General features: G+C 48.1%; 3 protein-coding genes across 11 annotated transcripts in view; 2 read left to right on the forward strand and 1 right to left on the reverse strand.

Annotated features, from left to right (window-relative positions):
• Positions 1-587: 587 nt before the first annotated feature.
• On the reverse strand, positions 588-54,458 carry slc27a1a (solute carrier family 27 member 1a). Of its 9 annotated transcripts, XM_080216355.1 has the most exons (14): positions 49,379-49,614; positions 45,028-45,253; positions 41,681-41,863; positions 33,710-34,104; positions 31,264-31,425; positions 18,988-19,057; positions 17,494-17,585; positions 12,776-12,885; positions 11,529-11,738; positions 10,779-10,905; positions 8,907-9,044; positions 7,950-8,114; positions 7,165-7,311; positions 588-1,349 (listed from the first exon to the last, which is right to left on the reverse strand). In XM_080216355.1, exons 2-14 carry the CDS (start codon positions 45,033-45,035, stop codon positions 1,192-1,194), a joined length of 1,965 nt encoding a protein of 654 aa, XP_080072481.1. In that variant the 5' UTR covers positions 45,036-45,253; positions 49,379-49,614; the 3' UTR covers positions 588-1,191. The 9 variants fall into 9 exon arrangements, with proteins under 9 accessions (XP_080072481.1, XP_080072483.1, XP_080072485.1 ...); XM_080216357.1 differs by lacking the exons at positions 45,028-45,253; positions 49,379-49,614 and adding an exon at positions 54,412-54,458; XM_080216359.1 differs by lacking the exons at positions 45,028-45,253; positions 49,379-49,614 and adding an exon at positions 51,133-51,335.
• A 2,730-nt stretch (positions 54,459-57,188) lies between these two features.
• Positions 57,189-67,018, forward strand: LOC145360883 (N-acetylmuramoyl-L-alanine amidase-like). The gene is made up of 4 exons (XM_080216384.1): positions 57,189-57,290; positions 58,775-59,629; positions 62,914-63,124; positions 66,640-67,018. Exons 1-4 carry the CDS (start codon positions 57,212-57,214, stop codon positions 67,016-67,018), a joined length of 1,524 nt encoding a protein of 507 aa, XP_080072510.1. The 5' UTR covers positions 57,189-57,211.
• A 9,900-nt stretch (positions 67,019-76,918) lies between these two features.
• The window catches only part of LOC145361002 (RAS protein activator like-3-like), a 91,999-nt gene continuing 65,577 nt past the window's right edge, over positions 76,919-103,340 (forward strand). The window contains exons 1-3 of the mRNA XM_080216523.1: positions 76,919-77,435; positions 90,733-90,872; positions 96,208-96,280. Of these exons, the coding sequence (XP_080072649.1) occupies positions 76,919-77,435; positions 90,733-90,872; positions 96,208-96,280 (730 nt within the window). The remainder of the gene's footprint in view (positions 77,436-90,732; positions 90,873-96,207; positions 96,281-103,340) is intronic.

Raw genomic sequence — 103,340 nt, forward strand, 5'->3', positions numbered from 1 at the left:
GAGATGTGGGGGGGAGAGAGAGAGAGATGTGGGGGGGAGAGAGAGAGAGATGTGGGGGGGAGAGAGAGAGAGATGTGGGGGGGAGAGAGAGAGAGAGATGTGGGGGGGAGAGAGAGAGAGATGTGGGGGGGAGAGAGAGAGAGATGTGGGGGGGAGAGAGAGAGAGATGTGGGGGGGAGAGAGAGAGAGATGTGGGGGGGAGAGAGAGAGAGATGTGGGGGGGAGAGAGAGAGAGATGTGGGGGGGAGAGAGAGAGAGATGTGGGGGGGGGAGAGAGAGAGATGTGGGGGGGGGAGAGAGAGAGATGTGGGGGGGGGAGAGAGAGAGATGTGGGGGGGAGAGAGAGAGAGATGTGGGGGGGAGAGAGAGAGAGATGTGGGGGGGAGAGAGAGAGAGATGTGGGGGGGAGAGAGAGAGAGATGTGGGGGGGAGAGAGAGAGAGATGTGGGGGGGAGAGAGAGAGAGATGTGGGGGGGAGAGAGAGAGATGTGGGGGAGAGAGAGAGAGATGTGGGGGAGAGAGAGGGAGAGAGAGAGAAGGAGAGAGAGAGATGTTGGGGGGAGAGTGTGTGTGAGAGAGAGTGTGAACATGCGCACGCGTGCGTGTGTGTGTGGGGTAGGGGGGTGCGGGTAGCTGGGCTGGGCACAGTGCAGAGTGGGGGAACAGAGGAATGTCAAAGCTCTCTATCGAAGCCAGTTGTGACCGAGAGGGTCAGTGTCTTTAGTGCATCTTCTCCTGTGGGTGACTGTCCAGTGAGGTAAAATCCTGATCGGAAACTCGCACGGCACGTTTTGTAAGACATCAGCGAGGTACGGAGGAAGCGGACCTGAATGGATTAGGCTGGAGGATTCCTGAGACTGATCCAGACTGCTCCATTCCTACTCCGCTGCCATGAATATCGCTTCTTCCAATTTCCGAATCCTAGACAACTTGGAACACCAGGGGGGTACCGTCTGCAGACTGAAGTCCAACTCCTGAGTCAGAGTTTGCTCTGTGGCAAGCGGTATTTAAACAGGACTTCACCCAACACTTCACAGTTTTATTCCACAGGGTTTCCCTCTCCCTCCAGGCAGCTTTTGCTTCAATTCTTTGTGCTGGACAAGTTCTTCCGTTCATTTTTTTTTAAAAATCCCCTGCGATTTATTTTATTTAAATTATGAATTATTAGCTTCCCAGGGTCTGATTTCTAAACTATAGATGGTAATTCCCAGCCAGAATAGTGTTGTAAACTTTCTTATCCAGGGGAATGTACTTTCCCAGCTTGGAGTCCAGGAAGTACAGTCTGTCACTCGTCTGGTTCAGGTCGAAGCCCTCTTTGCGTAACCGTGTCTTCTGGATTTTGAAGGTACCTGGAACAATACAAAAGCTTGTTTACTTCTTCAGTCTGGGACGTTACCGTTCTCCAACGGGAATTCAAATACTCGCATCAACTCAATGCATTCACTTCGATAGTCAACAAAGAACAAACGAAGAACAGAGAAAATTACAGCACAGGAACAGGCCCTTCGGCCCTTCCAAGCCTGCACCATGCTGCCTGACTGAACTAATACTCCCTACCCTTCCGGGGACCATATCCCTCTATTCCCATCCTATTCATGTATTTGTCAAGATGCCCCTTAAAAGCCACTATTGTATCAGCTTCTACCACCTCCCCCGGCAGCGAGTTCCAGGCACCCACCACCCTCTGTGTAAAAAATCTGCCTTGTACATCTCCTTTAAACCTTGCCCCTCACACCTTAAACCTGTGCCCCCCTAGTAATGGACTCTTCCACCCTGGGAAAAAGCTTCTGACTATCCACTCTGTCCATGCCTCTCGTAATCTTGCAGACTTCTATCAGGTCACCCCTCAACCTCCGTCACTCCAGTGAGAACAAACCAAGTTTCTCCAACCTCTCCTCATAGCTAATGCCCTCCATACCAGGCAACATCCTGGTAAATCTTTTCTGTACCCTCTCCAAAGCCTCCACGTCCTTTGGTAGTGTGGCGACGGGAATTGAACACTATGTTTCAAGTGCGGCCTCACTAAGTTTCTATAAAGCGTCAACATGACTTGCCAATTTTTAAACTCAATGCCCCAGCCTATGAAGGCAAGCATGCCGTATGCCTTCTTGACTACCTTCTCCACCTGCATTGCCACTTTCAGTGACCTGTGTACCTGTACACCCAGATCCCTCTGCCTATCAATACTCTGAAAGAGTTCTGCCATTTACTGTATATTTCCTATCTGTATTAGACCTTCCAAAATACATTACCTCAAATTTGTCCAGATTAAACTCCATCTGCCATCTCTCCGCCCAAGCCTCCAACCTATCTATATCCTGCTGTATCCTCTGATGGTCCTCATCGCTATCCGCAAATCCATCAACTTTTGCATCATCCGCAAACTTACTAATCAAACTAGTCACACTTTCTTCCAAATCATTTATATACATTACAAACAGCAAAGATCCCAGCACTGATCCCTGAGGAACGCCACTTGTCACAGCCCTCCATTCAGAAACACACTCTTCCACTGCTACCCTCTGTCTTCAATGACCAAGCCAGTTTTGTACCCACCTTGCCAGCTCACCTCTGATCCCAGGCAACTTGATCTTCTGCACCAGTCTGCCACAAGGGACCTTGTCAAAGGCCTTACCAAAGTCCATACAGACAACATCCACTGCCCTAACCTCATCAATCATCTTCGTCACTTCCTCGAAAAACTCGATCAAGTTAGTGAGACATGACCTCCCCTTCACAAAACCACGTTGCCTCTCACTAATACATCCACTTATTTACAAGTGGGAGTAAATCCTGTCTCGAAGAATCCTCTCCAATAATTTCCCTTCCACTGATGTAAAGCTCACTGGCCTGTAATTACCTGGATTATTCTTGTTACCCTTCTTAAACAAAAGGAACAACATTGGTTCTTCTCCAATCCTCTGGGACTTCCCCTGTAGCCAGTGAGGATACAAAGATTTCTCTCAAGGCCCCAGCAATTTCCTCCTTTGCCTCTCTCAGTATTTTGGAGTATATCCCATCAGGCCCTGGAGACTTGTCTACCTTAATGTTTCTCAAGAACCCCAATACCACCTCCTTTTTGATCTCAACATGACTCAAACTATCTACACACCCTTTCCCAGACTCATCATCCATTTGGTGAATACTGACGTAAAGTACTCATTTAATGCCTCGCACATTTCCTCTGGCTCCATGCATAAATTCCCTCGCTTGTCCTTGAGTGGGCCAACCCTCTCCCTGGCTACCCTCTTGCTCTTTATATATGTGGAAAACGCCTTGGGATTTACCTTAATCCTGCTGGCCAATTATAATCATTGAGAGTTTATTTATTAGTGTCACAAGTAGGCTTACATTAACACTGTAATGAAGTTACTATGAAAGTCCTCTGGTCGCCACACTCAGTGTTCGAGTACACTGAGGAAGAATTTAGCACGGCCAATGCACTTAACCAGCACATCTTTTGGATTGTGGGAGGAAACCGGAGCACCTGGAGGAAACCCACGCAGACACAGGGAGAACGTGCAGACTCCACACAGACAGTGACCCAAGCTGGGAATCGAATCCAGGTCCCTGGTGCTGAGGGGCAGCAGGACTAACCACTGTGCTGGAGGACAATTCTGGGCAGAATGAAATATGAAACCAAAAGAATAAGGTGCAGCTTCAAGCCACACTAGGTCAGATAGGGAAGCTGGAGGTTCGCTGGGTAGAGCTTTCACCCACTTTCAAATCAGAACAGGGGAAATCATAGCAAGGATTTGTAGCTTAATGCTCCAAGCTCCACTGCAAAATTTATCACAGGAACCCTATCCAGGGGAAGGGCATCCGTCACCATGATAACAACACCAAGGCTGAAAGTGCTGAGGCACAGGGAGGGGAGGGGAGGGGAGGGGAGGGGAGGGGGGGGGCGCGGAGAGGGCACTGCACACAACAACAAAGCTGGAAAACTGCAAAGGAAAGCGAGTTTAGAGGAGATGAAGGTAGCTGGGTCAGAACAAGGCCATCGGAGTGACTCGAGGGTAAGGGACATGGGGATCAGAGCAGGCGCTGGGAGGATTTAATACAAGACAGACAGCTGCAGCAAGTTGGGAGGATACTGGGCAAGGGCGGGGCATAGCACTGATGAGTAGTTTCAACAATGCTGTGAAGGGGGCAGAGAGGAGAAATGTTGTGGAGGTGGAAATGAGCAGTCTTCAGCTATGGAGAGTTTCTGGAGCTGGTCGCTCAGTCTGGTTTCGGATAGGGTGCCATAGCTCCATGCAACTTTGCTGAGTTCCAGCGGAAGAAAGGAGAGATTAACTGACAAGCGAGTACTAATGATCGCTTCGGACTCCCGGATGTCTGGATCATCCGGGATGGATGTTGGGCGGATGGACAATACAGAAGGGAGTTAGAATTGGTTGGCCTTACAGGGAAGGAGCGACCCTGCTCCTGTGCATGGGTACTACCAAGGGACATGCAAGAATGGAAAGGAAGGATCCTTGGTTGACTCAAAACCAAAGTGATTTGGAGAAAGGAACAGAAACTTTGCATGAAACATTTGGCCCACGTTGAGCGCTATTGTTTATGGGCAGCACGGTGATTAGCACTGCTGCCTCACAGTGCCAAGGACCCGGGCTCAATTCCGACCTTGGGTCACTGTCTGTGCAGAGTCTGCACATTCTTCCTGTTTTCGCATGGGTTTCCTCTGGGTGCTCCGGTTTCCTCCCACAGGCCAAAGATGTGCGGGTTAGGTTGATTGGCCATGATAAACTGCCCTAGTATCAGGGGGATTAGCTGGTGTAAGTATGTGGGGTTACAGGGATAGGCCCTGGGTGGGATCGTGGTTGGTGTTGATTCAATGGGCCGAATAGCCTTATTCTGCATTGCGGGGGGATTCTATGAAATCTGGCAGCTACATCCATTACACATGGCAGCAAGGATATGACGTGGAGATGCTGGCGTTGGACTGGGTTGGGCACAGTAAAAACTCTCACAACAGCAGGTTAAAGTCCAACAGGTTTATTTGGTAGCACAAGCTTTCGGAGTGTTGCTTAGGTGAGTAAAGAAGGTCACCTGAAGGGGAAGTGACACTCCGAAAGCTTGTACTACCAAATAAACCTGTTGGACTTTAACCTGGTGTTGAAGTTTCTTACTGGGCAAGGATATGCCCAGTGACTGAGACAATGAGCACAGTAAGAAGTCTCACAACACTAGGTTAAAGTTCAACGGGTTTATTTGGTAGCAAAAGCCACTAGCTTTTGGAGCACTGCTCCTTCGTCAGGTAAGGAAGGACCTGATGAAGGAGAGCGCTCCGAAAGCTAGTGGCTTTTGCTACCAAATAAACTCGTTGTACTTTAACTGGTTGAACTTTAACCTGAGACTTGTTACTGTATTTACCCCAGTCCAACGCCAGCATCTCCACATCATGACTACAATAAGCAGAGACAGAAGTGGCAGCGTTAAACCCCTGTGAGACAAGCAGGATTATGGTCACAGTTACAAACGATGACACATACACTGGTGAGCTGGAAAGATTTCAGTGCTGGTGTGGTCTAGCGTTTAGGCTGAAAGGATTTAAACTGATGAACAAAAGAAGCACAGAGCAGGAAGGTGATGACAGGCTCGAGGACATCGGAGAACAACAACAGATAAATGAAGGAAGAGCTGCTTACAGTGGTGAAAGGAGTCGATAGGGATTGAGGAACTAGTTCCTCTGGCAGGGGAGGATGAAAATGGGTAGCGGGGGTGAGGGGGGCGGTGTGCAGGGTAAGAGGATAACCTGAAAAAGTAGACCCAGGCTGTGTAGGGGTGATGTCAGCAAGCACTTGGTCACATGAAGGGGAGCGGGAATCTGGAGAGGGGCTAAAGCTGTCGGAGCTGGAGAGGGGGTGAGGGGGCTATAACTGTCGATGCGAGGGAGGGGGGGGGCTAAAGCTGTCGGAGCTGGTGGGGGGGGTGAGGGGGCTATAACTGTCGATGTGGGGGAGTGGGGTCTAAAGCTGTCGAAGCTGGGGGGGGGTGAGGGGGCTATAACTGTCGATGCGAGGGAGGGGAGGGGCTAAAGCTGTCGGAGCTGGAGGGGGAGGGGTGAGGGGGCTATAACTGTCGATGTGAGGGAGGCGGGGGCTAAAGCTGTCAGAGCTGGGGGGGGTGAGGGGGCTATAACTGTCGATGTGGGGGAGGGGGGGGGCTAAAGCTGTCGGAGCTGGAGGGGGGGGTGAGGGGGCTATAACTGTTGATGTGAGGGAGGGGGGGGCTAAAGCTGTCGGAACTGAGCCTGTGGCCATTTGAAAATTTTCATACCCATGATAGGTAGATTTTATTTTAAAGGGATGCTTTTCCAGAGACACAAAACAGGTCAATGAAGTACAAGGTTCAATTCCTGTCATGATGTAACTGAGCATAAAGGAAACTGGAGTGGCAGAATGGCTTCCTCTTGTTGCCAATGAACTGGCCTGTTAACCAAGGAAATTAAATCCTGCCAAGGTCCTTGCAATCGCAAAGTGAGGGAAGACAGGCCTCTGTCCCGGGGTCTCTGTCTGTTCTGCTCTTCCAGCAGCTGGGGTCTGGTTTGTCTCTAAGCCTTTCATCTCCCCATTCTTGAGAAGCGTCTCTCTGCCTCATCAATGCTGAGATCACCCAATCCATCACGCATAACCGCCTCCCATCCACGACTCTGTCTACACTTCCCACCACCTCAGAAAAGCAGCCAGCATAATTAAGGACCCCATGCACCCCGGACATTCTCTCTTCCACCTTCTTCCGTCGGGAAAAAAGATACAAAAGTCTGAGGTTACGTACCAACTGACTGGAGAACAGCTTCTTCCCTGCTGCTGTCAGACTTTTGAATGGACCTACCTTGCATTAAGTTGATCTTTCTCTACATCCTAGCTATGACTGTAACACTACACTCTGCACCCTCTCCTTTCCTTCTCTATGAACGGTATGCTTTCTCTGTATAACACGCAAGAAACAATACTTTTCACTGTATGCTAATACATGTGACAATAATAAATCAAGTCAAAAATCATCATGGTCCGATCAGTGGAAACCTAATGCTCTGCCTCGGGCACAGCACTGGATACACGCCGTTCTGTGAAAGCAGCGATATAAACACACACCAAATATCCACCAGCCCGCAGGAATACCTACAGGAAGGCCCGTGACACACAGCGAGCTACCTACTTGTAGTATCGACAACTGGGAGGATGCGGAGGAACACCGGCCTGGCGTACGGGGGCAGCACCTTCAGCAGCTTCTGGTAGAAGAGGTCAGGGTTTATTTTATTCTCGGGATCAGCGATTGCAGCCATCCCCGCCTTGCCTTCCACACCTAGCAAGAGAATCGGACAGAAACGTTAGTGGGACAGGAAACTACTCCCGGTGCGGGAAATCGGACATCCAAACAGAAAACGCTGGAAGCAAGCACCAGCTCAGACAGTGCCCATGGATTGATAGGTTTATGGCAATGGATGGCGTCCCACTTAAGTGGCTACTTTGTCCTACACAAGAATCAGGAGTGCCAATAGGCCATTCAGCCCCTTGAGTCTGCCCCAGTTCAATCAGACTGTAGCTGATCTGATTGTGGCCTCAAATCCACTCCCCGGCCCGCCCCCCCGACCCCAAACTCCCCGGCCCGCCCCCCCCCGACCCCAAACTCCCCGGCCCGCCCTGAGATCTCATTATTCGGAGAGATGCTGGAGGCTGGGCAGTTCAGAGTCATGGGGCAGGCCGGGCAGTGGAGCTGAGGCCACAATCAGATCAGCTACAGTCTGATTGAATGGCAGGGCAGACTCGAGGGGCCGAATGGCCTGCTTGCACTCCTGATTCTTGCGTTGTGTAGGACAAAGTAGCCACTTAACTGGAACGCCATCCATCGCCAAAAACATGCACTCCATACGCCACCAATGCATAGTGGATGGGGGGATTGGGGGGGGGGGGGGGTTGGGGGGAGAAGAGCATCCCACCTACCTGGCACTTCCACCCCATACACGGCCACGTCCGTCATGTCCAGGAGGTGACTCAGACACCCCTCCACCTCGGTTGTGGAGACGTTCTCCCCTCGCCAACGGAAAGTATCGCCGCTCCGGTCTTTAAAGTACATGTAGCCGAGCTCGTCCATCACCAGAACGTCGCCTGCGTGCCGGGGTGGGTGGGGGGGGGGGAAGGAAGAGGGTGTTAGAGAAAAGGGGCAACCCGAACAGGCACAAACTGCAGCTGGAGAAACCTGAGCGCGTCACACACACGTCACTTGGCAGACAGGCAGGAAAAATAGGAAGATGAAGGACAGGAAAGCAATCTCAGTACGATGCAGGAATTCCTCAGGCAGCGGAGTTCAGCCACTGCTGTTATGTAGGCAAATGCATCAGCACAGCAAGATCCCACAGACAGCCAATTATTCTAATTGCCATGGTCCGAGTTATGGAAGTTTGCAGGGCAGGATTCTGGGAGATTATGCCCACTTTGACCAATGCCCATGGGAGTTGATGCTTGAGTTTGAGCAGGATTAGGTTTGGCGTTTTATTCACAGCAGACCGGAGTGCCAATCTAGATTTTGTGCTCAATTCCGTGGAGAAGGCTGTGAATGTCCAGCTGCGATGGCACAGTGGGTTAGCACTGCAGCCTCACGGCGCCAGGGACCCAGGTTCAATTCCCAGCTTGGGGTCACTGTCTGTGTGAAGTCTGCACGTTCTCCCCGTGTCTGCATGGGTTTCCTCCGAGTGTTTCAATTTCCCCTCTCAGTTTGAAAGGCATGATGGCTAGATGTATTGGCCATGCTAAATTCTCCCTCAGTGTACCCAAACAGGCGTCGAAGTGTGGCAACTAGGGGATTTTCAGAGTAACTTCATTGCAGTGTTAACGTGACAGGAATAAATAAACTTCAAAGCTCATTCTCGGGGTCTGCTGCACCCTGACAGTAGTTGGTACCTGACAGATAGGCGCTGTCTCCTTTCTTGAACACATTGTACGCGACCTTCTTGCTGGTGGCAGACTCATTGGCATAACCGTCGAACCGCCGAAGGGGATCCTGCTGGTTTATACGGCCGACCAGCTGCCCGGGTTCACCTGTTTCACAAATGGAGAGGAAGGTTACAATGGGTGGAAGAGCAGGAGGTTCCTGCCGGAGCTCAGGCTGAGAGAACGCCTCCACAGGGAGGGCAAAGACAAAGTTTTCCTTTCTTTAACGCAGTTCAGGACCTCGGGATGTTTGAAAGCAGCTCGCAGCCACTTAATGAGCCACTCACTATACCGAGTTGGAAACATAATTGGCTGTCCCTTCGCTGTTGCTGGGTCAAAATCCTGGAACTCCCTTCCTAACAGCACTGTGGGTATATCTACATCATACAGACACCATCTCTGGGGCAACACAGTGGTTAGCACTGCTGCCTCACAGCGCCAGGGACCCTGGTTCCATTCTGGCCTCACTGTCATTGTGGAGTTTGCACGTTCTTCCTGTGTCTGCTTGGGTTTCCTCCGGGTGCTCCAGTTTCCTCGCACACTCCAAAGATGTGCGGGTTGGGCTGACTGGCCGTGTTAAATTGCTCCTTAGTATCAGGGGGTTTAGCTAGGGTAAATGGGGTTACGGGGATAGTACCTGGGTGGGATTGTACAGACTCGATGGGCTTAATGGCCTCCTTCTGCACTGTAGGATTCTATGCAAGGCGGCGGGTCACCACCACCTTCTCAAGGGGCAATTAGGGATGGGCCTTGTTAGTAATACTCACATTTTGTGAAAGATATGATCTTTGAAAGTCTACTGACTTTCTCCTCAGAAGTTTCTCTCTCTGGTTTCCCCTGTACCTATGTTTTAGCATTCTTGATGCAGAAGGGAGTGTTGGAAAGGAAGTGAAGCAAGAACTTTGCATCCCAGTTTGGGGTGGGAAGGGGACTTGCTGCAATGATGATCTCTGCAGCGCGGCACGGTGGTGCAGTGGTTAGCACTGCTGTCTCACAGCACCTGGGATCCCTGTTTGATTCCCGGTTTGGGTCACTGTCTGTGTGGAGTCTGCACATTCCCCCTGTGTCTGTGTGGGTTTCCTCCGGGTGCTCCGGTTTCCTCCCACAGTCCAAAGATGTGCGGGTTAGGTGGATTGGCCATGTCAAATTGCCCCTTAGCATCAGGGGGACCAGCTGAGTAAATGCGTGGGGCTATGGGGATGGGGCCTGGGTAGGATTGTGGTCGGTGCAGATTTGAAGGCTGAATGGCCTCCTTCTGCTCTGTAGGATCCTATGAGTACAGACAGGAGGAACCAAACTCCGAGGGATGTGGGTGAGTCACCGTACAAATAGCAAAATGCAATTGCACCCTCCTTGCACACAGCTTATACACGGACAAGTAAAAGCCTGAAAGAAAGTATGGGGAATCTGTAAAGGAGCCTTCAAGGGAAAGTCAGGGCATAATATAGCTGTAACATACACAACCGTTCCACAGCACCTGACAATAACAAACAGAAGAGACAATTCTGCTGTCCTCCAGTAGATGGTGACAAGTTAACACAAATATGAAACTGTCTCATTGATACTGTATCATCTTTGGGTGCCCAGGCTGATAGGAAACTGTTCTTGAGCCATGCTGCCTATCAGGATTCTAACTAAAGTGAGGTTGGGGGAAGGGAGGGGAGGAGAGAAGGGGGAGGGGTGAAGAGGGAGGAGGAGGAGGTGTAGAGGATGGGGGAGGCACACTGGAGGAAAATGACCATCTACACTGGAACCAGCAACAGCACCTTATTTCAAGCTGAGACTCTCTCTCTCTCTCTCTGAGGTGTATCAGCATGCATGGCAGAGGAACCCGATGGTTACCTGGTTTGCAGGGGATGCACAGCCCATTGGGACCTCGGATAAGTTCGAGAGAATCTTCATTCACCTTTAACAGGCGGATGGGGTAGACATAGGGCAAGATCCGACTATTAAAGCCACAGGCTCCCACCTGCAGAGACACAGAGATAGCATTTTGTTTGTTACTGAATTAACTGACAGGATGAATAACAAGTTAAACACACAGCGCCAAGAAGTGACCCCAAAATCCTTGTGGCGAAATTGGTCATTTTTATTAGAACAGTTTATCTTTAAATCACTATTCCAATATCAATCCCAACTCCTTCACCCCTGCCATCCTCCTTTCACATCTTCCTCAACTCCCTCTCCCCTCCGGGGGCCATTGGCCCAGCCCCAGCTGCCCCTACCTACCCACCAATCCCAAACGACCAACCCTTCCACCCCCATCCGACACTCACCATTATCCATCGCAAACCCCATCTCCCCCATCATCTGCCCTTAACCCCAATATACCCACAATCGTCCAAACGCCCCTACCCACCCCCGCACCCTGTTGCCCCACTCCACAGCCCCCCTCCGTCCTGCCCCAACCCCTCTCGTTCCATAGTCCGCCCTGACCCACCACCCCCCCAATCATCTGTCCCGCCTCCCCCACACCTCACAGCCCTGCCCCACGCTACCCTGATTCCCACCCACTCATCAGCCCCTGCCCCCTCCCTACTATGACCCGAACCTGTCCCGCATCCCCCTGGGGTAAGACACCTCAGTACCCACCTTGCCATCCAGGTTGGCAATGGCACAGTTGCACTCGGTTGCCCCGTAGAACTCTGCCATCTGCTTGATGCGGAAGCGGGTGGTGAAGGACTCCCAGACAGAGGGTCTGAGGCCGTTACCGATTGCCATGCGGACCCGGTGTAGCGACTCGGACTGGCGGACTGGCTGGTTCAGGAGATAGCGGCAAATCTCCCCAATATACTGAACAATCTGCGGGGTAATTGTTAATATTTAGACCGAGAGATTAACAGCTTCATCACCTTTACCTCAAGGGGACTGGAACATAAAGGAATTGAAGTTATGTTACAGTTATACAAAGCTCTGCCTAGACTCCCAATTACAATATTAGATCCAGGCACGGACACTGCACCAAGGATGGATATATCAGCTTTAGAGATTGACCAGAAAGATAGCTGATCGAAGAGGGTTAAACGTGGCCAGGTTGTATCGACTAGGATTGTGTTCTCTTTGTGTAAAGCTGATTAGGGAATGATCTAATTAAGGGGATTAAAATTCAAAACAGAGTAAATGGTTTCTCTTTAACTGCACAGTTCGTACATTCATAAGATATGAGCAGAATGAGGCCATTCAGCCCATCGAGTCCGCTCCGCCATTCGATCATACTCCTCATCCCTATTTTCCGGCCTTCTCCCCATAACCCTTCAACCCATTACCAATTAAAAATCTGTCTAACTCCTCCTTAAATTTACTCACTGTCCCGGCACCCACCACATTTTGAGGGAGTGAATTCCACAGATTCACAACCCTTTGGGAGTAGTTTCTCCTCTGTTTTAATTTTATTTAACTGCGCTGCCCCAATGTGGTTGACTGGAATGTGCGAACCAGACTCTCAGCTCAGGGGTAATTAGGGATGGGCAACAAATGCTATCGATGCCAGTGGCACCCACATTCCGCGAAAGAATTTTAAAAATCCCTGACGGTATTCAAGACTGACATTGATAGCTTTACGAGCAGAAAAGGGAATGGAAGAATTTGGGGACAGGGTTGGAGAAGTGGACAGTGTTAGAATATCGGTCCTGCTCTTATCGAATGGTGGAGCAGTTTGGAGGCCCTTTGTGCTCTTGGTCTTATTTCCACGCTTTAAATAAAAAGTTCTGCCATTGCTAGCACACAGATCTGAAGCTCGTGCGCTGTTCGGGAGACGTGGGCACCGCACGGTAAGTTGGCCATGCGACCAGCTGAAAACCCTCAGTGTGTACAGTTGTGCGAGACTGATAAATACTCACGGTGCAGTTGTACTTCACACAGTCGTCCCAGAACCGGCTGGCTGAAAACTTCTTCTTGATCACCACCGTCAGGCCATGCAGCAGACACTGCCCAACCCCAACTATATTGCCTGTTGACAGAACAGGGACACATGGTTAAACAGGCCTCACACTACCTACAACATGTCAATAACACAGGTAGGGCGAGAGATCAAGTGCAATTGTTTACCCACAAGGGTAGAACAAGTTCGTTTGATAACAAATTCTAATGAAGAAGCTTTTTCTACCTTTAATTGACCCTTTAAGAGCTACCTTCTTGAACCCCTGCAGTCCACTTGGCGTAGGTACACCCACAGTGCTGTTAGGAGGGGAGTTCCAGGATTTTGACCCAGCTACAGTGAAGGAACGGCCGATATATTTCCAAGTCATAGCGGTCGATAGAGGAGAGCCGGTGGATGTGGTCTTTCTGGATTTTCAGAAGGCGTTTGACAAAGTACCTCATAAGAGGTTATTGCAGAAGGTCAGGGGACTTGGAGTTGGGGGTAGGGTGTTAGCGTGGATAGAGGATTGGTTGTCAAATAGGAGGCAGAGAGTGGGGGTCAACGGGTGCTATTCGGATTGGCGGATGGTGACTAGTGGAGTGCCCCAGGGGTCGGTGCTGGGGCCTCAGCTTTTTACCATTTATATAGATGATCTGGAGGAGGGAACCGAGTGTAGGGTGTCGAAATTTGCGGATGACACCAAGATTGGGGGAACGGCAAATTGTGCGGAGGGTGTGGAGAGTCTGCAGAAGGATCTAGATAGGCTGGGCGAATGGGCCAGGAAATGGCAAATGGAATTTAATGTTGGCAAGTGTGAGGTGGTCCACTTTGGTAGGAAGAATGGTAGGAAGGACTATTACTTACGGGGCGAAAAACTGCAGCAGGCGACGGTGCAGAGGGACCTCGGGGTCCTTGTGCATGAGTCGCAAAAACCCAGCTTGCAGGTGCAGCAGGTGGTCAGGAAGGCGAATGGGATGCTGGCCTTCATAGCGAAGGGGATTGAATATAAAAGTAGGGAGGTCTTGCTGCAGCTGTATAGGGCATTGGTGAGGCCGCAGCTGGAGTACTGTGTGCAGTTTTGGGCGCCGCACCTGCGCAAAGATATTTTGGCCTTGGAGGGAGTGCAGAGGAGGTTTACTAGGCTGATACCGGAGTTGAGGGGGTTGAACTATGAGGAGAGGCTGAATAAACTAGGCTTGTACTCGTTGGAGTTTAGAAGAATGAGGGGAGATCTCATTGAGACGTATAAGATGATGAATGGGATGGATAGGATAGAGGTGGAGAGACTCTTCCCACTGAAAAAAGACAGTAGGACTAGGGGGCACAGCCTCAAGATAAAGGGGGGGCGTTTTAGAACGGAGTTGAGGAGGAACTTCTTCACTCAAAGGGTGGTGAATCTCTGGAATTCTCTACCCATTGAAGTGGTGGAGGCTGCCTCGCTAAATATTTTCAAGAAGCGGGTTGATGGGTTTTTGATAAGAGAGGGGATTAAGGGTTATGGGGAGAGGGCCGGAAAGTGGAACTGAGCCACGACAGATCAGCCATGATCTTATTGAATGGCGGGGCAGGCTTGAAGGGCCAGATGGCCTACTCCTGCTCCTATTTCTTATGTTCTTAAGTCAGGACTGCGAGTGGCTTGGAGGGGAACCTCCAGGTGGTGGTGTTCCCATGTGTCTGCTGCCCTTGTCCTTCTAGATGGAAGCGGTTGTAGGTTTGGAAGGTGTTGTCTAAGGGGCCTTGGTAAGTTTCTGCAGCGTATCTTCTAGACGGTACACACAGCTCCTCTGTGTGTCGGTGGTGGAGGTAGTGAATGTTTGTAGAAAGGTGTCAATCAAGTGGGCAATGTTTTGATTATGGTTTATAGCACTTCAATCAAAATATCACCCTTCCCCCTCCCCTCCCCACCCCTGCTGCCGACTCCTCATAACTTCCTCCAGCCCAACAACTCCTCAAAATATCTGCACTCACCCGGTTCTGGCCTCTTGCACATCCCTAATTTTCCCTTTATCATTGACATTTGTACCTTCAGTTGCTGAGGTCTCAAGTTCTGGAACTCCCCCCTCCAACATCCCCACCACTCTCCCTTCCTTCAAACCAATCTCTTTGACCAGACCTTTGGTCATCCTTCCTAATCGCTCACATGGCTTGGTATTGCAATGCCCCAGTAAAGGGCCATGGAACCTTTCACTCCATTTCAAGGTGCTATATAAAGTTGTTGCTGTTCTCCATTCCTGGAAGTCCCATGATTAGCTGTGGTATGCCCACCGATGATAATTGTAAGCAACAATTTTAACAGAAACCGCCTTAAATAAGGCCCCCTTGCCATAAGAATTTTAATTAAAAACTGACAATGGGAGAGGATTAAAAAGTAAAGGGCGGCGCAGTGGGGTTAGCACTGCTGCCTCACAGCGCCAGGGACCCGGGTTCAATTCCGGTCTTGGGTCACTGTGTGGAGTTTGCACATTCTCCCCATGTCTGCATTGGTTTCCTAAGGGTGCTCCGGTTTCCTCCCACCGTTCAAAGATGTGTGGATTGACCATTCTAATTTGACCCTTAGTGTGAGGGGATTAGCAGGGTAAATGCGTGTGTTTACGGGAATAGGGCCTGGGTGGAACTGTGGTTGGTGCACACTCGATGGGCCGAATGGCCTCCTTCTGCACTGTTGGGATTCTATGGAATACACAGGAACTCAAACCCTGGATGAATCATTTCTCTCTCAACAGACCGACTAAAAATTTATCAGGTTTTACTTTTATTCCAGTGGACAGAGTTATTTTTACGTCTACATGAAGGTGGTGTCAGTCACAATTCCTAGCAAGTGAGATACAAACACACTCATTAGGCTGAAAGGAGCTCACAGACTGAAGGAAGCTTAACAGCTCCAGTGTGGCACCTGTCCACGTCACCATATTTAATGAACTGTGAAGGAACGTCTCTCTATTCGACACCAAAAGGGGAGAATTCAGGATAGACTGGTGCAAAGCCGTTAGTTATAAGAGTTAAACATCTCAGCTTAATGAACAGGGGTACACTTGGTGAATTATCTCCAACCCTCCAGGAGTGAAGAGAAGATAATGGAGACACAGAATAATAAGCTGGAATTCTGAAACAAGTGAGGAAATGGCAAAGGGCCTGACACAAAAGTCCGTCTGTGATTCTTCTGGCCTGTCCTACAAGTTGCAGAATTTCATTGGAACAGCGACCAATTGATGGCACAGTGGGCCACTTGCCATCTTCACACATTACTCAACAACGCAAGTCCTGTCTCAACTCTCTCTGTGTCCATGTCGGGTGGTCAGGGACTTAAACCTCATTCCAGAGGCTTCAGCACTTAATTGGAGAAGAAATGGCTACTGGTATTATCGCTAGACTATTAATCCAGAAACTCAGCTAATATTCTGGGGATCTGGGTTCGAGTCCCACAATGGCAGGATTCAATAAAAAATATCTGGAATTAAGAATCTACTGATGACCACGGAACCATTGTCGGATAAACCCATCTGATTCACTAATGTCCCTTTAGGGAAGGAAATCTGCCGTCCTTACCCGGTCTGGTCTACATGTGACTGCAGAGCCACAGCAATGTGGTTGACTCTCAAGTGCCACTCAAGAGGAGAGGTGAGCATTCACCATTTGATGAACTAAAAGCCCTTACTGTGTCCAGCAAGCCACTCAGTTTCGAGGGTAACCAGGGATGGGCAATAAGATGCTGGCCCAGTCAGCAATGCCCATGTCCTACAGATAAATAAAGAAGCAAATGGAGGCAGGCACTCCAGTGCAGCACGGAAGCAGCTAAGTAGAGCTGGAGGGGCTGCTCGAGGCAAGATGTTAAACCGAGGCACAGAGCAGGTTCACTGTAGGCCAATGCAGCTGTGATAGGTGGGAATGGCCACCAACAAAAGAGAGAATGGGCCATCTGTCTTGTGGATGACTCTCGTTCCTCAGTGTCAAACTTCAAATTGGTGAAACCGTCTGTTGGGTTAGTCAGAAGAGAAAATGTTGGAAAATCTCAGCAGGTCTGGCAGCATCTGTAAGGAGAGAAAAGAGCTGACATTTTGAGTCCAGGTGACCCTTTGTCAAAACTAAAAGGCATAGAAAATGGGAGATATTTATACTGCAGGGTGAGGGAATGAAAGACGAGCCATAAAAACAAGGGGAAAGGGGGCTAATGGCAGTCCACAGAGAGAATAGAAGGTGTGAATGGCCAAATGGCAGAGAAGCCGAAATCAGAGGGTAAACTGTGACAGATGATGTGGGGGAGAGGACGGGTGGGAGGTCAAATAGGAAAAAAAAGGAGGGGAAGCAAGGGGAAGAAAAGGTGAGGAAAGGGGATAAAATAGGGGGGAAGAAATAAAAAGAAATAAAGAAGTAGAAAACAGTTAAAAAAAAACAAAGGGGTCGAGGTGGGGTAGAGCAAATCATCTGAAGCTGCTGACATCCCTCTGATGTCTCAACACAGAATTTTGGCCAGTTCTGGTTTCAGACTCCAGCATCTGCAATAATTTGCTTCCATCCAGTGTTGGGTTAGTGAGCTTGGTATCTGGCTTGGTGATGGGGAAATGGATGGCAGAGCGTCCTTACGTGGTACTCAGAAGCACGGTGCACCAACTTATCGTGCTAGCTCATTCCACAACATCCCCACAGATTAACACTACAAACTGACACAACCGCGAAAGCAGGTTAATCTGGCACCCGTACCTGCTGAATGATACAGTGGCAGGCAGTCATAAATAATGTCATCATGCCTCATTCGGAATCCGTAGTAAGCAAAGACAGCCATTCGATAGTACCTGGGAGCAAGAACACACGGTGGTGAGGAGGGTGGAGAGCTGGTCAGTAACCAGGGCTTCACTGAGTAGCCGGTGCAAGCTGCAAATTGTACAGTCATTAAGATATACAGCACAGAAACAGGCCCTTTGGCCCATCTCATCCAGGTTTCTTAAACTGTACTAGCCCCATTTGCCTGCATTTGGCTTATATCCCTCTAAACCTTTCCCATCCACGTAGTTGTCCAAATGTCTTTTAAATATTGTAATTGTACCCGCCTCTACCACCTCCTCTGGCAACTCATTCCATACACGCAATACCCTCTGTGTGAAAATGTCACCCCACAGGTCCCTTTTAAACCTTTCCCCTCTCACCTTTAACCTCTGCCCTCTAATTAATCCCAGTCATGCTGTTTGGGTTCATCCCTCATTCTGTGGGGTGCGGATAATCCAGGCAAAGATAACACTTCATGCCTCAGTGTCTTAATGGGGTTTGTCATTATTGCGAAACACTGAACAATAAACACAAGAGGGAGAATTTGCTTCCTTTGTACTGGTTCTTTTGAAAGAGCTATCCAATTAGTCTCCGTCCCCTTGCACCTTCCACACAGTCCTGTACTTACATAGAAGATAGGAGCAGGAGGAGGCCATTTGACCCTTTTAACCTGGTCCAAAATAATTAAGATCATGGCTGATCATCCAATTTAATGGCCTAATCCTGTCTTCTCCCCATAACCTTGATCTCATTCACCCCAAGTGCTATATCCAGCTGCCTCTTGAATACATTCAATGCTGCCTCACGACGCCAGGGACGCGGGTTCGATTTGCAGTTTGGCTCACTGTCTGTGTAGAGTTTGGACGTTCTCTCCGCCTTTGCGTGGGTTTCCTCCGGGTGCTTCAGTTTCCTCCCACTGTCCAAAGATGTGTGGGTTAGATAGATTGGCCATACTAAATTGCCCCTTAGTGTCAGGGAGACTAGTTAGGGTAAATGCATGGGGCTATGGGGATAGGACCTGGGTGGGATTGATATGATGGGCTGAATGGCCTCCTTTTGCACGGTAGGATTCTACGATTCAATGTTTTGGCATCAACTACTTCCTGCGGTAACGATTTCCACAGGCTCACCACTCTTTGGGTGAAGAAATGTCTCATCTCCGTCCTAAATGGTCTACCCTGAATCCTCAGACTGTGACCCCTGGTTCTGGACACCCCCACCATCGGGAACTTCCTTCCTGTATCTACCCTGTCCAGTCCTGTTAGAATTTTATAAGTTTCTTTGACATCCACCGCCCCCCCGCCATCTCATTTGTCTGAACTCCAGCGAAAACAACCCTAACCAATTCTCCTTTCTGCTATCTTACATTCCAGATCAAAATCTTCAAAGTGTGAGAGTGAAGGCCGGCACTTGCCCCGTTCTGGTGCTTACCTGCTGTGCACAACGATGGCAGCTTTGGGCATCCCTGTGGTGCCAGATGTATAGATATAAAACAGGCGATCTAGGAAGACAAGAGAGGGAGATCAGGCACAATTTGTGTGTCTGTATTTAACATTTCCAGGCTACAAACAGCCACCTCCGTGACAATAATGGCATCTGTCGGAATAATTCCCAAAAGAAGACAAAAAAATTTGGATTGCCACGGACTCCGTTACACAGAGGAATTGCACCGGCCAATGCTGTTCATGTGCTTATCTCACACTTTGACACGTACTGTCACAGCGCCAAGAAATGGGTGACGGGACCTCAATCCAAAGGCAGAAAATGCAAGTCTGACAGCTTCTGTGAAGAGAGAACAGAGCCAATGTTTCCAGTCTGGATGACCCTTCAAAGCCAATCGCAGGCTAGTGAGCCTATTCGGTACCTGATGACGAAGGGTCATCCAGACTCGAACTATTGGCTCTATTCACTCTCGATGTGGAGATGCCGGCTTTGGACTGGGGTAAACACAGTAAAAAGTCTCACAAACCAGGTTAAAGTCCAACAGGTTTATTTGGTAGCAAAATCCACTAGCTTTCGGAGCGCTGTCCCTTCGTCAGGCGAGTGGGAGTTCTGTTCACAAACAGGCCATATAAAGACACAAACTCCATTTACAAAATAATGATTGGAATGCGAGTCTTTACAGGTGATCAAGTCTTAAAGGTACAGACAATGTGGGTGGAGACAGCGTTAAGCACATTGTCTCCAGGCAGGTCAGTGAGATTTTGCAAGCTCAAGCAAGTTGTTATGGGGGTTACAGATAGTGTAAGTTCATGATAGGTAGATAGCCAAGTTCCGCACACATTAGGATGACCTCAACAGGAATCTTGGGGTCATGTCACACTATCTGTAACCCCCGTAACAACTTGTCTGGGCTTGCAAAATCTCACTAACTGTCCTGTCTGCAGACAATACACTTCTCTTTAATCCGTGCTTAATGTTCTTTCTACACATTGTCTGTACCTTTAAGACTTGATTATCTGTAAAGACTCGCATTCCAATCATTATTTTGTAAACTAAATTTGTGTCTTTATATACCCTGTTTGTGAATAGAACTCCCACTCCCCTGGCGAAGGGGCAGCGCTCCAAAAGCTAGTGGATTTTGCTACCAAATAAACCTGTTGGACTTTAACCTGGTGTTGTGAGATTTCTTACTCTGTTCTCCCTCCATAGGTGCTGTCAGACCTGCCACGATTTTCCAGCATTTTCTGTTTTTGTTTCCGATTCCAGCATCCGTAGTATTATCTTGGCATGGATCAGTCCCTTTAGGAAGCCATGTACGTCACTAGCTGTTGGAGAGGCCAGCTGGCGAGCGAGGTGCCCGGTTCGCTCCTGCTTCACAGGCTGGGTGGGCGGGGGCAGACCGGGAAGTGGGAATGCCAACTGTGACAACAGGCTGAATGGGTAGACTGCCCCGGTATCTCAACACTTCCCATCTACTCAAAACTGAAAGCTGTTCACAGCATGAGTGACGGAGATGCTGCCTTTCTGTCACTCTGTGGGATTGAATGTGTGTAGTAGATAGTTAACAGTGATACTGCAGGTGTTTACAGCACAGCGAGCTGTAATCTGGTTCAGAGCTTGGACCAGTTCTCTGCTACATTCCAAATTCTCACCAGCCTGTGTTCTCCCCTAGTCCCGTAGATTCCTCAGTTTCAAACATTTACCTAATTTTCTCTTTTTGGATTTAATGGCCTCTGCCTCAGCCACTCCCCATAGCAAGTCAACCCTGTGGTCTTAATCCTGTGCGTGTCGAAGGTTTACCTAGTGGTGCTCACTAATCCCTGGGCATCCCCTGTAAAGTGACGTCTTTCTGGGCAGATTTCCCAATACTCTGATAGTGAGTTGGTGCAGACTTGATGGGCTGAATGGCCTTTTCTGCACTGTAAGGATTCTATGAATAAGAAGAAACAGTTTTTCCCCATTCATCACGTGAAATAAGTTCATAAGATATCGGAGCAGAATTAGGCCATTCGGCCCATCGAGTTCGCTCCGCCATTCGATCATGGCTGATGTGCTCCTCATCCCCATTTTCCGGCCTTCTCCCCATAACCCTTCAACCCATTACCAATTAAAAATCTAACTCCTCCTTAAATTTACTCACTGTCCCAGCATCCACTGCACTTTTGGGTGGCGAATTCCAGAGTCACAATCCTTTGGGAGAAGTAGTTTCTCCTCAACTCTGTTTTAAATTTGCTGCCCCTTATCCTAAGACTGTGACCTCTCGTCCTAGAATATCCCACAAGAGGCAGCATCTGCTCCACATCTACTTTATCCAGACCTTTTGTCATCTTGTGTAACTCAATTTGATCTCCCCTTATTCTTCTAAATGCCAGAGAGTATCGGCCTAAACTGTTCAATCTCTCTTCATACGACAAACCCCTCATCTCTGGAATCAATCGAGTGAACCTCCTCTGAACTGCCTCCAATGCCAGTACATCTTTCCCCAAATACAGGGACCAAAACTGTTCACAATACTCCAGGTGCGGCCTCACCAATGCCTTGTACAGTTGCAACAACACTTCCTTCCCTTTATATTCGATTCCTTTAGCTATAAATGCCAACATTCCATTTGCTTCCTTTATTATCTGCTGTACCTAAACGCTAGTTTTCTGTGACTCTCTTCAGAATTTTAAAAACCTCGATTAAATCTCCATTTTACTATTCACTGTACGTAACACCAGCATCTTAATTCTTTCCCCATATCTGAAGTTACAACTATTACCATAATAACACATAAATAAATAACTGAACTTCTAAGAGAAAAATCATCCTAGGGCTGCCTGGGGAAAGGAGGTGGCACAAAATTTATTATTTGTGTGAGGAGCTATCACAGATACAATGGGCTGAATGGCCATATTCTGTGCTTTGGCTATTCTAGGGCTCAATGTTTTGTAAGTTTCACATCCTTGGAATTGGTTAGACTGACGTTACCCTGTCACAGCCGATGTCGGGAATGCACTTTTTCCCCCAAAGGGGTGATGGGAATCTGGAACTCCCCCTCTCTCTCCCCAAAAGGCTGTTAACTGTGGGCAGTGTGGGTCAACGGAAACCTTCAAAACGGAGATTTGTCAACTTGTTAGGGAGGAGTAAGGGCTGGGGAACACGGGAAGGCCAACAAAGTCAGGGTACAGGTTAGCCAGCAGCCTTAACTGCATGATGGAACTGGCTCAATAGAAACATAGAACGTAGGAGCAGGCCATTCAGCCCTTTGAGCCTACGTCACCATTTATGATCATCCAGCTATTGAGGGCGGCACTGTGACACAGTGGTTGGCACTGCTGACTGGCAGTGCCAGGGACTCAGGTTTGATTCCCGGCTTGGTTCACTGTCTGTGTGTGGAGTTTGCACATTCTTCCTGTGTCTGCATGGGTTTCCTCCGGGTGCTCCTGTTTCCTCCCTGCAGGTTGACAGGATTGACCATGCTAAATTGCCCCTTGCGGGGGGAGGGGTCTAGCTAGGGTAAGTGCGTGGGGATAGGGCCTGGATGGGATTATGGTCGGTGCAGACTTTATGGGTCGAATGGCTTCCTTCTGCACTCTAGGATTCCATGATTCTAACTCAATAACCTGATCCTGTCGTCCGCCTCATATCCTCTGATCCCTTTCACCCCAAGAGCTGCATCTAATTTCTTCTTGAAAACATTCAATGTTTTGTTCACAACTACTTTCTGTGGGAGTGAATTCCAGACTCTCTACTCTCTGGGTGAAGAAATTTCTCATCACCTCTGTCCTACGCCATCTACTCTTCCTGCATTTATCCTGTCTAGTCCTGTTAGAATTTTATAGGTTTTGATGAGATTTCCCCCCCACCTCACTCTTCTGAACTCCTGCAGAGGGACTGAATGGCCTCCTGCCCTGAAAAAATACCAATGCCAGCTCTGAATGGTGGCCTGACTCAGGTCTTTTTGAGAACAAGAGCTTCATAAATTTTTGACAGAGGAGCGAAAATAGTCGAACACACACACACAAGGGGGCATTTACGCTTCAGGGACCCAGAGCTTTATTTTGTGTCCGGGGGAGTCTTGTTGCATCGCTCCGTGTAAAGGTACGAGATTTGCTAGTCAGAGTCACATGGAATGTTCCAGAAAAACAGATCAGCCTGCTTGCAAGGCTCTAATTGTGAATGGGCTAATTTGGGAAGAACAGCTATTTTAAGTCACCTGATACCTGGTGCGTGTTGACAGCAGAAAATTTTCTAATTCTACCTTTAACATAGTTGGCTGTATTAACCCGGGCTGAGATTGACACACACACAGACACGTGCACACAGACCCTAGTCTACCCTCGATGACATTGTTAATTCTCTAAATTATGGCATAGTGGTTAGCACTGCTGCCCAGGTTCGATTCCTGGCTTGGGTCACTGTCTGTGCGGATTTAGCACGTTCTTCCCCCGTGTCTGCACGGATTTCCTCCGGGTGCTCCAGTTTCCTACCACAGTCCGAAAGACGTGCTGATTATGATACACCGGCCCGAACAGGCGCCCGAGTGTAGCAACTGGGGAATACCACAGTAACTTCATTGCAGTGTTAATGCAAACCTTACTTGTGACTAATAAATAAACTTTACACTTCTTTGACACGCTTTGCATAAGCAACCACTGTTATCCTTACAAAACACAAGACAAAACTTACTGACATTAAACTAAATTAATTCTCAAATGTGCATGAATATAGTCTCTGCTTTGTGTGTGTGTAAAGCAGGCTGTGGGGGTCTGAGGAAGTGTACACGTTGTTGATGCTTTTCCAGCAACAGCGTTAATCACAGCGGAGAGCTCGATACCCTGGTCACCGCCTCCTGTTCCAACATAAAAGGGTGAGCGTAATCCAACTTTCTAACCACGTCAGAGATACCACATCTCGAGGTCCCTGCCGGAGGTCACTAGACTGCTGGAAAGTACTGCCATTTACGCATGCATGCATTTGAAACTTCTAAAAAGAAATTGGATGTACAGTCAAAGCACAAATTTGCTGGGTTCTGGGGGGGGGGGGGTGGTGTCTAATCAGAAAGCTCTCTTTCAAAGAGTCGGCTGAACGGCCTGCATTCTACGATTGATAATTTTAGCACAGAAGGCGACCATTGTTCCAGGACCTCAGCTTGAACCAAGGGAAGTTTCAGTAAAGCTGGCACAACGGGTTATTAAAGAGAACTGAAAATAGGCAATTGCTCAGTGAATTTTACAGCCTGTGTGAACAGATTCCCACTGGTGCTTCAGGCCTGGATGGGTGGGGAGGGGTGGAGTGTGAGCTCTACTCGGGGATTCTCTCAGGGATGATGCTCTGACTCTGTTTAAACTGTCTCAAATGGGCCAAAGGTTATGACTTCCCAGCAACAGGAAGTGGGTGAAAGGTTGAATCCCGAGTTGCTGCCTTGTCACTCTTGTTCGTGTGCATCGAGCATTTATGGGTGTGACATAGACAAACAGTTTGATAAGGCTTAAATAAGTACATATTATGCTGAGCAAAGGGTTCAAAGGGACAGAAAGCACAGAACAATTTGCTGACATCTCAATGGTTACAAGGAGGCCATTCAGCCCATTACGTCTGCACTGGATCTCCAAATTACCAATTCACCTGATAATTCACTTAGTATGTCACCAGGGGCAGTATGGTGGCACAGTGGTTAGCACTGCTGCCTCACAGCACCAGGGACCCGGGTTCAATTCCAGCCTCAGGCCACTGTCTGTGTGGAGTCTGCACATTCTCTCCATGTCTGCGTGGGTTTCCTCCAGGTGCTCTCCAATTCCTCCCACACTCCAAAGATGTGTAGGTTAGGTGGATTGGCTATGCTAAATTTCCCCATAGTGTCAGGGCGACTAGTTATGGGGTTATGGGGCCTGGATGGGATTGTGGTCAGTGCAGACTCAATGGGCCGAATGGCCTCCTTCTGCACTGTAGGATTCTATGGTTCTACAAACCTCCGCATTAAACCTCATCAGCTATCTGCCTGCCCATTCCACCAACTTGTCCATGCCCTTTCGGAGTTCACGATGCTTCCAAGTCTCTGATCAACTGCAAGTTTTGAAATTGTGCCCTGCACACCACAGTCTGGATCATCAATATACATCAGGAAGAGCAAGGGTCCCAACACCGATCCCAGGGTAACTCCATTATAAACCCTCCTCCGGCCCCAAAAACACCCATTTACCATTAACTTTGCTCCCTGTCACTCCAGTCAGCTTTGTACCTAAGTCGCATTGATTGTGTGGCTACAAATGCCTTTCAGAAAGCTAAGGACTCACTTTGTGAGTCAATACAGACTCAAATAAAAAAGGAACGCAAATAGCCATGTTCTATCCACTTCATTATCCCTCTAATGTATTGCTCATAGATTTTTTAACTAATTCAGCATCGCTGGCTGGGCCAACATATATTGTCCATATCTAGTTGCCCTTCACTTGAGTGGTTTGCCAGGCCATTTCAGAGGACAGTCGAGAGTCAACCACATTGCTGTGGCTCCGGAGTCACATGTAGGCCAGACCGGGTAAGGATGGCAGATTTCCTTCCCTAAAGGACATTAGTGACCCAGATGGGTTTTCCGACAATGGTTTCATGGTCATCAGTAGATTCTTAATTCTGGATTTTTTTAAAATTGAATTCAAATTCCACCATTTGCCGTGGTGGGATTCGAACCCAGGTCCCCAGGACATTAGCTGAGTTTCTGGATTAATAATCTGGTGATAATACCACTAGGCCATCGCCTTCTCAGAATTTGGAATCTGAAGTCCTGTTGTGATGTTCAGCTTTTGCATTGACATGTTGCTTTAAGGCCATCGCTCAAGTCCTGGGAATCTAGGCAACGTTAGCTGTTTATAAATCTCTAAGGGACAAATAATTTATTTGTATTTCAGGATCCAGATTAGAAACACAATCAAATACCTGTCTTGCTATCTTTTTTAAATAAAAATACCGTTTTGCATCCGTAACCCATCAACAATATGGTGAACTGGTGTGAAGACAATAATCTCTCCCTCAACGTCAACAAAATGATTATCATTGACTTCAGGGAGCATAAAGGAGAATATGCCTGTCTACATCAATGGGGACGAAGCAGAAATGGTCGAGAGCTTAAGGTTTTTAGGCCCAGATCACCAACAACCTGTCCTGATCAGCCCCTGCTGACACTGTAGTTTAAAAAGCCCATCAATGCTTCTACTTTCTTAGAAGACTAAGGAAATTTGGCATGACTCTCACCAACTTTTACAGATGCACCATAGAAAGCATTCTTTCTCATTGTATCACAGCTTAGTATGGCTCCTGCTCTGTCTGTGAATGCGAGAAACTACAAAGGGTCGTGAATGTAGCCCAGTCCATCACTCAACCAGCCTCCTGCCTATTGATTCTGCCTTTGCTTCCCACGGCCTCGGAAAACCAGTCAGTATAATCAAGGACCCCACGCACTCTGAACCCACACTCTTTACCTTTTTCCCAACAGAGGAAGGTGCAAAAGTCTAAGGTCACGTACCAATCAACTCAAGAACAGCATCTTCCCCGCTGCTGTCAGACTTTTGAATGGACCTACCTTGCACTAAGTTGATCTTTCTCTATGCTCTAGCTAATGACCGTAACACTACATTCTGCATTCTTTACTTTCCTTCTCTATGAATGGTATGCTTTGTCTGTATAGTGCGCAAGAAACAATACTTTTCACTGTGTACTAATGCACATGACAATAATAAATCAAATCAAAACAGTATGTGCAGATTCACGCTAGACTTTGTGTTTCTGCTGCATCAACTCTCTTCACAATGTTCATAATAGATTGGAAATGTCACTTTAACATAAATGAGGATGTTACTGACCTGACGCAATGAGAAAGGATTTTAGGAAGTAATGTAATATGTGGAAGCGTGTGTTATAAGTGTAGCACCGTGATTATTATATTATCTAGGCTCTGAGGCTGACCTCTTGCTGTGGTTAGCTGTGAAATTGTGGGGAGATGGGCTGCTGAAGTCACACTTCCTGAGGCAGAGTGTGAGGAAATGATGATTCCAGACCCGCAGATGACCAGATTAGTGAAAGCTAATTCCACAATGTTTGAGTTCAGAACTTCAACTGGAATCAGGTTTCATGTCAACTTTCAAAAAGCAACCGGTCACGCAGGGGAAAAGGACTAATCTGCAGGCTTTCAGTGAGAAAGCTGGGATTGTTTGACTAAATTTTACAGCTCTTTCAAAAAGCCAGCACAGACAGACTGGGCCGAATGGCCTCCTCCCGTGCTATAAGATTAGAAGCATAGGGTCATAGAGGTTTACAGCACAGAAACAGGCCCTTTGGCCCAACTTGTTCGTGCTGCCCCAGTTTTTACCGTTAAACGCGTCCCAGTTGCCTGCATTTGGCCCATTTCCCTCTAAAACCATCTTACCCATGTAACTATCTAAATGCTTTTTAAAAGACAAAATTGTACCTGCCTCTACCACTGCCTCTGGCAGCTTGTTCCAGACACTCATCATCTTGTGTGTGAAAAAATTGTCCCTCTGGACCCTTTTGTATGTCCCCCGCTCACTTTAAGCCTATGCCCTCTGGTTTTAGACTCCCCTATCTTTAGGGAAAGATGTTGACTACCCAGCTGATCTGTGCCCATCATTATTTTATGAACCTCTACAAGATCACCTCTCAGCTTCCTACACTCTAGAGAAAAAAGTCCCAGTCTCTCCAGCCTCTCCTTATAACTCAAACCATCAAGTGCTGGTAGCATCCTAGTAAATCAAGGTTAACAGGTGTGTCATTTAATGCAACAAAGTTTGATTGATGCTAAATTGAAAGTTCAATTATTATTTAGAATGGAGTCTGTTAGCTCAGTTGGCTCAAAGGGAGAGCAGCCAATGGTCATCTGGGACTATGGCGGCTTTAAGTTTCTGTAGTTCCCTTCGCATGTTTAGACATTACAACATGCCACAACGAAAGAGAGGGTGGAGTTTCTAACATGAGAGAGCCATTGAATTTATATAAATGTAACGCTTCTTTTGTGAAAGCAAAACTTCAAATCTCTGCACTTTTCCAACACAGTGGTTAGCACTGCCGCCTCACAGCTCCAGCGACTCGGGTTCGATTCCTGGCTTGGGTCACTGTCTGCGTGGAGTTTGTACGTTCTCCTGGTATCTTTGTAGGTTTCCTCCCACATTCCAAAGATGTGCAGATTAGGTGGATTGGCCGTGCTAAGTTGCCCCTTAGTGTCCAAAGATGTGCGGGTTAGGAGGATTAGTGGGATAAGTATGTGGGGTTACGGGGATAGGGCAGGAAAGAGGGCTTGGGTAAGATACTCTGTCAAAGAATCAGTCCGGACTCAACTGGCCTCCTTCTGCACTGTATGGATTCTGTTCTACCACACCGACCTCTTGCACATCCCAGATTTTTATTGTTTTACCGCATTTTTTTCATTCATAGGATGTGAGCGTTGCTGGCTGGTCAGCATTTATTGCCCATTCCCAAGTGCCCTTGGAGAACAGTTAAAAGTCAGCCACATTGCTGGCTCTGGAGTCACACGTAGGCCAGACCGGGTAAAAACGACAGATTTCCTTCCCTAAAGGGCATTAGTGACCCAGATGGGTTTTTCCAACAATGGTTTTATGGTTATCAGTAAACTCCCAATTCCAGATTTTATTGAATTGGCGCCGTTCCATCAGCTGCCGTGGCAGGATTCGAACCCTGGTTTCCATAACATTAGCTGAGTTTCAGGATTAATAGACTAGCAATAATACTCTCGGCTGTTGTCTCCCCTGAAGGCTGTGCCTTCAGCTGTCTAGGCCTTGGGAATTCTCTCCCTAAAACTCCATAAACTCTACAGCACGCTCCTCAAAATCTAACTCTGATCGAGTGCTCAGTCACCTCCTTCTGCGAGTTGGTGTCAAATGGTTGGTTGCTAACGCACTCCATTGCCTGCTACATTTTATCATGGTAAAGGCACTTAATAAATGCAAGCTGTTATTGTTGTTATGATGCATGAAAACACACACACTCTTGTGCAAAATACAGTCACTGGGGCTCTCATTCATGTACAACACACACATTAGCTTTGTAAAACAAAAGGGAACTGTTGTGTTAATGGGCATACTACTGGGCTAAATGGCATCAGATTGCCATTATCACATTGAATACTGGTACAGGGTCATAGGAGGACCGACCTGTGTCCCAAGGGTTTTTACTGACCACTATGGATAGTTCTGCAATGATGAATCACAAAGAATTATTCCCAAGCATCACTCATGGAAGTTGTCATAAAGTGCAGAAGGCGGCCATTCGGCCCATTGAGTCTGCACCGACCACAATCCTACCCAGGCCCACGCCTGTAATTCTATTTTTATCCTGCTAATCCCCCTGATAGGGTCAATATAGCATGGGCAATCAACCTAACCCACGCATCTTAGAGTTTGGAAGGAAACCAGAGCACCCAGAGGAAACCCACACAGACACAGGGAGAATTTTACAAACTCCACACAGATAATAACTTGAGGCAGAATTGAATCCGGGTCCCTGGCACTGTGAGGCAGCAGTGCTAGCCACTGAGGTTTACTATTTCAGTTTTGGATAAACTAAACACATTAGATTCACAAACGGTAAAGACAGAAAGGATATTATTAAACTAGAAACAGTGCAGAAAAGATTTACTAGGGTGCTACCAGGACTTAATGGATTGAGTTATAAAGAGAGATTGGGTGGACTGGGACTTTTCCTCTGGAGTGTGGGAAGCTTAGGGGTGATATTATAGAGATCTATAAAATAATGAGGGGCATAGATCAGCTAGATAGTCAATATCTTTTCCCAATGGTAGGGGAATTTAAAACTAAAGGGTATAGGTTTAAGGTGAGAGGGGCGAGATACAAAAGGGTCCAGAGGGGCAATTTTGTTCACACAGAGGGTGGTGAGTGTCTGGAACAAGCTGCCAGAGGTAGTTGTAGAGGTGGGTACAATTTTGCCTTTTAAAAAGCATTTAGACAGTTATATGGGTAAGATGAGTATAGAGGGATATGAGCCAAATGTGGGCAATTGGGGCTAGTATGGTGGTTAAAAAAGGGGGTGGCATGGACAAGCAGGGCCAAAGGGCCTAAATCCATGCTGTAAACCTTTATGACTCTAGATTATACCCCGCAAAAAAACTCTGATCCTGGCTGGTTTTGTTTTTGGCTATCTTCGTTCACAGGAACGAGGAACATGCCCGAGGGCAGCGACATACCAGGAAAAGCTGGCTTCAAGCGACTCGTTATCTGCAATCAACATCACACAGCGCATTCCAAGCAAAGGCCCATCTCGACTTTCAGCAAATACGACTAAAAGTACAAGATGCATCATACTGGTGGGAAAACTAGCTTCTGAGTATAAGTTGCACCCCTCGGTACAGAAGTTACTGCAAAGGCGGAACTGACTTCACAGCGGTAACTGCAAAGGATTTGGAAATCCCAAACTACTTCCAATCCTCAGTCACAACTGTATGGTTTTAAATGTGGCTTAACACATGGGTTCAAGCTCTTGTCACAGACCAGGGTGATGGTGCAACAGCCTTGCTGAGGCCACTGGGCTAAAAATGGTGTAAATGAAAGGTCTATGAGTCAAATAGAAACTATTGTTATAAAATCCATTTGCGCGTACAACAGCAAGAGACTATACTGTACTAGATTAATCAAGAACTAGTATTCAAAAAAAGTTGACGAACACTGAATATTAAACAACAGATCGGGAGAAGACTAGTTCACTGGTGCATTCTCCTTGGCAACATTGGCACGGTGGCACAGTTGGTAGCACTGTTGCCTCACAGCGCCAGGGACCTGGGTTCAATTCCGGTCTTGGGTGACTCTTGCGTTCTCCTCATGTTTGCATGGGTTTCCTCCCACAGTCCAAAGATGTGTAGGTTAGGTTGATTGGCCATGCTAAATTAAGGCTAGTGTCAGGGGGAATTAGCAGGGTAAATATTAGGGGTTGTGGGGATAGGGCCTGGGTGGGATTGTCAGGATGTGGAGATGCCGGCATTGGACGAGGGTAAACACAGTAAGAAGTCTCACAACACCAGGTTAAAGTCCAACAGGTTTATTTGATGGTAAACGCCACTAGCTTTTGGGGTTTGCCCCTTCGAGGGAAACCTTGTGAGTCTATTATCAAATAAATCGGTTGGACTAAAACCTGGTGTTGTCAGACTTTTTACTGTTCTTTGTAAACAGGGGCAATCTATCCAAAGGTCTGCTTACCAAAGTTATTTACGTTAGAGAAATAATCATGCATTAAAATACTCATTACCCATGAATCCGATTGCCAGAGGTGGAGTGGGTGGGTATTTGGAAGCTGCGCTGAGTAGAGGATCAAGATGTTCTGTGCCAGCCGCAACTTTGTTTGGATCCCAGTTTCCACTGCAAAACCTCCGAACTTTCATCCCCAGGATCCCATTGACTTCCAACAAGGCTGGAACATAAAACACAAGAGATAAACCATCAAATTCAGCCCGAGTCACAAGCCAGCGCTTCTACCAGTCGCAGCTACGGAGTTTTGTCCATTGTGCCTCAACAACACAGCACCATGACATTCTATAACAGCACAGGTCGGAGATTAATAAAATACGATTGGCACAGAAATTGTGCTTGAATAAACAAGAAGAGTTTGTCAACTTGTTTTTTAAGTTTTAAATATCATGATTAAACTTAGGTTAAATTTAGATTTAGATTAGATTAAACTTAAGATTAGGTTATTGAGCATCTTTAAGACAGAGCTAGATAGGTTCTTGATTAATAACAGGATCAGGGGTTATGGGGAAAAGACAGGAGAATGGGGATGAGAAAAATATCAGCCATGATTGAATGGCAGATCAGACTTGATAGGCCAAGTGGCCTAATTCTGCTCCTATGTCTTATGGTCTTTTGATTTTATGGTCTAACTTCACAGATTTGTGCTGGAGAAAGCAAAGGAGGCTGCTATTTGACCCATCCTATCTATACTAGCCCTTTGAAAGAGCTGTCTGTTATCCTTTTGAGTAGGGTGGCATGGTGGCACTGTTGCCTCACAGTGCGAGGGGCCCGGGTTCGATGCCCAGTTTGGGTCACTGTGTGTGTGTGGCGTTTGCACATGCTCCTGGTGGGTTTCCTCCCACAGTCTGAAAGACGTGCTATTTAGGGTGCATTGGCCGTGCTAAATTCTCCCTCAGTGTACCCAAACAGGCACCGGGGTATGGCGATTAGGGGATTTTCACAGCTTTGACAAAGAGTCATCTGGACTTGAAATGCCAGCTCTTTTCTCTCCTTACAGATGCTGCCAGACCTGCTGAGATTTTCCAGCATTTTCTCTTTTGATTTTCACAGTAACTTCATTGCAATGTTAATGTAAGCCTACTTGTGACACTAATAAACAAACTTAAAAAAAAACTTAGAAGCTCTTCCAGCAATCTAGAAATACTGGCCTGAACTAACAATCCCTATCAGTTTATACCTTACTAGGTGTGTATTTAAGTATAAACCGTGGCCTTATTTCTAGTAAAACCCAAACTCTGAAACTAGCAATGCGTGTTATCTATAAAGCTCTCTCTCCTTTCAGAACTTTTCAACAGGTAAAAAAGAGAGATGTCTTACAGATAGGTGAGATAACAAGTCATAATAATAAAGAAGCCTTGATTATTTTCCAAGGCTGAGCTGGAAGTTCTAGGCAGGACTTTCACCATCATCTTGTCCACAATCCATTTTCTGGGTTGAAGTTCATTTGATACAGGCAGCAGATGAGATCTCCAGTGCAGATAACAGAAATGCTTGGCACTTCGGGGAACTAGAGTGCAAAATCTAGGCAGACATTTGAGCTGACAGAATGCTGCATTGCCAGAGATGCTGCCTTTCTGTTGAGATTTATGTTGAAGGCCCATCATCTAACTGGTCATTTAGTTCACTCCCGCCTGCTACGTACAAACTGGTTGCAGGATTTTACCTGCAAAACAGCAGCTGCACCTTGTCGAAAAGAATACAATGAATCAACCAGGTATCAGAGAATCCCTACAGCACAGAAGGAGGCCACTCGGCCCATCGAATTGGCACTGCCCACAATCCCACCTAGACCTATCCCCTTAACCCCACACATTAATCCTAGCTAATCAACCTGACACTAAGGGGCAATTTAGCACGGCCAATCCACCTAACCCACACATCTTTGGAGTGTGGGAGGAAACCGGAGCACCTGGAGGAAACCCACGCAGACACGGGGAGAAATAGAGTCGGAGAACCCTGCAAGGGAGGTGGGGGGGGGGGGGGGGGGGTGGGGGGGGGGGCGCATTCGGACCATCGAGCCTGCACTGACCACAACCCCACCCAGGCCCTATCCCCATAACCCCATGCATTTACCCTAGCTAGGTCCCCTGACACTAAGGGGCAACTTAGCACAGCCAATTCACCTAACCCGCACATCTTTGGACTGTGGGAGGAAACCAGAACACCCAGAGGAAACCCACACAGACATGGGGAGAACATGCAGACTCTTCAACTTTGAACAGTCACCCAAGCCGAGGTTAAGGAATATAATGAATCAACCAAGTATGATAGAATCATACAAAGTGCAGACACCACACAGACAGTGACCTGAGGCCAGAATTGAACCCAGGTCCCTGGCGCTGTGAGGCTGCAGTGCTAACCAATGTGCCACCCTGATGCATGTTATCCTATGAATGTGAAATTACGTGGAAAAACAAGTTTTTTTTAACATACTGTTTACACACCATCACTCATCTCTGCTCCAAAGATAATGGCCTTGGCTCCTGATACCGACAGGCAGTGAGTAAGCGCTTCCAGGCGGAGGTTGAAGTTGAGCAATGCACCCTCTACTCCCACTTTGGCCATGCCAAGCCACAGGCCAACAAACTCGGGCCTGCTCTCCATGAACAACGCAATGACGTCGCCCGGCCCGTAGCCTTGCTCGCGCAGGAAGTTGCCCACCGCATTGGAGTACTCGTCAAGTTCCCTGAAAGTCCACTTCTGGTCGACCCCTTCGTAAATGAGGGCCACTTTATCTGGGTGCCTCTGCACCGTCTCTTGAAAGATCTTCGGGATGGTGCTGTCTTCCCGTTGGTGTTTCCACACGACCAACTTGACCCTCAGTAGCAATAACAGGCCGCTGTCAAAGAGGGAGAAACAGAAATCACTGCCATTAACGTGGTTTCGATCTCACACTCCTCCAAAACTTACAAAATAACCGAGGTGCTCAAGACAGGAATGTGGTCTCCAGACTTAACCTGCTGGGAGATCCTGAAAGATTTTTCTGCGGTTCTATAGCACTTATTTTGCTATTGCACGCATTCACTCCCTCCACCACCAACGCTCAGTAGCAGCAGTGTGTATTATTTACAAAATACACTGCAGCAATTCACCAAAGACCCTTAGACCTTCCAAACCCACGACCACTTCCATCTAGAAGGACAAGGGCGGATACATGGAAACACCACCACCTGGAAGTTCCCCCTCCAAGCCACTCACCATCCTGACTTGGGAATATATCGCTGTTCCTTCGCTGTCACCGGGTAAAAATCCTGGAATTCCCACCTTAAAGGCATTGTGGGTCAACCCACAGCATATGAACTGCAGCGATTCAAGAAGGCAGCTCACTACCACCTTCTCAAGGACAACAAAATGCTGGTCCAGCCAGCAACACACATGTCCCACAAATGAATTAAAAAAAAAACTCGGGGTAAAGGGGAGCAAAGGATAAGTGGGGATAGGGGAAGGTGGGATCAGGCTATTGAGTTGGATGATTGGCCATGGTCATAACGAATGGTGGAGCAGGCTCGAAGGGCCGAGTGGCTTCCTCCTGCTCCTATTTACATGTTTCCATCACGCTGGTCACTGATACCAGTGCTCTTTCTAAATGAGCATGCTACAGATAAAAACCCCAACAACACATTGCTCCCTTCCCTGCAGCCCTTTCCTTGCACCCTTGCTCAAGTTCAAGTCTCAGATCATTACTCAAGAACATAGAGAGGCCATTCGGCAGAGTCGCTGTCACCCTTCAATTAGTATCTTATATTTATCTGCCTTCATTTTACACTCCTTAATCAACAATCTCTTTGTAGAATCATAGAATCCTACAGTGCAGAAGGAGACCATTTAGCCCATCGAGCCTGCACCAACAACAATCCCACTCAGGTCCTATCCCCATAACTCTATGTATTTACCCTCCTAATCCACCTAACAAGCATGTCTTTGGAGTGTGGGAGGAAACCCACGGGGAAAACATGAAAACTTTGCACAGTCACCCAAGGCTGGGAATTCAACCCGTGTCCCTGGCGTAGTGCTAACCACAGTGTCGCCATCTCAGTTCTGAAAGTTGCTATTGTCCCAGTTTTTTGGGTAGGGGGTGTGAATGGGTAAGAGGGAAGGAGACAGAATTGATGTGGAAAAAATGTTTCCTGATTTAATTCTTGAATGATCCTGCTCTAATCTTATGATTATGACCCCTTTCCCTTGATACTTTTACCAGAGGAAATAACATCTGCCTGATCCAAGTCTGTTTCACATCTGGATAGATCATTCCTCAATCTTCTCAATACACAAGTCACAATTTTCTTTATATACACCAAATGTGACATTGCACTAAAGCCTTAGCCCTTCACAAAAGGTTCTTAAATTTAAAAAGAAAGTCTTGCATACTTTAAGACAGGCTTGTCCAACACATGGTACCATATTCAAAATGATGGTAAATGAAGTCTAAGATCCTTCATGAAGCTGTTCCTCCAATCACCAGCTGCTTCTCGCATACACTTGCTGTTGATTGGCTCACTAATTATCCTATCAACAGGTGGTGTGGGAGTGAACCAGTCCCTGATTGGGTGGAGCCGCTTCTTTGACACTACATTCTGCACTCTCTCCCTTCCTTCTCTATGAATGGTATGCTTTGCCTGAATAGTGCGCAAGAAACAATACTTTTCACTGTATATTGATACATGTGGTGCAGGCTAGAAAGGCCAAATAGCCTACTCCTGCACCTGAACTTTGACAAAGGGTCATCTGGACTCGAAATGTCAGCTCTTTTCTCTCATTACAGATGCTGCCAGACCTGCTGAGATTTTCCAGCATGTTTTCTTTTGGCCTACTCTTGCACTTATTTTCTGTGTGACAATAATAAATCAAATCAAAGAAATACTCAGCGCAATGGGAGTGCTGTTTCCGCTGGGGAGGGAGGAAGGTTTTCAAAGAGGTTGAGGGAGGGGCAGAGCAGCTGCCAAGCAGGCCAAAACTTGACTGCGTGCGAGATCGAGAACGTTTCTGGCTCACTCCGATTCGCACTCATCCTCACCCCACACATCAACTCACATAGAGGGTGAGAGTGAGAGTGTAAGCAACCTGAGGTGGGAGTGAACCAGACAAACACAATTTGACCCAACCCCACCACACACCACCCCATACAAGAAAAAACTAACACAGACTATAATTTATAAGAAGAAAAAGGCCCAGGAGGCAAGACGACAACAAGCCACATGACAAAGGCAAGGCATCACAGGGAGCAACAAAGGTTGGACGTGACCTGAATGAAAAGTGGTAGAGCACAAAGGAAAGGGGATATGTCCTCCCTCTGTCTGACCCCAAAAATCTCTCTCTCTCATGGTCACCTGAGTTTACTTACCAAATGACTCAAGAACAACTTCTTCCCTGTTGTAGTTAGACTTTACAATGGACCCACCACATATTAAGTTGATCGTTCTCTGCACCCTAGCTATGTCTGCAACACTATACTCTGCACCCTCTCCTTTATATATACTCTATAAACATTGGTGAGATGTCACTACTCTGATTAGGCTACAGTTTCTCTACAACACCTGGTAACTGCATATACAGTGAACAAACTGCTCCAAAGGCTGACCTACCTAATCTGTACCTACAGTGAAATGAATGAAACTGTGCCAACATTGCGAGGGGTGACTGACTAAAACGTAAGGCTTTATTTGTACAGCACGCAAGAAACAACACTTTTCACTGTATCCCAATACACGTGACTGTAACAAATCAAATTATTGATTATACTTTTTATAAATTATCAGTTTGTTCAGTCAACATTATTTATTTACTGCACATCCCTACATTTTACTCAGATTCACGTTTAAAGCTGGGCCCAGCTTGATCTTTCCAGAGTTTGTCATTCAGCCCCTTGGACGAGAGAAATGAAAATGGAACGTGGCCCCTTGCACGAAAGGGCTGGACGAGCCCACACAGAGGCAGAGATAAGGAAGCAACTCATTACAAGCCTCTCTCACAAATCTGAAACAATGTTCTGTGCGATGTTGGCAAGAGTCGGCTGGCGATGTACCAGGAAAATCCGCATGGCGCTGCCCTTAAACCCACTGCCTGCTTCCCAACAGTAATGGCTCTCATTTCAGCAGCTTTCGGGAGAGGATGTAGAGCCGCCTGAACGCCAAGTGACATGAATCCGAGTAGCCTTTGGATAGAACTTCTACCCTTGTTAGAAAAGGTCAGCACGAATAATCATTTTAAAGGCGTTGTTTTCCTTTGGCGAGACGTCGCTGCTCTGATTAGGCTACAGTTTCTCTACAACACCTGGTAGCCGCACCTACAGTGAACAAACTGCTCCAAAGACCGGCCTACCTAACCTCTGCCTCTGGAAAATGAATGAAACTGTGCCAGTATTGCGAGGTAGTGGTGGTGGTGAGGGGGGGGGGGGGGGGGGGGGCGGGTAAAAAGGTAAGCCTTTGAGGAAGTTAAGCAGTATCCCAAAAGAAAACCGACATGGCCAAAGTTTGGGTCTCGGATAGCTCAGCGTTGGGGATGTGCAAGGCCAGGGGGAAGCACACAGATCCAGGAGGATTAGGGGCCAGCAGAGGTTATAAAGCTAAAGAGGGATGAGGCCATGGAGGGATTTGAACACAAGGATGAGAACGAGGCAGTGGTGGGTCAAAGAGCCAACGTCGGGGGCAAATGTGTGAGCAAGATTTGATTTATTATTGTTATATGTATTTACAGTGAAAAGTATTGTTTCTTGCGCGCTATACAGACAAAACATACCGTTCTGAGAGAAGGAAAGGAGAGAGTGCAGAATGTAGTGTTACAATCATGGCTAGGGCGTAGAGAAACATCAACTTAATGTAAGGTAAGACCATTCAAAAGTCTGACAGCAACAGGGAAGAAACTGTTCTTGAATCGGTTGGTATGTGACCTCAGACCTTTGTATCTTAGTGATAAAAGATTTAGTGCAGGTTAGGATAGAGTACAATGGTAAAAAAAAACCTTTCAAAAAGATTTCAAGGTGGATGGATGGTGAAGCTATAAGAGAACAGAGGGAAGTTTTAACCGGAGGTGGTTTTGCATTCTTTGTTTCAAGGGCTGAGAGAGAGTGATGTCCATGCAGAAACTTCCATACTTGCATTATTCAAACCACTCACCTTATCTCCAGAGCAAAGTATTTAAAATTTTTCATTTTAGTTAGTAATGTCAGTTGGAGTGGCCATTCAGCCCCTCAAACCTGTTCCATAGTTCAACTAGAAGTCTCACAACACCAGGTTAAAGTCCAACAGGTTTATTTGGAATCACAAACCTTTGCTCCTTCATCAGATGAATGGACGTTTGCTCACCTGATGAAGGAGCAGCACTCCGAAAGCTCGTGAATTTTTTTTTAAATGATAGAACATACACATGAATATATGAATTTAGTAAGAACTCTCACAACACCAGGTTAAAGTCCAACAGGTTTATTTGGTAGTAAGCACCACTAGCTTTAACCTGATGTTGTGAGACTTCTTACTGTGTTTACCCCAGTCCAACACTGGCATCTCCACATCATATAAATTCACAGCAGGAATAGGTCACTTGGTCCGCCTGAGCCTGCTCCACCATTCAATAAGATCATCGTTGATCTTGCAGTCACAGGATGTGGGCATTAATGGCAAGGTCAGCAATGATTGCCCTTCCCATCAACTAAGCGGCTTTTTGGGTTGTTTTATCAGGCTATTAAGAGTCAGCCACACTGGACCTGGATGGTGGATTTCTTTCCCTAACAGAGATTAGCAAAGCAGACTGTTACTTTTAAAAACAACAGTTAATGATAGTTTCATTATCACCATTACTGAGACTAGGGGCGGCACGGTGGCACAGTGGTTAGCACTGCTGCCTCTCAGTGTCAGGGACCCGGGTTCAATGCTGGCCTTGGGTCACTGTCTGTGCGAAGTTTGCATGTTCTCCCCTTGTCTGTGTGGGTTTCCTAGGAATGCTCTGGTTTCCTCTCAGTCCAAAGATATACAGGGTAGGAGGATTAGCCATGCTAAATTGCCCCTTAGTGTCCCAAGGTGTGTAGGTTAGGGGGATTGACCATGCTAAAACGTCCCTTAGTGTCCCACGATGTGTAGGTTAGGGGGACTAGCGGGGTAAATGTTTAGGGTTACAGGGGATAGGGCCTGAGTAAGATGCTCTGTCGGAGAGTTGGCACTGACTCGATGGGCTGAACGGCCTCCTTCTGCACTACAGGGATACTATGAACTAGGTTTTTCTTAGCTGTCATTACAAGGGAAGCAGTGAAGAAACTGAAGTTGCAGAGGGACTGTCCTATAGGGCTGGTACAATCTAGTCAACAGGTTTCTGCGGTTTCATTAGGCTGTCACCAATGGCCTGGGGTTTGTTTTAAAAGTATATGCAAACTTGGAGAGCATTTCTATCTTCAGGTAACACTTTATACGGTAAAGGAGGGGACCAACAAAAAAAAAGAAAATCTAAAACAGTGTAATCTGGTTTCAGGCTGTACCGACAGGAACCTGAGTTTCAGGCAGGGTAATGCATCTAAGTAGTCACAAAGGCATGCATAGTAACATATAAATTAAACTGGAGGCGAGGGAGGGCCACTGGTGAAGCAAAGCAAGTGGGGGAAAGGTAAAAGACCAAGAGTTGGAGGAATGTCAAGCTTTTGGGAAGATTGCAGAGTTTCACTGTTGTGAAACATTTCATAAGCAAATGTCCTGAGTCATTGCAATATATCCCAATCTTCCAAATCCTCGAGTAAAAATAATAATTTGATCTATGTGAACTTCAACAAAATACAGAGAAACATTCCTAATGAGAGTAATACATATTTTTAATCAAGTTTAAGAGATGAACACCTTGTACCAAATAGTTCTGATCAGGAGCAGCATTAACAACAATGGATAGATTGTTAATTTTAAAGTCCCGTTGGCTCAAAGAGAAGGGATGCCATTGAAACAATAGCTTTATACAACGGAGGGGTGTCCTTTTATACCTCTCTGAGAGTTATGTGACAGAGACAGACTCAAATAGAGAGCACCAGAGGTTGAGACGACAAACTCTTGCGACGAGGTAGCTGGCCTGCCAAGTTGAGCACAGACCCAGTAACCTCCACCTTGAGATTTAAAAAGATCCTTATCCAGTCTAACATATTACATTTCGATAACACCCCAACTAGCTTAGTGGTTAAAAAAAGAGGCGGCATGGACAAGGAGGGTCTGTTTCCATGCTGTAAACTTCTATGACAACAGAATTAAGTAAAGGATTTCTACAGCAAAGGAGTTAGCAGCCCCACTTTTGCATTCCAAATATTTTAGTACGGACTACTGTCAGCTTGGAACATAGGCCATTGGGTTTAAATCTATACAAAACCACATGGGCAGCACCGTGGCACAGTGGTTAGTACTGCTCCCGCAGGGACTGGGTTCAATTCCCAGCTTGGGTCACGATCTGTGCTGAGTCTGCACATTCTCCCCGTGACTGCATGGGTTTCCTCCGGGTGCTCCAGTTTCCTCCCACAGTCCGGAAGACATGCTGGTTAGGGTGCATTGGCCGTGCTAAATTCTCCCTCCGTGTACCCGAACAGGGGCCGGAATGTGGCGACTAGGGTATTTTCACAGTAACTTCATTGCAGTGTTAATGTAAGTCTACTTGTGATGCTAATAAATTAACTTAAAAAAAAAATTTTAGAATTAAAGATCTTCTCTCCAATAATTGATCTTAGTCAGGGGAATTTGTAATCTAATCTTAGGAGACGTCAGGTGCATGTATCTAAATGAATAAACGATCAGGTAGACCATGACAGCAGCTGATAAAGGAATATTTTGAAACATGTCACAACCAGGTTAGGTGAAGGACAAGGGCAACATTACTGACAAGGGGAAAACAGAAGCGGAGGGGATGAGTCGGTTAGCTCTTTCTTAAATGCCTACGCTGTAACATTTTTCTGGTGATAGTAGCTCATAGAATCCCTACAGTGCAGAAGGAGGCCATTCGGCCCATCGAACCTGCACCACAGCAATCCCACCCAAGTCCCATAATCCCACATATTTACCCTGTTAATCCCCCCAACAGTAGGGGCAATTTGGCATGGCCAATAACCTAACATGTACCTGCGAGAGGTGAGGACCGCTAAGTAGGAACAGAATTGGATAGGCTTTTTATCGGTAAGGGGATCAGAGGTTACAGGGAAGAGGCGGGAGAATGGCGTTGAGAAACTTAGCAGCCATGGTGGAGCAGGCTCGATGGGCCAAGTGGCCTAACTCTGCTCCTATGTCTTACGGTCAAAGTAGGCATCACAAAAATGATGGAACAAGTTTTTTCAAAAATCAGTTCTGGGATGGGATACTGAGTGTTTTGTCAATACAACAATATTTGTTTGCAATATTCACAATCTGACATCAGTACAAAAATAGGCACAGACACATCACTCAATAAACTCACACAGTGCAACTTACAAGAGATCTCTCGGTGCAGTTTTTAATACTATCCGAATAAACCTCCATCCTCCACTTCCCAGATAGATGCCAAAGCTAGCAGCAATACTCCAGGTCCAGGACACCCCAAAGAGTTGCATCAACCCCAGAGATCCCAGGGATGCGCTGCAACTAGCCACGCTGTGCATCCTGTCCAGAGATGGCCTGTTAAATACACAAAAATATTGATTGTATTTAGCAATGGGACACAACAGAAATATTTTCACAATGATAACTAAGCCTCCTTGTTGCCCAATGTCAACGCCAATGGCTCCGACCAAGACCACAAGAAACCACAAAGGGTTGTGAACATAGCCCAGTCCATCATGCAAACCAGCCTCCCTTCCAAGACTAAGGAAAATTGGCATATCAGCTACGACTCTCACCAACTTTTACAGATGCACAATAAAAAGCATTCTTTCTGGTTGTATCACAGCTTGGTATGGCTCCTGCTCTGCCCAAGACCGCAAGGAACAAAAGGTCATGAATGTAGCCCAATCCATCACACAAAACAGCCTCCCATCCATTGATACTGTCTATACTTCCTGCTGCCTCAGAAAAGCTGCCAGCATAATTAAGGATCCCAGGCACTCTGTACATTCTCTGCGCCACCTTCTCCCATTGGGAAAAAGTTACAAAAGTCTGAGGTCACGCACCAACCGACTCAAGAACAGCTTCTTCCCTGCTGCCAGATTTTTGAATGGATCTATCTTTAGTTGATCTTTCTCTACACCCGAGCTATGATTGTAACACTACTTTCTGCACTCTCTCCTTTCGTTGTCCCCTACATGCTTCATGAATGGTATGTTCTGTCTGTGTAGCAGGCAAGAAACAATATTTTTCACTGTATCCCAATACACGTAACAATTACAAGTAAAATCATTGCAGCATGGTGGCACAGTGGTTAGCACAGCTGCCTCACAGCACCAGGGACCCGGGTTCAATTCTCGGCTTGGGCCACTGTCTGTGCGGAGTTTGCACATTCTCCCCATGTCTGCATGGGTTTCCTCCGGATTCTGCCGTTTTTCTCCCATAGTCCCAAGATGCATAGGTAAGATGGATTAGTAATGGCAAATGTGGGGTTACACGGATAGGGCAGGGGGAGAGGGCCTGGGTAATGTACTCTTGCCAGAGTGTCGGTACAGACTTGATGGGCTGAATGGCCTCCTTCTGCATTGTAGGGATTCTAAAGTTCAACAGCCACTTGAGCAGTCGATAGTTAATCAGGGTAACATTAGGGTTACCGATTAGGTTTTTCATCAGGAAATAGTCCAATAGGACAGGAGTGGCCATCTTGGCAATGCATTCCTGGATGGGTGCAGTCTCAGTGGTATTATGTGGGTATTCCAAACACCAGTTCCAATTTTAAGCAGAAGCTCAGGCTTCTTCCTCTTGGCTCCAGCTGTCAAAGCCCCTACTCAATGTGAGGCTTTGCCATTCTTTCATATTCCCTCGCTCCCAGCCCTGCAGTCAGCCTTTCCGGATTCAGACACTATGCTAATGTTATCCCGATAAGGCCCGGGAGTTAAAACAACTCTGGGTCTTACTCCAAGACCACCACTGTCCTCTGCTGCTCCCCCTTCCCCTCCCACTGCACCAGGTGGGCCAAGCTTCCCTTTGCTCCAGACCAGTGAAATCAAATCATTGTGATTGTGAACATGGAGTTTGGATTAGAACATTGGGCCTTACAACTCTTTGAGCCTTCTCAGATTCGCTACAGAGCAGAGGGGACCATTCTGTCCATCGAATCTGCACTGATCCCTGATAGAGTATCTTACCCAGGATTTCTCCCCTGCCTTATCCCTGTAACCTACATATTTACCATAGCTAATCCATCTAACCTACACGTCATGGAATCCCTACAGTGCAGAATGAGGCCATTCGACCCATCAAGACTGCACCAACAATAATCCCACACAGGCCCTATCTCCGTAACCCCATGTATTTACTCTGCCAGTCCTCTGACACTAAGGGTCAATTTAGCACGGCCAATCAACCTAACCTGCACATCTTTGGAGTGTGGGAGAAAACCGGAGCACCTGGAGGAAACCCACGCAGACACAGGGAGAACATGCAAACTCCACACAGACAGTCACCTGAGGCTAGAATTGAACCTGGGTCCCCGGCGCCGTGGCAGCAGTACTAACAACTGTGCCGCCCCACACAGCTGGGGACACTAAGGGGCAATTTAGCATGGTCAATCCACCTAATCATTTTCCTGAAAATATATTTCTGAATTCCTTGAGCGACCAAAACTCTAACTGACCAATATAGGGCACACAGAATTCTCAAATAAAATGCACCAATCCAATTGCATTGTACAACCGATTTCCTAATCGTAATCTAGATAAACGTTCAGGGAGAGGCACTTTTGTAATATTAACTTTAACTGATAAGCAGCAATGGTACATCTGGCTGCAGATGAGTATAAATGGTCTTTTTGGAACAATATTCCTGATGCTAATTGAAATCCCTAATGTTCTCCAAATCCTTGAGTGCCAAGAGTGTCTCTGTGTCCAACCTGAGTGAGGTACTGGCGAGCTCCAAGCCTTACTTCAGAGAACTGAATTCTCAGTCTAGTCTGACGTTTCAGTGTAGCACTGAGGGAATGCCGCTGAGTCAGAGGAGTCACCTTTCAGATGACTTCTTGCAGCGAGACACAGTATCATTATCTCATTTTTTTTTGTGGAAGCTTGTTGTGTGTAAATTGCCTTCCATGTTTCCTACAACAGTGATGACATTTTAGTAGCAGGCGATTGAGTGTAAAGCACTTTGTGATGTCTGACACCACAAAGAGCCATAGAAACTCAACTCCTTCTTGCTTTTCAAAAAGAATAATTTTATGGGAATGGGCGTTGCTGGCTAAGCCCATATTTATTGCACATCACTGGTTTGGCATTATGGGCAGCACAGTGGTTAGCACTGCTGCCTCACACCTCCAAGGACCTGGACTCAATTCTGGCCTGGAGTGACTGTCTATGCGGAGTCTGCATGTCCTCCCCGTGTCTTCATGGGTTTCCTCAGGGTGTTCCGGTTTCCTTCCACACTCAAGATGTGCAGGTTAGGTGAATTGGCCATGCTAAGTTGCCTCTTAGTGTCCCAAGATGTGAAGGTTAGGGGGATTAGTCATGATAAATGTGTGGGGTTACAGGGATAGGGTGGGGGAAGAGGACCTCGATAAGATACTCTGTCAGAGAGTCAGTGCAGACACAATGGGCTGAATGGCTTCTTCTATACTATAGAAATCCTATAAGACTCAACAATGCACTTAGAACAGCATAGTATATTCTTTGATGTACATCATTTCCTTGTTACACTATGTAATGTACATCATCATCTGGGTTTAGCTCAGCTATATACTTTCCTCCAAACGTTCATTCAAAGTTATTGACCTCTCCTAGTGGACAATTACTTCAGGACATTGGTGCAAACTGCAGTCCTTTTCCTTAAAAGTTAGTTCAACTGTCATTAGTGCAAACTGTCCATTCACATTCCAGGACAGTTAACGGACCAAGGCTCGATCGACAGCACCATCCAAATGGTGACCTCTACTATCTAGAAGGTAGAAAGACAGCAGATACATGAGAACACCATCGCATGTAAGTTGCACCTGGAAATACGTCGGCCGTTCCTTCACTGTTGCTGAGTCAAAAACCCGGAGCTCCCTCCATAACAGCACTGTGGGTGTACCTATACCACATGGGACTGTAGCAGTTCAAGGCTGCAGCTCACCACCACCTTCTCAAGGGGCAATTAGGGATGGCAATAAATGCTGGCTGAACTAGCGACACCCACATCACATGAAAGGATAAAAAAGGTAGAACAAACACAAGAGAAGCAAAAATTATGCCAACTTTTAAGAATAAAAATGGATAGACTATTGAAGGAAAGGCCAGAAAGATGTGGTGGGTGGGATTAGGGTTTCTGCTCAGAAACAGTAACGCTGCCCGGTGGGGCTGAACGGCCTGTTGTTGTGTAATCGCTATGTCGTTAAAATGAGCTGTTAGTTCAAAGTGGTACAACAAATCAGCAAGCGATCAACCAGAAACACAAAGCAATGCACATGGTTCTGTTCTTAACCTGATCTAGAATGAACCCTCAGTGGCAAATCATTCAACCCAATGAAGGGACATGGGTACACACTGACCTAGCAAGCATGCATCCACTGGCCAGGCAGGCACACGACACAGTTCAGCAGCCAAAATATTCTTGTGTTTGGTTGGAGGGACAGTGTTATGAGGAAGCTTTGCAATGTCATTTGTCCTGGTTCTTCGAAAGCACTCATGTTATTGCCTTTGCTGTGTCACTGGAAGTGTCTTGAGATTACCAAGGAACAAACATGGCAGCCTTACCATGCGACTCCGCACTATTGTGGTTCTTTTTCAAACGTGGCGGCGGTTTTGGATAGATTTGCCGCATCCTCGTTTCATGACATTCTATAGAATCCCTACAGCGCAGAATGAGGCCACTCGGTTCATCAAGTCTGCACCGACAACAATCCCACCTAGGCTGTATCCCTGTAACCCCACAGGACTTACTCTGCTAATCCCTGTATTCTATGCATCCTGGGACACTATGGGGCAACTTAGCATGGCCAATGCACCTATTCCCCTCCCTCCACCCCCTCTCCCCCCCCCCTCCCCTCCCCTCCCCCCCTCCTCCCCTCCCCTCCCCCCCCCCTCCCCCCCTCCCCTCCCCCCCTCCCCTCCCCTCCCCTCCCCCCCCTCCCCCCCTCCCCTCCCTCCTCTCCCTCCCCTCCCCTCCTCCCCCCCCTCCCTCCCCCCCTCCCCCCCTCCCCCCCCCACACATCTTTCAGATCATGGGAGGAAACCCACGCAGACACAGGGAGAATGTGTAAACTCCACACAGACAGTGACCCAAGCCAGAATCGAATCCGGATCCTTGGAGCTGCAGAGGCAGCAGCGCTAACCACTGTGCCACCCACATTCATCTTGAAGCGGTCAAGACAATCGCCTTTTTGTTTTAGAAAAGACCCATTCAACTGGGAGTGACGATCTGCAGTCAACAGCTTTTTGTCTGGGATATGCCATTTTGTTTGAGAGAGAGACAGAGAGTGAGTTTCTGAATCCACAAGCCAGTTGTCTGACCTGCAGTGACCACCTCCCCAGCACTGCTCATTTTTTAAAGGAAAAGTCAATTTCAAATAGTCCGCCTTGAATAAAGTTCATGTCTTAAAAGTTAGGAGTACGGTATACGCACAAACCCCAGACATTCTCTCTTCCACCTTCTTCCGTCAGGAAAAAGATACAAAAGTCTGAGGTCACGTCCAACTAACTCAAGAACAGCTTCTTCCCTGCTGCTGTCAGACTTTTGAATGGATTTACCTTGCATTAAATTGATCATTCTCTACATCCTAGCTATGACTGTAACACTACATTCTGCACCCTCTCCTTGCCTTCTCTACGAACGCTATGCTTTGTCTGTATAGCACGCAAGAAACAATACTTTTCACTGTATACTAATAAATCAAATCAAATGAGGTGACTCGGTGGCAGACTGCCTCACAGCGCCAGGGACCTGGGTTCGATTCCTGGCTCAGGTCACTGTTTGTGTGGAGTTTGCATGTTCCCCTCATGTCTGCGTGGGTTTCCTCCCACAGTCTGAAAGACGTGCTGATTGGGGTGCATAGATCTGAACAGATGCCGGTGTGTGGCGACGAGGGGAACTTCACAGTAACTTCATTGCAGTGTTAATGTAAGCCTTACTAAAGTAAACAAACTTTAAAATAAACAAACTTTTACTGGGTGTGATACTATCGTGGTTTCAGGGTGATCTTAGCTTATCCCAATAAAACCATTCACACCAACACTCGGAACATCAGTGACAATGGCTCCCCCTGCTCAAAATGATTTACTGCAACAACTCACGTGGTTCAGAGACATATTTAAAATAAAGCACTCCTGTAAAGTCTCACGTTAAAAAGACGTTCTATAAATACAGGCTGACCTCAGCATCTGCATTGGTACTCAATCTGAAAACAACTTTAAAAACTGGGAAAATGGAAATTACTATACAGGAAGCCATTCAGCCCGTCATACCTGAACAAGCCCTCTCTAAAACATGACCCTGGCAAACATTTTCCTTTCCCTGGCCTTTACCCAACTCGCTTTGGAAAGATCTGTTGATTCTACTTCCACCAACCTTTCAGGCAGCGCTTTCCACTCTTTTTGTCTAACCAAATAAACTAAGTCAAAATTACCTGAGGGACAAATTAAAAGGGGCAGCTCCCAAAAGGAGGGGAACCGCCCAAAACATAAGACGAAGTGGAAAGGAAACTTAAAACCTCAAATTAAAACAGGATTAAATGGATTGATAATACACTCCAGTTCTTGTGATGCCCAGAGGGCACAGAAGGCATTAACAAATCCCGGAAGACACTGCATACTCCCTCTCCAGGGACACCAGCCATGAATGTAGCTGTGGTAGAGGGGCAGTCGGGATGGATGACCCCCTCGGTTGCCCGCTGCTGGAACCTGTTTATGGCAAGTTTGGCCGGGCCCAGGAGCAGGTTAACAAGGAAGTCCTCCTCCCCCACCCACCCCCACCCCGGGTATTCGTAGATCAGGAGCGTGGGGCTGAAATGCAAACAAAACATCAATAAAAGGTTCTTAAGCAAACAAAAGAGGGTTGCACACTTTATAACAAGAGAGACCATCGTGGATGGCACGGCGGCTCAGTGGTTAGCACTGCTGCCTCACGGTGCCAGCTTCGATTGCTGGCTTGGGTCACTGTCTATGCGGAATCTGCATATTCTCCCCGTGTCTGCGTGGGTTGCTCCAGTTTTCTCCCACAGTCTGAAAGACACGCTGGTTAGGTGCATTGACCCGAACAGGCGACTACAGGATTTTCACAGTCACTTCACTGCAGTGTTAATGTAAGCCTTGCTTGTGGCTAATAAATAAACTTTAACTCACTGTTCACTCTGATCATCTCTCACTGGTTCTTTTGCCAATTACCTTGAACCGGTGTCCTCTGGTCACCGCCACTGCTGTCATCAGGAACAAGTTTCTCCCTATCCGCGTTACCAAAATGCCTATGCTCGGAGGAGAACAATCCCAACTCCAGTCTCTCCACATCTCCAAATCATCCTTGTGCCACTGAGCGGTTTAAGCTGCGTTGAGACTGCTAATGTCACCATTCATCGCCCATTTTTTGTTTTTTTTTTGAAGAAACCATGGGCTTCAGAAGTTCCGTTCCCACCCACTCAGCCCGGTCTTCTGGCACCATTGCTGTCTCCTGATCCAACAAGCACCAATCAAAAGCCCCCTGACCGACTTGACAACAGAGGCAGCATAGCGCACCATTCTGCAACAAGCAACGCATACACACACACGCACACAAAAAAAAAATCACCCCAGGGATAAAACGCTCCATTGTCTCAGTCCACGGAGTGGTCACCATTCGACATGTTGAGGGCTTTTTACATTTCATTGATGGAGAAGGGAGGGCCATTCTCCCTTCGCCTAGAACGGCAAATTTCACAATTTGACATCGAGTGCAATGACAATCATTATATCACTGTCATCACCACACATTTAAACACCCAGAAAGTACTGGCAACATGCATCAATTTCACTGCTTTGCCCTGAAGCAGCACGCTGAGGCTTTTCAATGGAAAGCTATTTTAAAGTAAGCAGAACTCGAGATCCAAAAACTCACCAATTCCACAACAATGTCTTAAGAATTCCTTCACTCTTGGGACTTCCAAAACACAGACCGAAGTGAACCTTCTTCCTGGAAGCAATTTATTCTAATGGTCTGTTGGTATTCCCTCACAAAGCTCGAAAGATTGGGGGGGGGGAGCGGGGGGGAAAGAGGAGAGTTCAGAGTGAAAGGAAGAGCTCACCACCTATTTGCATGCAGCAACTTTCCTGTTTTTGTCTACTTCACCCAGGGACAAAGATACCTTATTGTGATTGTGTGGAAGAGCTCACAGGCAGAGATCCAGCGAGGCACTGTTCCACTTTTAAACAAGTGCTTCACTCACTGGGAGCTCTGCAGTAAAACAGAGTTCCCCACTCGCCCCTCCCCTCGCCCATTCACAGGGACGGGCTTGGACTGAAAGCAAAAGAACGAACAAAATCACATCCAAATGGATCCTACCGTCGCACTTCTAAAGAAGGAGCAGTGCTCGAGGATAGTTGGTTCAGTCTCTGACTGTTTTCTTGCTCTCTCCCTTGGCTGCTCAGAATGCCAATGAAACTAATCTCAGAACAGCTCCAGCTCTGAACAATACACAGGAGGCTTCAGATAACACACAAGAGCAAAGCTCAGACTTGTTACATGATCCCCAGCTGGGGGAAGCGAGGTTCTGATGAATATGGCCCCTGCGAAGCAGAATTCTTTTACACACTTTCAGCTGATTCAGTTGAGCAAGGCCGGTTGTGGGGAGTGGGATATTTTTCAGTTCCAGGAAGCTGGCGCAAGCGACCAGTGCTCCCGGTGAAGTAAGCAAACATTTTCACAACATTACTGTACTATTTCAAATAGAAATGTCACACATTTCCACACAGAAAGGACAAAGGAGTGCCCCAACAACTAGATAAGGGCACAGATGATCCCCTGACGTGAATCTGGTCAGAGACGCCCCACACGCAACTTTGCCCACCAGTCAAGAAGATGAATAGAATGGAAAAATAAAACACTGCAACTTAAAACACATACAGAACACTTTGCATGTGGCAGCAGTGGTTAGCCTCAGGTTAGAGACAGTCGTGCTGCAGCTAGGGAACCCAGGTAAAAGACAATATTGTCTTTATTTATTCATGTCACAAGAAGTCTTATATTAACACTTCAGTGAAGTTACTGTGAAAATTCCCTAGTCACCACACTCTGGCGCCTGTTCGGGTACACTGAGGGAGAATTTAGCATGGCCAATGCACCCTAACCACTTAACCTTTTGGACGTGGGAGGAAACCGGAGCACTCGGAGGAAACTCATGCAGACACAGGGAGGACGTGCAGCCTCCATACGCACAGTGACCCAAGCCGGCAATTGAACCCGGCACTGTGAGGCAGCAGTGCTATCCCACAGCGCCGACCTGTCTTGTTGGGAGGGTGGGGGAGAAGCTGAGGAAATAGCAGGAGCAGAACTGAAATCTAGATGTCCTAAAGCCTGCAGGACCTGGCAATGAATGAGTTAAACCAAAATGCTGTGCAATTCATTCTGGCACTTTGAACACAGAATTCCAACAGTGTAGAAGGCCATTCAGCCCATCCAGTCTGCACTTGCTCTCCGCAGAGCTGGGAAGCAGGAAGGGTGCACAGCACATCTGCACCTCAGGAGGAATGAGGAGAGGGAAGGGAGAAGAGGATTGACCATAATTACATTAATAAAGCAGATAAATACAAGATTATGATGTGAAGAATGACCGACCAAGTGAAGTCAGAAGCTGGCAGAATGAAGCATCATACCTGGGACAGACAAAGAAAAAGAATCTTCCGATACGTGTGTGGTGTTTGAGATTGGCCTTGTATGCAGAAGACAGGACCCAGCACAGCTGTTAGCACTGCTGCCTCACAGCGCCAGGGACCCAGTGTCCCAGCTTGGGTCACTGTCTGTGCGGAGTCTGCACATTCTCCCTGTGTCTGCGTGGGTTTCCTCCAGGTGCTCCAGTTTCCTCCTGCAGTCCAAAAGGTTAAGTGGTTAGGGTGCATTGGCCATGCTAAATTCTTCCTCAGTGTACCCAAACAGCTGCCGAAGTGTGGGGCGACTAGGGGGTTTTCACTTCATTGCAGTGTTAATATAAGTCTTACTTGTGACACTAATAAATAAAAAGTCTGTCTAACACAGGTTGTGAACAAAAGCAACTGCAGTCCCGCAGACATGAAATTTACAAGAGAGATAGGGGGACATATACCAACATTCACTCGAGCATGAGTGGCTGCTGACTTTTTAATGAAGTCAAAATACATGCTCCCTAAAAACTAAAAGTAAGATGACTTCAGTACACTTGAGGATGTGGATTGGATGAGTTCCAAACTGGTTCACATTTGTTTTGGCAAGAGGAATGATGCAGCAAAACCCGAGGGTATTAACTGTAGGAAGTCAGGAGCAAATCTTTCCATTGAGTGCACTAAAGGGTGGGGGTGAGGGGGGCAGGGAGAACACACAAGAACAAGGAGCAGGAGTGGCCACCAGCTCCTTCAAGCTTTCCCCACCATCCAATACGATCATAGAAAAACTACAGCACAAACAGGCCCTTCGGCCCACAAGCTGCGCCAATCATATCGCTACCTTTTAAGCTTACCTATAACCCTCAATCCTATTAAGTCCCATGTACTCATCCAGAAGTCTCTTAAACGACCCGATCGAATTTGCCTCCATCGTGGCTGATCTATGCCGGCCTCAACTCCTTTTCTGTGCCATTTCCCCATCGCCCTCTCTCCCTATTCCTCCAGCTATCAAGAATTTATCCACCTCCACTTTATGTACTTCCAATGATCCAGCCTCCACCACCCTTTGGGGCAGAGAATTCCAGAGATTCACCACCTCCTGCTACTAGAAATTTCTACGCACCTCAGTTTTAAATGACTGGCCCTTCATCTAATAGCTATCTTGTTTGAGACTATCCCATAGGTAAAAAACATCTCACCACCTACCCTGTCAAGCCCCCTCAGCAGCTTATGTGTTTGAATAAGATCATCGCTCACTCATCTAAAGTCCAAGGAATACAGACCTAGTCTGTCTTGATAGGACAATGCCCTCAAGAGGCGGCATGGTGGCACAGTGGTTAGCACTGCTGCCTCACAGCGGAAGGGACCTAGGTTCGGTTCCCGGCTTGGGTCACTGTGTGGATTTGCACGTTCTCCCTGTGTCTGTGTGGGTTTCCTCCGGGTGCTCTGGTTTCCTCGCACAGTCCAAAGATGTGCTGGGCTGGCTATGCTAAATTACCACTTAGTGCTGGGGGACTAGTTAGGGTAAATACATGGGGTTATGGGGATGGGGCGTGGGTGGGATTGTGGTTGGTGCAGACTCGATGGGCCAAACAGCCTCCTTCTGGACTGCAGGGATTCTATGATTCACCCCAGGAATTAGCCTGGTAAATCTCCTTTAGAAAGCATTCTTTCTGATTGTATCACAGCTTGGTATGGGCTCCTGCTCTGACCAAGGCCGCAAGAAACTACAAAAGGTTGTGAATGTAGCCCAATCCATCTCGCAAACCAGCCTCCCACCCATTGGCTGTCTACACTTCCCGCTGCTTCAGAAAAGCAGCCAGCATAATCAAGGACTCTACGCACCCTGGACATTCCCTCTTTCACCTTCTTCCGTCAGTAATAAGATACAAAAGTCTGAGGACAAGTACCAACCGACACAAGAACAGCCTCTTCCCTGCTGCTGTCAGACTTTTGAATGGACCTAACTCGCATTAAGTTGATCTTTCTCTACACCCTAGCCATGACTGTAACACTACATTCTGCATCCTATCCTTTCCTTCTCTATATATGCTACGCACTGTCCATATGCAAGAAACAATACCTTTCACGGCATGCCAACACGTGACAATAATAAATTGAATCAGACTGTCTCCAATGTCCTTCTAAAGGTAAGGGAACCAAAACTGTATGCAATATTTCAGGTGAGGCCTCACCAACACCTTGCAATTGCAACAACACCTCCCTATTTTTAAACTCGAACCCTTCTGCAATAAAGATGAAGATGCCATTTGCCTTCTGGATGACTTGTTGGATCTGTATGGGGAGGGGGGGCTACATTGGGGGCAGTGCGTGTGGGGAACATTGGGGGCAATATGGAGCAATGGGTAGGAGTTCAGGCAGAGTGGGGGGCGCGCGCGGGGGGGATGGCAGGGGGGAGGCAGGGCACTGTAGGGGAGGTGAGGGAGAGGGGGACGGGGGCAGTTGGGGGCAACGCGCGCGGGGGCAGTTGGGGGCAACGCGCGCGGGGGCAGTTGGGGGCAACGCGCGCGGGGGCAGTTGGGGGCAACGCGCGCGGGGGCAGTTGGGGGCAACGCGCGCGGGGGCAGTTGGGGGCAACGCGCGCGGGGGCAGTTGGGGGCAACGCGCGCGGGGGCAGTTGGGGGCAACGCGCGCGGGGGCAGTTGGGGGCAACGCGCGCGGGGGCAGTTGGGGGCAACGCGCGCGGGGGCAGTTGGGGGCAACGCGCGCGGGGGCAGTTGGGGGCAACGCGCGCGGGGGCAGTTGGGGGCAACGCGCGCGGGGGCAGTTGGGGGCAACGCGCGCGGGGGCAGTTGGGGGCAACGCGCGCGGGGGCAGTTGGGGGCAACGCGCGCGGGGGCAGTTGGGGGCAACGCGCGCTGGGGCAGTTGGGGGCAACGCGCGCGGGGGCAGTTGGGGGCAACGCGCGGGGGGGGAGTTGGGGGCAACGCGCGGGGGGGGAGTTGGGGGCAACGCGCGGGGGGGGGGGGGGAGTTGGGGGCAACGCGCGGGGGGGGGGAGTTGGGGGCAATGCGCGGGGGGGGGAGTTGGGGGCAATGCGCGGGGGGGGAGTTGGGGGCAATGCGCGGGGGGGGGGGGAGTTGGGGGCAATGCGCGGGGGGGGAGAGTTGGGGGCAATGCGCGGGGGGGAGTTGGGGGCAATGCGCGGGGGGGAGTTGGGGCCAGTTGGGTCGGGGAGAATTGGGGGCAGTGCGTGGGCAGGGGGGGAGTTGGGGGGAGCAGTGGATGGGGGAGCTATGGCGGGGTAAATAGGGGGAGTAAATAAGGGTCACTCACCCTCCTCCGGCCCCGCTCCGTTTCCAAGGCTCCCACCGTCACCTCGCACTGCGCCTGCGCTGATACGGCTGTTTTTGACTGTTGCATGACGGGAGTTGTAGTCCCCGAGCCCACAGCAGCCGCTGCGCGCGCAGCCAGAACTCTTCCTCTTCTCCCGGGGGGGGGAGGGGGAGCGGCGGCCGTGGCTGCGCGCGCAGCTCCTCGGCCAATGGGGCTGGACTACAACTGAACTACAACTCCCAGAGGGCAGCGCGGCAGCATACCTGGAACATCCTCCAGTCTGCCAGGACAGGTGAGTGTGGCACAGGCTGCTGCTACCTGGATACAACTCAGCGCACAATCATCAGAGCACACACTGCCTTAACAAACTAAATATATATTTCTGTATCAGAGAACACAACCTGCATCTTACTGTTCCCTTAATTAAATGACATTCACTTTTTCGCGACTTGGATTGAGATCAGTTGAGGTAGAATGGGAGGTGGGTGTGTGAACCATAAACAGAACACAGACTGGTTGGGCCTGTTTCTGTATCGCGCTGCCAAAAAAGTTACATCACCAAAGTATGAATTTAACCAGTGAATCATGGAATCCCTACTGAGTAGAAGGAGGCCATTTGGCCCTTCAGTGTCTGCACAAGCAGTCTGATCGGGGATCCTACCCCGGCTCCAAGTTGCACTCCTTTGCCCTAAGGGGCAATTTACCATGGCCAATCCACCTAACCTGCTCATCTTTGGATGCTAAGGGGCAATTTAGTATGGCCAATCCCCCTAACCTGCACATCTTTAGATGCTAAGGGGCAATTTAGTATGGCCAATCCCCCTAACCTGCACATCTTTGGATGCTAAGGGGCAATTTAGCATGGTCAATCCCCCTGATCTGCACATATTTGTTCACTACGGGGCAATTTAGCATGGCTGATCCACCTCACCTGCACCTTTAGACTATGGGAGGAAACAAGAACACCTGGAGAAAACCCTCACAGACACAGGGAGAACGTGCAAACGTAAAGTTGAAAGTTCCGATGAAGTTCTTATTAAACATGGGAGTGATAGGCTTTTTTGTACTTTGACCACAATTGAAAAGTTTAAGCATGTTTTGAGACTAGGAATTGTTCTGCAGTGCAACCCTGTGGCCATAGCAAAGAAGTGCACCATTACCAATCCTGACTGATTCACAACAACAATCTGCATTCATAGAATACTGACACTGTCTTTTTATTCAGTTGTGGGACATGGGCATCACTGGCTGGCCAGCATTTATTGCCCATCCCTAGTTGCCCTTGGAGGGCAGTTGAGAGTCAACCAGAGCTCTGGCTCTGGAGTTACATGTAGGCCAGAGCAGGTAAGGACAGCAGATTTCCTTCCCTAAAGGACATTAGCGAACCAGATGGGTTTTTCGACAATAGTTTCATGGTTATCAATAGATTCTCAATTCCAGATTTTTTTTTAATTGAATTCAAATTCCACCACCTGCCTTGCCAGGATTCAAACCCGGGTCCCCAGAATATGAGCTGAGTTTCTGTATGAATAATCTAGCAATAATGCCACTAGGCCATCATCTCACTATACTGACTCTCTGACAGAGTATTTTACCTCAGCCCAGCCTCCCCTGCCTTCGCCCCATAATCCCACATTTTTACCACGCTAATTCCCCCAACCTACATGTTGTGAGATTTACCATGGCAATTCACCTAACCTACACATCATTGGACACTAAGGAACAATTTAGCATTGCCAATCCACTTCATAGCATCCTTACAGTGCAGAAAGAGGCCATTTGGCCCATCGAGTCTGCACCTACTACAATCCCACCCAGGCCTTATCCTCAAAACCCCACATATTTGCCTGCTAATCCCTCTAACATACACATCATAGGACACTAAGGGGCAATTAACCTAACCCACACATCTTTGGACATTAAGAGGAAACCGGAGCATGCGGAGGAAACCCATGCAGACACAAGGAGAACATGCAGACTCCACACAGATAGCGACCCAAGCAGGGAATCGAACCCGGGTCCCTGGAGTTGTGAGGCATCAGTGCCAAACACTGTGCCACCGTGCCACCCGTATCCTGGTTTCCCACTCAAAAGTTGACATAAGGAAGCATCTCTTCTCTTAGGAGGTCTTTAATCTTTGGAATTCTCTTTCCTGGAGAGGCTGGGTTGTTGAATATGTACAAAGCTGTTTCTCTCTACAAGGGATTTAAGAATCATGGAGAACAGGCAGGAAAGTGGAGTTGAGCCATAGTCAGATCAGCCATGGTCTTAATGAATGGCAGAGCAGGTTTGAGGGGCTGAATGGCCTCCTCTATTTTGAATGCTTAAATGTGGTGATTAGCATTTTGAGAAGTTAGGAAGGAAATGATTGCAAATGCCTGTGATTGACTGGTTAAGACTGCCTGAAATGACTACAGTCAAATCACACACACCGTCTATTTGGATTGTGGAACTTTGATATCTATTGATCGAAAGGGGTGAATGTCGTTCCCCCGCTAGCTTGTCTGCTGGCTTTCTGTGACCTCTGCACCGTGTGTTTGAACAGTTTAACTCACTGCCGAGCAGACAATGGGCCAATCAGAACCCCGGCAAATGGGTCCAATTAAAATCAACTTCACAATTCTGTCGGAAGTGGTTGAACCGTTTTAGAAAGCAGTCAGGATTGGGTGATGCATTAGAATCTGACTTTGTACTGGCTTGCTGATGAGAGGCAGTAAAGTTCAAGCCAATGACACACAAGGTTTGCAGATCGAACCAAACAACAAAGGGGTGACCAAAGGTCATTGCCAGACTCTTAAGGATGTCAAGCCAAGCGAGGACTCTACGCTGCCTCCTCCCCCTCCTCTTGCCGTTCTACCCATTCCTTTGGCCTGTTGAAGGTGAGCCATATGTCCTTTTGTAATCAAGAATGTTCTTTCATTGATACAACCTGTTACAGCGTAATGACAGCATGTCAAGGGACAGTTACCCATTCAGGGAATGAGCTGACTTAGTTCAAATATTGGGACGTTATCTCAACCTGGCGATGGTTTAATTCCCTGGAAGGTTTCGTTGAGGAGGTTATTCTGTGTATTGATGAGATCTTGACTCTTGCATGTTTAAGCACAAAAGCTGGAATTTTATTGCCCCGCCTACCACAGGAATCGGAGTGGACAGTGAGAAGGCCCGTTGACCTCGGGCAGGATTTTAAGGTTTCAGGACCAGCGACGCTGCAAAATCCCTTTAAAAAATGAACAATGTTAGCTCAGGGACAACTTAGCATGGTCAATCCATCCAGCACACCTTTGGACACTAAAGGGCAATTTTTATGGCCAATCCCCCTAACCTACACATCTTTGCATACTAAGGAGCAATTGAGCATGGCCAATCCACCTAAACTCCACATCTAAGGGGCAATTTAACATGGCCAATCCCCTTAACCTACACATCTTTGCACACTGAGGGGCAATTTAACATGGCCAATCCATCTAATTTACACATCTTTGGCTATCAAGGGGCAATTTTTATGGCCAATCCCTATAACCTATACATTTTTGGACACTAAGGGGCAATTTAGCATGGTCAATCCACCTAACCTGCACATCTTTGGACACTGAGAGACAATCTAGCACGGCCAATCTGCTTAACCTACACATCTTTGGGACACAAAGGGTAATTTAGCATGGCCAATCCGCCTACCAAATAAAAGTTTATTTATTCATGTCACAAGTAGGCTTACATTGCAATGAAGTTACTGTGAAAACCCCCCATTCGCCACACACTGAGGGACAACTTAGCATGGCCAATCTACCTAACCTGCACATCTTTGGACTGTGAGGGGGAAACTGGATCAGTGGAGGAAATTCATGTAGACGTGAGGAGAACATGCAAACTCCACACAGTGACCCAAGGTCGGAATTGAACCCGGGTCCCTGGTGCCGTGAGGCAGCAGTGCTAACCATGGTGCCATAGTGCTGCCTCTGACGCATCATTGGACAATAAGGGGCAATTTAGCATGGCCAATCCACCCAACCTGCATATCTTTGGAGTGTGGGAGGAAACCTTGGCATCTGGAAGAAGCCCATGCAGACACAGGGAGAATGTGCAGACTCCACACAGACAGCGACCCAAGGCTGGAAATCTAACCTGGGTCTCTGGCACTGTGAGGCAGCAGTGCTAACCATTGTGCCACTATGACCGCCCCCCCCACCCCCAATCTAGATCAGTAGAGAATAAATCCAATCAGTGAGGAATTGGCTCAACCTGTCATGACACGTGGAACACACACATAGAGGAGGGAATGTAGTCATCCTTTTATTTGTGACACTTTGCTGGCTACTCTGTTTCTTTCCTAAAGCCTTCTCTTGTTTGATCTTCTTCCCAGCGCTAGCAGACTATCACCTCAATAATGTTTTGAGCATCATCGAGGAGTTGGAAGGTCACGACCCTGGACTGACCATTCTCAATGTTACTGCTGCCCTGTGGGGACTGCGTACATCTGACCAGCATTACCATCACCTCCTGCTTGGTGAAGCCACAGAACCTCTCGCCGCTCTGCAATCTCTGTCTGAAGACCGGCGATCTTTCATTACATCTGTCATGAACCATGACATTGACGCCTCAGCTGAATCTGGGGTGGTCCTTACTCCAGACGGGACGACAATTGCTGTTGGGCACCTCATTGCGGGGATCGAAGCTGGATTGAAGAGAGCGGTGGACCTCCAGTATCCGGATCTGGTGGGAGACCTCCCAGCCCCAGTTGATAATCTTTATGCCCTAACTTTAGCCAAGGATATCGGGTTGGCAATCGTGGCTTATCACCTGAACATGAGCCAAGTGTTACTGGGGCCTGATGGTTGTTGGGACAATGTGACTTCTCCTCAGGTTTTCATTGGATTGGGTCACTGGACCCCGCTCACAAATGCTGTGGTCAATGGAGGCATGGATGGCTTAATCCTGGGGAACCTCTTATCAGAACTCCAAGCTCCGCTGCCCAAACTCAGTGCTCTGTTGAGAGATTACTACGGCGAGGGAAAGGGATGGATGGGTTTGAAGGCAAACAGACGTCGGATGAACTTTGAAACAATAGTTGACCTTGGTTTTTTGACCAGTCAGGTGATGAGTGCAGTTTACCTGTACAACCATACCGAGAACAATGCAATTCTCCGAAACCTCAACCGCAACATCCAGAGAAACATTTTTCAGCAAGGAGTTAAACAGTTTCATCAGAGCTTTATTGGTGAGTATACTATTCTAATTACTGATACTCCCTTGTAAGGAAAAATAAGTGGAGTGGCACGGTGGCACGGTGGATAGCACTGCTGCCTCACAGCGCCAGGGGCCCGGGTTCAATTCTGGCCTTGGGTCACTGTCTGCGTGGAGTTTGTACATTCTCCCCGTGTCTGCGTGGGTTTCCTCCGGGTGCTCCTGTTTCCCCCCACACTTCAAAGACGTGCGAGCTAGGTTGATTGGCCCAGGTAAATTGACCCTAGTATTGGGGGATTAGCAGGGTAAATATGTGGGGTTATGGGAATAGGGCCTGGGTGGGATTGTGGTTGGTGCTGACCCGATGGGCCAAATGGCCTCCTTCTGCACTGTAGGGATTCTATTTTATGAATAACTATTGCCTGCAAGGAACGTATTGGAAACGCTCCTATTTTGTAATAGATTCCCTGAGGCCACTTTCAGTTAGCGAATAAATGTTTCACGTACATATAGGATTGCAAAACAATTGAGAGAGGTTAAGAACTACCTATTGGCCAAAGTCTGCAATTGCATGATGACTTGTTGACATTGAAATAATGTGAAGTGTCGACGTGACTATTTACCGGCTGAATACTAAAAGAAAAATGTAACCAAAAGTTATGTCAACACCAAGTAAGGTTAGCTTTGTGGAAGTTGTTTGTATAGATTGGTGTTTTTTCCTAATATAATCGAACTGTAATCATTGAGCCCCCACAGTGTGAAGAGGCCGTTCAGCCCATCGGGTCTGCAGCAACTCACTGACAGAGCATTTTACTCAGGCCCTCTCCCCAGCCTGATCCCTGCAACCTCACACATTTACCACCTAACCTGCACGTCTTTGGACACTAAAGGACAATTTAGCATGGCCAATCCACCTAACTTGCGTGTCTTTGGTCACTAAGGGATAATTTAGCATGGCCAAACCACCTAACCTGCACATCTTTGGTCACTAAGGGATAATTTAGCATGGCCAATCCACTTAACCTAGACATCTTTGGGCACTAAGGGGCAACTTAGCCTGACTAATCCACCTAACCTGCACATCTTTGGGCACTAAGAGGCAATTTAACATGGCCAGTCCACCTAACCCGCAGGAAACTGGAGGAAACTGAAGGAAACCTGTGCAGGCACGGGGAGAATATGCAGACTCCACACAGACAGTGACCCAAGCCTGGAATAGAACTCGGGGCCCCTGGCACTGTGAGGCAGCAGTGCTAACCACTGTGCTACCATGTTGTAACCTCAGTGGTTGTCTGCTGGGCTGGATTGCCTCAATGCTGTGGCACTCTGAAAGTAATCAGCTGCATCTTAATTCTAAGTGATCTCGGAGCTTGCACTTTGATTACTGCCCTATCTCCGAGTCACACTCTTTCCGAGTGCGACTTCCTAATACGTGTGTGAGAGTCAGTGGCATTATCCCTACGGCTGGTGGAAAGTAGATTTAGAGTTTTAATTTAATTGCAAACTTCAATGACACTCAAATGTTTGAGCTTTCTTTTTACTTACAATGCCATTAGTGTTGAAACCAATTGTACAGGCACAGTCACTTTATAACTCAGGATAAAAAGTATCAACGCAGGGAAGGCACTGGCCTGGTAGTATTATCACTAGATTAATAATCAGCTAATGTTCTAGGGACCCGGGTTCGAATCCCGCCACGGCAGATGGTGGAATTTGAATTCAATAAAAAAAACCTGTAATTAAGAATCAACTGATGACCATGTAACCATTGTCGGAAAAACCCATCTGGTTCACTAATGTCCTTTAGGGAAGGAAATCTGCCGTCCTTACCCGGTCTGGCCTACATGTGACTCCAGAGCCACAGCAATGTGACTGACTCTCAACTGCCCTCTGAAATGGCCTAGCAAGCAAGTCAGTTGTTCAAGGAAATGGTGGCACGGTAGCACAGTGGTTAGCACTGCTGTCCCACTGCTCCAGGGACCTGGGTTCGATCCCCGGCTTGGGTCACTGTCTGTGTGGAGTTTGCACATTCTCCCTGTGTCTGCGTGGGTTTCCTCCGGGTGCTCTAGTATCCTCGCACAGTACAAAGATGTGCGGGTTAGGTTGATTGGCCATGCTAAATTGTGCCTCAGTGTCCTGAGAAGTGTAGGTTAGAGGGATTAGCAGGTAAATGTGTAGGGATATGGGGTAGGGCCTGGGTGGGATTGTGGTTGGTGCAGACTGGATGGGTCAGTTGGCCTCTGTAGGGTTTCTATGATCCTGAGAATCTATGAAACAGCTCACCCTCGCCTTCTCAAACGCGACTAGGGATGGGCAATAAATGCTGGCTCAGCCAGTGACACCCATGTCCCACAAATGAATTAAAAAAAACTAATTGATACTTCTGACGAAGGGTCATCCAGACTCTAAATGCTGGCTCTACTCTCTCTCCACAGGGGCTGTCAGACCTGCTGAGATTTTCCAGCATTTTCTGTTTCAGAATCCGGCATCCACAGTAATTTTGCGTTTATTGGCTAATCCACTTTTGATTTTTCTGCTGGATGTTACCCTGATATTTTTTGTCCTCATTAAGTGGGGTGATGTAAGCGTTAGGAAATGGTACATTCACCTGATTTTAGAATCAGTGCCAAAGGATTAATTAGGCTGGATAAACTGCCCCCTTTACGCCCACGTGCTACTTCCAATTCTTGCACCATCTGTCCTTCCATCAAATTAGTGCCAAGTTGAGGTTCTACCTTGCTGGATAAAACCATGGGTGTTCTCACCTTCCCAATGACGAGGAGAGACTGAGTTGTCCCAGCATCTGGTGCAATATAAGCGAGTTCAGATTCAGAAATACTTTATTGTCCGTGAAGCACATCCTAAGTGCCGGCACGGTGGCACAGTGGTTAGCGCTGCTGCTTCACAACTCCAGGGACCTGGGTTCGATTCCCAGCTTGGGTTACTGTCTGTGTGGAGTTTGCACATTCTCCTCGTGTCTGCGCGGGTTTCCTCCGGGTGCTCCGGTTTCGTCCCACAGTCCAAAGATGTGCGGGTTAGGTTGATTGGCCATGCTAAAAATTGCCCCTTAGTGTCCTGAGGTGCATGGGTTAGATGGATTAGCGGGTACGATATGGGGGTAGGGCCTGGGTGGGATTGTGGTCGGTGCAGACTCGATGGGTCGAAGGGCCTCTTTCTGCACTGTAGGGTTCTATGATATGATTCTAAGTTTGCGAATGGCATTAGCCAGTGAATTCAAGTCTTTCTTACTGTGTTGTCCGATTCACACCCTTTATTTGGAACGTAACCCCAGTGTACCTTTATTTCTTTTCCCCGCAGTCTGCCCTGCCATTATTCCTCGCTGTATGTGGGCTGCTAAACCCTACAAAGGTGTCCCAGTGAATCTGGTGCTCCCCCTAAGATTTGTTTACATCCACCATACCTATGGGCCCAGTCAGCCCTGCACCACCTTCCATCAATGTGCTGCGGACATGCAGAGTATGCAACGCTTCCACCAAGAGGACCGTGAATGGGACGACATCGGCTACAAGTAAGGATCCCAACAGGTCCTGAGGAATTGTGCAGAACCCATAGCACAGGAGTAGGCCATTTGGCCCACTATTCAGCTTAAGGTTTAATCATTAGATGTTGATTTGATTTGATTTATAATTATCATATGTATTAGCATACTGTTAAAATGTATTGTTTCTTGCATGCTGTACAGACAAAGCATACCGTTCATAGAGAAGGAAATGAGAGAGTACAGGATGTAGTGCTACAGTCATAGTTAGGGTGTAGAGAAAGATCAAGGTAAGGTGAGTCCATTCAAAAGTGTGACGGCAGCAGGAAAGAAGCTGTTCTTGAGCCGGTTGGTACGTGATCTCAGACTTTTGTATCTTTTTCCCGACGGAAGAAGGTGGAAGAGAAAATGTCCGGGGCGCGTGGGGTCCTTAATTATGCTGGCTGCTTTTCCGAGGCAGCGGGAAGTGTAGACAGAGTCAATGGATGGGAGGCTGGTTTGTGTGATGGACTGGGATACATTCATGACCTCTTGTAGTTCCTTGCAATCTTGGGCAGAGCAGGAGCCCCATACCGAGCTGTGATACAACCAGAAAGAATGCTTTCTATGGTGTATCTGTAAAAATTGTTAGTGTCACAAGTAAGGCTTACACTAACACTGCAATGAAGTTACTGTGAAAATCCCCTAGTCGCCACACTCTGGCGCCTGTTCAGGTACACTGAGGGAGAATTTAGCACGGCCAATGCACCTTAACCAGCACGTCTTTCAGACTGTGGGAGGAAACCGGAGCACCCGGAGGAAACCCACGCAGACATGGAGGGGGAGGTGCAGACTCTGCACCGACAGGGACCCAAGCTGGGAATCAAACCCGGGTCCCTGGTGCTGTGAGGCAGCAGTGCTAACCGTTGTGCCACCCAAAGTTTCTGCTCCACGTGACCCTCTTCCCCCTCTCCCGTTCTTCACCTCACCCCACCAATGTACTCAATTCCTTTCTCCCTCATGTGTTTATCTCCCTTAACACATCAATTATCCACTCTCGACACGTTGGCTCTGTTCTCTCGCCACAGATGCTGCCAGATCTGCACTCTCTGCTTTTGTTTCCATTATTTATTATATTTGTCACCGCTAACTTTCAGAATCTAAATCCCATTTAAAAATAAACGCACTGTTCCTGATAGGTTTCATAGCACCAGCGGGGGTGGGGGTGGGGGTGGGGGGAGCCGGGGTGAAATGAAAGTGTCGCTAATGTGAGGGCTGGAAGCTGGACCAATGCCCACTGCCCATGCCATTCTGAGCACAGCTAGAGCTTTCCCCACCCACTCTCACAAGGCTAAGTTCCCAGCAGCAAGAGCTATTAATTGCCATTTATATTTAAACTGTGGTTCAGCAAAGCAAGGGGGTCGAATGCTCTGCCGACACCCCACCCACTTTGCCAGTTCCGCAGTGTTTCCCCAGTATATAGGGTGCACCGTGGCACAGTGGTTAGCACTGCTGCCTCAGCGTCAGGGACCCGGGTTCGATTCTGGCCTGTCTGTGTGGAATCTGCATGTTCTCCCTGTGTCTGCATGGGTTTCCTCTGGGTGCTCTGGTTTCCTCCCAACTCCAAAAATATTTGGGTTAGGTGGATTGGCCATGCCTCTTAGTGTCCAATGATGTGCAGGCTAGGTGGATTGGCCATGCTAAATTGCCTCGTAGTGTCCAAAGATGTGTAGGTAAGGGGGGTTAGCAGGGTAAGTATGTGGAGTTACGGGGATATGGCAGTAGGATGCTCTGTCAGAGAGTCAGTACAGACTAGATGGGCCGAATGCACTGTAGAGACTGTATATAAGTTCCAGATTTAAAATAACTGGCAAAGGGGGAATTAAGGAGAAATGTTTTCACACAGAGGATTGTTACGATCCAGGTTGCATGACCTGAAAGAGTGCTGGAAGCAGTTGGAACTTTCCGGAAGGCCTGTAATTGAAGAGAACTCATTTTTAGAGTGATGGGGAAGGAACTAGGGTGTGTCCCCGGCTATACAGAAATAGAAAAAGAAAGTGATTTAGAAGTACAAGGGACTTCATCCTGAAAGATCTGATTTATATGAAAATGCTCTGGAGAGAATGCATCATTAAAATCACTGCGGGGAATTAACCCCAGATAATTTAAGTACATTTGTGGCTGAATTGCTGTGGTAATGTCATAATCACAATATAATTGTCTTAGTGATGGCTGAGGGATAAATATTGGCCAGGATGTCAGGATAACTCCGGTTCCTGTTCGTAGGGCAACACGGTGGCACAGTGGTTAGCACTGCTGCCTCACAGCGCCAGGGACCCAGGTTCGATTCCTGGCTTGGGTCACTGCGTGCGTGAAGTTTGCATGTTCTCCCCATATCTGTGTGGGTTTCCTCTGAGTGCTCTGGTTTCCCTGCACACTCCAAAGATGTGCGGATTAGGTTGATTGACCATGCTAAATTGACCCTTAGTGTCAGGGGGATTAGCACCTTAAATACGTGGGGTTACGGGGATAGGGCCTGGATAGGATTGGGGTCAGTGCAACTCGATGGGCTGAATGGCCTCCTTCTGCACTCTAGTGATTCATAAAATCATAGAATCATATAGCGCAGAAGAGGCCCTTTGGCCCATCGAGTCCGCACCAACACATTAGAAACACCTGAACTCCCACCTAATGCCACTCACCAGCACTTGGCCCATAGCCCTGAATGTTACGATGTGCCAAGTGCTCATCCAGGTACTTTTTAAAGGATGTGCGGCATCCCGCCCCCACCACCCTCCCAGGCAGCGCATTCCAGACCCTCACCACCCTCTGGATAAAAAAGTTTTTCCTCACATTCCCCCCAAACCTCCTGCCCCTCACCTTGAACCTACGCCCCCTTCGTGACTGACCCTTCAACTAAGGGGAACAGCTGCTCCTTGTCCACTCTGTCCCTGCCCCTCATAATTTTGTACACCTCAATTAGGTCTCAATAAGGGGGGGGGGGGTGCAGCTTAGATCAGAGTTGAGGAGGAACTTCTTCACTCAAAGGATGGTGAATCTCTGGAATTCTCTGCCCGTTGAAGTGGTGGAGGCTGCCTCGCTGAATATATTTAAGTCACGGGTAGATAGATTTTTGATAGACAAGGGGATTAAGGGTTATGGGGAGAAAGCGGGAAAGTGGAACTGATCCACTTCAGATCAGCCATGATCTTATTGAATGGCGGGGCAGGCTCGAAGGGCTAAATGGCCTACTCCTGCTCCTATTTCTTATGTTCTTTCTGCTCCAATAAAAACAATCCAAGCCTACCCAATCTCTCCTTATGACTTAAATTCTATGATTCTGATAATGTTCTGTGTTTTTTTTAAATGCCCATGTGTCAGTTGAACACAATTAAAGCAGCACCTCTGACAGTGCAGCACACCCTCAGTACTGCAACTCAGGGTGTTGGCCTGGGTTTTGTGCTCAAGTCTTGGGAGTGGGATTCGAACCCGAGATGGTTATCTGTCGAACCCCAGCTAACGTGTGCAATTGGGTTGAGTGCTAATTTCTGAAGCGGTCTTTGTAGTTTTGTGGCAGGTTCCGATGGATACATCTACGAAGGCCGTGGATGGCTCTGGCAGGGGGCTCACACCAAGGGACAAAACTCAAAGGGATACGGAGTGAGCTTCATCGGTGACTACACCTCAGAGCTCCCAGACCAGGCTGCAATCAAACTCGTGAAAGAAAATTTCCTGAGGTGCGCCGTGATGGACAAGAGAATAGTCAGTGATTACATCATTCAGGGTCACCGGCAATACAGACCAACCACGTGCCCGGGAGAAAGGCTCTTCAATGAGATCAAGACCTGGGCAGGCTTTAAGGTAACAATGTCTCCATTGGGTAATTCCCATGGACTATTTGATGAAGCGTTGGGGTCAAGATTAAGGCTGCTGTCAGGCTTTTGAATGGACCTACCTTGCATTAAGTTGATCTTTCTCTACACCCTAGCTATGACTGTAGCACTACATTCTGCACCCTCTCCTTTCCTTCTCTATGAATGGTATGCTTTGTCTGTGTAGCGCGTAAGAAACAATACTTTTCACTGTATCCCAATGCACGTGACAATAAGAAGACAAATCAAAAGGTTTGGGCCTCCCCAGTTCCTGATTGTATTCCCCCATTGACCCCATTAACCCACTTATAGAACCATAGAACACCAGAGCACAGAAACAGGCGTTTTGGTCCTTCTTGGCTATGCTGAACCATTTTTCTGCCTAATCCCACTAATTCCTGCACCTGGACCATATCCCTCTCATCCATGTACCTGTCCAAGTTTTTCTTAAACGTTAGAAGTGAGCTCGCATTTACCACTTCATCTGGCAGCTCATTCCACACTCCCACCACTCTCTGAGTGAAGAACCCCCCCCCAACAATATTCCCTTTAAACTTTTCCCCCTTCACCCTTAACCCATGCCCTCTAGTTTTTTTCTCCCCTAGCCTCAGTGTAAAAAGCCTGGTCGCATTCACTCTATCTATACCAGTGTTATGGTATATGAAGGGCGTAGATAGGGTGAACAGTGGGAAACTTTTTCCCAGGTTGGAGGTGACGAACAGGAGGGGTCACAGGCTCAAGGTGAGAGGGCGAGGTTTAACACAGGTATCAGAGGGACGTATTTTACACAGAGGGTGGTGGGGACCTGGAATGCACTGCCAAGTAGGGTGGTGGAGGTGGACACGCTGGGATCATTTAAGACTTATCTGGATAGCCACACGAGCAGACTGGGAATGGAGGGATACAAACGAATGGTCTAATTGGACGCATGAGCGGCGCAGGCTTGGAGGGCTGAAGGGCCTGTTTCCTGTGCTGTGTTGTTCTTTGTTATACCCATCATAATTTTATACACCCCTATCAAATCTCCCTTCATTCTTCTACACTCCAGGGAATGAAGTCTGAACCCATTCAACCTTTCTCTGTAACTCAGTTTATGTCGAAAGGTTTATTGAAATAGCACATGAACAAAAGAACATAGAACAGTACAGCACAGGAACAGGCCCTTCGGCCCACATGACGCCAAATTAAACTAATCCCTTCTGCCTGCCCTTGATCCATATCCCTCTATTCCTTGTATATTCATGTGCTTATCTAAAAGCCCCTAATGTATCTGTCTGCACCACCACCATTGGCAACACATTCCAGACACCTACAACTCTGTAAAAAATTTACCCCTCACATCTCCTTTGAACTTTCCCCCACTCACCTTAAATCCATGCCCCCTGGTATTAGACATTTCAACTCTGGGGAGAAAAATTGTGACTGTTGATCTTATCTCTGCCTCTCATAATTTTATAGACTTCTATCAGGTCTCCCCTCAGCCTCCGCCGCTCCAGATAAAACAGCCCTAGTTTGTCCAGCCTCTCCTTATAACTCATCCCTCTAATCCAAGCTGCATCCTTGTAAACCTCTTCTGCCCCCTCTCCAAAGTCTCCATATCCTTCCTGTAGTGTGGCGACCAGAATTGGACGCAATATTCCAAGTGCAAAGTTTTATAAAGCTGCAACATTGTTTCTTCAGAAGGAACTCTTCAAAATGCCCCTAATGATACAACAACAAAACTTACTCCAACTTATAAATCGAAGAAAGGGTTTATTGAAGAAACATCATTAGTCCAAACTTGGGGCCTCGTCCTGGGCCACCCCAAGCCTCCAATTCTACATAGTTCCTTATTTATAGTGAATCAATTGGTCAGCTGACTATTACATCACTCTGTGATTCGTTCTATGTTTTACTGGGTCAGCTGACCATTACATCTTGTTTCCGTTGGGTCACATTACATCCAATACAAATTTGTCACTGGTTACATTCCAACAAACATGACATCCTGACTCTTGTATCCAGTGTCCCTACCAATAAAGGTAAGCATGCCATAGGCCTTCTTTACCACCCTATCTACTTGTGTGACCACTTTCAGGGAGCTATGGACCTGAATCCATGAAGGAATGTGGTACTGAGTGCCTACTCCTGTTCCTCTCCACTTTTCTCCTTTCTTCTTTATTTTGTCTGCTTCTTTTTATTTCATGCTTCTCTCCTATTTGGGGTTGCCCCGATGCTGTGTGACCATTACCATTCCTCCTCCATCTCCTCTCAGTCACTCAATTTTTTTCCAATCCCATTATGCCTGAGTCACTTGCTATTACTGCTTTCCATCTAGGGTTAGATCTTCCCCCTTTCTTTCTTTCTGGCAGTTACATCTCCATCACTCACATCCTCACGCCACCTCTTGCCTCCTCTCTCTCTGCAATAGAGGACCATATCTTTTCAATCTTTTCTCAGCGACTGGGGCTGATCATAGAATCCCAAAAATGCAGAAAAAGGCCATTTGCCCCATCGAGTCTGCACCAACCAGGCCCTGTCCCCACAGCCACATGCATTCACCCTAGCTGGTCCCCCTGACATTAAGGGGTAATTTCGAATGGCCAATGCACCTAATCCGCACATCTTTGGACTGTGGGAGGAAACCGGAGCACCCGGAGGAAACTCACACAGACACAGGGAGAACGTGCAGACTCTGCACAGACGGTGACCCAAGCTGGGAATTGAACCCGGGTCCCTGGCGCTGTGAGGCAGTGGTGCTAACCACCTTGCCACCCTGATATTCTGGCTCTTCCTGCCAGCAGAATCTTCTGGCCCGGGTGCTGACGATGAGCTCTCCCGTGGGTATCCTGGCAATAAGGATTGGTATGAATGTGTAATTCCATTGGCAGTGGGGTTTGGGGGGGTGGGTATGCAGAGAATACTCCCCTCTGTCTGCAATGTTCCCACCATCTCCAATCTCCCTCTTCCTTTTCAAATGGGCCCAAAGCACCCACTGTATGTGGTTCAGTTATTGATGCCTTTCCTTTCATGTGCACTTTTTAGCTTCTACCCCCATCCTGCACTGAGTGATATCTTCCAACATTAGGCTGGGTTTAAATGTAAACATTCAGGAAGTGAGTGACATTGGTATTCACAGAATCCCAACAGTGCAGAAGGAGGTCATGTGGCCCATCAAGCCTGCGCTGACAAGAGTCCGCATAACCCTGGATATTTACAATGCTAATCCTCCTGACACTAAGGGGTAATATAGCATGGCTAATCCTAACCTGCACATCTTTGGACACTAAGGGGCAATTTAGCATGGCCAATCCACCTAACCTGCACATCTTTGGACACTAAGGGACAATTTACATGGCCAATCCATCTCACCTGCACCTTTTTGGACACTAAGGGGCAATTTAGCATGGCCAATCCACCTAACCTGCACATCTTTGGACACTAAGGGACAATTTACATGGCCAATCCATCTCACCTGCACCTTTTTGGACACTAAGGGGCAATTTAGCATGGCCAATCCACCTAACCTGCACATCTTTGGACACTAAGGGACAATTTACATGGCCAATCCATCTCACCTGCACCTTTTTGGACACTAAGGGGCAATTTAGCATGGCCAATCCACCTAACCTGCGCAGCTTTGAAGACTAAGAGGCAACTTCACATGGCCAATCCACCTAACTTACACAACTCTGGACACTAAGGGGCAATTTAACATGGCCAATCCACCTAACTTGCACAACTATGGACTGTGGCAGGAAACTGGAGCACCCGGAGGATGCCCATGCAGACGCGGGGGAGAATGTGCAGACTCTACACAGACCCCAGGCTGGAATGGAACCTGGCCCCTGGCACTGTGAGGTAGCAATGTTAACCACTGTGCCGTCCTCCCAAGACATTAGTGAACCAAATGGGTTTTTACAACAATCGATAATAGTTTCATGGTCACCATTAGACTTTTAATTCCAGATTTTTATTGAATTGAAATTTCACTTGGTGGGATTATGGTGAAAAGATTCTGAGCAATATTGACACCAATCACCACTCAGAGAGAATCATAGAAACTAGAAGCAGGAGCCGGCCATTCAGCCCTTCGAGCCTGCTCCGCCATTTATTACGACCATGGCTGTGGAATTCTCTGCCCAGTGAAGCAGTTGAGGCTACCTCATTGAATGTTTTTAAGGCGAGGATAGATAGATTTTTGAACAGTAAAGGGATTAAGGGTTGTGGTGAGCAGGCGGGTAAGTGGAGCTGAGTCCACGAAAAGATCAGCCATGATCTTATTGAATGGCGGAACAGGCTCGAGGGGCCTAATCCTGCTCCTAAGTCTTATGTTCTTATGGCTGATCATCAAATATCCTGATTCCCCTCTTCCCCCCCATATCCCTTGATCCCTTTAGTGCCGAGAGTGATATCTAATTTCTTCGTGAAACGAGACAATGTTTTGACCTGGTAGTGTGGCAAATGGAGAGATGTGGTATTTCTGCAGCAGGGTAGACCTCTCTGTGGCTGAGATGAGACCCATGGTGTGGACAGGATAGGAAGGATTTATTCTAACTTTCTGATCTGTGTCTCCCCCTATCAGGAGGTTGAATTATCCAATGGGACCGCTGCTGGGTTGTAAACCACTGAAGATCGATGCACAGAGAGATCACGAAGAAATTTTGAGACATGGGGAGCAACCCTTAAACAAGAAAGAGCTAGAAAGACACATTCACGCTTACATAAGTAATAAACATATTAATTTGAAAGTGAATTTGCCCCATTTATTGATTCTGGAGCACTCAATATCTGTTTACGATTTTTAAATTAGTGTACAGAGGAACAGGAGTAGGCCATTCAGCCCCTCGAGCCCACTCCACCATTCAATAAAATCATGGCTGACCTGTGGCCCAACACCATGTACCTGCCCTCAGCCCATATCCCTCGATTCCCCTGCTCAATAAAAATGTGTCTATCTCAGACTTGAACTAACAGTGGAACCAGCATCCACTGGCATTTGAGGAAGAGAATTCCAAACTTCCCCCACTCTCTTGGTGTAAAAGTGTTTTCTAACATCTCTCCTGAATGGCCTATGGCTCTAGGGCTTTCAACCAGTTTATCTTTATCCATCCTGTCCTTATCCCTATAAACGTTTTGTAGATTTCTATCAGATCATCCCTCAACCTTCTGAATTCAAGAGAAGAAAGGCCCCATTTGCCTAATCTCTCCTTATCATTTAACTCCTGAAGTCCAGGTATCATTCTTGTAAACCTATGTTGAACTCCCTCCAGGACTAAAGCAGCATTTACTGAATAGAATTGCACTCACATATTGGATAGAATGGACTCATGGATTCCTACAGTGCAGGAGGAGGCCATTTGGCCCATTTAGCCTGCACCCATAACAATCCCACCCAGGCCCTATTCTTGTAACCTCATGTATTTACCCTGCTAGACTCCCTGACACCTCCCTGACAATTTATCCTGGCCAATCAACCTAACCCGCACATCTTTGGAGTGTGGGAGGAAACTGGATCACCCGGAGGAAACCCACACAGACACGAGGAGAACGAGCAGATTCCGCACAGGCAGTGACCCAAGCCGAAAATGGAATCCAGGTCCCTGGCACTGTGAGGCAGCAGTGCCACCGTGCCTATAATTTCCATTGTTTAAATGGGAATTATACAATACAGAAGGAGGCCATTCAGCCACTAAGCCCATGCTAATCCTTTGAAGGAACTAATTAGCTTGTCCCTCGGCTATTTTCTCTGTATTCTTTGACTTGTGTCGCAGGAACAGATGGTGACAGATATGTTCTGGACTTGTGTGTGGAATTGGGAATAAAAGGGGGTGTAAAGGTTGGAAATCTCCGACCTCGCCCCGCAGCTGGGATTCTCCAGCCCCGCTGCCCTGTATGGAGTTTAGCCGAGCGCCAAATTCTCTGATCTTGCCGGCAGCAAGGTACGAGCGGGTGAGTTTGGAGAATTCTGACCATAGCCTTGGAACAAGAGCCAGGGGTAACGCGAGGAAGTATCTCCTCATACAAAGGGCTATTGGCAATCAGGAAATCTCTCTTCTTTCAGGGCTTGGGGTGAATTGCTAAATTCTAAATTGAGATTGGGAGACTTTGGTTCAGTAGGGTCATGGAATCAAGGTGGCAAGATAGTTAAGATACATAGAGTCATAGAGGTTTACAGCATGGAAACAGGCCCTTCGGCCCAACTTATCCATGCTGCCCTTCTGTTTAAACTCCCTAAGCTAATCCCAATTGCCCGCATTTGGCCCATGTCCCTCTATACCCATCTTACCCATGTAACTGTCTAAACACTTTTTAAAACACAAAATTGTACCCACCTCTGCCACTGCCTCTGGCAGCTCGTGCCAGACACTCACCACCCTTTGTGCGGAAAAATTGCCCCTCTGAACCCTTTTGTAACTCTCCCCTCTCACCTTAAACCTATGCCCTCTAGTTTTAGACTCTCCTACCTTTGGGGAAAAGATATTGACTATCTAGCTGATCTGTGCCCCTCATTATTTTATAGACCTCTATAAGATCACCCCTCAGCCTCCTACGCTCCAGAGAAAAAAGTCCCAGTCTATCCAGCCTCTCCTTATAACTCAATCCATCAAGTCCCGGTAGCATCCGAGTAAATCTCTTCTTACAGATACAGATCAGCTATAACCTTATTGAATGGGAGGTAGAGGACAATATAGAGGGGCTGAGTGGTCTTTATGCGCGGTTTTGGTCCCCTTATTTGAGGAAAAATGTACTGGCATTGGAGGCAGCTCAGAGGAGGTTCACTCGATTGATTCCAGAGATGAGGGGTGTGTCGTATGAAGAGAGATTGAACAGTTTAGCCGATACTCTCTGGCATTTAGAAGAATGAGGGGAGATCAAATTGAGGTTTACAAGATGATAAAAGGTCTGGATAAAGTAGACGTGGAGCAGATGCTTCCTCTTGTGGGACATTCTAGGACGAGAGGTCACAGTCTTCGGATAAGGGGCAGCAAATTTAAAACAGAGAAACGAGTTCTCCCAAAGGGTTGTGAATCTGTGGAATTCGCTGCCCCAAAGTGCGGTGGGTGCTGGGACAGTGAGTAAATTTAAGGAGGAGTTAGACAGATTTTTAATTGGTTGTGCGGAGAAGGCAGGAAAATATTAGAAAGTAAGTAGGCTTACATTAACACCGCAGTGAAGTTACTGTGAAAATCCCCTGGTCGTCATACTCCGGCGCCTGTTCAGGTACACTGAGGGAGAATTTAGCATGGCCAATCCACCCTAACCAGCACATCTTTCAGACTGTGGGAGGAAACCGGAGCACCCGGAGAAAACCCAAGCAGACACGGGGAGAACATGCAAACTCCACACAAACCCGAGGCTGGAATTGAACCTGGATCCTTGGCGCTGTGAGGCAGCAGTGCGAACCACTGTGCCACCATGCACGATCGAATGGCGGAGCAGTCTCAATGGGCCGAATGGCCTAATTCTACTCCTATATCTTTTGAACTTGTGAATGTTTCCTATGCTGTACTTTACACACCGCTAAAGTCCAGATATACTGTATTCTTTGCGGGGTGACCATTCTTGTAGGTTTTTTTAGTGCAATCTTTGTTGCCTGGGGATTTCAGGGTAGATTTTGTCATACTGCTGTTCGCATGAACATTGTTTGTACCTCATGCTATTCTTGACTTGGCAGTGTGTCAGGAGAAGTCGTGTCTTCCAACCTCTTCTCCGTCTAATTACAGCACTAACCACTTCCTGTAACATGTTCGACATAATCTGCGTAGATTCATAGCAAGTTGGAATTCATCAACCCAGAAAAACACACCGTTCTTTTTCACAACACGAATCTTAGTGCACTCTCTGATTGACTAATGTAGCAAAAAAAATCCCCAACTGCATTAGCAAAATTTGGTACAGAATCAGATAAGGAGATATCAGAGCAGATGTTAAAAAATCTTGGTCAGAGTTTGGTTTCAAGGAGTTTCTTAAAGAAAGGGAGAGAGAGAGACAGAGTAGTGGGAAGATTTGAAAAGGGGATTCAAGAGATTGGCAGCTGTAGGCGTGGTCTCTATTGGTGAGGCAACGGCAGGGAGAAAGGATCTGTCCTTCTATACCCCCTCTCTGGACTGCACAGAGTGAGGGTCTGTTCCTCTGTGCAGTACAGAGAGAGGTTGTGTAGAGTGGGGGTCTGTTCCTTTGTACAGAGCGAAGGTGTGCAGAGTGGTGGTCTATTCCATTGTACTGTACAGAGAGAGGGTGTGTAGAGTGGGTGTCTATTCCTCTGTACAGAGCAGAGAGAGGGTGTAGTGGAGGGGTGTAGTGGGGGGGTGGATTGGGGGGGTTGTTCCCCTCTACAGAGAGAGTGTGTGTAGAGTGGGTGTCTGTTCCCCTGTGCAGAGCAGAGAGAGGGCGTGTAGAAGTGAGGTTGTGTCACATTAAGGTTATGTGCAAGAATCCAGGATTGAAGGAGAACGGAGATTTTGGAGGGGGAGTGGGGAGGATTGGAGGAGATTACAGAGATGGGGAGGAGTGAGGCCCTGAAGGGATTGGAAGACAAGGATGAGGATTTGAAAGAGGGAACCAGTCCAGGAATGAATATTGTCAGTAAGCACAGGGCGAGATGGGTGAACAGGCACTTAGTGCGTGTGAGGATACAGGCGGAAGCAGACACTTGGATGAACAGAAGTTTACAGAGTGTGGGCGATGTGGCGGGGGGGGGGTGGGTGAGTGGTGGGACTGTGGGAAAAGGAAACATTGGAAGAATTGGGTTCAGATGGTTTATGTATTACCATGGTAACACCATACAGGGGAAGATGCTGAACTGATCACCATCAACCTGTCCTGGTCCCCCACATGCCAACACTATCGTTAAGAAAGCCCACCAACGCTTCTACTTTCTCAGAGACTAAGGAAATTTGGCATGTCAGCTACTGCTCTCACCAACTTTTACAGATGCACCATAGAAAGCATTCTTCCTGGCTGTATTACAGTTTGGTATGGGCTCCTGCGCTGCCCAAGACCACAAGGAACTACAAAAGGTCATGAATGAAGCCCAATCCATCACAGAAACTAACCTCCCATCCATTGATTCCATCTACACTTACCACTGCCTGGGCAAAGCAGCCAGCATAATCAAAGATCCCACACATCCTGGACATCCTCTCTTCCCTCTCCTTCCATGGGGAAAAAGAGAGAAAAGCCTGAGGTCACGTGACTCAAGGACAGCTTCTTCCCTGCTGCCCAATCAGACTTTTGAATGGACCTACCTCACATTAAGTTGATCTTTCTCTACACCCTCGCTATGACCGTAACACTACATTCTGCACTCTCTCCTTTCCTTCTCTATGAACGGTATGTTCTTGTCCGTATAGCGTGCAAGAAACACCACTTTTCATTGTCTACTAATACATGTGGCATTAATAAATCAAATCAAACTAAAAGGCACACTGTATCATTTCATTATCCTGCGGAGAGATTTATTCCACGCGTTTTCTGGACCTATTGACAAATGGAGAATAAGTATTTAGTTGATGGACTCTCGCCGGCTGAGGTTTATCTCAATGCTTCTGACAAAATTAAATTTATCTCCCTCTTAAACACCAACTGAAGAGAAGGTGCCACGTTGGTGAAATGATAGAGGACTAGAGTAGTTCATAAAGGAGAAGGGATTTTGCTTTGTCCTCCTTGTGGGGAGGGCAAGTGTTGAACTTTTGAAAGAAAACAATCCTCTTAATCTTCCGTCTGACTTGTGGTTTGTGATCTCCTTTGGTGTAGCTAAGTGTGTGAGGCAGCCTTCCTGCCTTCGCACCCTCCTTTACTTCCTTTTCAACAGATGTACCAATGCAATACCTCTCTTTTTTTAAATTAAAAACCCACCCACCCACACACAGACACACACGCGCGCACACACGCAGAATTCAGGCGGCGCCCAGAGGCACGTGACACGCCTTACCCGAGCAGAGGATTGTCAGATACGATTGACGGGGATTCTTGCCCCGGTTGCTTAGCGATGGACGTGGAGGAGAATTCAAACTCCGCCGCGGCAGCGCCGGTGGAGAAACATTCGGGAGGCAACCCTTTGAATGCTTACAGGTGGTTCACGGGCTCCAAGCTGAACGCGAGGAGGAACGAGGGGGAAGAGGAGCCGGTGGCTTCAGCGAGGGAGGCTGCAGGAGGAGGAGACCCGAAGGAGGCAGCTGGAGCCACTGAGGACCCTCGGCAGGGCCTCCAGGGGGATAGGCCCCCGGAGACGGAGGGGGACAGGGCCGCAGCCGAGTGGGACGGCGCCGGGGAGCCGACCCAGGGCGAAGGCCCGGCCGTGAGGAGCAAGAAGGAAAATCTGTCCAAGAAGTTCAGCTACCAGCGCGCTCAATCCGAACCACCCCAACCCGCGAGGGGTCCCGGAACCCTGCGGAAGGTGAAATCAGACTCGGCTGAGAGGATCCGGAGATTGCTGACTTCGTTTTCTCATCGCCTGTCGCGGAAACGTTCCTTCCAGGAGTTGGCAGCGGACCAATCCCTGCAAGGTATTTTCCTCCACCCTACCTGTGTGTTGGGGTCAGCTCTTTGACCTTCTTTGAATGTTGGGACTCTGCGCTCAATGTTGATGCTGGATGTTGATGTAATGGTGGGGGGGGGGGGATGCGTGGGGGAGGGGGTGGATTCCCTCAGTGGGGGTGGGGTGGCGAGGGGGGTTGCTTTCTTGCAACCCATTGGTGTATTTTCAGGGGATGGTTGGCATGAGCCAATGGGTGGGTTAGCTGAGGAAACTGGGAGTGAATAGATCCCGTCCTTTGATACCACATGGGGAGGGTGTGACACGTTTACAATAAGCTCTGCAGTTTCTACAATCCCACCCCCACGCACAGCCAGACTTTTGACTATTTTTTTGAGGTGGGCCGTGAGCATGGAAGAGTCTGGAAGAACTGTGGAGGAAGAGAGAGAGGGAGAGAGAAACAGAGCTAATCTTTCAGGCTTAGCAGCAGAATTCACTGTCGTCAATTTGTGCACAGCAAGCTCCCATAAAGGGTGATGAGAGAACGTCAGAACTAGGAGCAGGAGTAGGCCGCCTGGAGCAAGAAGGACATTCCTTTACTGTTCAAAAATCTATCTATCCTTGCCTTAAAAACATTCAATGAGGTAGCCTCAACTGGGCAGGGAATTCCACAGATTCACAACACTTTGGGTGAAGAAGTTCCTCCTCAACTCAGTCCTAAATTTGCTCCCTCTTATTTTGAGGCCGTGCCCCCGAGTTCTAGTTTCACCCGCCAGTGGAAACAACCTCCCTCCTTCTACCTTACCTCTCTATTCCCTTTGTAAATGTATACATTTCTATAAATCTTCCCTCATTCTTCTGAATTCCAGAGAGTGTAACGGCCTGATAATTTTTATTTCTGAGGCGTAGGTGAGGGGTTAAGAAAGAACTTTCATTTCTGTAGCACCTTTCGTGAGCTTGGAATGTCCTCAAGTGCTTGACAACCACTTGTGAGGTGAAGTCACTGCTGTCATTGTGGGAAGCTCAGTGACCAATTTGTGCACAGCAAGATCCCACAAAAGACAATGAGACCGTTTTTTTTTGCGGTAGGAACTGAAGGGTGAACTTATAACATAACACTAGGGATAACCCTCCCACCTTTTCTTCAAACTAATGCCTTGGCATCTTTTATTCGCCCCAATCAATACCTCAAAATAAAAGTAAGAAGTCTCACAAAGCCGAGTTAAAGTCCAACAGGTTTTCTTGGTATCGTGAGTTTTTGGAGTGCTGCTCCTTCGTCAGAGACTCACCTGATGAAGGAGCAGAGCTCTGAAAGCTCGTACTACCAAATAAACCTGTTGGACTTTAACCTGGTGCTGTGAGACTTCTTACTGTGGCCTACCCCAGTCCAACGCCGGCATCTCCACATCAAAATAAAAGATGGCCTCATTGTCGTTTGTGGGATATTGCTGTGCACAAATTGGCCGCTGCGTTTCCCACAATGACAACAGTGACTTCACCTCACAAGTGGCTGTCAAGCACCCGAGGACATTCCAAGCTCACGGAAGGTGCTACAGAAATGAGAGTTCTTTCTTAACCCCAACTGAAGATCTCATCTTGTAAAGAAAGCAGGGCAGATAGTGCGGCACTCTATCAATACGCAAGGCACCAGAAGGTTGATAAAACAGGAGGTTATACGAGGTTGATTGAGGCCTGCTGGTTAGCTGGCGCCCAGCCTGATGTTAAAATTCTGTAGATTTTAGAAGGAGGACAGGCTGGAGAGGAAGAAAGCCTCCATCTCAGTTTGATGTTCCAGGAAAGAATTCGTTAAGACTGAAAATGCAACAGTTCAATTTTTTTTCTCTGTGAGACTGTGGAGAACCAGGGAGTTCACTGGGAATCCTGCGGTGAGTAACTCACCTCCTAACTCCCCCAGAGCCTGTTCACCATCTACAAGGCACAACTCAGGAGTGTGATGGAATATTCCCCACTTGCCTGGATGGGTGCAGCTCCAACAACACTCGAGAAGCTCGACACCATCCAGGACAAAGACAAGCAGCCACTCCCTCCGCCATCGAAGCAGAGTGGCAGCAGTGTGTATCGTCTACAAGATGCACTGCAACTCACCAAGGCTCCTTAGGCAGCACCTTCCAAACTCGCAATCTCTACCATCTAGAAGGACAAGGGCAGCAGATACGTGGGGAACACCATCACCTGGAAGGTCCCCTCACAGCCACTCACCACCCTGACATAGAACTATATCGGCCGTTCCTTCACTGTTGCTGGGTTAAAATCTGGAACTCCCTCCCTAACAGCACGGTGGGTGTACCTACACCACAGGGACTGCAGCGATTCAATAAAGCAGCTCACCACCACCTTCTCAAAGGGCAATTAGGGATGGGCAATAAATGTTGGCCCAGCCAGTGATGCCCACATCCTGTCAATGAATAAATAAGATCATAGAATCCCTACAGTGCAGAAGGAGGCCATTTGGCCCATTGGGTCTACGCTGACCACAATCCCACCCAGGCCCTATTCCTGTAACCCCTTATATTTACCCTGCTAATCCCCCTGACACTAGGGTCAATTTAGCATGGCCAATCGACCTAACCCACCCATCTTTGGACTGTAGGAGGAAACTGAAGGAAACACACGCAGACATGGGGAGAACGAAAAACTCTACATGGGCAGTGACCCGAGGCCGGGAATTGAACTCGGGTCTCTGGCGCTGCGAGGCAGCCGTGCTAACCCACTGTGCCACCATAAAATAAGAGATGGAGGTGTGCGCGAGGTAGCGTATTTGTTAGAGATTGGGAAAAGCAATGATCGTAGTAACAAAGGAATCAAATATGGAGACACGGAAGACCGTAACAGAGGGAGGGATGGAGCTGTGAGGCTGGAGGTGAGAGGGGAACCACCTCTCAGGTGGGAGGCAGACATTCTTGGATTCCCGTCCCAGTAGTGAAGTTCCCCTTCTCTGGAGAGGCCCTGAATGCTCGGGGAGGAATAAGCTGAAACCTTCTGCACTACGATCAAAAGGGTTTGGTTTTAGTGATCAAGAGATAAGGGGAAAAGGTGTGACAATGGAGTGTAGATACAAACTAGCCTCTTCCTACTGAACAGGCACAGCATGACACAAAGGGCTGAATGGCCTCCTCAGCTCCTTAAAGGAACTGCCAAGATCTTTCTAGGTAAAGAAAAATTGAGCTTAAACCTGAGGCCTCAACTGTTGCGCCGTAAGACATCAGTTAATTCAGCTCAAACCCAGGGACTGGATTGGAAGGTGTTTCTGTGCAAGGCAGAATGTGCTGCCGTTTTCATCTGCTACCACTGACCTTTAGAATCTACTGTTTTTGCAAACACAGACAGAGTCAATAAAGTTCACATCCTGTGAGGGAGAGTCAGGTACGGCTCTCGAGCAGCTCAAACTAACCAGCAGGAGGCGACGGTTTGCCCAGAAAGTAGATGAGAAGGGGGATGGCAATGAGGCAAAGCTCGCACGTACTCCCAGGGAGAAGGGATATTCTGTTTTGTGAATGTACGGTGCGGCACGGTGGCACAGTGGGTTAGCACTGCTGCCTCACAGCGCCAGGGACCTGGGTTCAATTCCCAGCTTGGGTCACTGACTGCACATTCTCCCCGTGTCTGTGTGGGTTTCCTCCGGGTGCTCCAGTTTCCTCCCACAGTTGGAAAGATGTGCTGGTTAGGGTGCATTGGCCGTGCTAAATTCTCCCTCAGTGTACCAGAACAGACGCCGGAGTAGGGGATTTTTACAGTAACTCCATCAATGTCAGCCTACTTGTGACACTAATCAATAATGTTTGAACTTTGGTGTAAAACCATAAGGTGTAGGAGCAGAAGTAGGCCATTCGGCCCATTGAGTCTGCTCCACCATTCATTGAGGTCATGGCTGATGTAATGTGACAACCCTTAACTCCACTTCCTAGCCTTATCACATAACCCTTCATATCTCATCGAGAAACAAAAACTGCCCAGGAAATCCCTGAGATTAGGAAGGCGGCAGTAAACTTCCTGGAGAGTGTTGTGGTCAGAGTGGGAGCGATTCCTGGTTAGCTTTGGGAATGGGTTTGGGTTAGGGTTAGGTGGGAAGAAAGCTGGGGACTCCATCATCACTATCCATAACTCCCTGATTATAACAGGCATGGAAAAGTGGATGTTCCCACAACGACTCAGATTTCATTCACCCAAAATCACCAGTCTGTGCAGAGTCTGCACATTCTCCCCGTGTCTGCGTGCGTTTCCTCCGGGTGCTTTGGTTTCCTCCCGTAGTCTGAAAGATGCGCGGGTTAGGTTGATTGGCCGTGCTAAATTCTAAGTTTATTTATTTATTAGTGACACAAGTAGGCTGACATTAACACTGCAATGAAGTTACTGTGAAAATCACCTAGTCGCCACACTCCGGCACCTGTTCAGGTACGTTGAGTGAGAATTTAGCACGGCCAATCCACCCTAATCAGCACGTCTTTCAGACTGTGGGAGGAAACTGGAGCACCCGGGGGAAACCCACGCAGACACAGGGAGAACGTGCAAACTCCATACAGACAGTGACCCAAGCCGGGAATCGAACCCGGATCTCTGGCGCTGTGAGGCAGCAGTGCTAACCACCGTGCCACCCCAGGAAATTGACCCTTAGTATCCCCGGTTGTGTAGGCTGGAAGGATTAGTGTGGCAAATGGTGTGGGTATAATTTTAAAAATCGTTGAGACAGTTACATTGGTAAGATGGGTATAGAGGGATATGGACCAAATGCGGGCAGTTGGGACTAGCTTAGGGCTAAAAAAAAGGGATGGCATGGACAAGTTGGGCCGAAGGGCCTGTTTCCATGCTGTAAACCTCTATGACTCTAAATGTGTGAAGTTGTGGGGGTAGGGCCTGGGTGGGAGTGTGGTCGGTGCTGACTCGATGGGCTGAGTGGCCTCCTGCTGCACTGTAGGGATGTAGAATTCTATGATTTCTACGATTCTATGAACACACAGCAACTTACTCGACAAAGCCCAAAGAGATTAAGCCCAAGTTAACAGTAAAATGAAAAGATATCAGTCTTCTGATTGAGTTGTGAGAAGTTATTGAGATTTGACAGCGGATAAGAGTGACTTGCGTTTCTCCTCACTCCCCGCACAAGAATGGCTGAGCCAATGAGATGGACGGAACTAGTTTTTAATGGGTCAGTTTGAGTAAGCGATGTATAGGTTCATGGAAATTAAGGTGCAGAGCAATAATGGTCATTGAATAGAACAGAATTGAGGGGCCGAATGGCCTCTCTCAGTTCCTGTACATTGTTACAATCTATCGTCATGACTAATATTTAATCTTGATGGATGGATTCTTGAAGAAAAGGAATGAAGGAAACATCAGCAATGGGAGCAAGGCCATTCAGCCCATCAGTCTGTTCTGTTCCAATAAGGTCATGGCTGATGTTCCCCAAACAATTCCTGCCCAATTTGTCTCACCGTCCGACAATCAAACCATCCGACTCCTGAACAAGCTCAATGACGGAATGTCCCTGCGATGGAGAATTCCAAAGAATTGTAACCCCCACCCCACCCTCCCACCTCCCACCGCCCCTAATTCTCCTCACTCCATCCCAAATGGCCACTCCCTTATCCAGAACCTGGATCTGTGACCCACCAGTTGGAGAGGGGGAGCGTGGGGTGGGGTGGGTAGAGGTGGGGTGGTGGGGAGGAGGGCGCAGGGGAGGAGGGGGAAGAGGAAAAGGGGTGGTGGTGCGCCAGGCAGAGAGGAGGGAGTGGTGGGGGGGCGGTGGGTGGGTAGGGGGAGAATAAGGAGAGGGAAAGGAGTAGAGGAGGGACCAGGGAGGAGCAGAGGGTGGATGCCCAGTAGGGTGAGGTTGGGGAGAAGGGGAGGGGGAGGGAGAGGCTGGCGATGCGGGCTGGGGGGAGGAGGAGAGAGGAGGGGAGGAGGAGAAAGGAGAAGAGGGTGGAGGTGGAGGGGAGAGGAGGGAGAGAGAGAGAGAGAGAGGAGGGTGATAGTGCTGGTGTGGGCAAAGGAAGGAGCAGGGGAGGAGAGGCAGAGGGTGCAGGGAGAGGGAGGGATGAAAGGGTGGGGAAAAGGGTGGTGAGAGGGGGGAGGGGTGGTGGGGAACAGAGGGAATGGAGAGGGGGAGGGCAGAGGGTGATGGGGGTGGGGAGGAGGGGTGAGAGGGTGGAGGGTAGGGAGAGGTAGAGGGGGAGGGGGTTGGGGGAGAGGAGGGAGTATGGGGGAATGGTGGAGGAGAGTGTGGAGGAGAGTGCCGATGCAGGGGTTACGAGAAGAGGGAATGGGGGAGGAGGTGGGAGAAGATGGAGGGTGGGGAGAGGGTGGAGGGTGGGGAGAGGCAGCGGGGGCGGCGGGATTGGGGGGGGAGGAAGCTGCCTCTCAGCCTGTCAAAGACCCCAGAACCTCAGACGTTTCACGGAGAGAACTGGCTTCTAAATATATTTTAAACACAACATCTGGGCCTACAGAGCGAGACAGGAGATGTCTGGTTTCACTGCACACGTGACATTAACTGTCAACACCAGCCACAAAGCGTGTGCTGAACACGCAACTTCTGCGATCTGGCCAATAGAAACACCAGGGTTAGTGTCGAGTTAACATTACACTGAATGTTCCTGCGACACAAAACCTGCACCACATTTGTGTGGTTAAAATGGAGCATGAGATAAAGCCTACCTGTTTAATCTGAATTGCTGAGTGTTCTTTGGAGCTCCCCCTTTGCCCACTGACTGACGGCAGGAAGATTCAATTCTGCTCCTGAGCTCCAGCCGGGGGCTTTTCACTGCGGCTGAGGAACTGGACAATAGTCAGGGGGCTGGAGTTAAAACCATTCCCCCATCCCCCCCACCCCCCCCGCTCCCCCCTCACCACTTCCTGTGTGTGCCCCAATTGTGACTGATTGGGCAAAGCACAATTCTGTCCTTCGACAGGAGATGCAGCCCGGTTATCTAACTTTCCAACAGCTTGCATTTATGTAGCACCTTTAGTGGTGCAAACCGGCTCAAGGTGCTTCACAGGAACCTTGCCAGGAAGCTGAGTTGTTCGAAATGATCTATGGCGGGATGGTTGGACATTAGAAATAAGGCAAAAGGGTGGCACAGTAGTTAGCGCTGCTGCCTCACAGCACCAGGGACCCGGGTTCGATTCCCGGCTTGGGTCACTGTCTGTGCACATTCTCCCCGTCTCTGTGTGGGTTTCGTCTGGGTGCTCTGGTTTCCTCCCACAGTCTGAAAGACGTGCTGGTTAGAGTGCATTGAGCGTGATAAATTCTCCCTCAGTGTACCAGAACGGGTGCCAGAGTGTGCCGATTTTTACAGTAACTTCATTGCAGTGTTAACGTAAGTCTACTAGTGACACTAATAAATAAACTTTTCTTTAGGTTTGAGTGAGTTTACTTTGGGGGTTTCTATATCATATTATAATCCAGGTCAGAAACTCCAAGTTGTTTTATGAAGTCAGCTTAGAGCCATAAGTTTGGCACTTTGAACATTGATGCCAGTAATCATGAGATGTTCCACTCCAGGTATGATTCAAGTGAACCACTAGGGAGCTTTGATCAAACAAAGTTTATTTAAGAATACAGTTAACATATAGCAATAACTTTTACCAGTTACAAATAATAAAACAACCATGATATTTATAAACCTTTACAGCTACGAATACTTTTCCAATGTGAGTATCCCTACAAATATACACCCCAGTAACAAAAAAAGTAAGTATACTCCCATGATACTGGATCTTGCAGCTTTGCAACACCCACTGTGGGTACAAAATTGAAACCCTGACTTCCCCACTCTGGAACTGCCAGTGTGCCCTGATGTCGAGACACAGCCAATCTCTTGGCTTCTAAATGTTAGCTAGCAAACCATCAACAGCTAAATTTCCCCTCCGGAGACAAGAAAGACTGCTTCCAGTCTGCAGTCCAAACAGTATCTAACTAGTCAACAAAATTTCCAATACCAGGGAGAGAGAGACACACACACATACACACACAAACACCGTTGACAATCTGGAATCCAAACATCTTCTGCTCAAACTGAAAGCAAAGGGTTTTGAATTTTCTCCAAAGTACCTGCCTGACCTTGACCTGTCAATCAACCTCCCCCTAACAATTCCAAAGGGTCACAAAACTCCAGGATATTGCATTAGGCCCAGATTTAAAATATGCAATCAGGAGGCTGTTTATAACTGCAGAAAACATGCTTAAAATTCTTCTCTTAAGGACATAGTACCAAATAAGGAAGTGTAAAATTCCAGTTAAACAGAAGTGTTTGTATATGGGGGTTTGTGGTTTCAGTTTAAACTGTGGCTACATTGTGCTGAGACAGTTTACCACATGTAAAGTATATAAGCAGTTGGAGCAACCAGGAGTCATGTTTAGGGCAGAGACCCTTTTTTAGGTTGGTTTTGAACTGGAAGCCAGAGTACAAGAAGCTTAGTAGTGAGAGAGGAAACATCTCTCTCAGCTTTGTTGGAAGAAAATCCATACTCTTGGGGCAAGCGCCCAGGGTCTTTTGAGCCAGAGTTCCATTCTGGGACCTTTCTGCCCAGTAGTGACATCGACCTGGCTTGTAACTGAGGCACTGAACTATACCAACAGATATTAGGACTGGTGACTAAAGGTGTGGTCAAAGGCAAAGATTTCAAGGAGCGTCTTAAAGGAGAGAGGGAGCTAAAGAGTTGGAAAGCTTTAGGGAGAGAATTCCAGAACCTGGGGTGTGGGGGGAGGGTCAGTGTTTAAAAATAAAGGGACCATTTAAGACAGAGGTGAGGAGAAATCATAGAATAGAATCCTTACAGTGCAGAGCGAGGCCATACGTCCCAACAAACCTGCAAAGACAATTATCCCACCCAGAATCTATGCCCACAACCCTATGTATTTACCCTACTAATCTCCCTGACACTAAGGAGCAATTTAGCATGGCCAATCCACCGAACCTACACATCTTTGGACTGCGGGAGGAAACCCACGTAGACACGGGGAGAATGTGCAGATTCCACACAGACGGTGACTCAAGGCTGGATTTGAACCCAGGTCCTTGTGAGGCAGTACGGCTAACCATTGCTTTTCTCTCAGAGGAGGGTGAGTCTCTGGAACTCTCTTCCTCAGAGGGCAGTGGGAGCAGAGTCTGTGAATGTTTTTAAGGCAGAGCCAGATAGATTCTTGGTAAGTTGAGGGGGTGGTAGGTTATCAGGGATGGGTGGATCGGATCAGCTTGGACCTTGTTAAATAGTGGAGCAGGCTCGAGGGCCGAATGGCCTACTTCCTGCACCATGTTGGTCCGTTCACCTTCAACATTCACTCCCTCCACCACCAATGCTCACTGGCAGCAGGGTGAACCATCTAGCAATCCTCCCAGGCTCCTTTAACCTTCCACACCCATGATCACTTCCATCTAGAAGGACAAGGGCAACAGATACACGGGAGCACCACCACCTACAAGTTCCCCTCCGAGTCACTCACCATCCTGACTTGGAAATATATGACGTAAAATATTATACTGGTTCCGAGATCATCCCGGGTGTAGTAATGGCAGCAAAGAAAGATATTTCGACAGTCCTTTTCACAATCTCAGGACAGTATGTAATGGGTAATCACTGTGTAGCATAGGAAACACAGCAGCCAATAGGCACAGCAAGATTCCACAAGGAGCAACGTAATAATGACCAGGTAAATATTCCAATGATTACTGATTTACCCTCTGACAGTGCGGCACTCCCTCAGCACTGACCCTCTGACAGTGCGGCACTCCCTCAGTACTGACCCTCTGACAGTGCGGCACTCCCTCAGCACTGACCCTCTGACAGTGCGGCACTCCCTCAGCACTGACCCTCTGACAGTGCGGCACTCCCTCAGTACTGACCCTCTGACAGTGCGGCACTCCCTCAGTACTGACCCTCTGACAGTGCGGCACTCCCTCAGCACTGACCCTCTGACAGTGCGGCACTCCCTCAGCACTGACCCTCTGACAGTGCGGCACTCCCTCAGCACTGACCTTCTGACAGTGCGGCACTCCCTCAGTACTGACCCTCTGACAGTGCGGCGCTCCCTCAGCACTGACCCTCTGACAGTGCGGCACTCCCTCAGCACTGACCCTCTGACAGTGCGGCACTCCCTCAGTACTGACCCTCTGACAGTGCGGCACTCCCTCAGCACTGACCCTCTGACAGTGCGGCACTCCCTCAGTACTGACCCTCTGACAGTGCGGCACTCCCTCAGCACTGACCCTCTGACAGTGCGGCACTCCCTCAGCACTGATCCTCTGACAATGTAGCACTCCCTCAGCACTGACCCTCTGACAGTGCGGCACTCCCTCAGTACTGACCCTCTGACAGTGCGGCACTCCCTCAGCACTGACCCTCTGACAGTGCGGCACTCCCTCAGCACTGACCCTCTGACAGTGCGGCACTCCCTCAGCACTGACCTTCTGACAGTGCGGCACTCCCTCAGCACTGACCCTCTGACAGTGCGGCACTCCCTCAGCACTGTCCCTCTGACAGTGCGACACTCCCTCAGCACTGACCCTCTGACAGTGCGGCACTCCCTCAGCACTGACCCTCTGACAGTGCGGCACTCCCTCAGCACTGACCTTCTGACAGTGCGGCACTCCCTCAGCACTGACCCTCTGACAGTGCGGCACTCCCTCAGCACTGACCCTCTGACAGTGCGGCACTCCCTCAGCACTGACCCTCTGACAGTGCGGCACTCCCTCAGCACTGACCCTCTGACAGTGCGGCATAATCTTGAAGCAAGTCTTTGAAATTGCAGAGGAAAGAACTCATGTGATTTTAATTTTATTTTTTTAAGCACATAAGCAGGTACCTTGTTGTAACCCTAATCCTAACCCTAACCCTAACCCTAACCCTAACATCTCGATTCTAAAGGGCTGTCCCTTTACTCTGAGGCTGTGCCCTCGGATCCGAGTCTCTCTGACGAATGGAAACATCTTCCCCACGTCCACTCTATCCAGGCCTTTCAATATTCTGTAAGTTTCAATGAGGTTCCCCCCCTCATCCTTCTAAACTCCATCAAGTACACACCCAGAATCCTCAAACGCTCCTCATACGACAAACCTTTCATTCTCTTGATCCCAACATAACTTTATCTGCCTCACTATCTCTGTAATCTCCTCCAGCCCTAACTCTCCATGATAGCTGTGCTCATTTCAGTCTGGTCTGTGGTGCATTGGTAATCTTCAATACTCCATTCCCAACACTGCCTCTGCACTTTGGGGTGTTTGGTTTGATTTGTTTTATTATTGTCACATGTATTAGCATACACGGTGAAAAGTATTGTCTCTTGCGCGCTATGCAGACAAAGCATACCGTTCATAGAGGAGGAAAGGAGAGGGTGCAGAATGTAGTGTTACAGCGAGGGTGCAGAGAAAGATCAGCTTAATGCGAGGTAGGTCCATTCAAAAGTCTGACAGCAGCAGGGAAGAAGCTGTTCTTGAGTTGGTTGGTACCTGATCTCAGACTTTTGTATCTTTTTCCCGACGGAAGAAGGTGGAAGAGAGAATGTCCGGGATGCGTGGGGTCCTTAATTATACTGGCTGCTTTGTCGAGGCAGCGGGAAGTGTAGACGGACCCTGATGATGTCGGAAGAGTTACTAATGAGATATAAACCTCTCTGTTAATATGTTAATATGGATGGATAGTTTATATATCTGAGATAAGGGGGCTGATTATCCTGCCTTTACTCCTGGGTAATGTATAAAACTGTACAGCTGTCTTTTATGAATATAAGTACGTCTGAATTCGGAGCAGGGGTAGGCCACTCGGCCCCTCGAGCTCATTCAGTAAGATCATGGCTGATCTGATGGTAACCTGAACCCTGCGTTCCAACCGACACCCCCCCCGGCCCCCGACAACCTTTCACCCCCTGGTTAATCAAGAATCAACTTACCCTGCCTTAAAAATATCCACAGGCCCTGCTCCCACTGCCTTTCAAGGATCAGCGGGCGGTGCAGTGGTTAGCACTGCTGCCTCACAGCACCAGGGACCCGGGTTCGATTCCCAGCTCGGGTCACTGTCTGTGTGGAGTTTACACATCCTCCCCGTGTCTGCGTGGGTTTCCTCCGGGTGCTCCGGTTTCCTCCCACAGTCCAGAGATGTGCGGGTTAGGTTGATTGGCCATGCTGAATTGACCCTTAGTGTGAGGGGGATTAGCAGGGTAAATGTGTGGGGCTACGGGAATAGGGCCTGGGTGGGATTGTGGCCGGTGCAGACTCGATGGGTCGAATGATGTGTGGGTTGGGTTGGTTGGCCGTGCTAAAATTGTCCCTTAGTGTCCTGAGATGCGTAGGTTAGAGGGATTAGTGGGTAAATATGTAGGGATATGGGGGTAGGGCCTGGGTGGGATTGTGGTCAGTGCAGACTCGATGGGCCGAATGGCCTCTTTCTGCACTGTAGGGATTCGATGATTCTAAGAGAGTTTCAGAGGCTCCCCACCTTCTTAGAGAGAAAGATTCTCCTCATCTCCGTCCTAAATGGGCAAACCCTTATTTTTATAAAGTGACCCCATAGTTCTAGAATCTCCCATTAGAGGAAAAATCCTCTCCACATCCAGCCTATCAATGGCCCAGCAGGATTGTAAAGCTTTCCATCAAATCACCTCTTACTCTTCTAAACTCCAGCGGTTACAAACCTAACCTCTCCTAAAGAGTGAAATCAAATCCCTGTGGATGCTGGAATTGGAAACCAAAGGAGAAAACGCTGGGAAATCTCAGCAGCTCTGGCAGCATCTGTAAGGAGAGAAAAGAGCTGACGTTTCCAGTCCTTTGTCAAAATCTGTCCAACCTTTTCTCATAAGATAAGCCCCCAGGTGGTAGCGCAGTGGTCAGCACAGCTGTCTCACAGCGCCAGGGACCCGGGTTCGATTCCCGGCTTGGGTCACCGCCTGTGTGGAGTCTGCATGTTCTCCTCGTGTCTGCGTGGGTTTCCTCCGGGTGCTCCAGTTTCCTCCCACAGTCTGAAGGATGTGTTGGTTAGAGGGCATTGGCCGTGCTAAGTTCAGGGTATCCGAACAGGCGCTGGAATGTGGCGACTGGGGGATGTTCACAGTAACTTCATTGCAGTGTTAATGTAAGCCTTACTTGGTTACACGGGTATAGAGGGATATGGGCCAAATGCGGGCAATTGGGGTGGCATGGACAAGTTGGGCTGAAGGGCCTGTTTCCATGCTGTATACTTCTGTGACACTAATAAATAAACTTTAAAACCTTTAGCCCCGTTCCCTGGTATTAGCCTCTTGAACCTTCTTTGTGTGGCTTCCATCTTTCTTTCCCTTGGTGGAGAAATTGCTGACAGACGCGACGGTTTTGTTCCTGCAGATAATGTGGACGCAGTCTCGGTATCGGCCGCTCAGAGCCCCCCCATATCGCTGGCCCCCTCTGCTGGAGTCCCAGTCTGGGATGTCAATAATTGTACACTAGTCAACGGACAGCTGGTGCTGCTGTCCAAGGATGATGAGGTATGTGGGGAACGTGGGTACATCTCTAATTGCATGGGGGGTGGGGGGGTGGTGGTATGGGTCGTGTAGCTCAGCCTTCCCCTGCCCCAAAGTTCAAACCTCCCTCCGGGATATGCTGGCCACAGAAGGAAGGGTTAAAATGTGGCCAAACAGGGTGATTGTTAGCCTGTTAATCTTTCCGACACTTCCCCCACCCCTCAATTTGTGTGTTTAGATGTGAAATGAATTTTTTTTTATTCATTCGTGGGACATGGGTCAGCATTTATTGCCCATCCCTAGTTGCCCTTGGAGGGCAGTTGAGAGTCAGCCACATTGCTGTGGCTCTGGAGTCACATGTAGGCCAGACTGGGTAAGGACGGCAGATTTCCTTCCCTAAAGGACCTTAGATGGGTTTTTCCAACAATGGTTTCATGGTCATCGGTAGATTTCTAATTCCAGATACTTTTTACTGAAGTCAAATTCCACCATTTGCCGTGGTGGGATTTGAACCCGGGTCCCCAGGACATTTAGTTACTGGATTAATAATCGAGCAATAATACCACTAGGCCATCGCCTCCCCTTTACAAGGTAAAAACCTGGGGTGCGGAATTCTCCCATCCTGCCCATCATGGGAATCATAACAGGCAGAGGGGGGGAGGGGGGAGGTGGGGTGGGGTGGGGTGGGGGGGAGGGGTTTCAGACAATGGAAAGGTTCATTGACCTCGGAGGGGGGGATACTCTGGTTTTGGGGAAATTGTGGTCGGAGAATCCCACCCCTTGTGTTTTGCTGGTGTAATAACCTCACCGAGGTTGGCCTCTCAGAGTATGAGCTCCCTGATTGAGCCAGGATAGAACACGACAGCACAAACAGGCCCTTCGGCCCACAAGTTGTGCCGATCATATCCATACCTACCAGGCCCATCTATAACTCTCAATCCCATTAAATCCATTAAAGGATGTTTATTAAATTAAAATTATAGTCATTTCAAAATTAACCCATCCAAAAACCTGAGACCAGAGATTGGTGACCAGACATTGAGACAAAAACTTGCACTTATTATACGGTAATGGCAAAATACTGCAGATGCTGGAATCTGAACAAAAAAATCAGAAAATGCTGGAGAAACTCAGCAGGTCTGACAGCATCCATGGAGAGAGAATGGAGCTCTGATGAAGGGTCATCGAAACGTTGGCTCTATTCCCTCCTCACAGATGCTGTCAGACCTGCGGAGATTTTTCAGCATTTTCTGTTCTTGTTCTATTGATACAGAACCTATACAAATAGAAAAGCTCCAGATACCTAATCGATCAGAATCATAGAATCCCCACAGTGCAGAAGGAGGCTGTTCGGCCCATCAAGTCTGTACCGATTACAATCTCACCCAGCTCTGTCCCCAAAACCCCACACATTTACCCGAGCTGCTCCCCCTGACACTAACGGCAATTTACCACGGCCAATCCACCCAACCTGCACATCTTTGGACTGTGGGAGGAAACCGGGGCACCCGGAGGAAACCCACGCAGACATGGGGAGGACATGCAAATTCCGCACAGACAGTGACCCAAGCTGGGAATCAAACCGGGTCCCTGGTGCTGAGAGGCAGCAGAGTTAATCACTGTGCCACCGCGCCACCCTGAATTTAACATTGAGTCACATAGGGGAGGTTCTAATCAGAACTCCCTGATGAAGGAGCAGCGCTCTGAAAGCTGGTGGCATTTGCTGCCAAATAAACCTGTTGGACTTTAACCTGGTGTTTGTGAGACCTCTTACTGTGCCCACCCCAGTCCAACGCCGGCATAAGAACATAAGAACATAAGAAATAGGAGCAGGAGTAGGCCATCTGGCCCTTCGAGCCTGCCCCGCCATTCAATAAGATCATGGCTGATCTGTCGTGGCTCAGTTCCACTTTCCCGCCCTCTCCCCATAACCCTTAATCCCCTCTCTTATCAAAAACCCATCAACCCGCTTCTTAAAAATATTTAGCGAGGCAGCCTCCACCACTTCAACGGGCAGAGAATTCCAGAGATTCACCACCCTTTGAGTGAAGAAGTTCCTCCTCAACTCCGTTCTAAACCGCCCCCCCTTTATCTTGAGGCTGTGCCCCCTAGTCCTACTGTCTTTTTTGAGCGGGAAGAGTCTCTCCACCTCTATCCTATCCATCCCATTCATCATCTTATACGTCTCAATGAGATCTCCCCTCATTCTTCTAAACTCTAACGAGTACAAGCCTAGTTTATTCAGCCTCTCCTCATAGCTCAACCCCCTCAACTCCGGTATCAGCCTAGTAAACCTCCTCTGCACTCCCTCCAAGGCCAAAATATCCTTGCGCAGGTGCGGCGCCCAAAACTGCACACAGTACTCCAGCTGCGGCCTCACCAATGCCCTATACAGCTGCAGCAAGACCTCCCTACTTTTATATTCAATCCCCCTCGCTATGAAGGCCAGCATCCCATTCGCCTTCCTGACCACCTGCTGCACCTGCAAGCTGGGTTTTTGCGACTCATGCACAAGGACCCCGAGGTCCCTCTGCACCGTCGCCTGCTGCAGTTTTTCGCCACATAAGTAATAGTCCTTCCTACCATTCTTCCTACCAAAGTGGACCACCTCACACTTGCCAACATTAAATTCCATTTGCCATTTCCTGGCCCATTCGCCCAGCCTATCTAGATCCTTCTGCAGACTCTCCACACCCTCCGCACAATTTGCCTTTCCCCCAATCTTGGTGTCATCAGCAAATTTCGACACCCTACACTCGGTTCCCTCCTCCAGATCATCTATATAAATGGTAAATAGCTGAGGCCCCAGCACCGACCCCTGGGGCACTCCACTAGTCACCAACCGCCAATCCGAATAGCACCCATTGACCCCCACTCTCTGCCTCCTATTTGACAACCAATCCTCTATCCACGCTAACACCCTACCCCCAACTCCATGTCCTCTGACCTTCTGCAGTAACCTCTTGTGAGGTACCTTATCAAACGCCTTCTGAAAATCAAGAAAGACCACATCCACCGGCTCTCCTCTATCCACCGCCCTAGACACATCCTCATAGAACTCCAGTAAATTTGTCAGACACGACTTCCCTTTAATGAAACCGTGCTGCGTCTGCCCTATCAAGCAATTCCCTTCAAGATGCCTCGCAATTTCCTCCTTAATGACGGATTCTAACATTTTACCTACCACAGACGTTAAACTAACCGGCCTATAATTCCCCGCCTTTTGCCTGGCACCCTTCTTAAACAACGGCGTAACATTAGCCGTTTTCCAATCTTCCGGCACTTCCCCGGAATCCAGCGACGTCTGGAAAATAACCACCAAGGCATCCACTATCACCTCCGCCATTTCTTTCAGAACCCTCGGATGCATTCCATCCGGTCCTGGGGACTTGTCCACAATCAGCCCCTCCAGTCTGTCGCGCACCACCTCTCTAGTAACAGTAATGTCATTAAGACCCTCCAGTCCTACCACCTTTCCATCGCTAACACCCGGCAAATTATTCACGTCCTCCTCCGTGAAGACAGAAACAAAAAAGTTATTCAAGACCTTAGCCATATCCCCATCCCCTACCACTAGGTCCCCTTTCTCATCCTCTAAGGGACCAACGTTCACCCTAGCCAGCCTCTTCCTTTTTATATATTTATAAAAACTCTTGGCATCTCCACATCACGACTACATGTGACTCCAGAGCTACAACAATGTGGTTGAGTCTCAACTGCCCCTCTGAAATGCCCTGGCACGATAGGCAGTTGTCTCAGGGTGGGTGATAAGTGCTGGATTGAACAGCGATAGCCATATCTTGGTCTGTCTCTATCACAAGAGGTTAACCCGACCCACTTCCTTCACCTCTAGAGTGACTCAGCTGCTCCCTCTGCTGTCTGTCACTGACATTACACCATCCAGTCTCCATCACCTGACCAAGTTGGTGATTCTTATCCTGTAAATGAAGGCTATGGGCGTTGTGCTGAATGATTTCCTTTTCAGACCAATGGACACAGCAAATATGAAACTCTTTTCCTTATATCTTAATCTCATTCTCGCCAATAGCCTTGTCCCCTCTCCGGGCTGTTCTACAAACTCACCCTTCCCTCCAAACGCTGACTCCAGTCTTATATGCCTCCCTCTCTACCTCCCTTCCTCCCCTCTCCCTCCCTCCCATCTCCCCTCCCTCTCTCCTGCCCTCTCCCTCCCCTCTCCCCTCCCCCTCTCCTGCCCTCTCCCTCCCCTCTTCTCTCCCTCTCTCCCCCTTTCCCCCTCTCCCCTTCTCCTGTCCTCCATTTCTGCCTCTCCCTCTTTCCCTCCCCCCACTCTCTTCCTCCCTCTCTCCCTCTGTCTCCATCCTCCTTCCCCTTTCCCTTCCTTCCTCTCTCCCTCCCCCCTCTCTCTCTCCATCCCCCTTCCCCTCTGTTCCTCCCTCTCTCCCTCCCCCCCAACCCTGTTCCCCTTCCCCTCTGTTCCTCCCTCTCTTCCTCCCTCTCTCTTTCTCCGTCCCCCTTCCCCTCTGTTCCTCTCTCTCTTCCTCCCTCTCTCTCTCTCCATCCCCCTTCCCCTCTGTTCCTCCCTCTCTCCCTCCCCCCCAACCCTGTTCCCCTTCCCATCTGTTACTCCCTCTCTCTCCCTCCATCCCCTTTCCCCTTCCCATCTGTTCCTCCCTCTCTCTCCCTCCATCCCCTTTCCCCTCTCCGTTCCTCCCTCTCTCTCTGCCTCTCTCACTTGGTCTCACTATTGCAGGCCATTCTGCAGTCCACACTACGGCATTCGCATCTTAAACCGCTTTGTCTCTCAGTCCCTCCTTTGTGACTCTTCCTGCCTCCCATCCTGGTCAACAAACACCCGATTGCTTCCACTTTGGATCCACTTCTTTCTGTAATGAGTCCTCGGCGGCAGAAGCCCCTCCTCCAAAATCCCTTTATTTCCAAGTCTGACTCCGGCGTACAGAACGTTTTCAGTCAGCATCTACACTCGGAGTCCCAGAGGAACTGACACGCCTGGTTAAATACAAAGCAAGAGGCTCCCTGATTGGCCCATCAGTTTGTCCCTTAATCAAAGAGTTCATATTCTAACAGGCCCACCTCAATGGCCTGAATGAAGTCTTTCCCCTTCTGCTTCTGTGGAGCATGACTTGGAATATTTTCCCGTGTAGTATGAATTGTTGTGAGAGTTTGAAATTTGATACTCTTGCATCTGTCCTGATGAGTGCGAGATGGGAACCCTTGATAATGTCTCTCTTTTTAGCAATATTTAAATGCTCTTTTCTACGATAGTAAAAATAGCAGTGATTCTAGTAATAATCTCACTGGTTAATAGTAGTAATGTTGGTTAGCTCCACTAACTACTGCTGCTTGTTTGTAATTGCAGAGTGCCTGCAGAATCAGGATGAGGACCAGTAGCTGTATATCTGACACCAGCCTCAGCCTATCGCAGAATTGGGGTAAGATTCTTCTCTCCGTTCTCCCCGCTTGCCACTGATGAGATTTATCTGTATTATTGAAAGCCTGAAGTGACAGACCAAGCCGCAGGGTGCAGGGGGACATGGGGACTGGCAAGAGAGACAGTAAGGTGTGAAGAGGACGTAAGGAGGGCTACAAAATGACACGGATAGGTTGAGTGAGTGGACAAAGGTCTGGCAAATGGAGAATAATGTGGGCAAACGTGAGATTACTGGCAATATTTTGGCAGGATGACTAAAAGGGAAGCTTATTATTTAAATGATGAGAGATTGCAGAGGGATCTGGGTGTCCTGGTGCATGAATCACAAAAGGGTAGTATAGAGGTACAGCAAGTGAAAGCTAAGAGAATATTATTATTATAAGAAGTCTCACAACACCAGGCTAAAGTCCAACAGGTTTATCTGGCGTCACAAGCTTTTGGAGCGCCACTCCTTCATCAAGAGAGTCAGCACTCTGAAAGCTCATGATGCCAAATAAACCTGTTGGACTTTAACCTGGTGTTGTGAGACTTCTCACTGTGTTTACCCCAGTCCAACACCAGCGTCTCCACAACATTGTTTATTGTGGCAGGAATTGATTAGGGAGTAGGGAGGTTATGTTTTGGTTGCACAGGGCATTGGTGAGACCAGAGTATTGTGTTCAGTGCTGATGGCCTGATTTAATGAAGGATGTAAATGCGTTGGAAGCAATTCAGGGAACGTTTACGAGATTCTTACCTGGAATGGGGAGTGGGGGGTTGTCTCATGAGGAAAGGTTGGAGAGGCTGGGCTTGTGTCCACTGGAGTTTAGAAGAGTAAGAGGCGACTTGATTGAAACATTGGCCGTAATTTCACCGCCTCGCTTGCCCCAAGGCTCCCAGAGCGGAATTCTCCATCAGCCTGGGGGCGGGATTTTACCAGCCTCAATGGAGTGAGATCGTAAAATACCAACCATGCGAGATCCTGCGGGGTACTGACAGGGTGGATGTGGAGAGGATGCCTCCTCTTGGCAGCACAGTGGCACTGCTTCCTCATGGCGTCTGGGACCCGGTTCGATTCCCAGCTCGGGTTACTGTTATGCAGAGTCTGTGTGTTCCTCTGAGTGCTCCGGTTTCCTCCCACAGTCCAAAGATGCGCTGGTTAGGGTGCATTGGCCGTGCTAAATTGCCCCTTAGTGTCCAAAGGTGTGCGGTTTAGGTGCATTGGTCATGGTAAATTGCCCCTTAGTGTCCAAAGGTGTGTGGTTTAGGTGCGTTGGTCATGGTAAATTGCCCCTTAGCATCAGAGGGACTAGCTGGGTAAATGCATGGAGTTACGGGGATAGGGCCTGGGTGGGATTGAAGTTGGGGCAGACTCAATAGGCCAAATGGCCTCCTTCTGCACTGTAGAATTCTATATATAAAAAAAGAATCTTGAACTAGGGGCTCAGAGTTTCAAAATATAGGGTCGCCCATTTAAGATGGAGATGAGGAGAAATTTTTTTTCTCGGGGGAGGGTGAATCTCTGAAACCCTCTTCCTCGAAAGGCAAAGTCTTTGAATCACTTTAAGACAGAGCTGGATAGATTCTTGATTAACCAGGGGGATGAAAGGTTATCGGGGGGTCAGCAGGAATGTGCGGTTGAGGTTATAAACAGATCGGCCATGATGTATTGAATGGGGGAGCAGGCTCGAGGGACTGAGTGGCCGACTCCTGCTCAGAATTTGTGCATTAATATGTGTGTAAGCAGATGGGGAGAGAATGAGATGAACTGAGAAGAAATGGTCGGATAGCGAGAAGCTTCGGACTTGAGTAGCCCATTGATGGTAAGAGTCAAACTCATGGGGGTGAGGTCCTGAGTGAGGTTGGACTGGCCGTTTAATAATGACGCCACACATTAGGCAACATTTTGAGGCACTAAATGCAGTAGATGTTTGGAACACTCTCCCATAGGCAGCAACTGATGAGAGATGAATTATTGATTTTAAATCTGATGTTACAGAGTTGCCTTTGTAAAGATGTAAAGAGTGTAAAAATGCTGGAGGGACAAAACATTGCGTGGTTCTTTTAAAAACTAGTGTTTTCTTTCAACACCTGGAGGTTAAAAATGCAAAGTACACACAGAGTCCCAGACTGAAACATTTACATCGAAAAGCAAAGCAGTCGTCTTAACAAGACAACATTTTGTTTTAATTTTTAATTTAGCCAATCAATTTAAAGCAAGCACTCAGAAACCAAGAACCCCATAATATTTGAATTCAATGGTGTTGACAACATCAGACCAATCCTGTGGTAGGAAAATTGGTAGGTCATCACAGGTATAAAAGAGAGTGCAAGGGGGGAAAGCAGGAGATAGTAACTGCTACTTCTCAAGCCTCGAGAGGGAGAGAGTGAATGCCCATCGTCTGGAGCTAAGATTTCTTTATATAAGTCTTAAGAGAGCACACCATCTATTGAGTAAAAGGTACCAAATCAGAAAGAACTTACAGAGAAATCAACCGAGAAACTCCAGAAGCTTCCGAAAGAGACAAAACCTGGTTGTATATTTTTGAGAGTGACTAAATTCTATTTTTTTTTGTTAATGATTGGGCATTGCATTTATTTGAATGGCACTGCAATTGAATCTTATTTCATTCAATGTGTTACTTGTTTAGTTAAAGTTCCCGGTTAGTTAAAGAAATAAATTGTTAGGTGTTTATTTTAAAGTGAGTGTGAGGTATTTCTGTTAGTTACCACTAAAGTTCATGCCACCTTGCACTCACATTTAACAGATTACGAGGTGAGCGATTCCTCTTTGGGGGATTCGCTGTTAGTTCTCAGAAGGGGAACCACCTCCGCGTTGTAACACTGAGATTGATAGATTTTCACTATCCAAAGGTCTGAAGGGACATGGAGGCAGGGTGTATGTCTGACATTAGGTTCGCAGATCAAGCACAATCTCATTGAATGGTGGGTCAGGCTGGATGGGCCAAATGGCCTGCTACACAGTTCCTATGTATATGTGACTGTTGGTGTACGCGTGTACGCGCTTTTGTATGTGTGTGAATTTCTGGTGCCGGAATCTTACCACCGTTCGCGCTGGTGGGACTCCCCCCCTGCCCCCCCCACTCTCTGGGGTGAACGGAGATTTGGCCGGCCGCCAAACTCTCTGACCTCGCTGCAGCAGCAGGGTGGTGTGAACAGCTGGTAAGATCACACACCCTGTCCGTGTGTGGCTGTGTGTCCAGGTGTACAGCCAGAATTTTACTGTCCCGCCTGCCACGGGAATCGGAGTGGGTGAGGGGGCGAGCCATGGAAAAGTCCTCGGGCCTTGGGGTGGGATTTTATAGTTTGGGGATGAGCGAGGCTCCGGTCCTGTGTGTGTACGTACGGGTGTGTGTGTGTGCATGTGTCTGAATCTGTTACATATTATAAAGCAATACATAAGACAATAAGGTACAGGAGCAGAATTAGGCCATTCGGCCCAGTAAGTCTGCTCTGCTACTCACGGCACGGCACGGTAGCACGGTGGTTAGCACTGTGGCTTCACAGCTCCAGGGACCTGGGTTCAATTCCCAGCTCGGGGCACTGTCTGTGTGGAGATTGCACATTCTCCTCGTGTCTGCGTGGGTTTCCTCCGGGTGCTCCGGTTTCCTCCCACAGTCCAAAGATGTGCAGGTTAGGTTGATTGGCCATGCTAAGAAATTGCCCCTTAATGTCCTGGGATGTGTAGGTTAGAGGGATTAGTGGGTATAATATGTGGGGATATGAGGGTGGGACCTGGGTGGGACTGTGTTAGGTGCAGACTCGATGGGCCAAAGGGCCTCTTTCTGCACTGTAGGTTCTATGATCTATTCAATCATGGCTGATGTTTCTCAACCCCATTCTCCCAGCTTTTTCCTATAACCTTTGAACCCCTTTCAAACCTACCCCTTAACAGCCTACCCCAGTGCAATGCCAGCAACTCCACATCACCCTTACCAATCAAGGACCTACCTATCTCTGTCTCAAATACACTCAATGGCCCGGCCTTCTCTGTGGGAGTGAATTTCACAGATTCACCACCCTCTGGCTGAAGAAATTCCTCCTCATCTCGGTTGTAAAGGGTTGGTCCCTCTACTCTAAGGCCGTGCCCTCGGATCCTAGTCTCTCCTACTAATGGAAGCACCTTCTCCATGCCCACTCTACCAATGCTTCTCAGTATTGCATCTCTGTGTGGTTAGTCACGTGGTCTGCTGTGACATCAGCAGAGGCATTCACGAGTTTTTTTAAACCTCTTCCATGTTGGACTTCCATCCGGTAACAGCTCTTAAATAAATATGCTTTGAGTTGGTTCCAAACCCAGTGTGTGCCACCTCGTCATCTTTTGCCTTGTTGCTAATTCCAGTCCAAACATTGAATATGTAACAGCAAACTGGCGACGAGGATAAAAGTGTTGATCAGGAAAACAAACCGGTGACGAACGGATAGGTTTCCAACTAGATTCTGAAGCTCTTTTTTTCAGTTGAAACCTCGACATCAAGAAGAAAATAAAGCCCAGAGCCTCGATTCTTAAAATAAGTTAAGGGAAGCCATCAAAGAACAAAGAACAGTACAGCACAGGAACAGGCCCTTCGGCCCTCCAAGCCTGCGCCGATCATGATGCCTGGCTAAACTAAAACTGTATGGACTTACGGAGTTCATATCCTTCCATTCCCACCCGATTCATGTATTTGTCTAGCTGCTCCTTAAATGCCGCTGTTGTAGCTGCTCCCACCCCCTCCCCGGGCAGTGCACTCCAGACATTCACCATCCTACGTGTCAAAAAAACATCTCCTCTAAACTTTTCCCCTCGCACCTTAAACCTATGTCCCCCAGTACTTGACTTTTCTACCCGGGAATGCGCATCTGACTATCCACTCTATCCGTGCCCCTCATAATCTTGTAGACCTCTATCAGGTCACCCCTCAACCTCTGTCATTCCACTGAGAATGAACCGAGTTTCTCCGACCTCTCCTCCGACCCCACCCCTTGCAGCGCTGGGCCGAGAGGTGGCGGATGGAGTTTAATGCGGAGAAGTGTGAGGTAATTCACTTTGGTAGGAATAACAGATGTGTTGAGTATAGGGCTAACGGTAGGACTCTGAATAGTGTGGATGAACAGAGGGATCTAGGTGTATGTGTACATAGATCCCTGAAAGTTGGGAATCAAGTAGATAAGGTTGTTAAGAAGGCATACGGTGTCTTGGCGTTTATTGGTAGGGGGATTGAATTTAGGAGTCGCAGCGTCATGTTGCAACTGTACACAACTCTGGTGCGGCTGCACTTGGAGTATTGTGTGCAGTTCTGGTCCCCACATTACAGGAAGGATGTGGAGGCTTTGGAGAGGGTGCAGAGGAGGTTTACCAGGATGTTGCCTGGTATGGAGGGGAGGTCCTATGAGGAGAGACTGAGGGATTTGAGGTTGTTTTCGTTAGAAAGAAGGCGGCTGCGAGGGGACCTTATTGAAACATATAAGATGATTAGAGGTTTAGATAGGGTGGACAGTGATAGCCTTTTTCCTTGGATGGAGAAAGCTAGCACGAGGGGGCATGGCTTTAAATTAAGGGGAGGTAGTTATAGGACGGATGTCAGGGGTAGGTTCTTTACCCAGAGGGTGGTGAGGGATTGGAATGCCCTGCCTGCTGAGGTTGTAAATGCGCCTAGTTTGGGGGTGTTTAAGAGATCCGTGGATAGGTTTATGGACGAAAAGGGATTGGTTTAGGTTAGTGGGTCATTGTTTTTCAACTGGTCGGCGCAACATCGTGGGCCGAAGGGCCTGTTCTGCGCTGTTATGTTCTATGTTCATAGCTAAGACCAGGCAACATCCTGGTAAACTTCTTCTGTGCCCTCTCCAAAGCCTCTGCATCCTTCTGGGAGTGTGGCGACAATGCAGTGAGAAAACATTGTGAAAAGAATGTAGGCTACTAATTTAAAATAAAATAATGAAAGAAGAATTATAAGTAAAGCCTTCTTTGCTTAGTTAAAAGGAAATTGATTGTCTATCAAGAATAGTGCAGTGCAGAAGGAGGCCAGTTGGCCCATTGTATTGTTTCTTGCGCACTATACAGACAAAGCATACTGTTCATAGAGAAGGAAAGGAGAGGGTGCAGAATGTAGTGTTACAGTCATAGCTAGGATGTAGAGAAAAATCAACTTAACGCGAGTTAGGTCCATTCAAAAGTCTGATGGCAGCAGGGAAGAAGTTGTCCTTGAGTCGGTTGGTACGGAACCTCAGACTTTTGTATCTTTTTCCCGACGGAAGAAGGCGGAAGAGAGAATGAGCTATTCTCTGGACTGGCTGTTGGTTAGCAGTTGAGCAAGATAGATAGACTTGCCCCAAGCAGACCTTCAGTAGAGGGTGGCAGCTGAACCACTGATAATGATTGTTAGCCGCGAGGGATTGTCGCGCCTACTGTTCCAAATAACATTGACACCAACCTTATTCCAGAAATTGATTTGCCAGATAGTAAGTGGCTTCAGCAGTGTCCATTGATACTTGGATGACATTCTAATCATGGGCAAAGCTGAACAGGAACATTTACACAACTTAGAGGAGACACTGCAGTCTCTAGAGTACAACCTCTACGTGAAGAAAGGCAAATGTGAATTTTTCAACCCATCCATCAGTTATCTAGGCCACTTAATAGACAAGATAGCCTCTGCGAGGAACCTGAGACAATGATAGCGACCCCAGATGCAGCGGGATCACAGAGTGTGTCATCGTTAAGTAATTGGTACAGAAAGATCATCTCAAACCTTGCAATAGAATCATAGAATCCCTACAATGCAGAAGAAGCCATTTGGCCCATCAAGTCTGCACTGACAACAACCCCACCCCAGGCCCTATCTCCGTAACCTTACTTATTTACCCTTCTAACACCGGGGACCAATTTAGCGTGACCAATCAACCTCACCCACACTTCTTTTCGGACTGTGGGAGGAAACCAGAGCACCCGGAGAGAACCCACGCAGACACGGGGAGAAGGTGCGGACTCTGCACAGACAGTGACCCGAACCAGGAATCGAACCTGGGTCCCTGGCGTAGTGAGGCAGCAGTGCTAACCCACTGTGCCACTGTGCCACCCA

The sequence above is a fragment of the Carcharhinus amblyrhynchos genome, chromosome 33 (assembly GCF_965287045.1).
Source record: "Carcharhinus amblyrhynchos chromosome 33, sCarAmb.v2.hapA, whole genome shotgun sequence".
Classification (NCBI taxonomy): domain Eukaryota; kingdom Metazoa; phylum Chordata; class Chondrichthyes; order Carcharhiniformes; family Carcharhinidae; genus Carcharhinus; species Carcharhinus amblyrhynchos.

Bases quoted from the DNA above. Each gene is read 5' to 3' on its own strand.
- LOC145360883 (XM_080216384.1), top strand. From the start codon at position 57,212: ATGTCAAGCCAAGCGAGGACTCTACGCTGCCTCCTCCCCCTCCTCTTG. The intron at 57,291-58,774 runs GTGAGCCATATG...TCTTCTTCCCAG, and splicing joins ATTCCTTTGGCCTGTTGAAG to CGCTAGCAGACTATCACCTC. The intron at 63,125-66,639 runs GTAAGGATCCCA...CGGTCTTTGTAG, and splicing joins TGGGACGACATCGGCTACAA to TTTTGTGGCAGGTTCCGATG.
- slc27a1a (XM_080216355.1), bottom strand. The intron at 12,886-17,493 runs GTACGGGTGCCA...TTCTGTCAACAG, and splicing joins GCCACTGTATCATTCAGCAG to GCAATATAGTTGGGGTTGGG. The intron at 8,115-8,906 runs GTACCAACTACT...CCCGGCACGCAG, and splicing joins AGACAGCGCCTATCTGTCAG to GCGACGTTCTGGTGATGGAC.